Source organism: Saccopteryx bilineata, chromosome 6, assembly GCF_036850765.1.
Source record: "Saccopteryx bilineata isolate mSacBil1 chromosome 6, mSacBil1_pri_phased_curated, whole genome shotgun sequence".
In the NCBI taxonomy this organism is placed as follows: Eukaryota; Metazoa; Chordata; class Mammalia; order Chiroptera; family Emballonuridae; genus Saccopteryx; species Saccopteryx bilineata.
In genome coordinates, this window is record NC_089495.1 from 18185370 (window position 1) to 18329548 (window position 144179).

At 36.6% G+C, this 144179-nt stretch overlaps 1 pseudogene; it reads right to left on the reverse strand.

Annotated features, from left to right (window-relative positions):
- Positions 1-30633: 30633 nt before the first annotated feature.
- Positions 30634-102440, reverse strand: LOC136309265 (cobalamin trafficking protein CblD-like; annotated as a pseudogene).
- Positions 102441-144179: the final 41739 nt, after the last annotated feature.

Consider the following 144179-nt stretch of genomic DNA (forward strand, 5'->3'; position numbering starts at 1 on the left):
GTTGTATACAGAGTGGGAGAGAAAGAGAGGAGTCAAATACAGCTACAGAGCTGTGGTCTGAACAACTGAAGGGATCAAACAAGTTGCCAACAATTGATATAGGGAAGGTTACAGGCGGGGCATGTTTGGAGAGGAAAAGCATGACTCTGGTTTTAGAAAAACTGAGTTTGAAATTCTTGTTAGACACCTAAGTGGAGATTTGAGCAGTCAGTTGAATATTTGAGTCTTGAATTCAGAGGAGTGTTCTAGTGTGGGAAGAACAGATTGAGGATTTGCCAGAATATCAATAAAACTATAATAAAACTATAAGACTGGATGTGACTCTAAGGAAGGGAGAACAGATATGGAAGAGATCAAATCTGAGAACTCCAAAATTGAATTCAGGAACAAGAGGGGACCCTGGGAATGTGCAACTGGTATGGTAGGAAGAAATCCAAGCAAGCGTGGTGCCTGAAAGCAAGAATTGTATGCAGATGTGGTATCCACGCACAGTGGAATACTACTCGGCCATGAGAAAGGATGGAGTAACTGCCCTTTGCTGTAACATGGATGGACCTTAAGAACATTATGCTAAGTGAAATAAGTCATTCAGAAAAGGCTAAGAACCATATGATTTCACTCATATGTAAGGTATAGAACTGAAACTCAAAGAAACAGTATGGTGGTTGTCAGAGGGAGGGGGTGAGGAGGATTGAAGGGAAAAGAGGGTCAAAGATATGGTGACAGAAGATGATTTGAATTTGGGTGGTGGACGCACAATGTAATATACATATCATAAAAATGTGCACTTAAAACCTATATGATCTTATAACTAATGTCACCACAATAAATTTAAAAATAAAGTCTGCTATGTTACTTTAAAAACAGAAGAATATATATATTTAACTGTTGATCAAAGTCTGAGACAAAAAAAAAACGTTAAGTAAAACTGCTCCTCACGGTCTATAAAATTCTTTATTGACAAGATATTTTCTTTTGCATTGCTAAATAAATTTTGTTTATAAAACCATAAGATGGCCATTCCACTGAGAGTAGGAACTAGGAAAACTCATATATTTTTTAAAGAATTATAAATGTTTCCTTTAAAAAATATGAAAAACTACAATGTATTATGTACTTTTGATATTTATATACTTTGATTCATAAACAACAACAACAAAAAAGAGAATTTGAGTTGATTTTCAGACATACGTGAGGTATGATGGAAGAAGTAATAAAATAAAAATCTAAAGTCAAATGGAAGGTTAGGGGACAAAAAGCATAACAGAAAGCCATTTTCATTTTTAAAAGGCATCGATACTTTGGCTTGGATCTTCCAGTAGCTAGAACAAACAAAGAAGCAAACAGTTGAAAGAATTATTGTGTCTGTAAAATAAAAATAAGAATTATTTCTGATACACAAATCATAGAAAAAGTTTTCTCATAAATGCCTCTGTAGGTTTTAATTGATGGTTTAATCAATAGCACCCTATGATGTCTAGCTGTACATTTAATTGCCTTATTTCTCATCTTTTGAGATAATATCAGACAGAAATTTCTTTAAATAATTCTGTGACAACTCACATAAGTTTTATTATTCTCTGGATTGATATAAGGATTGTATTGAAAATTTAAATAATAGTCTCAATTTTTCTTATTTGTTCCCTTTTGAGTCGATTTATATATGTGTCTAATATTGTATATATATCCAGCTGTGTATTTATGCCAATTATGAATGATCTGAATCTTAATAAAGGGAGCTTTTAGAATTTTTATTTTCACTTTTGGGGTAAAAGGAAGGATGACTGTGGAAATACAGGAAGCAAAGTGGGGGCTCTAAGGCTGTGTAATATGTTGGTCACACGCTGCCTTCCAGACTTGACAAAGCCTATTATCCTTCTGAAGCTAGAGTTTCCCACCATCTGCTGGATCTTTACGCTGAAAGGGTAAGCAATTCTTATGTCATATTGAAGGAAGAAGATAAAATTCTTTTAGCAACCCAGCCATAAAATTATACAGATAGGCTCTGACTTATGACAATTTGACAACATTTTTAAAATTTAGATTGGTGTGAAAGTAATAGGATTAGTGAAGTACATGATATTCTCAATAGTTTATTACAAAATAGACTTTGTGTTCGATGATTTTGCCCAACTCTCAGCTAATGTAAGTGTCGTAGGCATGTTTAAGGTAGCTAGGCTAATCTACGATGATTGGTAAATTAGATGTATTAAATGCATTCTTGACTGAAGATAGTTTTTTCAACTTACAATGGGTTTATCAGGTTGTAACGCCATAGTATGTTGAAGAGTATTTGTTTTTTAATGTTCAGTAATTTAAGGCTTATTATAATAATATTAGTGAACTTAAATTTGATATTGTACCATATCTTTGAACTAGTCTTATTATTAGAGAAACTTAAGAATCCTAGACAGAACTTTCTATAGCTTGCTTTTCTTTGAGGAAAACAATATTACTGAGTAATGAAAAACAACTTTCCCAAATGCCTGCAATTTCTCCCCTGTTCTTTTTTTCTTTTTGCCAAGCGTATTTTTATCATATTTTTATTAATTTTAATGCAGTGACATTGATAAATCAGGGTACATATGTTCTGAGAAAACATCTCCAAATTATTTTGACCTTTGATTATGCTGCATACCCCTCACCCAAAGTCAAATTGTCTTCTGTCATCTTCTATCTGGTTTTTTTTGTGCCCCTACCCTCCCCCTACCCCCTCCCTCTCCTTCCTTGCTCCCTCCCCACCCCTCCACCCCACTCCCTGTTACCATCACATTCTTGTCTATGTCTCTGAGTCTCATTTTTATGTCCCATCTATGCATGGATTCATATAGTTCTTAGTTTTTTCTGATTTACTTATTTCACTCCGTATAATATTATCAAGGTCCATCCATGTTATTGTAAATGACCCGATGTCATCATTTCTTATGGCTGAGTAGTATTCCATAGTATATACGTACCCAAATTTTTTAATCTACTCGTCCTCTGACGGACACTTGGACTGTTTCCAGATCTTCGCTACTGTGAACAATGCTGCTATAAACATGGGGGTGCATTTCTCCTTCTGGAACCATTCTATGGTGTTCTTGGGGTATATTCCTAAAAGTGGGATGGCTGGGTCAAAAAGCAGTTCGATTTTCAATTTTTTGAGGAATCACCATACTGTTTTCCACAGAGGCTGCACCAATCAGCATTCCCACCAGCAGTGTAGAAGGGTTCCCTTTTCTCCACATCCTCGCCAGCACTTAGTCTGTGTTGTTTTATTGATGAGCGCCATTCTGGCTGGTGTGAGGTGATATCTCATCGTGGTTTTAATTTGCATTTCTCTAATGATTAGTGATGTTGAGCATTTTTTCATATGCCTATTGGCCATCTGTATGTCCTCTTTGGAGAAGTGTCTATTCATTTCTTTTGCGCATTTTTTGAATGGATTGTTTGTCTTTCTGGTGCTGAGATTTACAAGTTCTTTATAAATTTTGGTTATTAACCCCTTATCAGATGTACTGTCAAATATGTTCTCCCATTGTGTAGTTTGTCTTTTTATTCTGTTCTTATTGTCTTTGGCTGGCAAAAGCTTTTTAGTTTGATATAGTCCCATTTGTTTATCCTGTCTTTTATTTCCCTTGTCTGTGGAGATAAATCAGCAAATATATTGCTGCGAGAGATGTTGGAGAGCTTACTGCCAGTGTTTTCTTCTAAGATGCTTATGGTTTCACGCCTTACATATAAGTTTTTTATCCATTTTGAGTTTATTTTTGTGAATGGTGTAAGTTGGTGGTCTAGTTTCATTTTCTTGCAGGTTGCTGTCCAATTTTCCCAACATTATTTGTTGAAGAGGCTGTCTTTACTCCATTGTATGCCCTTACCTCCTTTGTCAAATATCAGTTGTCCATAGAGCTGTGGGTTTATTTCTGGGTTCTCCATTCCATTCCATTGATCTATGTGCCTGCTCTTATGCCAGTACCAGGCTGTTTTGAGTACAATGGCCTTGTAGTATAGCTTGATATCAGGAAGTATGGTACCTCATCCTTTATTCTTCTTTTTTAAGATTGCTGAGGCTATTCGTGTTCTCTTTTGGTTCCATATAAATTTTTGTAATATGTGATCTATATCTTTAAAGTATGTCATTGGTATTTTAATTGGTATTGCATTGAATTTATAAATTGCTTTGGGTAATATAGACATTTTAATGATATTTATTCTTCCAAACCATGAGCACGGTATATGCTTCCACTTGTTTGTATCTTCCTTGATTTCTTTTATCAATGTTTTATAATTTTCTGAGTACAAGTCTTTAGTCTCCTTGGTTAAATGTACTCCTAGGTACTTTATTTTTTTGGTTGTAATAGTGAAGGGGATTGTTTCCTTAATTTCTCTTTCTGACTGTTCATTGTTGGTGTATAAAAATGCCTCTGATTTCTGAGTATTAATTTTATATCCTACCACCTTGCTGAATTCATTTATCAGGTCCAGTAGTATTTTGACTGAGACTTTAGGATTTTCTATATACAACATCATATCATCTGCATATAATGATAGCTTTACTTCTTCTTTTCCAACTTGAATGCCTTTTATTTCTTCTTCTTGTCAGATTGCTGTGGCTAGGACTTCCAGGACTACATTGAATAAGAGTGGTGAAAGGGGGCACCCCTGCCTTGTTCCTGATCTTAAGGGGATTGCTTTCAATTTTTGCCCATTGAGTATGATGTTGGCTGTAGGTTTGTCATAGGTGGCTTTTTATCATATTGAGGTATGTTCCTTTTATTCCCACTTTGTTGAGAGTTTTGATCATGAATGGGTGCTGGATTTTATCAAATGCTTTTTCTGCATCTATTGAAATTATCATGTGGTTTTTCTCCTTCCTTTTGTTTATGTGATAAATAACATTGATAGATTTGTGAATATTGTACCAGCCTTGCCTCTCCAGAATAAATCCCACTTGATCATGGTGTATCATTTTTTCCATATATTGTTGATCCAGTTTGCTAATATTTTGTTGAGGATTTTAGCATCTATATTCATCAGGGATATTGGCCTATAATTTTCTTTCTTTGTGTTGTCTTTGCCTGGTTTTGGAATCAGAATTATGCTCGCCTCATAAAAGGAGCTTGGAAATCTTCCTTCCTCTTGAATTTTTTGAAATAGCTTGAGAAGGATAGGAGTTAGTTCTTCTTTGAACATTTGGTAGAATTCACTTGCAAAGCCATCAGGCCCAGGACTTTTCTTTGTTGTGAGTTTTTTGATAACTGTTTTGATCTCATTTGTTGTAATCAGTCTGTTTAGGTTTTCTGATTCTTCCAGATTGATTTTTGAAAGATTGTATGTTTCAAGGAATTTGTCCATTTCATCTAGGTTGTCTAGTTTTTTGGTATACAGTTCTTCATAGTATTTTCTTATGATCTTTTGTATTTCTATTGTGCCAGTTGTTATTTCTCCCCTCTCATTTCTAATTTTATTTATTTGAGTCCTCTCTCTCTTTTTCTTGGTGAGTCTAGTTAAAGGTTCATCAATCTTGTTTATCTTTTCAAAAAACCAGCTCCTAGTTTCATTGATACTCTGTATTGTTTCTTTAGTGTCTATGTCATTTATTTCTGCTCTGATCTTTATTATTTCCTTCATTCTATTACATTTAGGCTTTACTTGCTGTTCTTTTTATAGTTCTTTTAGATGCAGGGTTAAGTTGTTTATTTGAGCTTTTTCTAGCTTCTTAAAGTGTGCCTGTAGTGCTATGAACTTCCCTCTCAGGGCTGCTTTTGCTGTGTCCCATAAATTTTGAGTTGTTGTATGCTCATTATCATTTATTTCTAGGAATTTTAAAATTTCTTCTTTGATCTCATTCTTAATCCATTCATTATTTAACAACCTGCTATTTAGTTTCCATGTGTTTGAGAATTTTTCAGTTTTTCTGTTGTAGTTGATTTCTAGTTTCATGCCATTATGATCAGAGAAAATGCTTGATATGATTTCAATCTTCTTAAATTTGTTGAGACTCTTTTGTGTCCTAACATGTGGTCTATCCTAGAGAATGTACCATGAGCACTTGAAAAGAATGTATATTCTGCTGGGTGAAAGGTTCTAAAAATATCTATTAAATCAAGTTGATCTAGTGTGTTCTTTAAGTCTGCTGTTTCTTTGTTAATTTTCTTTCTTGAGGATCTATCTAGTGATGTTAGTAGGATATTGAAATCCCCTACTATTATATTATTGCTGTTAATCTCACTCTTTATATCCATCAAAGTCTGCTTTATATATTTAGGTGCTCCTATATGAGGTGTGTAGATACTTATGATGGTTATATCTTCCTGTGTGATTGCTCCCTTTTTCATTATGTAGTGAGCTTCTTTATTTCTTACTATAGTCTTTGTTTTAAAGTCCATTTTGTCTGATATAAGTATTGCTACCCCAGCTTTTTGTTTCATTTCCATTTGCATGAAATGTTTTTTTTCATCCTTTTACCTTCAACGTATGTGCAGCTTTTGTTTTAAGGTGTGTCTCTTGTAGACAGCATATGTACAGGTCCTGTTTTCTTATCCATGCAGCTACCCTATGTCTTTTGATTGGATCATTTAATGCATTTACATTTAAGGTTATTATTGATATGTAGTTGTTTATTGCCATTTTATTCTTTAAAGCTGTATTCCTCTTTTGCTATATTCTTTTCCCACTTTGATCTGTTTACACCATACCCCTTAACATTTTCTGCAGCATTGGTTTGGTTGTAATGAATTCCTTGAGTTTTTTTTGTTTGGGAAGCTTTTTATTTCTCCTTCAATTTTTAAAGATAGCCTTGCTGGATAAAGTAGTCTTGGTTGCAGGTTCTTCTTCTGCATTACTTTGAATATTTCTTGCCATTCCCTTGGCTTCAAGTGTTTCTGTTGAGAAGTCTGATGTCATTGTTATTGGGGGCTCCTTTGTAGGTGATAGCCTTTTTTTCTCTCACAGCTTTTAATATTTTGTCTTTATCACTTAGCTATGGTATTTTAATTATGATGTGTCTTGGTGTAGGTTTCTTTTTAGTGGAGTTCTCTGTTCTTTTTGAATTTGTGAGAGTTTCTCCTGCATTAATTTAGGGAAGTTTTCAGCAATGATATGATTGAAGAAAGCCTCTATCCCTTGTTCTTTCTCTTCTTCTTTAGGAACCCCTATGATGCGGATGTTATTTCTCTTTATGTTGTCACAGAGCTCTCTAAGAATTTCCTCAGACTTCTTGAGTCTCTTTTCTTTTTTCTTCTCTGTTTTTATGCCTTCATTCCAGTTGTCCTCCAACTCGCTGATTCAATCCTCAGCTCTATCCATCCTGTTTTTAATTCCTCCCATTGTGGTCTTTATTTCTGATATTGTATTTGTCATCTCTGACTGATTCTTTTTTAATATTTCAATATCCTTTTTTATACTTGCTATTTCTTTATTTAGGTGTTCATGATGACCATCCATTGTTGTTCTAAGATTCCTAAGCATCCTTACAATCATTATTTTGAACTCCGCATCTGGAAGTTTGATTATTTCCATATCACTCAGTTCATGTCCTGAAGGTTTCTCTTGTGGTTTCATTTGGATTACACTTCTTTGTCTTCTCATTGTGTCTGTGTGTTTGGGTGTTTTCTTTGTATAGCTGGTTGAGTCTAGGCTTGGTGTTGTCTGCCTCCAGTTTTCACTTGTGTTGTTTCTAGGTCTTCTTGGGTTGGCACCAGCTATTATTTGTAATCCACTTTCGGATTTGGGCCACTTTGATGTCTTGATTTGTTTGTTTTCTTAACAGGTGATTGTCTTGTTTGCTGATCTCAGCAAGGTGCTTATTTGAAACTGTATCCAGGAATGTGGTGGGTGTGACCTGAGGGTCTGAAGTCCTCTTCTGCCAGTTAATCTCTCTGGGAGCAGGTTGCTTTCTCAGCTTCAGTAGGGGGAGGTATATCTCAGATCTCCATGGAGAACTGAGTTACTGCCCCTCCTCCCCACTTCTTGTTTTCAACTGTGTCTTGTTGCTCTGATTGGAGCTGGAGAGATGTTGTATCTCTGTGACCTGGAAGTACTTTTGTATTTTGCTTTGTGGAAGGATCAGTCACTCCTCCAGTTATGGCTGCCTCCAGCACTGAATGGGTCAGCTTTTCATGTCATCACCTGTATTCCTCTCCCCCTCACCATCCATCTCTCTCTCTCTTTTCTTTTTGGAAGACAAGCAGGCCCTTTGAACACACCTCATTCCCTGGTCACAAGACAAGTGGCTGTGAGCAGTATTTACTGATCTTTTCTTTGGAGTGAGAGCCCAGCCTCACCCCCCTTCTGTTCCTGTAAGCAGGGGAGATTCAGGCGCTCCCTACCAGGTTTGTTGTGGCTTCTTCTTTGCTCCTTGTTTTTTAAAGCTGTCCTTGTAGTCTAGATTTGGTTTTTCATGCTGATTGTTCATAAATTAGTTTATAATCCAGTGTGGTGGTGTGATCTGGGAGTCTGTCCGTCTGCCTACTCCTCTGCCATCTTCTTTTCTCTCCCCCCTGTTCTTAATTAGAGAATGGCTTGGGCTGAGATGACTTGGAGAAGTAGGAGGAATATATTAAAAGACATCAAGTTTAATTATTACAACTGTGAAATTTATTGCATTTAGAGAAAATTTAAAATGCTAAATAGGTGACCACATAAAACTAAGAATTCATTTTGTAGTTGTTGGGTATATATTAGTGAAATCATAATATAATTATTGCCAAATATACATTAATTAGTAATAATAATAGTATTTGCCAAATATACATTAAGTAGTAATAATAATAGTATTTCAAATTAGAACACAAACAGAATGTAAATATTGTTTATTTTCACTCTTTCATCTTTCAAAAACACACGCTATATAGAATATACCTGATATATTCTTCAGAGAGTGGGAGTGGGAGAACCTTTTTGGAGGGAAGTTATATATAACTCTTAAAACAGAAAAAGATTTATATGGAATTTTTAAAATGTCTTTGAAAATACATTCATACATTCATTAAAACACACATTATAAGAGTCTAACTTTGTAAAAAGAAATAAAATAAATAGCATGCCATTCCACCAATAGTCATAATATAATGTGTCACTAGGGTCTACTTGTATGCTAACCACTTAGGAATTTATGCATCAGGGGCAGTTGTGCAAACAATAACAATTCATATAATTGCAATGATAAATCTAATCCAGGCAGTGGAAGAGAAGATAAATGCAGATATTAATTCAGTTATTTGTGAATTTTGAATACATTCACTTAGTTCATTGACTTGATATTGCCATTTGGTTGTTGGCATATGATTGTATAATGGAGAACATTTCATCAGTATTTGATTGAAAAGCATTTTAGTACCTTTTGTTCAGTTCTCCTTTTTTACCTCACTGATTCCACATTTTCTACTTGCTCTCTTATTCTCATTTTTAGATTCCCTCAGTGGAGCACTTTATCTCTTTCTTAAGTAGCTCCAATTGTTCCAGTTCACAGTTCAGTGAGTAAAGTTGATCAAGCATTCAGATTGTAAGACATTGCTGGTGATTAGAATAAAAGTAGATTTTAGATGAGAAATATTCCTGAACAGATATTGAGAAACAGTAGATTGCAGTCAAACCGTAATTTCACATGACTTCTATGAGCACAACTAAAACTGGATTTAGTTTCTAAGCTGTTCTATCTCATTATTGATTCCACTCAATTCGCAGTTAAATCTCCTATTTATTTTTTTTTCAATTAAACTTGGCTGCCTTTCATATCTTCCCCTTCTGTACTTACAAAATTACTTTTTTTGACTATAAACACAGACATTAATACATCTTTAGAGTTTGAGATCTACTCTCCCATAGTGATATTTAATCTTTGTTTCATTATATTACTTTGCTTTCACACTTGGTGAAATCTACATGTTTGATGAAAAAAATTTACATTTTAATTATTGCTAAAATAATTATGTTACTTGTTACGTATAAGGAGACAAAGTATATATAAAATATATCACTTAATTTTCATAACATGGGTAATAGGCAAAGTCAAAGCAGCTGCTGTAAGAAAAAGACACTTCTGAAACTTAAATATTGGTTTATGTAAAGACAACTGAAATATCTACAAAGTGTAAAAGGCCAGGATAAAACAAGTTGGGCTAAAGAAAAATTTGAGTAATATCTTGCAAAGTGCTCAAAAACAAGCTATAGGAGATCCTTAAATAGTCAAGAAAGACAGCTATGTAGAAAATCAATGGGACCACTTGTTCAGAGTCAATTTTGAGTTCAACGATGAAAAGGAGTAAAGAGGCTAATATGCTTTTTGTCTATGTCTGTATTGAAAGGTGTGAAGAACAGAATGTTACTCCTAAAATGTCCTGGCAAATGATTATATTAGACCCTTTTTTGTTACTTCTTAGGCCTTAGTTACTTTTCACAATATTTCTTTTTACAGTTACAAGGAACATGATCTATTCATCTGAAACATCACTCAATAGTCATTAATGTATGAAGTAAAATTACAAAATGATTTGTAAAATGCCTCTGGTTTAATTTTCTTCATCACTGGGGAAATGTTTGTCTAACATTACATGGAGTGCTTTGTCAGAAGCACTGGGAACAATAAAGAGCACAAAATGTTAGCTTTTACTATATGAGTCTATGTATATATTTATTCTTTCATTCCACAGGCTTTTATTTAATATCTTCTATTATGGGGATACATGATACCTTCCCCAAGCGTTTCACCATCTCGTAGTGTTCACAGTCTCTTCTGCAGCTAAAGCTGGGTGATTCCTTGTTCTGACTTGGTCACAATCTCCCAGTGAAATATTCATTACTCCACTGGCATACTGGAAGCATATTCTTATTGTATATTGTGAAAAGATGCTGAGTTGAACACCGTGATGTTCACAAAACAGTATTAGTATGCAACTAATTGGGCCATGGAATTATTGGGTAAACAAAGCATCTATTATACTTTGAAAGAACAGTTCATTCAACTTATCACTGTTGAGAAATTACATCATAACAATGACATCACTTGGTCAATTTATATTTTATCTACACAGTTTAATGACTAGTAAATTCTTTGGCCTGAAATGCAATGTATGGAGGGAAAGATAGTTTTTAAAAATGTTATATTAAAGTTTAAAGACAAAGTTGAATATACTATTTTTGTAAATTGCTATTTTCTTTTTTTTTTAACTTTTGATGTTCTATAATTAGAATATAAACATCATGAAAATAAGGATTTTGTTTGTTGTGTTCATTACCTTATTCCCTATGGCCTGGTACAGAGCAGGTGCTCTCAAAAGTTTTTCCCCCAGTGATTGAAATGGAAATTAAAATTCTCTTTAGCAAAAATTAAAGGAAATCAAAACAACTTCTTTCACATATATTAAATGACTTAAGAGTCACAGAAAAGTGAGGAAGGGCAAAGTATTACCGCTAACACTTGGGCATTAAAATACATTCTGCTCCTTTTTTTTTTTGGATGGAGGATAGAGATATTTAGAGGGCAGAGAGGACATCTTTTCTTCCACTGCTAATTTCAGAGTATTTGGATACAATAATGAGGTCCAAGTATATGAGATCCAAGTATATAAATTGAATCTTGTCATTACATTATCTCAATAATTAAGGTCATGCTTATCAATAGACTTAAGCATTGTAATATTATATATACCTGAGAAGTCATCATCCCTTTGTTGAACTGATACCATCACTAAGAGGAAGCAGAGCCTGAAACAGGAATTTGAGTGACTGTGATTCATTAAGGAAGTGCTATTCAGGGAAAACTATAAGGAAGGAAGTGAAGCAGGAAGATAAGAAGAGGGAGAATGGGGAGGAAGAAAGAGCCATGCAAGTCTATGGTCTCAGATGAAGTCTGGCCTTCACCTGATAGTTGGAGGTGGTGGTGGTTGACGGTGTGAGGTCGGGTGGGGAGAGGATAGCTCTGGAATATTAGCTGTACAAAAGGTAATGTGGTTGACTTTTTGAACCCCAGAATCAGTTATTAACTAGATGTGTCTGAGGATGTGTCTAGTGGTGGGCAGCTCCTACCACTAGAGTGCAATTTCTGGACAGTGGGACAGCTTTTAATTCTTAACTGCCAACACAATGGGATTCTACCCTTGTTCTCAGGCAGTGTTAAGGTGAGGTGCTTTGAGTTAGTAATGGTGTTTAGCTTTTAGTTCTTAACTGCCAACACAATGGAGTCTATCCTTGTTCTCAGGCAATGTTAAGGTGAGGTGCTTTGAGTTAGTAATGGTGTTTTCAAATATCAGGACCAAAAGGGTCTGCTGAAGCATTGCTAAGAAAATAGAAATTACAGGAATTACAGCAGCTGATTTTAACTTTGCCTTTGTTTTGACACAGTTTGTATTTCCTGTAAGACAATAAAGTTATAAATGATTTCACTGGCTAGAGATGAAATTTCTCTATTGATTTATATCAAAACACATGGCACCTCATACTTTATCACCAGTTGCTTTGTCTCTGATTATAGCTTCTGTCAGGTCACAGCTCATCATGTGCCTGAGGTTGGAATGCCTGGAAGTGACAGTTCTATGATAAGAACTTATTCTAAATCAAAAGCAGGATCAAGTTCAATTTCTCTGACAGTGGGCTCTTGAAATGCTCGGAGGAGCAATAGTTGCAGGAGTTAAGGTTCTCTGGCTTGTAGTTTTCCTCCTAGCAAGGAACACTATATTTTCATAAAAGTGTCTATGTGGGCTTTACCAGATCCAAAAGAACTTGTATTTGATTAGTTGATTAGTAGAAATATTTGGTTAATTTGAATAAAAATTTGCCACATGTAAAATTCTGATGGTGCCAACAGTCAACCAATATTTACTATTATACATTCTAAAAAGGGTGGGTCTAGAAAAAAGCTTTATTTAGAGATAACTGCCAATTTAAGTCTTCAGATTTATCAAATTATTTTTCAATGCATCAGATTAAAAAAAATAGTTGCAATAAGTATTGAGATTCATTGGTCATCCTGTACTCTGTTTTAAGGCTGGAATTTATGATTCTATAGTAGTATGATGCATAAATCCCAAATGCCATGAGTTTATATTTATTGGACAATGATTGAACATGAATTATATATAAAATACTTTTAAATGATTTAAATATATAACTATATTTTAGAATATTTAGATGTTAAGTTTAACAATAATTTACAATCATACTGTTCATATAGTTTTGTTATTTTCTTCCTAACTAATTTGGTTCCTCATAGCTGTAAAAATTTTTTTTGTATAGTTTTATAACCTGCTTTAGCACATAACACAAACATGGCCCATGTTAAATATTACCTAAAATCATCATTTAAAAAAAATATCTTTTTTTTTTTTTTCTGAATAGAACATGACATGAGTTCATTGGAGAAATGAGAAAGAATAGATATTAATCATAGTCCCACTGAGTGCTAGTTTCCCCATTCTCCCACTTCTGAACCCATCACTCAAGTCTGTACTTTCTCCTTGAGTATAGCTGGCAAAAGATATCGGCCTAATGACCTCTCTTGGGTGCTGGTTAAGCTGGAGCGAGGTCTCAGGTAGTTTTTATGCAGAAATCATTAGGTTGGCTCTCCTAACAGTATCTGAAGATATATACTTCACCAGCTCTAACTTCAGCTTCCTTATGTTGTTAACTTTACCTTGGCCACTGTCGTATTAGCCTAATTCTTTTTCAACGGATCTATTTCTACCATACCTCTTATGTCAGACATTGGATTCATTTCTTTAACATTACCAGGTAAAGGAGTGAAGAGTCTAATTGGCTCAACTGTTTTTTAACTAAATCTGATATTATTTTGGCCATATCTTACTGATAAGTATAAAATGTTAATTAATTTATTACATATTTTAAAATACGACATATTCAATATGTTACCTAACCATAGTCATTTTGACTGTTATGTTTATTTCTCTAGGAGAAGAAATTACTAATGTTCTGTCAAGAATTCTTGATATTCAAGGTGATACTTTATTTCCTTTTCTTATATTATAAGTTGAGATGATGAAACAAGAATCTTAGAAATCTCTTAAATAAATGGTCACATGGCTTCTTTTTCCTTTGGGAATTTGCTTATATGTTTTATGTTTTTTATTTTATTGTAATTATAAGGCTTATTATTGAGATGTAAGAAAACAATGTAAGTTTATGGTATACAATAGTATACAATTAATGTGATGATTTGTTACTCATACATATGGTGAAATGGTAACCACAGTAAGCTTAGTTAACACCTCCATTACCTTAGATTATTTCTTGTGTGTGTATGTGCGGGGGGCGGGTAAATAATATTTAAGATCAACTCTCTTAGCAACTCTCAAGTATATAATGCAATGTTAACTGTAGACCTTATTATTCAGTTCTGGTGGACATTAGACCCCTCCCGCTGCAAACTTATTTTCTTATAACTGAAAGTTTGTGCCTTTTGAAAATTTCTCCACCCCAACTTCCTGGTAACCATCATTCTAGTCTCTATTTCTTTTATTTTTATTTTTTTTATTCAGTAAGAGAAAGGGAGGCAGAGAGACAGACTTCCTGACTGGGATCCACCTGGCAAGCCCACCAGATAGGCGATGCTGTGCTCAGCAACTGAGCTTTTTTTTTTTAAGCACCTGAGGCAGAGGCCATGGGGCCATCCTCAGTGCCTGGGGCCAAATAACTCCAATAGAGCCATGGCTGCAGAAAGGCAAAAGGGAGAGAGAGAGAGAGAGAGAGAGAGAGAGAGAGAGAGGGAGAGAAAGAGAAAAAGAAGTGAGAGGGGGTGAGGAGAGAAGCAAATGGTTGCTTCTCCTGTGTGCCCTGACTGGGAATCAAACCCATGACATCCACATGTCTGGCCAGTGCTCTACCACTGAGCCAACTGGCCAGGGCCTGTTCTCTATTTCTGTGAGATTGACTCTTTCAGATTCCACATATAAGTGATAAAATGTAGTATTTTCTTTGACTTATTTACTTGGCATAATGCCCTCAAAGTTCATCCATGTTATTGAAAATGGCAAGATTTCATCTTTTTTTCATGAATGTGTATATATGTACACACATAAATAAAATGTGATATGTATAAATACATATGTATAAAAATATATATATATCTTGCATTTTCTTTATCCATTTTGCCCATTGATGGACACTTAGGTTGTTTCCAGGTCATGGCTATTGTGAATAATGCTTCAATAAACACAGGAATGCATGTATCTCTTCAATATAGTGATTTCATTTTCTTTGGATCTATACCCATAAGTGGGACGGCTGAATCATATGGTAGTTCTATTTTTAATTGTTTTGAGGACACTGCATACTGTTTTCCATAGTGGTTGTACCAATTTACATTCTTGTCAAGAGTACACAAGGGTTCCCTTTGCTCCATAGTCTCAAAAACACTTGTTTCTTGTTGTCTTGATAATAGCCATTTTAACAGGTATCAGGTGATATCTCATTGTGGTTCTGATTTACACTTCCCTGATAACTAGTGACATTGTGCATGCTTTTATGTACTGTTACCCTTCACTGTGGTGTTTACACGTAACGATTTGTGAGAGAAATCATCATCATATAAAATATCACTATCATGCACATCGCAAAATATTACTGTATTTTAAAGCATATATTTTATATATTATTTTAAATATATAATTATTTTAAAATTTATTTAAAAATTTTCATAATTATTTTTAAATTCACATTTTTTTGATAATGATATTTACAACAAAAATTAAGGCTTTTTTGTATGTTGAAGTGATCTCACTATCAGGCTACTTTACTCCATCTCAGTTTCTTTCTTCTTGAGTTCTTTATTTTAGTCCCTCTCATAATTACCTAGAATATGTTTAAGTAGTTTTAAAAAAACTTACATATGTTTACTTTATGAGAGTATCTGAGAATGTCTTTTTTTCTTTCACATGTGGAGCATTCACATTTTTTTTTTTTTTGGTGTTAAAGAATAGCTAGCTTATAATATTTTCAGTCCTCACAAATCTATAGACTTGTTTCATAATAATTCAGAACAGCCTGGGGCTAATTCAATATATTTTTCTTTTGTTTTTCTACCTGGATGTTTTTATGATTCTTTTTTTGGATTTTATGCTCAATATATTTTTTTTCCATAAGAGTGCATTAGGTTTTTGTATCTATTCCTGAACATTGTCCTGGAAAATTTTAACTCCATTTAGATATGCAGATTGTAACCTTTATCTCAGGGGTATATATGTAACTATATTTATCATACATTTGATTGTTGCTTCTAGTCCATTTTTATGATCGTTTTTGGAGATGTGAAATAACCATTTTGTACACTACATTTATCCTATTTTTATAAGAAAACTATAAGAAGTTTTCATGTCTGTTCTATTTCAGTGTATTCTAATAATTCTAATAAATCGATTAGTTTCTTTTCTTTTTTTTTTTTTTTAAATCCACTGATATTTATTGGGGGCGTCCATTCAGTGATGTAGCGGAAAGACCATAGCTCGGGCCTGCACCACACAGAGCGCACCATGTCCGTGTGACCGAGAAGCCCAGCACTTTGTGACTGCGTCTGAAGGCAGGTACACCTCAGCTCCGTGCACAGTGAGAGTGTCCCCTCCTCCCCCCACCTGCTGCAGCCGTCCTTCATGATGGCGCCTGTGCTGGGCGGGCTCCGAACCGCGCCTTCTTCCCTTCATTTTTAACCACTCCTTCTTCAAGCCGACAGCGGTGCTTCGGAGGCCGGGCGTTGTGGACCAGGGTGGTCGCCCGCGGGACGCAGCGGTGCGGGCGCCGCCGTTTCTCCGGAGCTCCTCCTGACACAGCGGAGCTTCGTCTTCGTGTCTGCCTCAGGAAGAATTCACTTGCCGACGACGCAGAACTAGGACCTTTGCTTTCAAATCTTCATTTATCTGAGCAGCAACTCAGGGATTCTGTCTGAGCATCTGGAAAGCGATGGCCCTGGGTGTCATGTGCGCCGTCGTGGTCAGCTTCAGGCTCGGTCCCTCTCATCCGGTCTTTCGTGTTAGTTTCCAGAGCGTTCCACAGCCAGGCAGCGATGGCTGAAGTGAGAGCTGACCCGTAGGTGTCTAGCAGCCCGGAGACCACGTTTGGAGAAAGCGAAGGGCCCTGGGCGCTGACATCGACGTTTCCCAGGCTCTGTGCTCACGTGGGTGTTTAAGCCCCAAGTCAACAGGCCATGATGTCGTCTCCTCCAGGCCCCCGATGCGTCCCCGGCATCTGTGTGTCAGGACCCGGTGGCCCATGGTGTCGTCTCCTCCAGGCCCCCGGATGCGTCCCCGGCATCTGTGTGTCAGGACCCGGTGGCCCATGGTGTCGTCTCCTCCAGTCCCCCCCCCCCCATGCGTCTCCGGCATCTGTGTGTCAGGACCCGGTGGCCCATGGTGTCGTCTCCTCCAGTCCCCCCCCCCCCCCCCATGCGTCCCTGGCATCTGTCTGTCAGGCCCCGGTGGCCCATGCTCAAGAGATTTCTGAAAATCTCATAATGGGGAAGAAAACAATGAACCGCCTGTTATTTTTCTTTTCTAACCATGAGGTCGTGTAGGATGTGGTCCCTTTTGATGTCCAAGTGGCCAACGAGCCCATCTTGTCGTCTCCCTGGTGTCTGCTTGCAGTGCGCCGGGTTCTAGTAGTTACAGTTCTGTCCAAGATGGCAAACATCTTTTCCTTCCACTTCTTGGCCTCCCCGAAGGAATGCAGCAAGTTTGCTTTTCTCAGTCCAGTTATGTGCCTGTCAATTTTTTCTTTCCTTTCCACGATCCTGACAACGGACACAGCGAGGTGGGGTCAGGGCGGCCGGGTCCCTGAGAGCTCTGCGGAAACACCCACCCACCGCTGCTCGGCCTGCTGGTCGGAGAGCCCTGTGTGCTCCTGAAGTGGCCGTGCTTGGTGGTCACATCACGTGTGTTTCCACGGTCCTTGCGGTGCTGGGACATCAGCCACCCCGGGAGCACTCCAGGGCCCCCAGCTTCCGGCAGGCCCCACTGGAGCACTCGTGTGCTATGAGGCCCTGGGTTCCTCTCCCAATCTCGGGCCCTGCGTGAATGTTCTGGAAGCTTTCCATGGCAGCATGAGCCGGGTGTGTCTTACATTGCCATCCTTCATGTCCTTGAGGCACCCAGATGGTGTTGGGCCTCTGTCTCCTGTTCTTGCGGATGGACATCCACCAGGGAACACTGGCTGTCCTTCACATCCCTCGTGCCCTGTGGAGCCGGCTCAGGACATGCATATCCCCTCTAACTGCGACTGGATCCTGCCTTCTATCGGGCCAACTTGATTAGCATAGCTTAGACGCAATCTTCTGAGGCGTTCCTGCTTCTGTAATGCTGTTTTTATCGATGGCTTTCTAAATTTTTATTTTTTTTCTTTGCCTTATTCAGCTGTTATTTGTTTTCCTAGTAATATCAGGAACAGTCTCCATATTTTATGTCCTTAACTTTGCGCAACAAATATCCAGGCCCAATGTTGGATTTTGTTAATATATCAATCCAACCTGGTAGTTATCATAAACGCAGTCAGAAACTGCATTTGCATCCCTTCACTGTGCCCAAGGATGTTAACCAAATTCTTTTCTGGGAGGTTTTATGGAAGAAACTGTTGATGAAAGGTGACATTATCAGCTCTGAGATTCAGCAGCTCAAAAGTGCATTCCAAATATATTATAAATGAACTATATTTCAGTACAGTTTGTTCTCTGTACGCAGTGATGTTTGTTTGGCAGGGGTCAGTGTTCCATTTCTATTGATAATTCTTCACTCAGCCTTTATTCTAGGTGTGTGTATGTGTGTCTGTGTCTGTGAGGGGGCGTCTCATGTCTGCTTCCATGCTGGTACTACTGACCAATATGTCAGAAAACGCTCCACCACTGGTCCTCCTTTTATTGCATGTGGCTGTCTGATCGTCTGAGCACTGTAGTGTCTGTTCTCTTTTTCTTTTTTATTTGAGAGTAGGGGAGATTCAGAGACAGACTCCCATATGTTCCCTGACCAGGATCCACCTGGCAACCCCCATTTTGGGCTGATGCTCTGTCCCTTTGAGGCTGCTAGCAACCAAGCTATTATTAGCACCTCAGGCAGAGGCTCCTCGGAGCCATCCTCAGTGCCCAGGGCCAATGTGCTCAAACTAACTGAGCCATGGCTGTGGGGGAGAGAGAGAGAGAGAGAGAGAGAGAGAGAGAGAGAGAGAGTAAGAGAGATGGAGAGGGGTAGGGGTGGAGAAGCAGATGGTTGCTTCTCCCGTATACTCTGACTGGGACTTGAACCTGGGACTTCCACACACTTGGCAGATGCTCTACTGCTGAGCCAATCTCTGTTTCCTATTCAGCCCATCCTCCCAGGATTCATACTTTAAATTTGAGGGGTTCAAATAATTAATTTACTAGATCTTTCAGACTTCAGATGACACTTTCTCAATGATTATGGCATGGGAATGTCATCTTGCCTTTGTATTCAGTGTTGTTACAGTATCTTCTTGATTTTATTTTTCTTTAACCATTTCAATAGGGATTTGAGAAAAAACAGTGGTTAGATTTCTGTGCTAATATCATATAGTTAGCCTAGAATTTCCCAAACTACTATTTTTAATACCCATATAATGTTAATAATAGCTATCTTTAACATTTGAAATTTTCTGTACATTTGATGAGATGTACTATTCATCATTTTTTCTAATATGTGTAATTTTGATATAATAAATTTATTTTTCTTTGTTGACCTCTTTTTGTTGCAGATACTTGGTAATGGCTTATTTCCTGTCGGGGTGGAGAAGAAGATGGTCACTTCTCCACGGCTGTGGCACCATGTGAGGAATGAAGGCGATTTCATGGTTTCTTTGTACAATCTCATTACACTCCAAAAGACAACATGTATTTATTAAGACAAAGGGTTGGTTGTCTGGAGTTGTTGTTAAGCTGCAAATCAGTCCTCTGGAGCTCTGGAAAGAGCTGTTTTGTCACATGATCTGACTTCTAAGTGCAGGTCATAGGTTTATTGGACCCTCTGTGACCTCCCCAACTGGGAGTCCCTTCTCATTCTCATGTTACTATTTTTGGAGAAGAAAGGCACGTGTTATTATTTCTCAAAGCTTAAGTTTATAAGCTCCTCATTAAAACACTGACCACTGACCTTTTATCTGCAAATGCTTGTATTCAAACATGTAACAAAGAAATTTCTGTTCGCCCTCTGGCATTCAAATCTGTGCAATTACAATAGTTTTACAAAATGAAATGCTCTAAAAAAAAATACCCTGACCTCTATGTTAAGCAACCTTAAAGAAGAAGCATATAAAATGGACATTCCTTAAGTCCCTTAGTGTTGTGAGCTGTAGAAAGCAATAAATTGCCTTTGCAGATACTTGTAGTTCCCCAAAGATTGTTGGAGACTCAAAATGCCCCTATTTTCATACTTTTCAGAGACTGAGCCCTTGTTTGTCTGCCTCTCCAAGGCTGTGGCACCCTGTGATAGACGGTGCTGTTTCACTTGATGTATCACCTCCTGTGGACTGCAGCGTATGTTTTCTGTGCCAGTTATATCAAAATAAAAGGACCAGAAAAGACGAAGATTTTTCTCTAATGGTTTGCTTATGCTCAGATATTTGTTTTTCATACCCAGCACTAACTATGCCCATTTTTTTCCTGGAGTCATTTTATTATTTTCTGTGGGCTTAGTGAATTGTTTCTGTGAAAATATTTTAGGAACCTCAAGAATGGACAATGTGGAACCAAGAAATATTTGGAAGAAAACCAAATAACTGCACTGCTGACCACGTTCACGGGAGTGATGGGGAATGAGCTGCACTGTGTGAACCCGTTGTTTGACTGACACTTAGATCCTCTTTGTGGTGGCAACTGAGGGTGGATGGAAGTACTGGGAAAAAGACACCATTCTGCCTTGTGGAGTCTAAGAACGTCCTTTTATCCTCAAAATACAGGAAGCATTTTATGAGTAAATCATGAAGCCCAGCTCGTAGAACTATGCTTTTATTTGAATTCATAAAGCCCCAATCCCTCTTCGTTTAGCACCACTGGGGGCCACTCTGTCCCGTGGTGCTTTTGCTCTCTAGCACCAATGTAAGAACCATTTACTATAAAACGCATAATACAACACAGGTCATTATCCTGGGGAATTTTAATGTTGATTCCTCATCTTTTATTTCCCCCTAAATTTTCGTTGACTTAAAGAGAGAAAAAGGAAAGAGAAACAGAAAGACAGGGAGAAACAAATTTGTTTTTCCACTTATTTATACATTCATTGGTTGATTCTTGTGTGTTCCCTGACTGGGGATTGGACAGGCAACACTGGCTTTAACCAAATGAGCTATCAGCCTGCACTTGTTTCCCATCTTTTTAAGGGATATCTCTCCTTTTGCATCATCTTTCTCCCTGGATTACTTTTTTTCTTCAAAAATATATACATGCAACTGATATAAAATGAATCTAGAGCTGTTTCTCTTTAGGGACAAGACTCTTTTAAATTTAGAGGATGAACATGTTCAAGAATGAGACACAGAAGAAATAGTAGTATGAGAGGCCGTAGAAAACTTTTTATTGGTTTGTCTTTTTTTCTTTTTCTTTTCCAAGTGAGAGGAGGGGAGATAGAGAGATAAACTCCCGTATGTGCCCTATTGAGGATCCACCTCACGACCCCCATCTGGGGCCGATGCTCTGCCCATCTGGGGCCATGTTTGCAACCAAGCTATTTTTAGTACCTGAGGCAGAGGCTCCATGGAGCCATCCTCAGCGCTTGGGGCCTATGTGCATGAACCAATTGAGCCATGGCTATGGGAGGGGAAGAGATAGAGATAAAGGAGTGGAGAAGAAGATGGTCACTTCTCCTGTGTGCCCTGACTGGAAATCAACCCAGGACATATATACACCGGGGCAACGCTCTACCACTGAGCCCATTGGCTAGGGCCTGGTTTGTCTTTCTATGCCTCTTTTCACCATCAGACATTAAGACAGGATCAGGAGGTAAACCTAAAGAATAATACAAATGATAGCTAACATTTACTGTGTACTTAACATTAGCCAGTACTTTTCTAAGTCCTTCCCATTTAGTAAAATACTCAGCCTTACAAGAACTTGGCCTACTCTTCTTATATACTCGAAGGGGAAAAGAAATTCTTGGTCTTTCTGGTCCCTCCCCCTCTCAATGGTATGATAGAAGTTAAGAATTTGGAGCCCAATAATTATTAGTAATGAGATGAGTTCCTCTGCCAGCTTCTCTTCTATGTGATAACATTTATTGGGGAGATAACATTTAACTAACTGAGAAATTGAGGATTCAAAATTTTGTACAATGCTTTCTCTGTCTCAGAGACATTATAAGTATATGGAGATTAAAAAAAGTCTGTGGACAATAAGTTCTCTACTTTGTATAAAAGGGCTTTTTTTTTAGTGTGTTATTGGAAAAGACAGCTTTTAATTTGATTGCAATCTTAAGCCCCTGAGACATATAGGTAGAATAACTCATACTCAATTTTACTGTTGCTCAGCAGTTGGGTCCTTGATTAGTTTCTTCCCTTTAGTCAATATTAGAGGAAATTACCGAAAGTAACTTTTTTTTTCTTTTTTAATGGCTTTCTGGATCTACTGGCAGTTGAATTCACTTAATGGGCGTTTCAGAATCTATAATTTATCTCTCTCTTAAATTTTCTTTTAAAAATACTACTATTTCTCCCAACACAAGTACTCTTATGGTCTCCATAAATCTTAATGCTTGATTTTAGAAACGTCCTGAAGGTCTTTTCCCCAATCTGAAGATGACAGAATGGGATATAACCTAGCATTTCTGGGTCTGCTGACACTGAGGCCCCTTTATGAGGACCTTTACTTAATTTGTGAGATACAATGGAAACATACTATATGAAACTATAGAAAGATATCCTCTTACATACCACCATGATTAATAATATGCTGCAAATGAATATACATATTTGAAATTTTCTCACAGACTCTCATCTAGAATTCAATGAACAAACTTTACCTGTAAAGTTTCTAATGACATTAAATGACAAATTTGGGGATTCAGAAGGATATTTTTCTGTTCCATTGGACCAACTGCATTTTGTAGTGATCTACAAGATTCTGCTTCCGATGTGAGGATTTGATCAAATATATATACACACATACATAACACTTGAGACCTAAAGATTTTTAGTGGAGGGAAAGAAATGGAAAACCTTCCTTCCCTCTTGAAAATGGTCTTTTTAATAAGAGAAATATTAATAATTATTACTCCAAAGATATTTTGTAGAAATAGCGAGGTAAAATTTCAAAGAACGGGAATTTATTTCTGCTCAGGACTCTTTGGTTTTAATGTTCAGTGCTCACTTGTTACACTAATCAATGCTGTATTGGCATCAGCTGATGCCAAGATTTCCTGCTGCCTGAAGTCTAGTCTACTACTGCTTTTAATACCACCATCCATTTTCTTTGCTTGCTTCCATTAGAGAAACAGTTTCATCGCTTACCGGATAACAGAAAAAAATGTGGTCAGGGCCTTTTTGAATGGTATTATTGCAGTTCTGAAGAAATTAATAAGGACAGGAACAGAATAGTGGGCAGTTATAAGTATCTTCATGGCAACATTAATCCTAGCAGTCCCAACTGGAAACAATCCAAATGCCCAGTAGAATGGATAAACTTATATAATAAATCATGATGAATATGTAAATTCAGACAATAGAATGTCGTTCAATAACAATAGTAAAAAACATGGATAAAGCTGACATAATGTGGGCCTACGGACCCATAAACAGGAGAATATATATACAGAATGATTCTTTTTGTATATAGTTAAAGAAAAACTGGCAAAACTAATTGATTTTGTTTGTTAGAACTCGAGACAGTGGTTACCATCAGGGCTTTCTGTCCTGTCTGGAACTGGGTTCTGGGATGTGTGGGGTTCTGGTAATGCTGTTTCCAAGTGCTTTTATTTCCTGGATGGATTCTTTTTGCAAAAACCCATTGAGCTGAATGATATTATTTGTGCATTTTTTTATATCTCCATAAAAATTTTTACATTGGTGATGAGGAGCCAAGGGCAATGTGACAAGTCTCAATAACATGTTTAGTGACACGTGAAGTACTCTTATTTTAACAAATGTCTTTTTACTTAAATAACAGTCACGTCTATTCTAATTTAAGTGTCATATGATTGACTTGTTTTCTGTTTTGACAGCTCTTAAGAGGAAAGCCCAAATGGCATAAGGGGAGAAGGTGCTCTAATTTTTAGGAGCCCATCTATGATTAGAAAGAGAGCAATAGCAGGGGATTATTAATATTGATTAAAAATGATAAGCCTATACATCTCCTGGATAATTTCTAATTTTTTATTTAGCTTCTTCTAGCTAACTTGTCTTCTGAAAATATAATGTAACACGTTGGCATTGTTAGTTTGTTAGAAAGAAGGAGAAAGAATCTACATGGATAAAGAAGAGCCACACGTTCTCTTTACAAATGACCAAAGGTCACTCTCTATTTCATAACTAATGTCTTACTGAACATGGGTGAGTGGATTTTGTCTGCACTTGCTTTTTTCCCAAGTGGAGCAATCTGGGAAATTTTCACAACGGACTTTATATTTTAGAGCAGTTTTAGATTTGCAGGAAAGTTGAAACACTGGTACAAAAGGTATTCATATATCCACACCCAATTTTTCCTATTATTCACATCTTACAATAGTATAGTGCATTTGTTACAATTAATGAACCAATATTTGTGCATTATTATTAAGTAATTCAGATTTCTTTAGTTTTTGCTAACGAAGTCTTTTTGTTTGTTTCAGAATTCCATTTTGATCCCACATTCCATTTAGCTGTCACGTCTCTTTAGGCTCCTTTTGGCGGTGACAGTCTCTCAGACTTTCCTTGTATTGGATGACCTTGACAGTGTTGGACAGATATTTTGTAGGATGCCCATTAGTAGAATCATCTGTTATTTTTCTCACAATAAAGCTGAGGTTCGTGGTTACTGAAGGGAAAACCATAAAGGTGTCATTTTCATTATATCATATCAAGAGTACATACTATCACTATGACTCACGGCTGCTGATGTTGAACTTGATCAACTGGCAGAGGTAGCTTTTGTCAAGTTTCTTCAATGTAAAGTTACTCTTCCTTTCTTCCTCACCTTGCTTTTAATAGGAAGCAGACCAGAGAATGAATTACTTTTCCCTGTATAATCACGACCTCATACTCTCTGAAACATAAAACTCTCTTGCTTTTAAGAAGATAGAACTGATAGGAGAAATGACATGACCATCAAGATTTCTAGCACAATGTTCATGGTTCATGTGTATTTCTTCATAGTGTTATTTCTTTGTTTTAAAATTTTCTTTTGGAAATGATGAGAGGAGATGATACTACCTAATATTTTGAGAATACTTGTGAAATTAACCTTTTATTCACTTAATCTGTTTGGATATGATTTTAAATTATCCACAAAACATGTTTAATACATAGATCTTTAAAAATAGTTGGTGGTACTAATATTGTTATGTCAGATTATTATATTTTATACAATATTAAAAATGTATTATTTTTATAGAAATCCTTACATTTTTGTATATTAGGTGAATTAGATTTTGGGATAATCTAACTTGAAATGAAAGTCCTGCTAAAACAGAAAGCTTACTTTTTACCAAGTGGGAGGGGACTCTCTCAGTGTTACTTATTCTTGGTAAAATTCAAATACTTGAGAAAAAATTACAAGTGCAACAAACTGCTGACATGTAAATAGAAGTGATTCTAGGTTGACTCAGAAAAACTGATAATAAGTTTTCTAGGGTTGAACAGAGGTTTTTGGGTAAAGTGTTATGAAACATAGCATTAGATAGCAAAGTAAGTTCACAATGATTTCCAATTTTACGTTCTAGTTTATAATACAGCAGAACTCTAGGTATGAAATCCTTTAAATCCTTTAGAATAAATAATTCCTTTTGCATTTGAGATGTATGGAATATACATACAAAATAGAGCAATACTTTTAAAAAGTTATGTTTATTCCAAAGAGTTTATAAATGAAATTTGTTTAGGCAAGATTAATTAATATATTAATGTAATTTTGCAGAATAAAACTAAGTAATGAAAGATTAAACTATCTGTGAGATGCTGAATTGATCAGTAAATAACATGATTAAAAAAGAATCTCCATTTTATTTGATATTAATAATATATTATTAAATCATATTGTTTCTGATAACCTTGATTCTACCTGAGTTGACACTGTCAGAGGTAAAGGTTGGTACATTTGCATCTGACTTAGTCAAGTTGCCTGGTTTAGTTTTACTCTAATGCACACCAACAGAGTTAAGGTCACTTTATTCAAAGGTCGTAGGATTACTTCCATAATTAACCTGGCAGAGTCATGCATGTCCTACCTGCAGTTACCAAATTTAACAGCTTCCAGCTGATGGAGTGTTGGCTAAATGAGCCGCTGTCAAATTTTCAGTTTTGGCTGTCTCTGTCGAAGTTGACTAAGCTTGTGGCCAGCGATGCCCCTGGCTTTCATGTAGCTTAAGAAAATTTAGTATTGGAAGAAAACCTGTAGAAATAAAGATACTACAGCATAAGTAGAAGAGAATAAAGTTGGAAGGAAAGACAGAAACTGAACATGTATTTATGCACATATATGCACATTGCATACATTATATGTAAACAGTAGAATGGAGGACTAAGGTTTGAAACAAGGACATATATAGAATGTCAATTTGCTCTTGCTTTTTTTAGACGAATCTTATTTAGTTATTTATTTTATTATTTTTTTTTCTGAAGTGAGAAGTGGGGAGACAGAGACAAGACTACTACTGTATGTGCCCGATCGGGATCCACCTGGCATGTCCACTAGGGGGCAATGCTCTGCCCATCTAGGGTGTTGCTTTGCTGAAATCGGATCCATTCTAGTGCCTGAGGCGGAGGCCATGGAGCTGTCCTCAGCATCTGGGCCAACTTTGCTCCAATGGAGCCTTGGTTGCGGGAGGGGAAGAGAGAGATAGAGAGAAAAAAGAGGGGGAGGGGTGGAGAAGCAGATGGGAGCTTCTCTTGTGTGCCCTGGCCAGAAATTGAACCTAGGACTTCTACACTCCAGGCTGATGCTTTACCATTGAGCCAACCAGCCAGGGCTCAAGACAAATTTTAAAGTAAGTCATTCCCTGGACTGAGGTTAATTAACATAACATTCGAAGCTAAAAGAAAAAAAAATGCAGCATTTTTATAGCTCTGAAAGCACAAAATAATGAAATGAAAGAATTCTAGATTTAGGAAATCTGGTGCTTTCCCAAGATTTTTTTACTCCTTGCTCTGGTGCCGTTAGTAAATCATTCAAATCTTTAGTGTATCAATTTGTTCATTTTTTAAAAATTAGGTTTGGGCCAGGTAATGAGTTTCAATAAGTGATTGGTGATATGTGCCAGCCATACATAAAATAAGTATATACATTGTCATAGTCAGTCCTCATAAGAATTCTCTGAAATGGTCTTCTACCAATGAGTAAACTAGGCCGAACAAGCCTAAAGAGTTTACTTAAGGTTACCTGGCTTGGATGTGGCCAAATGCAGATTAGAAGGCAGGTCTGTCATCCTCTAAGACTTTGCTCTTGAAAATAATGATAACTTTTATGCCAGATACTGTTTGGGGTCTGAGGATACAGCAGTGGGCACGAGAGACAGAGATCCTGTCTTCATGGGCGGTATCTGCTGGTGCAGGGGTTCCCACACTGCCGGGGCTCAAGGTACAACAACACACTCACGGGGTCCCACAAAAGTGTTTAATTGTTTGAGGAAACATGGTGATACCCATCAAATCGATATGAACTCTGGATGTGACTGTTCAATAAGCTAAGAGCAGGCATTTATTTGTTTTGAAGTAAGGGTGTTGTGGCTGAAAGTTTGAAAATCTCTGTTCTAGTGGGTTTTGGTAAGGGGAAATGGTTGAAAGGCCTAGAACATTTCAAAATGTACACCAAACAAAAGAGACATTCAAGGCGAGGTACTCTATAATAAATTAACGTGGTCAGGTGACTGAGAGGAACTGTACATAGATGGGGTGGTGGGTAAGGTCTGACTGAGAGGAAGTGTACATTAGATGGGGCGGTGGGTAAGGTCTGACTGACAGGAACTGTACTTTAGATGGGGCGGTGGGTAAGGTCTGACTGAGAGAAAGTGTACATAGATGGGGCGGTGGGTAAGGTCTGACTGAGAGGAAGTGTGCTTTAGATGGGGCGGTGGGTAAGGTCTGACTGAGAGGAAGTGTACTTTAGGTGGGGCGGTGGGTAAGGTCTGACTGAGAGGAAGTGTGCTTTAGATGGGGCGGTGGGTAAGGTCTGACTGAGAGGAAGTGTGCTTTAGATGGGGCGGTGGGTAAGGTCTGACTGAGAGGAAGTGTACATTAGAGGGGCGGTGGGTAAGGTCTGACTGAGAGGAAGTGTGCTTTAGATGGGGTGGTGGGTAAGGTCTGACTGAGAGGAAGTGTGCTTTAGATGGGGCGGTGGGTAAGGTCTGACTGAGAGGAAGTGTACTTTAGGTGGGGCGGTGGGTAAGGTCTGACTGAGAGGAAGTGTGCTTTAGATGGGGCGGTGGGTAAGGTCTGACTGAGAGGACGTGTACATTAGATGGGGCGGTGGGTAAGGTCTGACTGAGAGGACGTGTACATTAGATGGGGCGGTGGGTAAGGTCTGACTGAGAGGAAGTGTGCTTTAGATGGGGCGGTGGGTAAGGTCTGACTGAGAGGAAGTGTACATTAGATGGGGCGGTGGGTAAGGTCTGACTGAGAGGAAGTGTACATTAGATGGGGCGGTGGGTAAGGTCTGACTGAGAGGAAGTGTACATTAGAGGGGCGGTGGGTAAGGTCTGACTGAGAGGAAGTGTGCTTTAGATGGGGCGGTGGGTAAGGTCTGACTGAGAGGAAGTATACATTAGATGGGGCGGTAGGTAAGGTCTGACTGAGAGGAAGTGTACATTAGATGGGGCGGTGGGTAAGGTCTGACTGAGAGGAAGTGTACATTAGAGGGGCGGTGGGTAAGGTCTGACTGAGAGGAAGTGTGCTTTAGATGGGGCGGTGGGTAAGGTCTGACTGAGAGAAAGTGTGCTTTAGATGGGGCGGTGGGTAAGGTCTGACTGAGAGGAACTGTACATTAGATGGGGCGGTGGGTAAGGTCTGACTGAGAGGAAGTGTGCTTTAGATGGGGCGGTGGGTAAGGTCTGACTGAGAGGAAGTGTACATTAGATGGGGCGGTGGGTAAGGTCTGACTGAGAGGAAGTGTACATTAGATGGGGCGGTGGGTAAGGTCTGACTGAGAGGAAGTGTACATTAGATGGGGCGGTGGGTAAGGTCTGACTGAGAGGAAGTGTGCTTTAGATGGGGCGGTGGGTAAGGTCTGACTGAGAGGAAGTGTACATTAGATGGGGCGGTGGGTAAGGTCTGACTGAGAGGAAGTGTACATTAGATGGGGCGGTGGGTAAGGTCTGACTGAGAGGAAGTGTACATAGATGGGGCGGTGGGTAAGGTCTGACTGAGAGGACGTGTGCTTTAGATGGGGCGGTGGGTAAGGTCTGACTGAGAGGAAGTGTACATTAGATGGGGTGGTGGGTAAGGTCTGACTGAGAGGACGTGTGCTTTAGATGGGGCGGTGGGTAAGGTCTGACTGAGAGGAACTGTACATTAGATGGGGTGGTGGGTAAGGTCTGACTGAGAGGAAGTGTACTTTAGACGGGGTGGTGGGTAAGGTCTGACTGAGAGGAAGTGTACTTTAGACAGGGTGGTGGGTAAGGTCTGACTGAGAGGAAGTGTGTTTTAGATGGGGCAGTGGGTAAGGTATTTTCTGAGAGGTGGCACTGGACGTGAGGGCTGAGAAGGAGGCTGTGTGCGAAAGCCAGAGAGGGCAGCAAGGGGCCATGCCTTCAGGAGATCGGAAGAAGGAGGAGAGAGAGAGAGCGAGAGCGAGAGCGAGAGCGAGAGCGAGCGAGAGAGAGAGAGGAGTGCTGGGTCATGCTGGGCCCAAAAGACATACTGCGGAGAGTTTATTCTAAGTGCAATGGGAAACTGAAGTACGTTCCAGCTACACTGTCCAAGGAGTCTTCATTTATTTGCCATGTATTATTTTTCTGCATAATACAGAAAGTATAAATCCAAAAATGTTTAGATTTTTTGTGCTTTTATGAATATATTTACACTTACCTTGCATTTTTGTCAGTTAATCTATGTTTCCAGTCACACACAATAAAAAAAATAATAAGTCAATGCTAAGGAAATGTCTGCAGATGCTCAAGGTCACCTGGCTAGGATGAAGTTGAACCTAGGAAAGTAAGCGGAATGTTACCTTATTTCATCCAAATGCAAAGTTAGCCAGTTTTTTTTTTCCAAACAAACTGTTGTGGATTGAACTGTGTCCCCAAAAAGATATGTTCAAGTCCTAACCTCTAAACCTTTGCATGTGACCTTGTTGGAAAACACTGTCTTCTCAGATATAATATGTGGTTATATTGGATTAGGGTTGGCCCTAAATCCAGAGACTGGTGTTTTTATAAGAATGCAATATGAAGGCTCAGAGACACACAGGGAGAAGGCCATGTGGAGACTGAGGCAGAGTTTAGAGTGATGCATCTATGAATTGAGGACTCCAGGGACTGGCAGCAACCATCAGGTGCTAGGAGAAGGGCATGGGCAGATTCTCCCTTAGAGCCTTCAGAAGAAATCAACGCTGTTGACACCTTGATTTGAGACTTCTCGCTTCCAAAAATGTGTGCGATTAAATTTCTCTTGTTGCAGTTCTTTGTCATAGCAGCCCTTGCACTCACTATAGAAGGCATTAAAAAAAGAACACAAACTTTCAAAATTATTATTTTGATGGTGCCAGGCTGTTAGTGGGACCATGATGCTATCAGGTTGGCATTTTCTTTTTCTTTAACTACATAGTTATTTTGATGCTAGAATTTGGGAAACGTTTATCTTTGTGTGTTGGCAAACATTCTTACAGAGGATGGCAATTAAGAAAAAACTTTTTTTCTAAGGTTGTAGAATATGAGAATAGACTTTCTTCTCATTCTTTTCAAAGTGCTATGTGTAACTGTTAATAGGTAGTATTTTTATTCTATTATATCAAATGTTTCTTATTTAAATATATCCTTGTTTTAGAAATTAGATGAATTAATTTCTTTTGCTTTTACTTCTCTTTTTTTGGGGTGAGAGGAAGGGAGATAGTAAAGCAGACTTCTGCATGCGCCCCAACCTGGTTCTACCTGGCAACCTCATTTGGGGACCGATGCTCCAGTACCAAGCTATTTTTAGCACCTGAGGCTGATGCCTTCCAATGGAGCTATCCTTAGCACCCGGGGCCACGCATGAACCAATCAAGCCACAGGCTGTGGGAAGAGAAGAGGGAGAGAGGGGGATGAGAGAAAGGAGAGAGAAGCAAATGATTGCTTCTCCTGTGTGCTCTGACTGGGAATTGAACTCAGGATGTCCATATGTTGAACCAATGCTTAGAGTATACACTGAGCCACCAGCCAGGGCCATTTTGTTTGGTTCTGATATATACAGTAGGAAGAAAATGCTTTCATTTCTCCTATCCTGAACTATCAGGAAAGACAAATTGTCTCTCTATAGAGGCCCTGTCAGCAGTGAAGAGGTAAAGAAGCAGCTTGTTACGCTGTTGGGTAGCAGCATAGACTTCATGGGAAATTGATCTAGCTCACGTACACACAGAAAATATTGTTTTCAGTCGAGGGGATAAGAAAAACAGTCCAGTTAAAACAAGACAGCCACATAGCCAGAAGTGGCACTTGGAAACATGACCAAATTTGACACATTGCACGGTTAACAACACTGTCAGTCACATTCATGAATTTCATATTGATGATAAGTTATCAATGAAATGTGATGACTTTAACTTTTTATACTATTTGTTTTCCACAGATGTAGCACATCAGAATCACCTGTGAATTCTTTTCATAATATAAATAAATGCCTGATTTTAACTCTGAGATTCTGATTCAAAGGTGTTAGTTGAGGCTTGGCTATGTACAATTTCAAATCCAGTGTATGACTCTGACATGCAGGCAAGGTTAAGAACCATAAATCAAGCATAACTGAGCATTGAAAAAAAGGTATTTTTCTGGGGGGGATGTTATAAAAATATAGTGTAGGGTCATCATACAATAAAATGTTTTATTTGGATAGTAGAATTTTCATAAAACAAGTTTTTTTCCTAATTGTCCTTGTTCAACTGGTGATAGGGCCAGGTTTAGAAGTTAATTTTCAACCTAAACTAGTATTTCTTTCACAGGCCAAGATGATTTATATTATTTCTGTTAAATGATTAGCTCATAAACTTTAACATCGGCAGAATCACAAGAAAGGATTGTGACAAGCTTACTATTAGTAAAAGCAGGGTATAGGTAAGCAGGCCATTTCAAATTCTGAGGACAGTTGCATGCTATATCTCATTCAAAACATATCTATGTCAAATTAAATGTGGCGCATGTACAATTAATAACTGAGTTGTTGCTCACAGGATGACATATGCTAAGTATGCAGAAATGATATAATTTGGAATGTTTAGTTTTAGTTGTCTTCACATTTCAGAGTCATTTTTTTTCTAGATCTCAAAAGGGTTTTTGTTTTGTTTGTTTGTTTTTTGTCACTGTGGAACTAGGAGTTGCTAGATGCCAGGCCAGTAGAGCCTAATGGTAAAATGATCCTGGGAATATTAAAATTATTTCTGGAATGCAGTCTAAGATATCTTCTGATACCTTTCAAAACCAGTGTGGAGCTCACCACTCAGTCTGATGTGCAATATAATAAGATTTCAGTCAAAATAGAATATAAAGGACATATAAAGACTTCTGAGAGCCAGGTGCTGCGGCACTTTAAGAAATAGCCTTGAGACAGTAAAAGCTTAAGAAATGGCTTATTTTAAGCTCCTGTAATTAAAGAGAAATCATCAGGCATATGCATAGGGTGAGTAGTCAGAGCTGCCAGAAATGGTTGTTTTTGTAGAGAAGGCTGGAGCATCACACACCACAATAGCAGGGTTCTTAGTATTAGATCAACTAGTAGCAGGTGTGTGAAACACACGCACACATAGCGCATGCACACACACACATGTGCGCACACACATGCGTACCCACACATGTGCACACATGTGCACAGCTTTACATGGGCCCGTTACTTTGGATAGGTTGCTCTGTGAGTCTGAAGGAACATTTATCTCACCTCAACAGATGCCAGTTATATAAGTGTAACCGTTTAGTGCTGCAGCGAATCGGATGCTGTTTTTCTGAGTACCATAAAAACTCCTTGTGGTGCAGCTGGGGGATTTTATAGACACTTCACTGAATATTGTATCTTTTTTTGTACTGTGCTCTCTCTTAATTCTAAAATAGTGGACTATGAACAGAAATATGCTGTTACAGAGTAACAAACAGATCAATAGAAATGACACCCTTTGCTGAATGTGAAGTTGGATGATGAATTGAAGATACTTCAAAGGACAGATACACAGCATCTCAAGACACACAGACACAGACACACACACACTGTTATGAACACATATCTTGATATTATATAGTACTTACTACTTTCAGTGACGTTTTATTATTGTTCTTGCCACTGACTGTCAATTCTGAATCAGATATTCCTTCTCTCATACCCTGTATTGCCTGTATTGAATGAATTCTGGCAAAATTATTTAACACACCAAAGCAGATTCACTAAAAGTAAAAGCTAAAGACTCTCTTTGATGGTATCAACATACAGCAGTTTATTTTCTTTAGCTGTAATAAAGGAGGATGCAACTTTCTTTTGTTCCCAAAGGCTGAGTTGTTGTAAACTTATGGGTGAGTTGATTGTGGGTTTTGGTGTGATGAGACAGCACGGTGATGTGGCCAGATGCACAGACGTGGGGGCAATGTCGCCTAGGATTGAGTTCTCACACTTCCCCTTACTGCTGGGCAGACACGGGCAAGCATGTAAACCCTCTGTGCTCCCGATTCCTCACCTGGGCATTGAAGCTCAGAGGTGAGCGAGAGGACTCAATAGTCCAATGATTGCTAAGCAGGAGAGCAGTAGTTAGCATGAACAGGAATGTTAACCCTTGCTATCCTGCAATCATTAAAATAGACTTTTCATATCCATTAGAACAGACTTTCACCTTTAATTTTCTTCCTTACAATTTCAATTGGTAAAAACAAAATTTGAAGGCACTGACATTTCATTTAGTATAAAAATCAATATACATGCAGAAAGTTAATTTCTGGTTACTTGACCTCTAAGAAAAGATAATGTATGCCATTATGCACGTGGGCAGGGTTTTGGACTGGAAAAAAAAAGTATCAACCAAAGAAAGCTTAGGGTTAAAAAAGGGTATTTTATTTAAAAGGAAACTCATTTTTCAATAGCTTTTCAAGATATTGATTTACAAATTTGTTAAGTAAAAGGAGAACTGAGGCCAAATATTAACAAATAAGTAAGTATTAAAAATCAAATATGAACTGAGAAAATGAAGGTTAATTATTTCTGACAATCTGCTGTTTTAAAATTTTGAGTTTTGAAGTAATCTTAACCTTAATCATTTTGATTATAGCATTGATTTTTTGATTTATTAAAGGGAAACATATACCTTATAAAAACATGAAAATACAAAATATATTACAGAAAATGCAAGTTTCTCTGTATAGTCTTACCACTCTGGGGTAAAACTGTTAATGTTTTGAAGTATTTTATGTGAAATTTAATATCCACTCACAATTTGAATCTCACTGTTTAAAAAGAATGTCATAGCCTAGTTTTATTTTTATTTAAGACATGTCATTAGTTTGTCCACTATTCTCTGTAAAGATTACTTTTAACAACTGATTACTATTCCAGTATTTGTCTCCATTATAATTATTTTCACCATTTCTGTTTTGTTGGACATTTAGATTTTTATGGTTTTGCTATTATAAAAAAAATTACAGTGAGCTTTCTCTTATAAAAATCTTTTATCTCATTTATTTTTGTTGTCTTCAAATAGATTTCTAGAAAGGGATTTGCTGCAACAAGAACACGATAGTTAGTACTCAAAAGACTGGTGGCCAGCTTGCTTTCCTTTTTCTTTTTTTATTATTAACTGAGAGTTGGAGGCAAAGAGACAGACTCCTCGAGGTGCACGACCAGGATCCACCCTGCAAGCCCACTAGGGGCCCCTGCTCTGCCCATCTGGGGCCATTGCTCAGCAACTGAGCTATTTTAGCATCTAGGATGAGGCCACAGAGCCATCTCAGTGCCCTGGTTCAACTGTGCCTGAACCAATCAAGCCAGGGCTGCAGGAGGAAAAGAGTGAGAGACAGAGAGAAAGAGAGAAGGGGGTGGCAGCATTGGAGAAGCTGAAGGGCATTTCTCCTTTTTTTCCTGACGGGGAATAGAACCCAGGACTTCCACAAACCAGGCCAACACTCCACCACTAAGCCAACAGATCAGCGTCCAACTTGCTTTTCTAAATATTCCAGTTTACACTCATGCCAGCAGCTTATGGAAACATACACTTCACTGAAAGCATGAGGACAGCAAGAATGATGATTTTCTAGAATATTTTTAATTTGATAAAAATATATGTATTGCTATATACTAAATGTTTTATTTGCTCCAAATTTATATGTTGAAATCTAATCCTGAGTGTGATGGTATTTGGAGGGAGGGCCTTTATGAGATAAATTAGGTGGGATGATGTGAGATTTCATCACCATACTTAGAATAGCCCTCAATTTAAAACATGAATTACTTACTTCTGGATTTTTCCATTTAATATTTTTGGTTGACTATAGTTGACTGTGAGTAACTTAAACAGTGGAAAATTAAACTGCAGCTAAGGTGGGACTCCAATATCATTATTAGCTTCCAAAATTAATAGAACTTAAAACAATGGTCATGGTGGTTGCCTTAGCAGGCATAATGGCAACTCTAGACCTCATCAGTTATTTTTGTAAGAAAGGAATCATAATGTTAAAGAATTCATAACCAATAATTGAATTTCAAGTAAAATGATGTCAAACACACAAAAAAATTATTTCTCTGTATTTGTCTTGTTCTACTGAATTATCTAGAAAACCCAGGAAATGTTAAATTTAGATTTTGATAATGGATAACTTTTTTTTTGTCCCTGGAAATATGTTTTGCTTATGGTTTATTAAAAAATATATTTTGTATCATATTGTAAATGTATTTTTATATTATACTTCAATTTTGTTGTATATCACTTAAATAATTAGATATATTTTTTGAGTTATATGTCTCTTCAGCATTTATTAAGACAATTCTATGCTTTTTCTTTTAGTTTGTATAATCAGCACATTAATTATATTTTTATGGAACTGTTTTTACAATACTAGAATTTATCTGATAATTATTATTATAATGTACTGTGATAATTGAGTTAGTAATATTTTACTTAGTTTTTTGTATCTATGTTCTTAAGTGAAATCAACAGTTTTTCTACTTTGTGCCCATTTTTCTGGTTGTTTTGTTTGTTTTAAGAATATGCTTGATTCAAAAATTAATTGAGATATTTTATTATATTTCCAAGCTCTGGGGAAAATACTTGTGCCTCAAACTGTCTAGATCTCATACATTTCTTGAAATTAATATTTTTTGTCAACCCCCATTTTTTTTCATGCTCTTTGGTTTAGTGTTGAACCATTTGTGTTTTAAAATTCAATTGTCTTATATATATTTTCTTTCTTTCTTTTTTTTTTTTTTTTTGTATTTTTCTAAAGTTGGAAATGGGAGGCAGTCAGACAGACTCCCGCATGTGCCCGACTGGGATCCACCTGGCATGCCCACCAGGGGGCGATGCTCTGCCCATCCGGGGTGTTGCTCTGCTGCAACCAGAGCCATTCTGTGCCTGAGGCAGAGGCCATGGAGCCATCCTCAGAGCCCAGGCCAACTTTGCTCCAGTGGAGCCTTGGCTGTGGGAGGGGAAGAGAGAGACAGAGAGGAAAGAGAGGGGGAGGGGTGGAGAAGCAGATGGGCGCTTCTCCTATGTGCCCTGGTCGGGAATTGAACCCGGGACTCCCGCACGCCAGGCTGACGCTCTACCACTGAGCCAACCGGCCAGGGCTGTCTTATATATATATATTTTAATGTTTTAGCTTAAAGTTTCATAAAATATTTTTTAAGCCTTCTAACAACACCTCTGTATCTATTTTATCACTTTTCTTATTTGTTTTCCCTATCATTGTTCTTGACAGTGGATGCTTTGATACCCTTAGTGGCAGCCCCCCAGGAAAGGAGGGAGCCCTAAATGATACCATGATTGTTTTCACTTTGCTTATTACAACTGCCTTTTCATTGGATGCTTTCAACTTTTTGAAATGGAGGGTTTTGAAATCTTGTTAGGGTTTCTTGGTATGTAGGCTTGAGGAGGAGACTGTTGTTAGCTGTTTTGGACTCATTGCCTCTTTCATTCCAACCATATATGTGTTCTCAGTAGCAACCATTATTCAAATTTCATGTGTGCAAAGAGCAACTCTGCTCGTTTCCAGTGGTGATACAGGGTTTTATTTATTTTTGTATTTACTTGCTGCTTTTGTCCAGCCTCTGTGGTGGGGAGGACTCGGGTTTTACCCAGGGGTTTGGTATGAAGGTTAGATGCTTCACTTACTTGACCATTTTATCAGGATTTTCACATATCACTTTTTAAAACAATTCAAATCAATTTTGGGGTTATAGAGTTGATAACGGATAAAAGAAAATGGAATGCGCATTGTTAACGGAGTCACGTAAAATAGAGTCAGGAAGCTATTAAGGAAGTGGGGATATGTACCTCTAGTTCTCAGAGCTGCTATTAAGTTTGTGAAACCTGATGCCAAACTAAACGCAAGGTTGAGTCATAGACATCCTGGAGAAACAGCTGTAACATGGACACATGTTGACATTTCTTCCTTCCTTGTAGTTTTTTACTATCTCTTGTTTGGATGTTGGAACTAACCAATCCCTGTTAACCTAGCCAACAATCTCATCTGCATAAAAGCCTTACACTTTCTAATTTTCACCTTTCTAAACCCTGCCTCTCTTTGCTCTCCTGAAATGCTGGTTGGGTTACTACCTGGATCTCTGTCTCCAGGTTACAATTGTTTGTGCTCAAATAAATGCATATTGCTCTTTATTACAACCTGGACCTCTACTTTGCTTAACAGTCAAACTTGATTTTTTTCCCAAGTACCCAATTCTTCTAGCACAATTTCCTCAATAATCTTGTCCATTTTGGATTGGCTGGTTATAACTCTTATATCATGTACTAATTTAGTGTATCAGATTTCATTCAGAATTTTTTTCCTCTATGCATTATTTTTATATAAGCTACACATATGATAGCTTCATACTATGTGAGGAGCCACTGAGCCACTTCACCCACAGATGTTGTAAGGTACCAAAAACTTCAGAATTAATATTAATATTTTAAGAGGCTTGGAGAACATTTCATTAGTTTGGGTTAAAGTGTGCAGAGAAATTGTGAGAATAGTCCCTGTACTGTGTGATTGGCATAGTCAGGGTGGCCCTTGGCATTGTGTTGCAAATGCAAAGGGGAGGAAAACATGGATTCCCAGACATTCCACCACACCTGTGAGGAAAGGGGTGAATGGCTAGCCAGGAGCAGGGAGAGAAAAGCCAAAATAAACCTTTTCTTATAACTATGAGCCATTTGCAGGCATTTGTCCCCACGGAAACTACCTCTCCTATGTAAATGCGTGTAGTTAACACGTGTGACTCTGGACAGAGAGATAGCAGATGAACACTAGATAATATGGGAATGCCTTATAATATGTAAAAAGATATCTTTCTGCCATTGTGTTGACTTGTAAATTTTGTTTTCTCCAAAAGGATGTATGGCTTGCAAATTGAACGTGGTCCTATCATGTTAAAGGACATATGACTATAACCAATAGTGGTCAGGGGCTCCTAATTACAATTTTTGCTTCTGTACTTCCCACTTACAAAACTATAAAAACTAAGTAGAACAAAGGGCCGGCGCGCTCTCCCTCAGATTTCTGTTTGGAGTTGCTACCGCTTGGCCAAGCTAGACAATAAAGCTTTGGTGTGTAATCGACGGACCTTGTTCGCGTCTTCAATGTTTCGGGTCCCTCTGGATTAGGATTAACACTATGCATGACATTTCAGTCTAATTTTAAATTTCAGAGACCTATACTTAAAAAAAATTCCTATTGATTTACAAGAGAGAGAGAATTAACTCATTGATCCACTTAGTTGTGCACTTATTGGTTGCTTCTGGTACGTGCCCTGAGTAGAGACGGGGATTGAGCTCATGACTTCAGTGCCCCCGCCCTGACGATACTCTATCCACTGAGCCACCTGGCTATGGTGACAACTATGCATTTTTGTAACACATTTTATTCTGTTTTATTCTAAACATGATTCTGTGTATCAGATTCGAAGTCCCTAGAGGGCTTACCCAACTGGGCTTCCCTATGTTAGCACAGTGCCTTTTTAATGTTGGCTGCTATCAGTGCTTGCATCCGCTTGGCTAGGCTAGAGTACCCAGCAATTCAATTAAACACTGTTGCTGTGAGAGTATTTTGTAGATGTGGTTAACATCTATGATCAACTGACATATAGTAAAGGCACTGTCCTTGACAATCTGGGTGAATCTCATCCAGAAAGTTGAAAGGCCCTCAGACTAACGTTTCTCTGAGGAGGAAGACACCCCTCGTGGTGCAGCCTCAGCTGCTGCTAGAGAGAGACCAGCTTGTCTACAGACTCACCTGCCCGCCCCATACTCTAGGGAGCCAGTTCCTGAGCGCGCTCTCCGAGCATGGGCTGATCAGGGCTCTGCATTGATCAAGAATCTTTCTTTCTCTAGACAGTTTCCATTTCACTGATGCAATCTGCTGCGTAAGAGCCAAAGACTCTTATATCATTTTAAGTATTGTGAAAATTTATAGTATTAATCTTAGCATTTAAACAGGAAAAAAAAAGGCACTTTTCTCCCACTTACTATGACACTAACTTAACACATACTGACACTTGGCACTTTTTCTCTGTACGAGCCAACAGCAAGATGCAACGTATACTGTATCTTCCCAAGGTGAGATGACAATCATCCCCCCAAAATGAGTTGATTTATGTTATCTGTGCAAACGTCCTGTTACAAGAGTGGAATGCCGAGTAAAAAAATGGGGATAATTCACTTTAGCGTGAATTTCCCACCACCGGTGTCTTCTCTTGATAGCCTGGAAGCTCACAGAAGTGTTGTTTACATTTTCTGTGATGACAAGAAAAACCACGTGCTTTACCGATTCATGGGGAATACATTTCCAAAAAACGAGTCTCACTATTTTCTAGGGAACACGATTTGATGTGAGAATGGGGATACCACTTGCTTCTTTCTCCTTTTAGATACCACACCAGCCTCCTGTGGCGGTGTTGTGTTTCCCCTTCCTGTGTGCGTTCACACGAGGCATATCCATTCTGAAACACATTGGGATCGTCATCTTCTACTAAAAATACCAGGTCCAGCAATGCTGAAAACGCAAACGACTTCCCTGTAAACGGAGGCACATTATCAGAAATTCTTACTACTAGTGCTCCACGGATGGGTATACAGAGCATTAAACTTATTCTCGCTCTCCTTTCCTGGGGTTATAACAACATTCTGAAGCACTGTATAAAGGATGATTATTAGAGGATAAAATCAATATCTCTGCACTTTTATCAGTCTTCAAGAGAAATCAGCTAAAGAGGAGTAAAAGAGTTATTGTCTTTACTCTGAATTTTTCTCCAAGCTTGACAATAAACTATTTTTGCTTCAGAGAAAAAAAATGCATTAGCGTCAACCCGGTTAAGAACTACAGAATTAAACATACCTTTACTTTAATGCAGTTTATTGTTTGGCTTGGTAATAAATCTGTTTTACCCCATGCTTCTGTTGTCTCTGTGTGTGTGTGAAACTTGCTGTATGATAAATGTCTCATTAATTAAACATAGCATAAATATAATGCAGTAGTCCGTAATTTGAAGAGTTAGGCATTTTTTAATTCCTCTGCAAGCTATTTTCCATACTATACATCCATACTCCATATGCTTCCTATTTAGAACAGTTAGAGTTGATAAAGGTAGAAAACTTAAAGGCATGACATGTCTGTATTATGTGTGTGTGTTTGTTTGTGTTGGAAATAATTTGTAAGACTCACAAAGAATTTACTAAAATTGAAAACTGACATTTTAATGATCAGATTCCCCAGAATTTTTATGTCATTTTGGAAATACTGCAGGGTAAGAAGATCCTTTCAATTATGCATAATTTTAGATAGAAATCAAAGATGAGACAATCCTTTGAATGACAGACAGCCCAAAGTACCACATTTACATTTGCTTAGAAATGCCTACACCGCAGAAATATGCTTAGGCCTCTATACCCACACACACAATGCTAGAAAATTTACTTTTAGCCATTTATTAACTTTGGTGACCGTTTACACATCTGTCTTCCATGAATGTCACTTCTATGCTTCAACCACCACCACCATTTTCTTGAATGATACTGTAATTCCAGAGTGTCTTCTTTGGTAAATTCAGTCATCAACATTCTGGTCTCAGTGTACTGCATATGTCAGTAGCATTTAACACAGTGACTTATTCTTCCCTCTTTAATCATTTGGCTTCCAGAACTTGTCTTGCTCATCATTTTCTCTTGCTCACTGATTACTCCCTGTATTATTTTCCCATTGCTACATAACAAATTACTACACATTTCGTGGCTTAAAATAACAGCCATTTATTATCTTGCAGCTTTTTTAGGTCAGAAATTCTGCTCAGGATATCAAGAAGCTGAGCCTAAAATGTTGGTTAGATGACCTCCCCACCTGGAGGGCGGACTGAGGCAAACCCACCTGCAAGCTCATTCCCGTTGTCAGAACTCATCCCCTGTGGCTGTTCGACTGAGATCCCGGGTCTCTTGCTACCTGTCAGACTAGGGTTGCTCTCACTCCCACAGTCACTTCCAGGTCCTTACAACTGCCTGAAAACATGTCTGTGGATTCTTCAAGGCTAGTAGGAAATTCACACTTTGAGACTCCCCCTGAATATTTATTCCCTCCAGAGATGGCCTGGATCTACTATTTAAGTGCTTGCTTGATTAGGTTGGACCCACACGGGATCCTCTCCTTTTGGATTAACTCTCAGTCTACCGATTAGGGACCTTAATCATATCTGCAAAACTCCTTTGTCTTTGCCTGGTGATATAACCTAACCATGGAAGTCAAACCCTATGATATTCAAGTCTCCCTGCGGTCAAGGAGAGGGGATATGTACACCAGGGGGCAGGGATCTTGGGGCCCTTCTTAGAGTCCATCTACCACACTATCTCTTTCTCTGAACCTCTCCCATCTCTCCAAACTCTTCCTGGCGCTCCGGGGCCCAAGGGTTCAGCTTTTGGTTCTCTTCTGTCTGTATCTTTGCCTGTCCCCTGGATGATCACATCGTTCTGACCTGTTTTAATACTAAAGCTGATAAAACTCAATTTTATGCACCAAGCCCTATTTCTTTTTTTTTTTTAAAGTCAGACTTATGTATCCAACCATGTATTTGATTTGGATGTAAAACAGTTATCTCAATATTAACCAATCCAAGATAGGACTTTATCTTTCCTCTCAAATCTGCATGTTTATGTTTTCCCTTCAATTCTTCATTTTTTTTTAAAAAAACATCCTATCAAATTACACTACTAGCCCTTTTTAAAATCTTTATAAAAGCAGTCTCCTTTACTTTTCCTTCCTGAAATCACTCTTCCACCTCTGCCTTACAGACTTTCCATCAAGATTAATCCTTTCATCCTTTGCACCACCTTTTACTGTAGGGGCTCGAGCCGTGGGAGAACATTCATACGCATTTTTGTGCCATTTTGTGCTATTACAAGTAAATGGTTTCCAACTTCAAGAAGCCTCAGGGCTTTTGAGGGATAACTTAACTCATTCTAAGTCCTTCTCTCCTCCTGACATAAATTCCTTTAAACCTTTATTGTTCTTTTAACATTCTGTGCACCAACTAAAGTCCCCCACAAACAGGAGATGTCTCTCCTTCTAATATCTAATGCCCCCTACATGTCTATGTATACTCATAATACTCAGTTAATTCTTTTCTCAAGGTCTCAGATATTAATCCTTCAGTTATCTCCTATTTCCTTTATATTTTCAATGTTTTCCTTGCCAGTGGCTCTTTCCCATATCTCAGTGATTTTCAACCTTTTTCATCACATGGCACACATGAGCTAATTACTAAAATTCTGTGGCACAACAAAATATACATGCCGATCTGGCAAAAGAAAAATAGGTATATAATTTTGATTCATTTACACCAGATGACTATTGATTGGTTGGTTGTTGTCATTTTTTTACTTGACATTCTAAGGGAAAAGAAAGAGGTCAATGACCCTAACTAAATAGTCGGGTATGATATGTTCTAAAAATTCTTGTAGCATACTGTTTGAAAATCGCTGCCTTAACTGATACACATTACAAGTCTATTGGATCTGAAAACAAAGGCAAGAACAGACCATCTTATCCTTGAATACCTTTCTGCGTGCTGCCTTTATATTCTTATTCACTACACAATCAATCATCTTGAGAGAGTGGTTTTATTTACCCTTTTTATTTTCTGCTCTTGTCTTTATTACATGACTCTAAAACCAGGCTTCTACTCCCACAATGCCATTAAAGGACTCATCTCTAAAGTTACTAGCACTGCTAAATTGTCAAATCCAAAGGACACATTCACTCCTCTCTTACTCCCATCGACAACGTTACTTTCTGGAAACAACATAATTCCTTGGCTGCAGTCTTACTTCTACCTGATTACATTTCATTTCCTCAGAAATGTCTTTCTTCATTGTTGTGTCCCTTATTTTTTTTTATTTCTTTATTATTATATCCTACTATTTCCTGTAGTTTTCACTACATCAAAGAGTCTGGCAATATCAACATCTGAATTTTACTTTTCAGATTTGTCTCATAAGTTTGAGATCCTTCTTCCAAATCTAGATGTTAGATGGACCCAAAACTCTTAATTACACCCCTGCATAATTCCTTATCTTTTTTTCCCTAACCACTTTTGTCCTTCTGATCAAGGCACATTTATTTACCTAGGCACAAACCAAAAACTTGTGGGCAATCCTTTCATTTCATATTTATTTATTAAACACATGAGTTTGAGTGTCTACTATATGTTATGTATGGACTACGCTGAGTGCTGACAGTACATTAATGAGCCAAAGAGGTGTAGTTTTTCTGCCATTTTGGAGCTTAGATATTCTCACGGGAAGGACAAAAACAGGTAAACATGTAAATGAGTAATTATAATTTGGTAATAGTTCTGAAGAAATATTTTTCTCTGTCACAGACTAATGGTGAAAAGTCTACTCTAGATAAGGAATGGTTTTTCGGGAGTGATGAAAGCAAAGATCTTCCTTCGTAGCTAGGACAACATGTGTGAAGGCCCAGAGGTATAAAACGACTTGTCTTATTACAGGGCCTGACAAGTCCTGAGAAGCAGACTGTATTTAGTCTAACCAAGAAGTTACCCAGACTAACTCCAGCTAGTGTTTCATGCTTATGTAAATTAAATCTTCAAAAGAAGCTCAAGACTTTTCTCTACCCCCCTCATCTTACATCACTCAGAAGTTCATGCTTATTGGCTCTGATAAAATCTCCCACAGTTCCCTAATCTCTTTTCATCTTCCCCGTGCGTGCCCTCTGGAATTCATGATTAACAATTAGCCAAATGCAATGTACAGTATCTTAAACCTCATCTCCAAATGTTCCTTATACCTTCATTCTTGAATTAAAACCGGGTTGTATTTTTATTCTACCATTTCTACTGATGGTCTAAAAGTGATGGCTCTTTTTCTTTAATATCTTGAATACAATGGAGGGAGAGTAGATGTTAAAGTTTCTCCTCATGGGTAGTTCTGTCCAGTGTTTCTTCTTCCTAATCACACCCCCAGAAGCCCCTTTGAAACTCGTGTTATGAGCTTACATAGGTCTTGTTCTTCTTTGCTTCAATTATTTTCAAACTGTTGAGACAAGTGATCAGTTTCTTGGCCATTGCAACTTCAATCAGCATCTACTCCTCCAAGTGATATCATAGTCATGATGGGTTTATCTTTCACTCATTCTTTTAGTAAAAGTGAAGTGCTTCGGGATGCCAGATGCATTAGGCTTGTCATATTAGACTCCCCATAACATATTAGAATCTTCTGTTGTTTTCTGTCTCATGCAGTCCAAAGGAGAGGGGAAAGTTCAGTGTATCTCACAATTTGGCAGAAGTTTGCAGAATAAAAGTTAAATTTGATATATTCATTTTGCTTCCTACTTTCTATTTTCATTTTATTTTAGTTTTTTGCAGTTTCTTCACTATCTCTATAGCTTGGTGATGCATTTAAATATATATAATTTTTTCTTTATATCTATCTATAATAATATAATATCCTATGGATCTGTTCATAAGGGGTATTCTATAAAAGTTATTTTGTCCTTTGTTTTCACTGACAACATGTCTTTAGATATTTATTTTTCCTACTTATCTTTATTTATAGATGATTAAATTACATTTTAATTTAATTTTTATGTCTATGTATTCAATTGCCTAAATCAGAATGTTATAAGGACTTAATAAAAATATTCTGCCAAAAAGTTTAAATTAATAATTTAATTTATTTTTTACTAATCAATTTCATTATTGATTATGACTTGTTTTTTCTTTTAACTAAAATATTTACATTCATTTTAGAACAGAATTACAGATGGCAGCCCTGGCCGGTTGGCTCAGCGGTAGAGCGTCGGCCTAGCGTGCGGAGGACCCGGGTTCGATTCCCGGCCAGGGCACACAGGAGAAGCGCCCATTTGCTTCTCCACCCCTCCGCCGCGCTTTCCTCTCTGTCTCTCTCTTCCCCTCCTGCAGCCAAGGCTCCATTGGAGCAGAGATGGCCCGGGCGCTGGGGATGGCTCTGTGGCCTCTGCCTCAGGCGCTAGAGTGGCTCTGGTCGCAATATGGCGACGCCCAGGATGGGCAGAGCATCGCCCCCTGGTGGGCAGAGCGTCGCCCCTGGTGGGCGTGCCGGGTGGATCCCGGTCGGGCGCATGCGGGAGTCTGTCTGTCTCTCCCCGTTTCCAGCTTCAGAAAAATGAAAAAATGAAAAAAAAAAAAAAAAAAAAAAGAATTACAGATGGCCTTTGACTTATGATGATTTAATTTGTTTTTTTGATTTTACAATGGTGTCAAAGTGATATGCATTGAGTAGAAACTGTATTTCACATTTTTATTTTAATCTGTTCTGTGCTAGCAATATATGATATGATATCATTCTGTGATTTTGAGCAGTGACAGTAAGATGATTTCACCCAACTATAGAGTAATGGTAAGTATTCTTAACACATTTAACGTAGACTAAGGTAAGCTTTATTTTCAGTAGTTTAGGTACATTAAATACATTTTCAACATTATATTTTCAACTTACAGTGGGTTTATAGGGATATCATAAGTTGAGGAGCATCTCCATATTATTGCCCCAAAAGCAACTTTCCTGAGATAGCAGATTTTCATGACAACAAGATGATTTTATGCTCATAGAAGAAACTTTGGCTGTAAGTTCCCATCAGGACTCTGCGAAGTCATTTTTATACATTGCTGTAAAAATGTCATCTAATGTGCTGTGTTGTGATCATGTTTATTTAGTTTGCCCTGTTATTCTCTTCCTTCCTAACACTAAATACGGTTTATTGCTGGAGTTATTTCTTTATGGTAAATTATGGTACACCTTGCAGTGTCGCTCTGACAGGACACTGGAGTGCAATTCTGTAAGTAATATAACCATGAGTACTCTCAAGGCCTCATCACAGCAACGCTGTATCTGGAAGGACCTGATTTATAACCTAAGAGGCAGCCAGGCAGAATTTTGCAGGGTGAAAAATTCAAAACTCTAAATAGTGTATAAAAAGAAAAATAAAATAGACTATATCTCATTGCATCCAATTATTAGTGAGTCTTATTTTTAGTTAAATCTGCAAGAGTAATGACACGAATTCTTTAGAGAAAAGGCACAGAAACAAATCTAAGTGGTTGTAAAAACAATGAAAGATACAATATTTATCTCAGAATAAAAGTTCAATAAATGTACTTGAAAAGATATATTTAAAAGACATTTCACAGGGATCTGAAGTAGATTTTTACAGAACTATTTTTAAGATCTTTTATTTTGATAGTGTTTTCTACTGCTGGATATATAGTCAAATTTGAAAGAATTCTACAATTAAGCGATGACCTTAAAAGAAGAAAATAATGCTTAGTAAGATGGTAACTAGACTTATCCTGGGGATAATTTTATAGTGCATATAAATATTGAGTCACTGTGATATATACTTGAAATCAATAGGATATTAAATGTCATTATACACCAACCTAAAAAGAAAAAACTAATGCCAATATTGTCAATAATGTGAACTAAAGTAATTCTCTTACTTTCTTATTGGGAGCACAAAATATTGCAAAGTTTAAATACCTTTTATGATTTAAAAATATATTAAACAAACAAATTCATATTACCCCACAATTCCTCTTTTATGTATTTATCTAAGGGAAGTCAAATCACATTGTCACAAAAAGTTTTATACAAAAATTTACATAGAAGCTCTACTCATAGTATCCAAAAAACTTGGAAAATGCCCAAATATCAACAGGAAAATGAATAAATAAACTGGAGTCAATAAAAAAGATGATGCAATAGACTGTGACCTTATAGTGAAATATAAATTATTTAAAAAATGGAATTGGACCCTTACACTATACATAACAATCAAACCAAAATAAATTAAACATTTAAAAATAAGATCTAGAAATATAAAATGCCTAGAAGAAAACAAGGGGGAGAAGATTCATGATAGTGTTCTTGGCAATTGTTTCATGGGTAAGGCATGAAAACCCAGGCAATAAAAACAAAGAAGTAAACATGTGGACTACATGAAAATATGAAGCCTCTGCAAAGCAAGAAAATAATCAACAGAATAAAAGGCAACCTAAGGAATAGGGGAAAATATTTGCAAACCTTATACCTGACAACAGGTTAATCTTCAAAATATATAAAAACTCATATCATTGAATAACAATAAAAACCCCTAATAACCCAATTAAAAAATGGTCAAAAGACCTGAATAGACTATTCTTCAAAGAGTACATAATATAGCCAACAAGAATATGAAAACATGCTCAGTCATTATCATCAGGGAAATGTAAATCAAAACCACAATGAGATATCACGTAAAACCCATCAAGATGGCTATTTTGGAGATATTGTTGGTGGGAATGCAAAATGGTGCAGATGCTATTGAAATCAGTATAGATGTTCATAAAACAGTAAAAAAATATTTAAAAAATACAATCCAGTGATCTGAAATCCTCCCAAAATTTTAATCACGATCTTAAGGAGATATTAACGCTTTCTTGTTTGTTGCACCTTTATGATAGGCAAGATGTAGAAACAACTTAAATGTCTATTGATAGACGAAGGGTTAAAAATGTGATAATATATGTATATTATCTATATATGTGTGTATCTATCTATCTATAGATAGATAGATACACACACACACACACACTATTCATCCTTAAAAAAGAATGATGTAGTATGTGACAACATGAATGAAACTTCAAATCTGACATCGTACTTAGTGAAATAAGATAGTCACAGAAAGAAAAATACTGCCTGATTCTACTTCAATGAGGTATCTGGAATTGTCAGATTTGTAGAATCAAAGAATTAAATGGTGCTGATGGGGGGTGGGAGGTGGAGGAAATGAGTATTACTAATCAATGGGCATAAAGTTTTAGTTAAGAGGAATTGGCTCCAGAGAGATAAAATCAGCACTGTGCCTATAGTCAATGATAGTGTACTGTACACTTTAAATTTTTGTGAGGGTAAGCCTTATGTTAAGTGTTCTTACCATACCAAAATTTTAAAAAGAGGAACTACTGGTACACTTACAACAGAGATGAATGGCACAGACATTATACTTACTGACAGAAATCAGAAGCAAAAACATTTATAATGCATTATTCAATTTAGATGAAATTCTAAAACGAATGATGAAGATCAGAACAGTAATTGAATTGGGGGTATGTGTGGTATTGACTTAAAATGAGCATGGTTTAATGTTACAGCGTGACAGAAATATTTTATATTTTGATAGATCTATGGACTACATTTCCACAAAACAGCCATACACATTTTAGAAGAACATATCCAAACAAAATCATTTATTGAGCACTTTGGATGTTATACAGGCATAGTACAGTATTAGACTATGGGAATAAAAGGTAATTAGTAATAATGTAAGGTGAGATAACGGACTCATTCAGATTGATAATCATAATGTGAACTGTTTATCTTTCCACCAGTAGTAAACAAGGGTTCCTTTTTCTCCACAACCTTTTCCAGCACTTGTCATTGCCTGTCTTGTTGGTAACAGCCATTCTAACAATTGTGAGGTGGTATCGCATTGTAGTTTGGACTTGTATATACTTTCCAAATAGCCAGTGACGTTGAACATCTTTCCATATATCTATTGGAAATTTGTATGTATGCTTGGGATAGATATCCGTTCAGATCCTCTGCTTATTTTTAAAAATTGGATTATTTGGTGTTGAATTGTATGAGTTTCTTAGATATTATTCCCTAGTTGGAGCTGTTTGAAAATATCATCTCCCATTCGGTTGATGGCCTTTTTGTTTTGTTGTCAGTTTCTTTTGCCGCGCAGAGGCTTTTTAGTTTGGTAAAGCCCCACTAATTTATTTCTGAAGCCTATGAGTGAAACTGACAAAAGACAGATCACAAGTAGAGAAAAATTTATTTATATGCATAAGGAAGCAAACCAAAGAAATAATTTGCTCTTTAAATGGTTGAAGTTAAAGGCTTATATACCTAACTAATAGGGGAAAGGGAGGAGAAAGAAATGACTTTTATTGAAAGAATAAACAGCTTTCCTTAGGAAACAAATGGGTTTTTAAAAGAACATATGAGAAATAAGAGAGTTTGTGATAATCTTTGTCTTTGCAACTGGAGAGTGTATTTATGGTAGTTTACTTTGGTCTCTCTCCTGGAGTAGAAGCTGCCCCAAAGAGGGAATTTTTGGCAGTTCTATTTCTCAGAAATATTTGCTTTTATTTTAGTCAGTTAAAGGGAATTCTAAGAACTCTTCTTTTTTGTGTCTATTAAATCTCATGTATCTTCACCTTAAAATAATCTTTATACCAACTCTTGGTCTTCAAGAAGGTCCCCAAAATATTTTTGTTTCAAGTTGCAGTGTTTCATTTTCCAATAAGGGTGAACATACTCTCTTTTGTTTGATAGGCTTTTGGATTTCCTGTAGGAACTATTCATATCTCCTCAAAGGGGCTTCTCTATCTTTATCATACAGATTACTTTATTACCTTGTGACTCAGATCCCTGATGGGTTCAAAATCATAATTTTGAAGTTTTCCTAGCAGAAGAAAGGGTAGTTTACAAAGGGCGCACATGGTGGTGGTGGTGAAAAATGCTAAGACAGCAAGGAATGATCACTAAAGTTTCATTAATAAAATGTGAGAGATCAATGTTAGGAAAATGAAACAAAGGCTAGAATGTAAGAGAAGATTAGAACCTTAGAGATGAAATGCCTATAGTTTAAAGGACAGAACAACAGTCACAGCTAAAATACATACACCTGGTGTCTCTTTATTTTTCTTTGTAAGACACGTCACTAATCTATTGGCTGTATTATACACAGTGATTAAGAAGCTGGGTTCAGAACCAAACAGTCTGCTTTTGAATCATGACCCTCCTTCTTAGGAGCCGTATTTCTTGGGCAAGTTTCCGCTCTATGCATCAGTTCTCATCATACAATAGGGAAGTTAATACTATCTACTTCACAAGGTGGTTTTAAAATAAAATGAGTGCACCCGTGAGACATGTCACTACATTTAAATACAGAATGTCTGCCACTTCCTAATCACTTAATCACATCTACATTTTTAAAAATTAATGTGAGAACTTAGAGGAGTGCTTTCCCCAGGGTAACCCAACATTAAATAATGGAACCTGGGCTGAAAACTCCATGCTCTTAATCTCCAGAAAACGGATTCTTCTCTATGTAATTTCTCTTTAGTCACATTTTTTGGGTCATTTTTTGTATCTTTGAAATGAAGGAATTAGTTAATTATAATCTATATTCATTTCTAGAAAAAAATATGTAATCCACATAACGTAAATTTACAAATAACATGGGCTCAGATTTTATTTTCTAAGATAATTTACTTTTACACTTTGTATGTTTAACCATATGCTTATGTAAGGTAAATCATTTTCTTGGGTTCAAAATCAAAGAAAATATAGGTAGTAATTCAAAGAGGTCTTATTTAAACCTAAAATCATCTTTCTAGACCTTGCTCATATTCTACCTTCCCTAGAGAAAATTCAGTTAATGTAACCTGTCACACAAAGAAAATAAAATCTATAGATTTTTTTTTTACCAGCATCCAGCAGCTAATATCCCTAAAATAAATAGTACATAAACCTTTTTCTTCATGTTTATGCTTAAGGCAGCTTTATTGGCTGCTCTTCCGCAAGACATATTATCTTTTTACTTATACTACAAAGTTTTATAATAACAGTCTACTTTGAAATTATCTGTCAATAAACATAGTTTATATTCTGCATCATACAGCTATAAAACGAGTATATTTTGATTAAAGAAAAAAGATAAAAACTCAGCATAAAGCTTAGTTAATTACTACTATGACAGGGAATATACATGATTTATAATAGATATTCAAACGAAGAGTTTTAAATTGATCAGAATTCAAAGTTTTTACTCCGTCTGTATAACATTCAGCTCTAGAACTCTCCCAAGGCAATACAGTAGGGTATGAGTAAATAGACCTTGATGTAGAAGTCAACACTAGCCATGTAAATACTAGTGCTCACAAAAATTGGGGGATATTTTATCGCTTCACATTCATTTTGAAATAGCCCCTAACTTTTGTGAGCAGTATATACCATCAACAATCATTACATCCTTTCTTGATGTAACAGCTTCAGTTACTGCTCTAAGTACTCAAGTATAGCATTTGACCTTTTCTTTTTTTTTCTTTTTCTTTTTCTTTTTTTATCTACAGAGTGTAAACCTACGGTTAAATAATTAAATGCAGTAAGATAAGATCAACCCCATTAAATCAGTTTGAAAGAAGAGGCAGTAAATGCAAGGCTGATGAGAGCTGTAAACCCACTGTGTGCTGCTACTTGAATAGTCATTCATCAAAGTAAGAAAAAATAATAAGGAAAACAAAATAGAAAGAAGCACAGTGTTTAGGACATTATTTTAAACTTCACTAATTAGTTTACATTTTATTTTGCAATAAATTGGCAGCTGAATTAGAGTTCAGGATGATGCAGAGAACATTTATTATTATGGGTTATTAAGAGATGATGCTTATCATAGTGAGATATAGCAGAATATATCACCCCAAAATAAACCACTTCAGAATAAGGATTATTTTGAGCTGAAAGCAATTGAGAAGCAGCAGATGTAAGAGGAGCTCTCTGACTCCCTCTATGGGCCTAAAAGAGGGATATAACTTTGTAAAGGTGTCTCCTGCCCTCATTTCCAGAGACAACCCTAGACATTTACTAGCCCAGAGACAGCACCAGAAAAGTCTATATAACAAGGCTTGTTAAAATTAGCCCTTATCTACCATTAGTTTCCCACATATTTGCCTCCCTACAATTTGTTGCCCTAGAAGATCAAACACCTTTCTTTGTCTTTTTCTCTAAAAATGTATTGCTTTTTTGTTAAGGTGCTTACATAGCCCGAGTTCTAACCACCCTTTTAAGTTACGCATCATGAATTGTTCCCATGTGTGTGCATGCACAGGGTAATAACTTCTGCTTCTCTTTCTCTTATTAATCTTTTGTCAGTATAATAGAACCCCAGCAAGAGTACCTATGCTGATAGAAGGCAAAGATTCATCTCCACTCCTCCTCTGCAATAGAGTGCTAATGAAAACAAAAAGCCTGAGAATAGTAAATCTATGGGTTTTTTTACTTTGATTATTGTACAAGAAGGGAGGAATAGAACTCTTCTCCTACCAAATAAGCAAAGATGAAGGGAAGAAATCAACTATTAGATGAGAAAAATAAAAAAAATAAAATGAGTGAAAAAAATCTTAACTGCTATTTCCTTGAAAGATTCAAAAAAAGGACACCTCATCGATTACCTAGTACTGAAAAAAAAAAGAGAAGATGCAAATAAATAAAATGGAGGATGCATTAACCCATTCACTCATTCAGAAACTATTTCTGAGAATAATTAAAATCAGTTGAACTGTGTTTGCCTATGGAAAACTGAATTTTGTGTACACTGTAGAGTTTCCTTTTACATTATGTGTTACTTTCTACAGTCATGAAAGTAATGTGCTACATCGTTAAAATTTCTGAAAATGTAAAAATAAAATAGAGCTAATGCGAAAAATGACATGCAATTCTTAATTTTACAATCTTAGGATGCTGTTTAGTTTATAACTCTTTTTTCTTTTTAAAATAAATAAAATTGGAATATATATCTATGTTTATATATATTCACACTTTTGAACTATTTATTTTCCAATTAACATTATATCATGAATGTTTATTATTTTAAAACTTCTTTGAAGAACATAACTTTTTATGTGTGTGTGTGTGTGTGTGAGAGAGAGAGAGAGAGAGACAGGGACAGACAGGCAGGAAGGGAGATGTGAAGCATCAGTTCTTCATTGCCTTAGTTGTTCATTGATTGCTTTCTCATATGTGCCTTGACCAGGGGCCTCCAGCTGAGCCAGAAACCCCATGCTCAAGCCAGAGACCATAGGATCACGTCTATGAGCTCACGTTCAAGTCAGAGACCCTGCACTTCAGCTGGTTAGTCCGCGCTCAAACTAGTGACCTCGGGGTTTCAAACCTGGGTCCTCAGAGTCCCAGGCTAATGCTCTATCTATTGCTCTAACACCTGGTCAGGGAAAGAACATAATATTTAATTATTGTAACATATTTACTTCTTTGGAAATAACTATTTATTGTTTGCTTATTTTGTTTTTAATGAATAACTTTTGCAAATAGTATTATAGTAAATAATTATGTTAAAATATTTGCTTGGCCCTGGTCAGTTTGCTCAGTGGTAGAGCATCGGCCCAGTGTGTTGATGTCCTGGGTTTGATCCTGGTCAGAGCACACAAGAGAAGTGCCCATCTACTTCTCCACCCCTCCTCCTCTTGCTTCTCTCTCTCTTGCTCTCTCTCTTTCCTCCTGCTGCAGCCATGGCTCAATTGGAGCAAGTTGCCCTGGGCACTGAGGATGGCTCCATGGCCTCTGACTCAGGTACCAAGAAGAGCTCGGTTGCTGAGCAATGGAGTAACACCCAGATGGGCAGAGCATCGCCCCCTAGTGGGCTGCTGGATTTCTAGCAGGATGCATGCAGGAGTCCATCTTTGCCTCTCCTCTTCTCACTGAATAACAATAATAAAAAAATGTTTGCTTTAAAACTTTTTCCTTGAGATAAATTGACAGATTTCTTAAGAAACAGTATTACGATCAGCTATCTCATTCTGATAAAGAGAAAAATTAGAATTTAAACATTTAAAATATTTATGCTTATATCACTGCTTTGAGACTTTGAGACGTGGCGTTCATTAATTATTTTAAAATTTATAAGATGCTTTTTGTCCTTGTGTTTTTGAGTTTCTATCTTTTACTAGTGAAGAAAAACTAATTCAATACCAAAAAATATGTAAAACTTAGAAGTAAAATAACCAAAGCCAGTTAGGAGAGAAGCTGTTTATGGTGTTGTGATCTTGACCTGGATGGGGGAAAGAGCAGGCTCCTATTTTCAGGGGCTGAGGCAGAAGCCGTTTAAGGAATGGAAGTGCAGTGGGGTGGGGGAGGAGACGGAGCCACGAGCTTGGTTCCTGGATGAAACTGCTATAGAGCATATCTACTAGTTTAAGTAGCACTTTGAAATCGTAACATTTCCCCTTAAAATGAGTTAGTGAAGTTTAATTTCCAGCAAAAACTTACAGCACAGAAGGAATCACTAACATAATACTTCCTGCTAGACATCAGCCATCCCGGTTCAGACATTGAATACCTGTAGTACCAAACACTGGCATTGAGGCTTCGGGTTTGTGGCATGCTTCCTTACTGGGCCACTTTATTGCCAACAGATAGGTCTAGACTTCCACAGTTTGAGAGTTAAAAGTAAATTTATCTTTTCTACATAGAAGGATTAAGATGCATTATTTCTCAAAGTAGATCTATGATTGTCTATAATGGGCTGAAATGAGAACATCGGGGCATGAATATATTAAAGATATTTAATCTCATAGTATTTCTAAAGTATTAATTTCATTCCAATGTTTAAATAGATTTTGGAGGGAGAGGGCTGTTAAGTGCAGAAAAACAGCAAGTGAAAAGATTCCCCATGATTCTCCCTTTCCACTTTCTCAACATATCAGACATAGTTACTGCTAACATTTTGATGTGTATTTTTTTCCAGCTTCCCCCCCCTCAGTCTTTTAAGTACATATTTCATTATTTAACTAAGGCTTAATTATATTGCAGTGGCATAAAACTAAAAATAGGACAACACATTTTTGTTGGTCATATTACACGCTTATTATAGATCAGCTGGCACTTAGATCTTCAATGTCTTGAGTCCGGATTTCAGGCTGATGGGCAGTTTCATACAGGCTTGTGCTGCTCTTGTGGTGGAGGGACAAGAGAGGAAGGAAAAACGTGGGTAGACTCTTCCAACCTTCTGTTTGGAAGTGACTCATGTCACCTCTCGTTACGCTTCATTGATTAAGTCAAATCCTTGTGGCTGAAGAGGCAACCCAGAGTGTAGTCAAGCTATTGAAGATATAGTGACTCCTAGATTAATGGCTTCTCCAGTGGTTTTTGAGTAGCTCTATTGTGACTGATTAATCAGGGCCAGTAACAGCAGAGATGTAATGAAACACCAGAGCCAGGCAATCCTTTATAGAATTCCTTTATTTTACACTCGCTTTGAACATTTGCATTTTCTCCGCAAACAGCACCATCACAGGATTTGAGGATCAGCTAAATGACTGCAGTAAATTTGAATGTACAATATATGAATTTCTAAAAATGTACCAAGTAAAATAATGCCGACTTTAAACAATTCTCTTTTGATTATTGCATTTTTTTTTTAGACAAAACAGAAAAAGAGAAAGGAGACTGGCGTTGGGGCATGGAGTCTAATCCACCAGCGGCAAGGCTCGGTAGGAAAAGACAAAGGTGTGCACTGTCCCAGATTTCTGCACACATTGTTGTGTACCAGGCTGGAAGATGTAAGCCCTGCTAAGAGGATAGACACTAGCTCTAAGGGGATGGGAGAAGGTGAAGCAGGGCCAGCTGTGGACCAGCTGCAGCAGGATCCACCAGGAAGGAGCGCTGCTCCTGCGGGTCAGCTGTGGGCAGCAGACTGGACAGCTCACATGTAAATAAGATGTGGAGGCTCCAGTGGTTCTATGGCAGCGGCTTCGTCTCTCTTTTGGATCATCACAGAAACAGCCACCTGGAAATTAATGCTAACTTCCAACAGATTAACAGGCATGTGAGCAGTCTTTTGTCAGAGCTGGTCCGCGGCCATTAACAAGCCCACGGTTGTTGTCTCTTTCTCTCAGCCTTTGGCCACTGTAATTTAATTTAGACCATCTCAGAATATTATTTTTCCTTGTCATGTTATATGATGGTTTTCAGAATGGTGCATTTAAGCCACTCAACTGCAACACAAATTACATGTGAAGAGCTAGAGACAAGTTTCTTCAAACACATGTTGCAGCTCGAAGTATCAACGTAGATACCTATGTCAGAACTTCACAATCTACCTCTAGTTTTTAGTCTACCTGTACTTAAATAAGTTTGCTTCCTATTAGTCATTTGATATAATTTATAATTTAAAAACATCTTGCCACTGAAAAGGTAAATTAATTAAAGTTACACAACTTGCATTCCAATTTTTCTACACTTTAAACCAGCTAGACCATTCACTTGAGAGCATATTGTTAAATGGATTAGCAGCCGAAAGGTGTTCCAGCAGGGCAGTCAGATAGAGAATTAGAAGGTGTTTGAGATTCCTTCCAGAATTCTGATCTTATATGCCTCAGAAGACTATTCTAGATTCTCCTTTGATGCTATTGCGGCAATGTTTTCTGTTCATAAATGCCTGTAGGAGTTTCCAATTTATGCCAAGACTGCAAATTAGCACAAGCTGTTGCCTCCCTCCAGCAAACAACCCTAGGGAAACTATTGAGGAAAACACAATATGGCCTCGTAAAACTATGAGAGATTTCTAGGAAAAAAGAAGGCTACTTTGAAGTGACAAAGGCAAGTAGGTGACTGCAGCTTGCAGCAAAGGCGTTGTGGCTCAGCTGTTAGAGCATAAATTGGAAATGAGCAATTTAACTAGTGTCGTAGCTTCCCCTTGTCTTTACTCTTATGGCAGAAATTGGCAGTGGTCATCCAAACGTCTGAAAACCAGAACATCAAGTGGCCCATACTCCTGCTGGACATGTCCTTGGGGTAAAAACAAGGCGAGGCAATACTTTGATAGGGTGGAGAACTGAGGAAAAATAACTGTGAGTACTGCCCAGCTCTGACTTTCTCTTTCAGCCATTTCCCTCTCAACTTCCAGGGCTGATGGATGTCAATCTAGGGAGATGCCTTTTCCTCTGCGTCTGAAGGTAGATCATTGGCTGGAAAGCTGATTGATGTAGCGAAACCAAATGGGAGTGATTATGTCTGGCTGTAGTAAGTGGAGCTCTTCACTTCAATGCCCATCCCTTCATCCACAATTATTCTCAGAGTACTGGTCCGGGCTCTTTCTTCTGCCCTTTCCTGATTCACATTAACAGTTACCCTGTCCCTTTAGGGATGAGCCAAAGTAGTAATGATAATAATACTAATAGCTAAAATAATAAGGTAATATATTTAAATGAAAACTACAGGAATACAACATCTTTAAATTAAAACCTACCAATTGGTCAATATATTAGCTGTCGGAATTTGAAATAAATATGTAACAGGAACAGGGGAAGATATTTTCAATATGGAATAAGATGTGATCAAAATAATCAAGTAAAAACATTAAGTGTGAAAAAGTTAGTTGAAATAAGGAATAATAGATGGATTGCCTAAAAGCACAGATACCGCTGAAGAGTAAATTTATCACTTATAAGATAATTTCCTAGAAGAAAATAAATGTGATAAAACAGCTGATAAACATAAAGACTAGAAGATGGACAAACATTAGATAATGGTTTTGAGAGAGGAAGAAAAAAATTGTCAAGATAAATTTCTAAGAATTAAAAGATTAAAAAAGAAAGGTTTTAAAACCAATATATCTAATGCAGTGTCAAACGAAAAACTCTTAAGGCATTTTGTAACAGTTTGGAGGAAGTGGCCTATTGAAGTGATCTTCTTAGAAGAGGTTACTAGATTCTGAAATTAAAATTTGCTAACAGTGAGTATGATATAGTGATGATATTATGATAATCACCTCTTTGGAGAAAGAAGATCAGGATGACTAAGGGATCAGAGTCACCCAGATGAAAACAGAGGTTGGCTGATAAATCCAGCTAAAATTTAAGGTCCAGCCCAACCAGTGACATTCCTAAAAGTCACATGAACTGGAGCAACCAGCGGTAGTCCTACTGCGAGAAACAAATGCATAGCCCTCCCGCATACTGATAGGCAAGAGGCTTAGAGACTAGTAAGACTATATGGGTTTTGGCAGAATTATATTTATTAATCAATCCTATTGGCTTACTTCACAAAGACACTAGAAATCTGAGTTGGAGGGGGTGTTAGCAGAAACAAGTATTAAGCATAGTGGAACAGATGTTTTCACTAGATGTTTGTGATCTCTCTGCTCAGATAATATTTGAAGTGTCTGTAACTGGTACACATACAGATGGCAGGGATTTTCAGAAATTGAATAGGGAGGGCTATACCAGGAAGTTCTTTTGGAGTATCAGACAATTCTGAGAGCCAGTATACAGATAATGCCTTGAGTGATATCAATGAGACATTCCACTAAGAAGAATGTAGCACAGCAACGCAAATTCACCAAGAGGAAACGATATAGTAGAAGAATTCTAAGGGGAGGAAGTTCAGAAGGCACCTAACACTTACATTAGCAGTTGCTTCACTAAAGTTTTGGCCATAAAACAAACCTCAACAAGTTTAAAAGAATGTACAGACATACCTCAAATATATCGTGAGTCTGTTTCAGACCCCCACAGTAAAGTAAAGACCACAGTAAAACGAAGCAATCTTTTAGCGGATAAAAGGTCTTCAATTTGTGAAAAAACCCAGTATCTGTGGAGCAATACACAGCAAAGTGCCATAAAACAAGGTCTGCCTGTACAGAGTATATTCCTAGATCATAATGGAATTAAAGTAGAATTCTATGGTGTAAAATTTTACTACTTTCTTTTCACTTGAGGCATAACACACATATAGTAAAGGGCATAAAATGTGCTGGTCATATATTTACCCCACAACGGATTTTTACATATGCCTGTATAACTTCACTGCTCTAACATGTTTGCCTGTGTTACTCCCCAGTCAGTTACTACTTTCCTCCCACCACGAGGTCACCTATATACTGACTTTTACCGCAACAGGCTAGTTTTGTCTCCTTGTGAACTTTGTATAAATAAAATCATAGAATACATAATATTTTGTAACTGTTTTTTTTTATTCAAAAAAATGCTTATAAGGCTCATCCTTAATGCTTTTCTTTTTTTCTTTTATAGATGTATAGTATTCCACTGCCAGAATATACCATGATTGTTATTTAAATTGAAAATGGAGGATAACAGGAGCTCCTATTTGCTCAATCTATCTCACAGGAAAAGATTATATGGTTCTCACAATATAGTACATCAAATCTATCTTCTATTGTGTGAGGTTACACTGTCACCCTTCAAAGATGGTGAGTTACTTGAGAAGAGCATTATGTCCTGTTGCATTTTCTGTCCTTGAAAAGTATCTGACTTAGTACAGATTATGTAGTGGAAATTCAAAAATAGAATGTTCAAAAGCAGAAACTTTAAATTTCTGTTGCAAAAAAATAAATAAAATAAAAATAATAGCAAGTTATTTTCTTCAAAGGCTAAATATAATTACTCTAATACCAAATGGTGTAGCAAATTAAAGATGTTATATATGTGTTCTGATTTATATCCATGCCCAAATAAGACTTCATTTTGAGAATCCACTTAAAGTCTAGCTGCATTGAAAAAAAATTGAACTTCACCTTTTATTTTTTCAACCTGTGTTATGAAAACTTACAAAGAATGTATAATTTACATAAGCGGTGATGTAGTGAGTAGGTTTGGCAAAGAAAAAGGTCTAACACTATTTGCAGTACAAGTTATTACTGACCTTTCATAATTATTGTTACTGTAATTTTAGATTAAGAGATGATTTAACTTAACTTTTCCCTGAGTGATCTATTTTTATAAATGGATTACAATTAATTATTATAGCATTTGGATAAAGCATTAGCATCAAAGAAGGCAAGCTCAGCAATATATTTAATTTTAAACACACTGTGTATGATGATAGAATCTGCTCTGCAGAGGCAAACTAAGGGGAAAAAGAAATGTTTAGAAGCATCCAAGACATGTTGGAGCAATAGCATTTTGCAGTAGATGATGCTGTGATTGTGTTATTTGTTCATTATTTTAGTTTTTCTTCTTATATATCAATATATCAAGTAACTAGTATTTTAGTGGTAGATTTTTTAGACAGCAGAAGAGATGTTAGGTAAGACAACTATGCTTGTTTCTAGTATATTAAATTCAGGCACGTTAAAATGTGGAGAGGTGCTGAGGAAAACGAAATGCTATTAAAGTTTCTGTGTCTCTGTGATATCCCCAGGGAGATTCCTCTCAGTTGAAAAGTTAGCTTTCACAAAGCTACTTATAAAGCCATTCAATGGCTGGCCTCTTGCTAATGGAACTTGAGAGGAAATAAAACCTAGTGGAAGAGGCAGAACAGCAACAAAATCTCTACTCAGGAATTTCAAAGGGCTAACCATAAGTTAAAAGGTTTAAAGGAATGTGAAGAATGTATAACATGTATTAATAATTGGAAGCTGACATGATGTTTGAGAGTTGTGGGCATGCTGTCATTTCTATGACCTTTGAGGAGAAGTTCACGTTACATGTGACCACAATACTCTTTAAGTGGAAAACGATAGGATGTGGGTTGGAAGAAATTTCTCATGTGAATAATTAATTATTCATAGAGAAGCTGTAGGATTACTTCAGGATATTATAACATTATATTGTATGCAAAATATCATCCCTTTTTGAGAAAAGGAAATAAAATTCTTAAAAAAAAGATTAAATTAATTAAGGACAAAACTACGTATGATTTTGATGATCAACCATCTTCTCTGGTTTTCCAGAGACCAATATATTTGAGAGTCATTCTAATGTTCTGTATGCCAGGAATAGATCTAAAAAGGAACCAACCTGCACATTTTGAGTGAGGTAGTAAAGATGTAGCTGATACTTGAATAAGTAAAAAGAACAATTGTGCTTCATCATCTATCTGTATTAATTTTAAGCAAATTAATTTGGTTCAGTGTCATTTGAAAGAATAGATATACTAATTTTTAGGAAAGTTTTGCTTAATAAAAGGGATAAATATTAGGAAAATCTTTGGCCTAATGCCTGAAGCATAAAAAAAATTCTCATTGTTTTCATTTAGTTCTGTTTTCTGCAAATTTTTGTTTTGTTTTGAAATAGATACTTGTTATTCTTTTATTCTATTTTATTGAATTTGAGGTGACACTGATAAATAAGATTATATAGGCTGCAGGTGCACAATTCTATAACACATCATCTATATACTGTATTGTATGAGCAAAAAATGAAATACTTTTTATATTTATGGACATGTAACAAATGTTAATTTTTAACAATACTTTGATAAAAAATATAAATGATATTTTGAAATAATAAACAATGTAAAATTAAACACAAATTATTTAGGAAAATATGTTTAAGAATGATTGGGCCTCTTTGTTTTGAAAAATGGTTTTGCTTGGAAAACTCTAGAATGTGTTTAGAATCCATCTGTCTAGGCTGATTATCTCATGGTAAATGCTCGTCATTTTTCGTATCAGAACAATCTTTACCTAACGGAATCTACTTTTCAACAAATTGGATTTTTTCTTGGAATTTTCCAATATTCACAGTCTCAAAATAAAAAAGAAAAACAAATAGATAGAATGCCCCCTTAAATACCTCCCCCACAGGAATAACTATTAAAAAGAAACCTGTAGACGTGATAATGAATTGGATGCTTGGATGGAAAATACATTTAGCAGTATATCAGGGTGCTCATTTAAACATTGGCCTATTGCTAAATGAACCCAGGACATTTGGCCATCAATTTATTCATTTAATAAACTGTTATTATGCTAAAAAAGGGGGTAAAAATTCTGACAAAAGTCATAAGACAGGCCTGACCTGTGGTGGCGCAGTAGATAAAGCATCGACCTGGAAATGCTGAGGTCGCCCGTTCGAAACCCTGGGCTTGCCTGGTCAAGGCACATATGGGAGTTGATGCTTCCAGCTCCTCCCCCCCTTCTTTCTCTCTGCCTCTCCTCTCTCTCTCTCTCTCCTCTCTAAAATGAATAAATAAAAAATAAGTGCTTTAAAAGTCATAAGACAATAAGTAATAGTTCTAGGACCAAAAACCACATAGAATAGTTTAATTTTAAAAAATGTTCAATTTATAAATATATTCTTCTGTAAATAGGTGTCTTCCCTGAGGTTGTGATTTATAGTAGTAGGCCAAAATGATATGAGTATACTAAAAAAGTTAAGAACATATTTGAAATACCAATAATGCTTAGAAAAATTAAGTAAACCCAATTCACAATTAATCACAAAATAAGAGAAATTCTTACCCATCAAATTGCAGAAAGTCAGTAATATTGATATTTCAGTTAAGTTGCATACATGCTTAGTACATACTTAGACCTGGGACATATAAACCTGTTCTGATTCAGAATTTGCCATTTACTAGCTGTGTGGCCTATGGCACTTACTTTTTCTTTAGGTTGCTTTGACCCTAAACTCTAAAATGAGAATAATAGTAATATCTACCTTGTTATGCTATTGTGAGTATTTCATAAATTAATTAATGAAAGCATATAGGACAGTGCTTGGCATTTAGTCAACACTGAAGATAAGTGAAAGAGTATTAGTACTTCCCTAAGTTTCTAGAGTTTTGAATGGAACTCTAATGTGGATTGTACTTTTGGTTTTGACATCGTAGTTTCTTGGAAATCCTCTTTTATGAGCCTCAACTCTGAAATCAATTCAATCTGTATTTGCATTTCCCTAATGGCGAATCTGCACTAGTGTTAAATGTGTGGTCCCTAGAGCCTGAATCTCAGGGTTTCATTTCCAGTTCTGCCAATTCACTTTGTGCAATCTGGGACTAGCCACCTAAATCTCATCCTCAATTTCCATATCTGCAAACCTGGGACACGAGTAGTATCTATTTCATACAGCTGTCAAGAGAATCACGTTTATAGATTACTTTAAATTAACTTTAGCTACTGTTTGCACTATTTTAAATAAATGTTTTATTCCTATGCATACTTTTCTGTTCCTGTCTCATGGACAGCATGGCTTTTGCATCTTACTTAAGGAGAGCAAGCTGACATATCTTTCAGTTTCTTCTTATTTTATATGAAAGCATTCTCATAAATCCGCTCTTTACTATGACTCCCTTTCACGGTCTGGTTTTTTATATAAATACCCACTTCTCTTTGAGAAGGGAAAGATTTTTTATCAAGCTTCAAGATTTTTCTTGAGGTTTCATCAGAAGATTTGTGGCTCCTACTTGACCTGTGTGCTCTGCTCCTGAGTTAGCTGAATCCTTTTATAGATTTATGAGGACAGGGAGTTTTGCTGTTTGTGCTTCTTAATCCAACATCCTCCAGCACTGTGAGGCTTTAGTGGAATCTCTCTTGGCTCTAATGATTACTTCTTTGAGTCAGTGGAGAAGCTGAAAACCCTAATGCTTGAAATAAAACAGTGTCAAGACTCTTCCTTGTGGTTATTGGTAAATATCCTTTTGTTTTCTATGAGTTTTTATCCGTGACCCTAAAATAGGAACTTCCGGTAATTTGTAGGCTCTGGAAAGTAGGTTCAACACTTCACCTAACAATTCAAAAGGATTTGGTCTCCATACATATGTCATAGACTTTTTCTTTTCTTTCTTTATATTTTTAAAAAGCTTTTAAAAATTTTTATTGATTGATTTTAGAGAGACAGAGGAGGAAGGGAGAGATAGGAAGGAGAGAGAGAGAGAGAGAGAGAGAGAGAGATAGGGAGGCAGACAAGCACTCATTTGTTGTTCCACTTAGCTGTGCATTTATTGGTCACTTTCTGTATGTGCCTTGAGCAGGGATGGAACCTGCAATCTTGCCGTTTACAGACAATGCTCTAATGCAGGGGTCCCCAAACTTTTTACACAGGGGGCCAGTTTACTGTCCCTCAGACCATTGGAGGGCTGGACTATAAAAAAAAACTATGAACAAATCCCTATGCACATTGCACATATCTTATTTTAAAGTAAAAAAACAAAACAGGAACAAATACAATATTTAAAATAAAGAACAAGTAAATTTAAATCAACAAACTGACCAGTATTTCAATGGGAACTATGCTCCTCTCACTGACCACCAATGAAAGAGGTGCCCCTTCTGGAAGTGTGGCAGTGGCCGGAAGTGCCCGTGGACCAGCTGTATTTTGGGGACCCCTGCTCTAACAGGACTAACGTTTCCCATTATGAAAGAGCAGTATCCAGTGGCCATCACTACTTCCTACTGTCAGCGTGCTGAGGCAGCTCTCTCTCCTCAAGGACACGACACATCATTGTCCGTGTATTCTGTTGGTGAACACAGGGTGGATTTAATTGCGGGGACAAATAATTCAGAAGCTTGATTTTGACCACAGGTCAAGCTATATTCTACAATCTAGTTTGGTGATAAAGTGGATAAAAATCTATTTTGGCTGATATTAATGTAGCCACATGAGTGTTTAGTTAATATTCTCATGATACTTCTTTTTCCATACTTTTTCTTTTAACCTATCTATGTACTTATATTTAAAGTGTATCTCTTGCAAAGTAGCATAAATTGAGTCTTTTAAAAGCCATCCTGCACATCTTTGTCTTTTAATTGGGGTGTATGATGTAGGGGAAGAAAGACTTTCCTTTTTCCTCCCTAGGTTTATAACTGAGTCTATGATACAAACTGTCAACAGGGAGATTAGTAAAAGATATACAAATTTATTAATTTTTAATATTATGTGCACGGGAACACACCAGGGAAAAAGTGAATAACAAAATGAATGATGAGATTTTAGAGCGTTAATAGAGGTAGAGGGCAGATGATGTGGGCAACATAAGACAGAGGAAATGATTTTTAGGAAAGATGAATGGCCTATAGAAGAATAGTTGGGAGCTGGGGTAGTTTGTTACAGTTTGTCCGGGTGCGGTATCAACTTCTAGTATCCTTTTCTGTGATGAATTAATCTTCTCTGGTTAGGAAAGTCCTGGGGAGGGGATTTATGACAATTGTGTTCCTTTTGGAGGATCTGTCTGTAGACAGGGGAGGGGAGTTATTCCTTGTAAAACTTATTCCGAGGTTCTTTAAGGGTGGATTTTCTAATTTCTGCATTCCTTCTATATGTGTTAATTGGAATTATTCCATAAGAAAAGAGTTGTCCTTTTATTTATTTATTTACTCATTTCATTTTATTGTTAGAGGCTCAAGAATACTTACTATATTCTTTGTGTTATAATCCAATATTAATGTCATTTTCTTTATTGCTCAAATTGCCTCAGCTTTAGCCATTGGGAGAGTGGCAGCTGTGTCACTTTGATATGTGCCTGTTCTTCTTCCTTTCTCTTAGTACTTCCTTTCTTTTTGGTATCACAAGATATGACAGGCTCACCTCATATTTTTGTTTATTCTCTCTTCTAGTAGTGTCCAATTCACCCACTTCACCAACGAGCTCTGGTTCCCTTTATTAGGGAATTGTATTTAGAATCTGTGTGTCAGTACGTCAAGAAGCCTGAACCTTATATATAGGTTTGTTACATTTATACTCTGCCTCCATCCTGACTGTTTATTTACTAACAAATTATTCCTGTAGAGTATTTTAATATGAAATACAGTGCTTTACATCACTGCTACTTTACAATATGTAGTGATCCCAAATACACACTTTATTTTTTATTTATTTATTTTTAAGTGTGTGTGTGTGTGTGTGTGTGTGTGAAAGAGAGAGAGAGAAGAGAGAGAGGGAGAGAGAAACACAAAGAAACATCAACTTGTTGTTCCACCGATTGCTTCTTATATATGCCCTCATACAGGAGATCAAACTGATGACCTCGACACTCCGGGGTGGCACTCTATCCACTGTGCCACTGGCCAGGCCAACCGAATACAGATTTTAGCCAGATAATGAGATGCCAGACAATAGGCCAATGACTTACCTGACCTGGATTGGTCTTCAAAGTGTTTTTTTTTTTTTATAGGACAGATACATTTTCTTTTGAGACTCATTATTAGATATTTGGCCACATGACTGTCAAATGAATGAATTAGTGAACCATGAAGATGCCTCTGTGCTTGAAGTCATGTAATATAATTAAATATTAATGAACAAGCCCGGATAATGTTGTGACAGAGATCAATATTTGTTAGCAAGAATAGGATGAAAAGAATTGATTTGTGGTCAAGATCAGATGCCGTTTTATTCAGGTACTGTTTCTGGTGAGACAGGAATTCTAAAGAGTATCCAGCCTTAGAGGCTCTAACTGTTTAAATAAAAGCAGAAGTATAGAAGAATGTGAAAAGAATTACAAGAACAGAAAGAACAGAAATATAGAATCTTTTTTATTTTTTTTTTCTGACAGAAACAGAGAGGGACAGATAGGGATAGATAGGAAAGGAGAGAGATGAGAAGCATTAATTCCTCATTGCAGTACCTTAGTTGTTCATTGATTGCTTTCTCATATGTGCCTTGACTAGGGGACTACAGCAGACTGAATAACCCCTTGCTCAAATCAAGCCAGCGACCTTGGGTCCAAGTTGGTGAGCTTTTGCTCAAACCAAATGAGCCTGTGCTCAAGCTGGTGACCTTGAGGTCTTGAACCTGGGTTTTCTGCATGCCAGTCCGATGCTCTATCCACTGCACCACCACCTGGTCAGGCAGAAATATAGGATCTTAAGAACTGTCTACCAACATGGGCTTTTATAAAACAAAACAAAAAAAAAGCCCCAAAAGAACTGATCATTCAGAATATTTAAATTTAACAATTATTTTTGAGCACTAGCTGTGTCAACTAGTGAGCCAGGCAGTGGAGATGCAGTGAGCATTAGGATTTGCCTGCCATCACACCCACCTCCCAGTCTCAGCTGTAGGTAAGAATGTGGTTCCTCGGGGCTTCTCAGACTTCCTCCTGGGAACATGCATTATAAACAGATAATAAGAAGGGGATTAATCTTTGGGCGCTAAGCCATTTTGATAACAAAGTTCCTGAGTTCTATTAGTTAATTGCCTTATTAGTGTCTCCTTTGATATTATAAGCTTCTGAGTACCTTTTTAAAATAAATTTCCTTTAAGAAATCATTGAGCCCTGGCCCAATAGCTGGATTGGTTAGAGCATCATTCCGAAGCAGAGGGGTTGCTGGTTCGGACCCTGATCAGAGCACGTACAGGAAGAGCTCCATGTTCCTGTCTCTCCATCCCTTCCTCTCCCACTAAAATCAGTAAATACAAATTAAAAAAAAATCATTGAGCTAGCCAGAATCTGTTTGTAAAGAACCCTAAGTGACAGAGACATTAAATAAATTTTCTTGTGACAAAATCCAAATGTATGTTTCTAAGCCTTCTGGAGCTCCATCCCCACCAATTTCTAGTGGATGGAAGCTCATGCAGAAGAGAAGTGAGCTTGCGCTGGGAGACAAGGAGGCAGAGGTGGCATGCCCTCAGGGTGAGGGTGAAATGGCAGTCATGCATGTCCCACTTGCAAGGTGGTCTTAGGAGAAAGTGATGACAGGGTGCCTGTGCCAGGGCGTTTATCACCCGAACCCTGAGGACAGTGCTGGGGCTTTGTGTGCTCGGGTCTGTAGTTGCTAAAGAAGATTGAATAATGAAGCCTCCTTTACATATACCATGGCCCAACAGAATTCAAGGCTTGGCTTCAGCTTGCAAGGTTGCACTCGAATGCAAGGATTTGAAAATGTATTACATAGTCATTCAGTTAAGGTGGTTATACGTTGAAAGGTGAGGGTTCTTACTGACTTTCTGACTGCTGACATCTCTATTCCTTAAAATGCCTCTACTTGTAAATATAGGCCAGTCTGTCAGTCTGGAATACTTTTGAACTCAGATAAACCTCTCTGTGGGAGACTAAGTTCTGGTGCCTTAGTCTCTTGGTTCTGATCGATCTGCACTTTGGTTACCCTGTTCCCTAGGCTAAAACCCTTGATTTCTGTTGCCAATAACCTTCCTCTCTGAAGTTCTGTAACTGCCAGTTGTTACATATAACCTCTGGCTAATCTGTTATTTCCTGAGCAGCTAGCTCTCTGGATTTATGTTCACAGAAGCCATCCTTACATTGGCATTGTCGTAGCCATATCCCTACAAGACCTTGCATCTTTTGAGACATTGGAACTGGATATAGAACACCATTTCAGTCAACTCTACTGGCTTGGAGTCTGGAAATGGCGGAATGGTAAGCTAAAGAATAATTAACTGAAGTTTCTTATCTACTAGCTGACACGGATGGCTTCACTTCTGCCATTATTCTGTCTATTGAGGTAAGGTGTTACTCAAACTGTACTGTGGACAAAAAAGAAAAATTAGAGACCGAGCCACAAACTAAACCTGACAAGCTCAGGTGAGCCCTCCACCATGGCCTTGCAAGCTCATAGACCTAAAGAAACTGCACAGGATGGTCTGAAATTAAAACTTTCTAACTAAAAGTGGTTCATGGTGGGTAGTTATGACCTAGGGTGGTATTTTTCTCTGTCAAAGGTCACTGCTTAGCTGAATCAAGCCTATCTGTCATCTTCTGCATCTACAATAATGACCTGAGAACACGCCTTTGAAATGTGAGGGTGATCTTTTCCTGCCCCCTCAGGGCAGGCATCCCACCAGAGCAGGAACCGGCAAACCCTCTCATTATTGTTATCATGTTAATTAACCATCTTATTCCTGTCCATCTAAAAGAAGTTTCAGGATATACATTAGTATATTTTATGCAATCCCAGAGATTTCGCTTTGATTTCTCTGGGCTTTGCTAATCTTTGACTAATCAATTTCATGAAACCACCTCCTCCCTTTTCCTCTTTCCCTTTGATGCTGACTGTTGGGCAGATAAAATATATTATGCTCACTTTGATAAAGATGGCACTGCCCACGTGGAGGCCCTTCGCCCAGGTGATGGTATTGGTTGCCCTTCTTGATTGGGAAGGGCGTGATTATATTAATGGGTGTTGGGGGCAGGCTGTGGACAGGCAGGATCCTTGTGGCCTGGGGGTTGGTTTTAGGACTAAGCCTTTCCCACCCTTTTTGATGAGGGGTGGTGCCCTCTCATGAGGAATCCCATTATGCCTCAAATAAGTGACTTTGTAACAGAGACTTCTTTGTTTGTATATTGGATTAAAGGTTTTGATTTCTACACTATAAAGTGGGGCAGACTGGGAGCTTAATCTCTCTCAGTTCCTGAGATTAGCATTGGAGAGCAGAGAGCAGAAAAAGGCCACATGGAGGAGAGATGGGGAACAGAGATGAATAAGTCTGGTGAGCTAGAAACCTTTAATTCTAGGAAACTCGGATAAGTCAGTAACTTTGTGAGCACTGAATGAGTGGGTTTTGGAGCCCAGTGTGTGTTTTTACTTGCCCGCCAGGTGCAAGCTAGGATTAAAGGAAATGGCCCACCAGTTCTTGCTCCGTTGTTTCTTTACCATCTATTTGAATCTAATGTGAACCTGCATGGGCCAGGCGGCTGTGATGGTGGCCGTGGATACTGGCTTTACACTGATGTATAAAATATGTGATGAAACCACCATTTTCAGAGCATTTTTTCAATCCATTGAGACTTTGCTTCCCTGTAATAGTTGACAGTTTGGCTTAATGTTGGTCAAATAAGTTTGTAAATATGCTATATACAGTGTGTCCATAAAGTCATGGTGCACTTTTGACTGGTCACAGGAAAGCAACAAAAGACGACAGAAATGTGAAATCTGCACCAAATAAAAGAAAAACTCTCCCAGTTTCTGTAGGATGATGTGACAGCATGTGCGCATGCTCAGATGATGACGTAACACCGTGTATACAGCAGAGCAGCCCACAGCCATGCCAGTCAAGATGTGGATGGTACAGAGGAAAGTTCAGTGTGTTCTGTGGCTCGCTAAATTTGAATCTGTGACCAAAGTGCAACGTGAATATTGACGCATTTATAACGAAGCACCACCACATAGGAATAACATTACTTGGTGGGATAAGCAGTTGAAGGAAACCGGCAGTTTGGTGGAGAAACCCCGTTCTGGTAGGCCATCAGTCAGTGACGAGTCTGTAGAGGCTATATGGGATAGCTACCTAAGGAGCCCTAAAAAATCTGTGCATGAGCCCACATCGAACTGCACTGAATAGGTATGAAACTGGGAGAGTTTTCCTTTTATTTGATGCAGATTTCACATTTCTATCATCTTTTGTTGCTTTCCTGTGACTGGTCAAAAGTGCACCATGCCTTTATGGACACACTGTAGGTTTGCTCGCTTATAGTTTGCATTGGGTGTGGGGCACAGGCTGTAAGCAGGCAGGGTTGTTATACCCTAAGGCTTAGTTTTAAGACAGCCTTTCCCCCCCAAGTGACTTTGTATCAGAGACTTCCTTGTTTGTATATTGGATTAAAGGTTTTGATTTCTACACTATAAAATGGGGCAGACTGGGAGCTTGCTCTCTCAGTTCCTGAGATTAGCATTAGAGGAGAGAGCAGAGAAAGGCCACATGGAGGAGAGGAGAAGCAGCCAAGATGGCGGAATGCTGGAGGAGAAGCCAGTTTGTGCAGAGTTTATGCAGAGAGAAGGAAATGGGAACAGAGGTGAATAAGGCTGGTGAGGTAGGAACCTTTGATTCTAGGAAACTCGAATAAGTCAGTGGCTTTGGGGAGCCCTGAATGAAAAGGGAAGTGTTTTCCCACTGTGTGTATTTCTTGCCCGCCAAGTGCAAGCTAGGCTTAAAGGTAATGGCCCACCAGTTCTTGTCTTTGTTGTTTCATTACTGTCTGTCCAAATCAAACTTGAACCTGTATAGGCCTGGCGGCTGTGATAGTGGCTGCGGCTACTGGCTTTACACTCAAATAAACTCATAAACAAATTCTTACAGGTTTGGAAGTTTCTTACGATGATAGTAAAAAGGTCCTTGATAGGGACAAATGATTTCTTTCACATTGGGAATTTACAAATTTCAAGGACACCGCTGCTAAATGAAACAGATTTGTGGGCTTGTTGTAGTGCTTGATTTCTAAAAGGCGGCATGAATTTGTCTAGTAATAAAATATGCAGACATGAGGTCAAGAAATCACCGCCAAAATTATTGTTTGATGAGTTTGAATATAGGCTTCCAGGCTCAAATCGTATGTAGGAAAATTTCCATTGCCTTCAATGCTGATGGAATGAAACTGGTGAACACTAGAAACTCATATATTATTAACCAATGTCACCCCAGTAAATGTAATTTAAAAAATTGGTTAGTAATGCTATGCCAATGTGAAATAGGTAGAAATTTACTTTGTCTCTCTTTTGTTGTTCATACCTTATCTAAAAATTCATAATCCATAGCAGACAAAATAAAAGTGTAGCTATTCTTCTACGACAAGATGAAATTACTTATTGGATCTTAAACTTCACACATCACATTCTAGATTAATTAGGTGAATATAGCTCTCAAAAAATAATATGTACAGAAGTGACAAATTATAACTATGCTGGCACACTTTACACAATTAACTCCATAAAACTGAGTGGATGCAGAAAGAATTCTGATAGCAGACAGAAGAGAGGGGTTTAATTTCACACAAAGTTCAGAGAATTTACTAAGTGCTGGAAAGAAATCTTATTTGCAGCAGGCAGGTGGCTGGAAGAAATTGAAAATTGTAACAAAAACCATACTTTTCAACTGTCAGTCCAAGAAAGAGATTTAAAAATCACCCAAGTGGTCATAGAATGAGACAATGTTTATCATATGCTCTAGATTTTGACAAAACTCATATCTGGATCAATTTTTACTTGTTTGAAATGGATTAGGATAAAATAAAATATTATATTGTAACAAAAAAGAACATTATGCAGGGTGAGGTTAAGAGGATATATTAATTTTCTATTGCTACAGTAATAAAAGGCCACAAACTTATAGGCTTAAAGAAACACAAATTTAGTATCTTATAGTTTTGGAGGTCCTGAGCCTGAAATGAGTCTCTCCGTTCAAAAATCAAGGTGGAGGCTCTGCAGGCAAATCTGTTTCTTGCCTTTTTGATCGTTGAGGCTGCTTGTGTTTCTTGGCTCACGGACCCCTCTCTCCATCATCAAAACCAGCACAGAGCCGAGTCCTTTCTGTGCTGTCATTTCTCCAAGTCTCCCTTTTCTGCCTCCTCCCCCCACCCTTAAATGACTCTTTTCATTATATGTGGGCTGCCCTGTTAATTCATTATAGTTTCCCTATTTCAAGGTCAGTCAGCAAAGTTAATTATATCTACTGATGTAATTCCCCTTTGTCATTTAATCTTAACATATTCATGGCTTTGGAATATTTTGTCAAATACATAATTAGGTACCTACAGAAAGCAATATAATTCATACTGATACTAAATTCATAGGTCTATAAATTCAAATTTAGAAGAAAATTTGAGAAATGGAAATTTCAGAAAAATGTTTGTTTTATAGGTAAACAATATACAATTTATACAAATTATTAATTTTACTTCTTTGTGACTTTTATAGTTTTTAATGTCAGCTAAATTTTCGGAAACAATAGGAAATAATAGGGATGATAAAAATGGCAAAAAATCCCCAAACCCACAACAGAACAAAAAAACCTAACACAATACCAACAATGTAAAAAATTTAAAGAGACAGTCAGTTTTTAGTTCTACATATAAGGAGCTTTGAAATTGTCACTTGGTGCTAAGTAAAAGGCTGAACAGTTGAAAAAATTGAGAACTCTTCTAGGATCCACAAACGAGGTAAGGACACAGGCAAAATGCTGCCCCAGATTGGAGAGACAGAAGGGTGAATAGAGGGAGTCATGGCTGGCTTACCAGAGCAGGCACTCAAAGCAAAAACCGCCCTGGGCACTGGTGTCGGGGTGGGGACACCTGAACCGTAGCTGGTGACATGCTGAAGGCGCAGTGTGGGCAACCTGAAGACTCAACATTTCTAGGGGAATTCAGTCATAGGGTGGTCCCACACCTTGGTGAGATTTCCCTCCAGGATCTCACAGTTAATATCAGAAAAAACAAACAAAAATCCTGGGTCTTTGACAGAAAGAAGAGACTATTTGAAATATGACAGAGCATTTTGTGATTTTTAACAAGGTCTGCCCTCAGGAGACACTAGTTAACCAGAGGCTGACCTGCAGAAGTATCATGAGAGCCTCATTGAACTGGGAGAAAAACAGTACCAACTCCAGCCCTTTGTAACCATCCTGTCCCATGTAACAGGGCAATGCAGGAGTGGGAGATAACAGAGAAACACTGTAAAGTTTATCAATTTAGACACATAGGCTTCTTGAAAGACTAAAACATGATCATGGACTATAGAATACCCCCCTCACCCCCTAAATCTTACCACTGCAATTGAAGTTCTATTTACAGCTGTTTTTGTATATAGTACATCATGTTTGTCTACCAAGAATAATTACAAGGCATACAAAAAAAAATACCTCCAACATTTTGAAGACACAAAGCAGGCATCAGACATCGCAGAGATGTTGAAATTATGAGACAGAGAATTTAAAGGGACTGTGGTTATTATTATGCTTAGGGGTACAGTAGATAAAGTAAACAGCATACAAGAACAGATGAGAAATGTAAGCAGAGAGATAAAAATTCTAAGAATGAACTAATAAGAACTGAGAGATTAACAAGATATTGCAACACAAATGAAAATGTCTGTTGGGTTTAATACACTGGACACAGTTGAGGAAAGAATCTCTGAGCTTGAGGATGTCTCAATAAGAAGTACCAAAACTGAAAAGCAAAAAGAACAAAGACTAAAAAAATAAAATAAAATAGAGCAGAATAGTGAAGGACTGTAAGGAAACTACAAAAGAAATAACATGTGCATAATAGAAATACCAGAAGAAAAAGATAAAGAGGAAAGAATAGAAGAAATATTTGCTATCATGACTGAGAATTTCCCCAAATTGATTCAAATGAGATGCCACTACACTTCTATTAAAACGGTCAAAATCTAGAACTCTGACACCACCAATTGTTGAGAAAGAGGTGGAGCAAGAAGAAATCTCATTTATTGCTAGTGGAAGGTAAAAATGGTACAGCCACTTTGGAAGACATTTTGGGAGTTTGCTATAAAGCTAAACATACTCATACTATGTAATCCAGTAACAAGTGTCAGAGAGGATGCGAAGAAAAGGGAATCCTTGTAAATGGTGGAGATGTAAATTCATGCAGCCACGATACAAAACACTATGAAAACTTCTCAAAAATTAAGAATAGAATTGTCATGAGCCAGATATTCTATTGGGTACTTATCTGAAGAATAAAAAAGCACTAATTTGAGAACTGTACACTTGAAAGCTATATAATTTTACTAACCAACGTCACCACATTAAATTTAATTAAAAATACTAATTTGAAAAGATATATGCACCCCTATGGTCATAGCAGCATTATTTATAATAGCCTAGATGGAGAAACAACCTAAGTGTCCATTTATGGGTAAATGAGTAAAGAGAAAGTACTACATGTATACAATGGAGTATTAGTCAAAAAATGAGGAATTTTTGCCAATTGAGACAACATGGCTGGCTTGAGGTTATTGTGCTAAGTGAAATAAGTCAGAGGAAGAAAGACAAATGCTGTATGATTTTACTCATATATGGAATACAAAAACAACAACAAAGAATAAAAACAAAAAAACAACTCCAAGCAAGTGATTGGTGGTTACCAGAGAAGTAAGGGAGAGGGGGTGGGTAAAATGGATGAAGGGGGCCAATTGCACGGTGAGGGATAGAAACCAGACCTTTTGAGTAGTCTGTAATGTATACAGGTGTCGAATTATAATGTTGTACACCTGAAGCTTAAATAATATTAAAAACCAATGTTACCTAAATAAAGAAGAAGAATACACACATGAAAGGGAACTTGAAAAATTATAATTATCATGTTACCAGATTATTTAGCATCACAAGATAAGTCATTTTTACTCTTGGCAGTTATAAGAGAGCAATGTCTAGAGCTCTCTATTACATTTAATATATTCAGAGCCTCTTCTTTACAATATCTCACATACAGTGTACCTAGTTTTCCACACTATGCATAGCTTACATCCAGAAGCAACAATGGAGTTGTGATTTATGGTGTTGTTTGTGCTGTGTAGAGGTAAAGAAATCAATGTAATGTAAAATTTATCATTATTAATATCAGCTAGAAATAACATATGCATCCATATATATAATGCTGTTATTCATGCTCAAACTACTTTTGTGTTACCCTACAGACCTTTATAATTGATGAATTTTAAATTGGATGTAAAAATGAAAATATAGATCTTTGGGTACTAAAAAGGCATGTCAAAGTAAAAATGAATAAGAACAGGTTTTAGAAATAAATTCTCATACTTAATAATTTTAGTTTTTAAAATTTGTTAGAGAACATTGGTCTTGAAGAAGGCATCTTCCCCATGGGAACTATATCACTATCTTTTCATCCGAATTTAATGGGATGTGTGCTTCTGCCTAGGTGCACAGCATATTCTACCAGTTTTAGATAAACACATGCATTTTCTGATGTCTGGGACAATGACCTGAGGATGTATCTTGGTCACTATCATCAGTCTAGAATGTGGTAAGTCCCAATGTATACTTTGGGCTGGTCTCCTCCTCCCCATGACCTGCATTAGCTACACCACTCACTTCTAATTGTTTCATATAAAACTAGTGGTTTTTCAGTCTTCTATAAAGAACCATGGAGATGTAGGTTAAAAAAAAGTCTCTGCACTATGCCTAATACACCAGACAGTCACCATAAGCCTATCCTATTTAGTAATCTAAAACAGCCATGCCCTGGCCGGTTGGCTCAGCGGTAGAGCGTCGGCCTGGCATGCAGGGGACCCGGGTTCGATTCCCGGACAGGGCACATAGGAGAAGTGCCCATTTGCTTCTCCACCCCCACCCCCTCCTTCCTCTCTGTCTCTCTCTTCCCCTCCCACAGCCAAGGCTCCATTGGAGCAAAGATGGCCTGGGCGCTGGGGATGGCTCCTTGGCCTCTGCCCCAGGCGCTAGAGTGGCTCTGGTCGCAGCAAAGCGACGCCCCTGAGGGGCAGAGCATCGCCCCCTGGTGGGCAGAGCTTCACCCCTGGTGGGCGTGCCGGGTGGATCCCGGTCGGGCGCATGCGGGAGTCTGTCTGACTGTCTCTCCCCATTTTCAGCTTCAGAAAAAAATACAAAAAAAAAAAAATACAAAAAAAAATAAATAAATAAAACAGCCACTTACTACAGTAAATGATTGTCTTACATTATTTCTAAGAATGATATTCAGAATTTGCCCTTCAGAAATATTCTGCAATAGGATAATTGCTGTAGTTAAATAGACGCTCTGACCTTGCAGCTTTTAATAGGGTGTTTTGTCCTTCCTGTTAGCACCAGAGGAATTGTGGATGCATCTGTCTAAGTAACCGCGCGCTAACCGATTGCGCCACTGGAGCTCCTGGATGCATCTGGAGATAGTGGTTGTTTAGTAAGTATAGAAGATATATTTTTGCTAAAGTACATGTTTGGTGGCTGCAATCAGTGGAGTAATGGATTCTAAATCTTAATGTGTGGTTTCACTAGAATTTAATGGAATGGACAAGATCATTTCTTTGTGCTGATTTCACAAGAAAATGCATGGCCAGAATATTCAAAGTTCTTTTTGTAAATGTCCTCTTCCTTTCTTTCTCTTTCTGAGAAGATTGCTATGCTCCATAAAATGTGAAGAGGGCATAAGTAAAGCAATAGGAAAAATGGTCCTAAGAGAGGTGAGTAATTAGCACAATTTACAAGAGTTCTTGTTGTAATAGGAGCCCAAAGAAGAGGCAAGTTCACTGACAGAATTAACCAATGAACACACATGCTTTTAAAAGGTGAATATTTTTTTCTGGTTTCTTTTTTTAATGCTTAACTCTGATATCTCTAATATCAGACTAAGTTTCTCTTTGAGATTCTATCTCTGCATTTAAATAGTCAAAGGCTTAAATGGATTTTTAAAATACCAGAAATTCAGGATTGAGATTGAGACCTCCCTTTGTTTCAATAGGCACATGTAAAAGTCAATAAATAAAATGCCCCATTTTAATTTCAAAGATACACATTTTTTTCATATTTGTTAGTTCTGAAATCAAGATGCATTTTGGAATTGCTGGTATGTCATATACAAATCACCAGTTTTTAAAATTGTTTTTTTATTTTTTTTATTTTTTTATTTTTCAACTTGTAGTAGCTGCTTCTTTTTTTTTTAATTTTATTTATTCATTTTTAGAGAGGAGAGAGAGAGGGAGAGAGAGAAACAGAGAGAGAGAAGGGGGGAGGAGCTGGAAGCATCAACTCCCATATGTGCCTTGACCAGGCAAGCCGAGGGTAAAATTGTTGATTGAATATTAGCTAAGATTGCCTCTTACAACTGATGAGGTCTTAGAAGATATGAAATAGTGTATTTTGGTAGTGTGTAATATTTCTTCAGTTTGCTATTTATTAACTTTTTATTCTTTTTCCGTGGCTGCTGATGTAGTTTCTTGGAAATTTAGTTCAATCTGACTATTCAGAATCTGAAAGGGAACTCATTAGCCATGTAAGTGCATATCCATTTCACTCAGTGTGTGTTACTCACAGCTCCAGTGACTAAAACTTCTCTCTAGGCTCTCCAACGGAGCTGAACTAGTCGTTTTCTGGAAAATTATGTTGAAGATGTTTAAGTGAGAGGAGGGGAGACAGAGAGACAGACTCCCATATGTGCCCCACCCAGAATCCAGCCGGCAACCCTGTCTGGGGCAAGGTGTTCAGACTGTGTTGCCAAATTTAAAAATCATCAGCTACTTCATCAACTTTAATATGCTGGAATTAAGTTTATTGAAAGGTCACCTGTATATCTTCATGTGCCCTTTAGGTACAATTCTCTTATTTTAAGATTCCATGTGTGCCTTGGTTCTAAAAGGGTAGGGAGGGATGCCTGATTTGAAGGGTCACCTGGGAAAGGGGAACTGAAAATCTGAAAACAAAAAAAAGGATCCAGGAGGAAGCTAGTCATGCGGACACTTTAGAAAGCTGTGCATTTGATGAAAATTTTCTAAGAGAAGACATTACTTCAGACACAGCTTTTAATACATTCTCTTTTGAGTGCACCTATCACATTTTAGAGAAAAAATATGCATTTATAATACAAATTAATTACAAAGCCTTCAATTGGTACTTAGCAGATTATCTCTATTACTGTTTCTAAAAGGGGAGTTGCCCTTTCTGCTACTTTGAAAATCATGTTTGTTTTTTTTTATCTAAGGTGATAATGATCAGACCTCAAAGGGCAATTTGATTCCTTTCTGACAGTTAGAATTCACCTACATACTCAAATTGATTTTTTTTATTTTTATTTTTATTTATTTATTTATTTTTCATTTTTCTGAAGCTGGAAACAGGGAGAGACAGTCAGACAGACTCCCGCATGCGCCCGACCGGGATCCACCCGGCACGCCCACCATGGGCGACGCTCTGCCCACCAGGGGGCGATGCTCTGCCCATCCTGGGCGTCGCCATGTTGCAACCAGAGCCACTCTAGTGCCTGGGGCAGAGGCCACAGAGCCATACCCAGCGCCCGGGCCATCTTTGCTCCAATGGAGCCTTGGCTGCGGGAGGGGAAGAGAGAGACAGAGAGGAAGGCGCGGCGGAGGGGTGGAGAAGCAAATGGGCGCTTCTCCTGTGTGCCCTGGCCGGGAATCGAACCCGGGTCCTCCGCACGCTAGGCCGACGCTCTACCGCTGAGCCAACCAGCCAGGGCCTCAAATTGATTCTTAATTGTCCACAATTCATAGCCTACTTTCCGCTTTCCGCCTTGTGTTCAGAAGCATTGAGCTTCCTCCATGATAGATGCCTCAGAAATTTTGTTCCTGATCTGAACTTCAATTCTTGCTCGGTGTTACTGCAGTCACTGCTGTGTCGGAGTGAACCGCTTATATTTTATGATTTACTCCCATTTAACAGAATATGGCATCCTTATAGAGATAAATCACGTGCATTCTCCTTATTATCATTTTTTTCCATTGCTTCATTTCCCATCTGTAACCTAAAGAATTGGTTGGGAGTGGGGAGCTATGAATAGTTCACTTGAGCTTTGAAAGAATGTGTTTGACTCTCCAACTATACTTTGAAAGATAAAAATCAAACAAACAACCCCACTTATTTCTATTTTTTCCTCTGGCTTATGTCCAAATTCAAAGATGAAAAGGAATGGAGAGAAGAGAAATGATGGAATGTTTATGTGGACAGAAATAATTCAGCCCGGAGGGAAATCCTCGTGTCTATTGAACTCTGGCTGTGCTATACAACTCATCGGTACTCTCTGTACTAAGTGCTTAATTCCCGATTTAATCTTTGAAACAACTTTATATGTTCGTTGGTAATATCATGGTCACTGTAGGGGTTAGACAATTGGAGATGCAGATTTAAGTAGTTTTTCGAAACTCCTGTAACTATTACTAGTGTAAGGATTTGAAATGTGTTTTGTTTTACTCCAGAGCTCATCCTCACACAATGTTCTCTGTAAACACTGAAGTTGCTAAGGAAAGTAAAACATGGAAGTGGTAGCCTTGGCTTTTCATATGGGAACGTCCATCAGGCAGCAGGATGGAGACAGGTTGGACGCAGGCGATACAGAGGAAAGAAATCCCGAAAGCCCGTAAAGAAGTCGGTTCAGTGAGATGATCAATACATGAAGTAGAGCAAGAGTAATAGTAACCTTTGCAAGTAATAAATAATGCTACTTGTAAGTAATAGTATCTGTAAATAACAAATGACTAAATAATTGAAAAGCTGTGTTAAAGACAGAAAAATCAACTTAAAAAGGTATCTGGACACTAATGAAGAAATACTAAATAAAATAAAACAAAAAACAAAAAAAAGAAATACTAGTCTGGGATTCAAGGAAAGAAGGAACCCCCGACTGGTAAGCCCTGGTATTTAGAGCCACGTGCCCCTTGGGTACTAATGGAGAGGCCGAGTTTTGCTTTTGACAGTCTCACAAAGCTTAGTGTAATGGGGTTAGGAATCCACATCTCACCAGAAGCAAAGGCGCTGGTGAATAGCCTTTATGTTTCATTGGGACCTGAGAAGCTACACCTTTGAAGTAAAGCTGAACCAGAAGCAGAGAGACCTACACAGAGACCACAGTTCAGCTTTGAATCACTTTACTCTCTGGAATTGTACTGCAGTGATTGCTATTGTCAGTCATCCCGGTACTGAACAAAAACACCCGAATTCCTCTCTGAAAGAAGGTGAAGTCCTGGGCTCTGAGTAATTTCTACAATTTTACAAATATCCTGTCTGACAACAAAAGAAAGCAGGCACAGGAAGAGACAAGACATCACGAATGATACAGCAGAAAAACTGACAAATGAAACACATTTACCAAGGGTCCTAGAATATAAAAAAACACACTTTAAAATAACAGCTTTCTTCACAGCATGGAAAAGAAATCATTCAGAATTTCTCGAAAGTACTGTAAACTACTTTTAAAAATGAAAACTTTGAAACTGAAAACTACAATGTCATTACTTAAGATATCAATGGATGGTTTTAACAAGAGGTATAAGCTTTGGCCAGTTAGCTCCGTTAGCATCATCCTGACATGCCAAGGGTTAGAGCACAAGAATCAACCAATAAATGCGTTCAGAAGGGGAACAACAATTTGATGTCTCTCTCTTTCTCTCTCCCTTCCTCTCTCTAAAACAAGTCAATCAATAAAAAACATTTAAGAAAAAATGCAATGCAAATGAAGAAGGAATTCATGAAATGGATTATAAATCAGAAGAAAAAGAAAGAAAATACAAAAGATCATATATAAATGACAAAGTGAGAAAATCTAAACTTTGTTGTTAGAATTGCAGGAGAGGAGAGAAAAGTCAGACAAATGCAATGTTTGAAGGAATAATTGCTGATATGTATCAAAATTGATAGAAGGCACCATGCAACAGATTTAAGAAGTCTTATGAACACCATGTAAAATAAGTGAGAAACACTAAATCATAGTATACATCTCACAGCGATGCATTTGGCTGTATAATATATGAACAGCTTAGAGGGAACACCAGAAAATGGTATTTTTCAAAGGTCACATTTTGCAGCTGTCTTACTGACATTTCACTTTGGCCACCTAGTATGCATCCCGTTTCCAACCTACAGGCACTTTGGCCACGTTATACAGAAGAAACTTGGCGATATTGAATATTCAGTCATTTGTGTTTTATGACCCCAAGATTGCATTCTAAGAAGAAACCCTTTACTGTCTTCAGATATCCTTCTGGCTTGACTCAGACGGGCTTTTATCCAGGTTTGGGGCTAGTTTATAATCTCCCCCTCTTAGAGATTCACTAAGCAAACCAGCTGGAGCAACTTGCAAAAATTCTAAAGTAAAGAAACATTTATTTACCTAAACACTAGACTTTGCAAACTTGATGTCAGAAACCTTTTTGTTTAACAGTAGTGATCTTGGACACCCCTTGGGAAATATTGTTAAATTCAATCTCACTGTTACTAAAATAAGAACATGTGATTCAAGAGTGTCCCACAATAAGTAAGCAGACCAAGGAATACAAGTGTGCTTGCTTGTTATTTGGTTTTTTTTTTTAAATTGATTTTTAAAGTTTCTTTCTAAACAATTATGTTTTCTAATGTTAGCTCAAATGTTTATAATATGCATCTATTAAAATATATTTAAAATTCTAAAGTGTTCTTCTATCTTACTAGCCAAGTAAAGTCACTTGTAAAACTTTGCAGCTATTTTGTCTGGCAGAAATTTCTATATTTCTAAATTATACATATAGGCTATATCTTTTCTTTCAGTTTATTTAAGTGTATTTTATTAGGAAAAAACTTTTAAGACAGCCGCTTTTCACCTTAACTAAAAAAAGGAAAATGTGCATTGTTAGATTAAGACAGGGGTCGGGAACCTTTTTGGCTGAGAGAGCCATGAACGCCACATATTTTAAAATGTAATTCTGTGAGAGCCATACAATGACCCGTGTACATTATGCATTATTTAACAAAAATTTGGTGTTGTCCCGGAGGACAGCTGTGATTGGCTCCAGCCACCCGCAACCATGAACATGAGCGGTAGGAAATGAATGGATTGTAATACATGAAATGTTTTATATTTTTAATGTTATTATTATTATTATTATTATTTTTTTATATTTCTGAAGCTGGAAACAGGGAGAGACAGTCAGACAGACTCCCGCATGCGCCCGACCGGGATCCACCCGGCACGCCCACCATGGGGCGATGCTCTGCCCACCAGGGGGCGATGCTCTGCCCATCCTGGGTGTCGCCATGTTGCGACCAGAGCCACTCTAGCGCCTGGGGCGGAGGCCACAGAGCCATCCCCAGCGCCCGGGCCATCTTTGCTCCAATGGAGCCTTGGCTGCGGGAGGGGAAGAGAGAGACAGAGAGGAAGGCGCGGCGGAGGGGTGGAGAAGCAAATGGGCGCTTCTCCTGTGTGCCCTGGCCGGGAATCGAACCCGGGTTCTCCGCACGCTAGGCCGACGCTCTACCGCTGAGCCAACCGGCCAGGGCCTATTATTTTTTTTTATTAAAGATTTGTCTGAGAGCCAGATGCAGCCATCAAAAGAGCCACATCTGGCTCGCGAGCCATAGGTTCCCGACCCCTGGATTAAGATATAGTTCATGTACAGCCCCTCACCTCCTCTTCTATTTTCTCAAATGATTTACAACACAAATATGATTGTATCATGAGCTTTTTAGAAGCATGTTATTCACTTCCCAAATATACAGGAATTATTCAGATACCTTTCTATAGTAAAGAATTAAACTCATTTTTGACGTTTGATCACTGACAGCTTCGAAGCCTCGCCCCTTCCCTTAGCCCCTATCTGGACAAACTGATAAAAACACCAGGAACTCCCTCCCTCTCTTGATGCTGATAGGGCTGTTCAAACCAGGCAAATCCTGCTCACTCCATCCCAAACACAATAAAACCCAGCCACCCACACTTCTCACTTTTTCCTTCTAGAAGGAACCTGAGCCTTTTTCTAGGGGACCCCTGCTGCTATTTACTATGTGAATAATGAACTTTATTCATATTCAGTGGTATCTGTGTGTTCTTCCTCCCGACATCCACCAATTCCTGGGCGGAGAGGGCTGCCCGCTTTCAGCAGGGAATGCTGGGTTCCCAAATAAAACACTTTGTGCTGTTCATTTCATTCCACTGTGATTAGCGATGATATAATCGGAAATCTTTTGCAATTGGATGAGATTTGTTTCATGGGCGAGCATATTTTCCATTTGGATTGAATGTTTTTTGAATGCTTGAAAAGAATGTAACTTTGTGGGCGGAGGATTCTATAACTTTCAGCGAGGTCAAGTTGGTTTATAGTGTTGTACAAAACTTTCATATCTTTACTGATTTTATTTCCATGTATTATGTCAATTTTTGATGGAGGAGTGCTTACGTTTCCAATTAAAACTGTCGTTTCTCTATTTTTCTTTTCAGTTTCATACACAGGATTTCTGTTCCTATGAATACACACTTTTACAATTATTAATTTCCTTGATGGATTAATTTTTTTATCAGATAATATACTTCTTTATCCTTGGTAATATTCTTGTTCAAAAGATTACTTACTGTGATATTATAGAACACTCCTGTTTTCATTTGATTATTGTTTACATGGTATGTATTTTCCCCTCATATTTTACTTCATGTTTTTATAGATAAAGTTTTTTCTTCCCCACAACAGAGAATTGAATCTACTTCTTCAACCATTCTGACAACTGCTTTACATTTGGGCTGTTTAGATTATTTATACTTTAATATAATTATTGACAAGGTTGTTCTTTTGCTCCCATGTTTCTTCCTTTTTCCTTTTTATGCCTTCTTTTTGATAACTGAGTTTTTATGATCTCATTTATTTTCACTATTGGCTTATTAACTTATGTTTTTATTTCTCTTTTAGTGGTTGCTGAGATGTTTATAATATGCATTTTTAATTTATCACAATACATCCTTCAAGTAACATTAGGCCACTTCACATACAGAATATGAACATCATAAATCTATATATTATACCTCCAACTCTTCACTCTTCGCCTTTGGGCTATTGTTGCCATATAGTTTACTAATACATATATTATAAACCCACAATAAGTAGTTATTATTTTGCTTCAGAAACTTCCATCACTGGGCGCTCCTCAATATTGCTCAGTGTTGCTGTGGGATTCTTGATGTCACCATGACTGACCTGAACAGTTCAACTGCCCTTGCAAATGTATCCTTTCTAAAAGATTCAGTCTTGGGCAGGTACATCTAATTGATTGAGCCTAGGTCATCTCTGATTCTATGATAAGAGAAGAGGGGTTGTTGGTGCCTGGGTTACATAGCTTTTCAATAAACACCTTCCCTATGTATATGAGCAAAGATTTGTAAGCTTTGCCTACCACCAAGACCTGTGATTGATACAGTGGTGTTTGTTTCATGGTTGTTAAAATATTTTTACTTATTTATTCACCTGGAAAAGTGGCTACAGTTTCAATATAATTTTAGCACCAAAATGTACTATAAGAAGTGATATAGTTCTTCCATGGAATTTATCATAATTTATGTGAGAACACTGTAAAAAGTTGTTAGAAAACAAAATAAAACAGGACAAGTTATACAATTATTTTCTAACTTTCCATTTTCCAGCCTCTTGATATTCTTTATATTGTCCAATAGTTCTTTTAAGTATTTTTTTGGAAAGAGGTAGCAATTTGCAGGATTTTCTGGGTTTATTAGAGTGTTGAAGAAAGAGCCAAAGGTATTCATAGGAACCTGATGAACCAATAACCAAATACAATTAAAATTGAACTTATTTTAGGCTTGCTCAACTAAAGAGTTTGCTCTAGTAAATGAAAAACCAACCAACAAACAAACAATTTTCTAAAGAATTATGACCTAGGATGTAAAAAGATCTATAAAGCAGGTGTTTGGGGTGAGGTAAGAACGACATGAGAAGCAATGAAGCCTATATTCCAAGAGTGAAGATTCTATAATAAACTCATGATGCTTACAATAAGGAGACACCCGAAAGTGATTCAAATGAGTTATACAATATATAAATTTATTATATTTCTCCTTCATTTAAGTATAAAAAGTCAACACATCTGTATTTTCTAAAAGTAGTATTTGATTTCTCCTCACATTTGCTGTGGCAGGAAGAGCATTTTTCAAAAATGAAAAGTTCAGGCATGTTTAATGACGAGAACAATAGCTTAATTAAGTGCAACACAGAGAAGTCATTGCTTAATATAAATAAATGAGAGTAGATTCTGTTGGCACTTCAGATATTGCTATGAAGCATTATTTTTGAATTGATTTTATTGAAAATTGCCAAGAGAAAGTTTTTACTTCAGTGTTTAATTCTTTTTTTTTTTTTTTTGGGTTTCACCCTTATTCTTTTTTTTTATTATTATAATTTTATTTTTTTAATGGGGCGACATCAATAAATCAGGTTACATATATTCAAATATCAACAAGTCCAGGTTATCTTGTCTTTCAATTATGTTGCATACCCATCACCCAAAGTCAGATTGTCCTCTGTCACCTTCTATCTAGTTTTCTTTGTGCCCCTCCCCTCCCCCTTTCCCTCTCCCTTTCCCCCCTCCCCCCGTAACCACCACACTCTTGTCAATGTCTCTTAGTTTCACTTTTATGTCCCACCTACGTATGGAATAATGCAGTTCCTGTTTTTTTCTGATTTACTTATTTCACTTCGTATAATGTTATCAAGATCCCACCATTTTGCTGTAAATGATCCGATGTCATCATTTCTTATGGCTGAGTAGTATTCCATAGTGTATATGTGCCACATCTTCTTTATCCAGTCGTCTATTGACGGGCTTTTTGGTTGTTTCCATGTCCTGGCCACTGTGAACAATGCTGCAATAAACATGGGGCTGCATGTGTCTTTACGTATCAATGTTTCTGAGTTTTTGGGGTATATACCCAGTAGAGGGATTGCTGGGTCATAAGGTAGTTCTATTTTCAGTTTTTTGAGGAACCACCATACTTTCTTCCATAGTGGTTGGACTACTTTACATTCCCACCAACAGTGTATGAGGGTTCCTTTTTCTCCACAGCCTCTCCAACATTTGCTATTACCTGTCTTGTTAATAATAGCTAATCTAACAGGTGTGAGGTGGTATCTCATTGCAGTTTTGATTTGCATTTCTCTAATAACTAAAGAAGATGAGCATCTTTTCATATATCTGTTGGCCATTTGTACTTCCTCCTGGGAGATGTGTCTGTTCATGTCCTCTTCCCATTTTTTTATTGGATTGTTTGTTTGTTTGTTGTTGAGTTTTATGAGTTCTTTGTATATTTTGAATATTCAGTGTTTAATTCTGATAACTTGTATTTCTCACTGCATTTTGCCCAGACCTCAATAAAATCAGGCACATATTCCTCGACCAAAGAATATATTTCTTAGGTACGGTACTTGAATATTAACATCTCTTTAAGTTAACTGTGCTTAACATATGTAGTTACCGAAAAGTAAAATGAGGTTAAATATAGTTAAACTTTATAAACAATCTATGATAGGTTGGTTAGGTACAAATAAGCACGTTTGCTTTCATAGGTTTTAGGAAAATTGAGTGAAATTTCAAGAGTCAATAAACAGTGTACTCAACCAGTAAGTCTTATTCTTGAAAACGAATTATATTTTTTGTTCAATTTGAAATTTTATATTTATTTATTTATTTAATTGTGTTTACATAGATTCTAGGGTCACCCCGAATGCATCTCCCCTCCTCCCTATTCCCCTCAAAAATGAATTATTAGAGTATTCTTTGAATATTTAAAAGGCCCTTTCCAAAGCTAATCTTCTAAAATAATGTGCCCTCTTTTCTTTTATTACTCGAGGTGGGCCACGTTAGAGTTTCTCCAGGTAGACACTTTTTTAGCAGTTTCTACAAAAGACACCAGAACATCTTGGGGAATAAAGTAAAAAGTCCAATTAGGTTGTGAGACAAAGGCTCATTAAAGAACTCATTTGAGGAAATGGCTTCTCTACTGTATCACACACAAATTGCTTCTAGGTACTAAATAAGCTCCCTCAGTGGGAAAAAAGCAAATCAGTCATTCTTGTGAACATTCATCTTTATTTTTTTAGTGCAATTAAGAGAAACGAGGAAGGCTGCCCTACTTAAGATGAAAGACTTGACAAATCTCTCCTCTTTTCCCTTTCCTTAATTAGCATGTATTGAAGTGAACTAGGACAAACAGCATCTCTTTCCATGTCCAATATTGGTTATCTTCACCTGTCCTTCCCAAAGGAACTGTTTGAATGAGATAGAATTTTAATGTCATGTGTGAATTTTGAGAATGACAAACCTGTCAGTCCTTATGTCGTCTACCTTCAAAGTTATCATCTTTAAGATCTTGACTTTAATTAATTTATTAAATTAATCCTATCTAAGAGATATGAAAAAAAATGGTTAAAAACCATGTAAGGCCTTGATAAAAAAAAAAAAGGAAAGTAATTATTGAAGAATTTACTCTTTCTGAGGGGCTGGGCATGTAAATGAAAGAACCCTTGCATTAAATGACTATATTTGCTCTGGCAAGGTTACTTATGAAGCAAAGTATTTAAAGCCTTCACTGCATTGTGCAAAACCTCAAGGTCAGACACAAATGAGAACATAGGGCCTTCTCAGGGCTTATTGGGGTGTTTGCACAGCCCTGCACATGTGTGTGGTCTTCTAGATTCTCAGAAGTATATCAGAACTTCAAAGCCTCTTTTAGATATTTTGTCTTCTAGATCTTCCGTTTAAGGTTTGGTTGTTGTATTTTGTTATCACTGTGTAAGACAATTACAATGTTATGCAATTGTCAGTGATTATTTTCAACAAATATTCCTGGGGAAAAGACTTCTTGCAATGGGTGAATTGTGTGAAGTTAAAGACAGACAATGCTTGTGGTAGTTTTTTTACTGAGACTTTCTGGACAGATGAAATAATGAAAATTGTTTGAGAACAAAGATTTAAGAGTTCCAACCTTCTTCTGGCCCATAGAGTCTATTAGATTACTGGATTTCACTGTAAGTGGTGGCTTGTGGCCATTCATTTTCCAGGCTATCATGTTTTAGGAGGGGACTTGAAATTGGGTAATTTAAAATATCACAAAATTGTCTGTTCTTACAAAGAATTAGACATTTTCTTGAGGAAGTGTTCTGTGGATTGGTGCAAGATTTTGATTAATCTCTAGAGTTTTTGAAAAAGTCTATTCTGATCAATTTTCTCCTGCTTCTACTTTCTTTTATAGAGGAGAAAATTTTGGAGGTACTAACTATGCCATTTATGATCACATCTGAGTAAATTTACCCTAAGTAAACTTATTTCCTGGGTCTGATATACCATTACTATTTTATGCTGCCATGCTTTTATTGGTTATTCATCCTTGAAAGGGGACACTTTTATTCTTGCCTGCTAAAACGTAGTACAGGAATATTAAAAATTAGGTTGCCTTACTTTTTTTCTAGGTACCATTATCATTATTAGGTAAGAATGTAAGCTGGCTGACTGGATGAATTCATTTCAAATGATCATTTAGCTCACTTCCCAGACTCAGTGTTTGTGAGTCATGGTCTTGCAGGTTGGGTGGCTGAGCAATAGAAAGTGTGACATTGTACAACCTAAGGAAGGCAGTATTCTTAGGTTGTGTTGCTTCACTAGCATGACTGTAAAGAAAACTGTATTTTTTTTAACAAAGGAATAGAAGATTAGCTCTGTTTTACATTTGTGAATATCTTCTTAATATGTGGCTTAACGTATTTACCTGCATTCTAAGAGCTGATTCTGTATTCAAAGTATTGAAATATGTTGCTTTGGTTGAAATATATGACGAGAATTTGCCTTCACAAAGTTAACTATTAAGACAGCAGCTTTTCACCTTAACTAAAAAAAGAAATATAATTTGCATATATTATAATATATAATTAAATATATTTTATACTCTGATTTATTGATTCTAGATTATATCTATTATATTCATGATTTATATCTAAGTTATAGATATAAATTAAGATATAGGACTTATATACTGGCAACCATCATTGTACTCTATGAGTCTATTAATTTGATTATATTCAGCCCCTCACCTCCTCTTCTATTTTTTCAAATGATTTACAACACAAATTTTTTAATTGTTTCTGTTGCTCTGCAGAAGCTTTTCAGTCTGATGTAGTCCCATTGGACTACTTTCTCTTTTGTTGTGTGTGCTTTTGGTATTATAATCAAGAAATCATTGCTAAGGCCAATGTCAAGAAGTTTTTTGTCCTATGTTTTCTCTGGAGTTTTAAGATTTCAGATTTTATATTTAGGTCTTTAATCTATTTTGAGTTAATTTTTTGTTTATGATATAAGATAAGGGTTCAATTGGGCAAAGAAACTGAGTAGACATTTCTCCAAAGAATACACACAAATAGTCAATGGGTTTATGAAAACGTGGTTGATCAATATCGCTAAAAATCAGGGAAATGCAAATCAAAGCCTCAATGAGATATCACCTCACACTTATTTTTTAAAAAAAACCTTCACAGATAACAGGCAAAGACATACAGAAAAGGGCACACTTTTATACTGTTGGGGGGAATGTAGATTGTCACAGCTTCTGTGGAAAATAGTATTGAGGTTCCTTAAATAATTAAAAATATGATTCATTAACCCCATTTCTGGGTCTGTATTCAAAAGAGTGGAAATTAGAAATCTCAAAGAGATATCTGCTCTTCCATGTTCATTGCAGGATTAGTCACAAGTAGTTAAGATATGGAAATGATCTAAATGTCCACACACAGATAAATGGATAAAGGAAATGTGATATATATTCAGCCTTAAAATAGAAACTACTTTTTTTTTGTGACAACTTGGGATGAACCTGGTTAAGTAAAATAAGCTAAATATGGAGGGACAACTATTATATAATACTACTTACATGAGAATTAGAAAATAATCAAATTAATAGACTCATAGAGTACAATGATGGTTGCCAGGACTAAGGAAAGAGGGAAATGAGAAGGTATTAATTAAAGAATACAAAGTTTCATTATATAAGTCCTAGAAATCTACCGTACAGCATAGTGCCTAGAGTTAATTATACTGTGTTATATACATAAAAATTTGTTAAGAAGGTAGATCTTAGGTTGACTGTTCTTGTCACAAAATAAATAATAAACAAAGGGAGTAGGAGTAAACTTTTGGAGGTGAGGGATATGTTTGTGGCATCAAGTTGTATACATTAAATATATATATAACTTTTTGTTTGTCCATCATATCTCAATAAAGTAGTTTTAAAAACACCTCAGGAAATTAAAGATGGTTCAAGATTACCTAAAGAGTAAACAGTAGATGAATTCACTCTCTCTGATGTTTTAGCTAGAAAACACATGAATATAAAACTATGTCCAGATTGTATAGCTAGTCATATTTGGGTCAAATCAGTTTATTCCAAATTTTATAATTAAGATACAATAAAATTAAAGAAATATGATTAAAACACAGACATTGGAATGACTACAAATGGAAATACACTATTTCTTTGAGAAGAAAGTGAAAATATTCACCCAAACAAGCATTAATATGTCAAGTCCCTGAGCATCAGAGAGAAGATTTCAAAATTGGGTTGGTTTGTGACTATGCAGTCAGGAATCTGTGTGTACATAAAGTGGTAAGGTAGAAGTCCTGGTCTCACCTCTCAGAGCCATTTCACAGGGGATTGAAGAAGGTAAAATTAAATTTCAAAGGTAAAGGGACAGAGTCTGCAGAGCAAGAAGCTCCCAGAAAAACTCACAAGGCAGAAAGTAGTAATGAAATAACTGTAAACAGAGGGTGTTACACCAACAAGGTTGCTTTACCAGGTAAATTCCTACAGTGGTTCTGTGGGTGAGTTCAAGGCCTTCGCTGTGCTGAAAAGGCCACAAGTCTGTCCTTAGTCTACCAATAATTCCCTGCGGTGTCCATGTCCTGACCAGGGCCAAATATGCAAAAAGTTGTCATTCCACAAAGCTTTCATAAATTCAGGTTGATGACAAGGGTATAGAAGGTCACCTTGTTCAGCCTAAGGAATTTATAGATGAAGAAAATGAAGTTCTTGGAGGTTAAGTGGCTTAAAATATTCTAAATCAGGAGTAAAAAATCAGGTATCATTATTATTTCATACAACAGCTTTAGTTGAATATGACCTAAGATTCTTCAAACAGAGAGTATTTCTTGTCTATTTAAACATATTTTTTAAAAAGGCAAAATTTCTACAAAATGACATTTTTACTGCATATAACTCAACCATATCAAAAGCTGATGAACTAGGCCCTGGCTGGTTTGCTCAGTGGCAGAGCATTGGCCTGGAGCATGGAAGTCCTGGGTCTGATTCCTAGCCAGAGCACATAGGAGAAATGCCCATCTGCTTCTCCACCCTTGCAACTCTCCCTTCTTTTTATTTCTCTCTTCCTCTCCCTCAGCCAAGGCTCCATTGGAGCAAAGTTGGCCTGCGTGCTGAGGTTCCATGGCCTCCACCTCAGGTGCTAGAATGGCTCTGGTTCCAATGGAGTAATGCCTCAGATGGGCAGAGCATGGTCCCTTGGTGGGCATGCTGGGGGGATCCCAGTTGGGCGCATGTGTGAGTCTGTCTCTCTGCCTCCCTACTTCTCACTTCAGAAAAATACAAAACAAACAAACGAAGAAAACCTGATGAACTGTGAGAATATTGTTAATCAACAGAGAAGAATTTGGATGGTCTTTTATGAATGATACTGTCATAGTGTAAATAAACTTTGGTTCTATATCATTATAATTTTAAAGCTAAAATAGTATTTATTTATTTATTTTTGTTTAGTCTTTACTTAATCTATCAAAAATAACTAAACCTCTATTTTCAGAGTTTGAATTCTGCAGACATTTTACCACAGTTTGAAAACTGATTCTACCATAAAGCAGATATGTAGCCTTGGGTAAGACACTTAGTCAATTTTTACTTCAGGTATGACATCTGTAAAATGGGAGTAATAATGAAATGAAAGTTAAATGACTTAATATATGTAAAAAATTCAATACTGTGTCTGGTGCAGAGTTACTAATATGTATGTGCTTGCCAGTGTTATAACTACAAGCATTATTCTTATCATTACATTTTATGCATTAAGTTTGAGAGAAAATGATAACTTTGAGATATTGCTTAGGTCCAATATTATTTAGTGCATGCTAGGGTGATCCAAATACTTACAAGTTAGTGTTCCATGTTGTTTATGCTAGAGCGTGCTGAGATGATTTTGTTGTGAATTTATTTCAGAAAGCAAAACATTTGATTAAACCCCTTGAAAAATTTTGATAGGATACATGCCACATGTGATTTAGAGTGGATATTTATTTAAATCTCATTGCCATAGAATGTTGATATCCATTAAGTTTATTACCCTTAATATTTAGGTTAGGGGTTGATCTTTGCAAAGCTAAGTAGGTCTGAGACCTGTAGACTAATATGCCTATTCAAAAACACAAATTTATAGTTAATGTTCAAATGTTGACAAGACTAATAATTTTTTCAGTTATTTAAATTTAGGCTATAAATATTTTTACAATATTTACATGTAATACAAACCTTTCAGCTCTAGCAAAAACTCCAGATTACTTATTAGCTTGTTACTTTTCTAATATATACACATGTGCTCTATGAAATTTTATTTTTCTAGTATTATAATTATTTCAGCCAGATTGCTAAAATTTTCCTGCCAAGAAAATCTCAGGGAATTATACAGAGAATTACATCATTAGGAGAAATATACAGAGTTAAATAAACAGAGAAATGAAAATAGAAGACATGTCAGCATTTATATTGCCCTCATACAATTTAGACTATATGATCCTGAAGAAAGGCATCAAAACTCTAATAGGGAACAACTAACATCCCACAAATATACAAGAATCTGGATGCAATAATACAAATTATATTTTAGGAAAATACTGAATGACACAAGTAGCTCTAGAATGCAGATAAGAAAGGAAATACTTCTAGATATTGTCACAAACAATGAAGATTTATAAATGTGTCAGATTTTATGCATGTGTCTCATGGTACCTTAGTTTTAATGATAACTCAATCAACCTATCTGAATAGTTTTTCTTTGAAGATGATTGAATATTAATAACTTTGGAAAATTTATGTTTGTCAAGAACAGACCCAGAATCAATGAATTTAGACTAATTTCCCTAATGTTTAGCTTTGACAGAAGGGAGCATAATGCAGAACACATTTCAAGTCAAGCACAAAGAGAGTAGCTAATGAAACTACTACAATGGTGACTTTGCCCAACAAAGGTAATGTGAGTCATACAGACTCATAAAGCATGATGCCAATTTACTGAATTCTCTGGACAATAACTATGTGTTCATCTTAGAAACCCCAGTACTTTCCAACTCTAATTTCCTGACGTGACTGTAGGAGATTACTATCCTAGTATTCCCATTAGGATGACATCAAAATAAAAATCTTTTCCAGTTATAGGGTTTTATTTTACTGTGTGTTTGCCTATCAGAGCAAAGAAGCTGTGGTGAAAAAATTTAATTTTTTAGTACTTTATTTGTTCTTAATAAATATGTATAATATATAACAAAGGGAAATCAGCAAAAGGGTTCTATTTTAAATCCATGCCAATTTAGGACATCCAAAAAGAGCAAATTAATAAAAAAAATTTTACTGCTTAGTCATTGCTCCATTGATAATTTCTCAAAGTTTAGCAGAAAATTAAGCTGTTGACTACAGAAAAAGAAGGCTAATTTTCTAGACTGCTAGTCACTTTATTCTTTAAAACTGTCAGTTAATAAAAAGATTTCTCCTGCATTTTCCTGTTACTCAAAAATTTTCCTACTGCCTCAAGTATAAGTTGCTGCTTTAAAAAGATTTTTTTTCCTAATGTTTTTGTCAAGACTTCAATGGCCACACTTTAGTGACTGAAAGACACAAATAATAGTCAAAAAAGTATCAAAAGAACTAGATTATGTTCCACTTATTTCTCTAAAATTTTGGGTGACTTTGGACAATCATTTTAACTCTCTGGGTTTAATATTTGTCCTTTATAAAATAAGAGCTAAGTAGGTAAATCAGCTCTAAAATTCAAAGTTTGTGTTTTTAACAATATATATGATTAATGTTTTTAATATAAAACTAAATTCTTTTTTCTTTTTTCTTTTTTTGTAGGTGAGAGGAGGGGAGATAGTGAGTCAAACACCTGCATGTGCCCAACCAGGATCTACCTGGCAATCCCATCTGGGACCAATGTTTGAGTACAGAGCTATTTTTACTGCCCTAGGCTAATGGCTCCAGTGGAGCTATTCTCAGTGCCTGGGGCCACACCAGTCAGGGCACACAGGAGAGGCGCCCATCTCCATCTGCTTCTCCACCCCTCCCCCTCTCCTTCCTCTCCGTCTCTCTCTTCCCCTCCTGCAGCCGAGGCTCCATTGGAGCAAAGGTGGCCTGGGCGCTGAGGATGGCTCTGTGGCCTCTGCCTCAGGCACTAGAGTGGCTCTGGATGCAACAGAGCGACGCCCCAGAGGGGCGGAGCATCGCCCCTGGTGGGTATGCTGGGTGGATCCCGGTCGGACGTATGCGGGAGTCTGTCAGACTGCCTCCTCATTTCCAGCTTTGGAAAAATGAAAAAAAAAAAACAAACCCAAAAAACCCCACAACAACTAGTCAAGCCACTGACTGTGGAAGGGGAAGAGAGAGAGAGTGGGGGAGAAGCAGATGGTCGCTTCTTCTCCTGTGTGCCTTGACTGGGAATTGAATCTGGGATATCTGTAATTCCCAGCCACACTCAATCCACTGAGCCACTTGCCAGGGCCTAAAACTCAATTCTTTATATTTTTACTAAAGAATAATGTTGTCTTTATCTGAGTATGTAGAACTCTTACTGAAGAATATGACCTCAAAAATCACTAAATTTTGTTTCAAATTTTTTATTATTTTATCAGCTTACCATTATCCAACAGGTAAAGTTGGATAAAATTTTACTCTCAATCTAAGTTATGATTTCAGCAGAATGATTTTTGTAATTTGAGTTCATGAATATTACGGGTGTCAGTGACCAGTTAAGCAGAGGTTGCTAATAACAAATATGTCTTATTCCCAACTTCAAAGACTATTGGAAAATGGCTAAGTCAAGTCAGGCAAATAGTGTTTGTTTCTGTGCCAGTGGAAGGGACTTTTCTTTAGCAGGATCCTGCAAACATGCCACCTGATTTCATATTTTGAGCCCTGATAGGTTGGTCCAGTTAGAAACACTTGAATTTCCAAAAAAGACTGTAAAGCTCATATTCTATATTCTTTTCTCTAAGATCACTCTCTGAAATAGAAAGTCTGAAAGCCTATATATTGTACTGTTATGAAAATAAAAAAGAATATTTTAAATTCTTTATCTATATATAGGGGTGGGAAAAAATAGGTTTACCATTTTTTTTGTATGAGAAAAACATGCAAGTTATGATTAATACATGCAGGTTATGATTAATACAATAGCTTTATTAACTCAAAGAATGTCACAATAGCATAGTAAACCTACTTTTTCCCATCCTTTTATAGTCCCCAGTACTTAAGAGCCAAATATCTATGAAAACGAAAGATTGGGTTGTTTCCAATACATTTTTAGTATATATAATTGAAGTAGTATGTTTTTCTCAGGAAGTGTTCTCTTAGGAAGGTCCTTTCAGTCTGAATGTAAGTTTATTTCAATATAAAATCTGAATAGGAAATCAATAGAAATACAACTTTTTTTTTTTTTTTTTTGTATTTTTCTGAAGCTAGAAACCAGGAGAGACAGTCAGACTCCCTCATGCGCCTGACCGGGATCCACCCGGCACACCCACCAGGGGGCAACGCTCTGCCCACCAGGGGGCGACGCTCTGCCCACCAGGGGGCAATGCTCTGCCCCTCCAGGGCCTCGCTCTGTCGTGACCAGAGCCACTCTAGCACCTGGGGCAGAGGCCAAGGAGCCATCCCCAGCGCCCGGGCCACCTTTGCTCCAATGGAGCCTCGGCTTCGGGAGGGGAAGAGAGAGACAGAGAGGAAGGAGAGGGGGAGGGGTGGAGAAGCAGATGGGTGCTTCTCCTGTGTGCTCTGGCCAGGAATCGAACCCGGGACTTCTACACACCAGGCTGATGCTCTACCACTGAGCCAACCGGCCAGGGCCAGAAATACAACTTTTTGAAACTAATTTGAATCATGCCTTCCTCCCTTAAGGTATTAATTTATTAACTGAAGTTTTATAATGCAAGAATTTGGTAAAAAAACAAACAACAAACAACTAAGTTATTTTTTCTGAGTTATTTGAAAAATGTGGGTATATACAATTATCCCTAATTTTTTTTTATGTTTCTTTCTGTATTTTTCTACCACTCCAAAAAGATGTCTAACCTCATATATGCAGCTAGTGGATACCTTATCTAATTAGCTACAAGTTAAATAAAAATGAGAAAAAATGTCAGATGATTTTTATGCTAAACAGAATTCTCTTAAAAACAAATAAGAAAAAAAATGTGTGTTAGGGTTGTGTAATGAAATCTTTAATATAAAGACCCTTTGCCTTCTTTTGATGTGCACTAAATAAGAGTCAGTAAACTGGTGGTTGAAATGCTTCTGTCAATAAAGTTGATGATATTTTACACTAGTTGTGTAACGCTCACCTCTGTTTTTTTTTCAATGTAAAAAAATATTTTTTATTACATTTTTTATTATTAATTTTAATGCAGTGACATTGATAAGTCAGGGTACATATGTTCAGAGAAAACATCTCCAGATTATTTTGACATTTGATTACGTTGCATACCCCTCACCCAAAGTCAAATTGTCTTCAGTCACCTTCTCCAAATAAGAAGCAGTTAATTTGAACTTGCCAGTGCAACAGGGTATGTCATAGTTCATTGATTTCTCTAATGACAGTAAAAGGTGCTTATATTTTTCCTGGCAGACATTTTTAATTTTGAGAAACTTTCATGTAAATTCCATTAGTTTTTTTTAGAAGGAGTAAAATATGTATAGTATGTTATCATCCAATTTTATTATAGTAATTACTTTTAAACTTCAGAATTTCAATGTGAAGCCATTATTTAAAAGTTGTTTGCAAAGGGATAATTGGTTGAAGACATTTATTCAACTCTTACAAAGTTTCTATAACCTTGGAATCATCACAAAATATAATATGACTTTAGAATCTAATGATTTTCTACTGGGTGTATTGCTGTGAGGGTAAGAAAATGCATTCATTCTGATTATCTTGGCTGTCTCACTGAGAAGTTGCAATTGTTTGTTTGTCAAACAGCTTGAAAAGCTAGACGATGCTATTAGAAGCAATATGGAAATCATAGGTAGAGAGATTATTCTTATCTACTGCTTTGTTATTTTGTAATGTCACGGCAGTAATATATATATATGTATATATTATAATATATATGTATGTATCCTTTCATTTCTAATGAATTGCCACAATAAGATCTCCAGATTGTTCTTTAAAAGTCACAGTATAATCACAGCAGTGGTAGAAAATTCATTTCAGAAACACCACATCCACGTATCCCTGTGGAAGGCATTTGTAGAATGATTTGAGAAATGATGAACTTGCATAGTATTAGACAAATGAATTTTATATACCTCTTATCTAACCATGCTTTCAGTGCTTCTTGTTTTCCTGTATAAATGCAGTTTTCTATCAATTATTTTGATGTACTGTTTAGTTGAACACTTTATTTCTATTTCTATAGCCTTGTACCTTTTTGTATTTCCTTACATAAGATAAAAATATTATGATTTGAATTTTAATGGTTTCATAGGACAATTAATATAGTACCTCTTAGTTATGTGGTTACGGCTTAATAGGGCAAATGTGTAAAATCTCATGAATGTGATTAGGATGGGAGGTCATTCTACTTTACTTTCCAATTATTCATTGATTCCATCACAATATCTCCTATCGGCACTGTTTTGCCAATTAAAAAGTCAGTGCTGTATGTGGAATTTAGAACAGAAATGTGTAGGGCTTCTTTTGGCAATTAAAGGAGAGGCAGGGAGAAAGGAAGTGTAATTTTTCATTTTCAGTATCACAGTTCTATTATAGCACATGAATTCCACTGTATCAGAGCATAGAGGTTTGGGGTATAAGACGTGTAACTAAAACTAGCTGGAGTGTCATCCAGAGTAGTAACACAGATGATATAATGCTCAATAATGCAAGACCAAGAGAATGTGGTGACACTCACTTATGTTAATTCAAAATTTTCTATGTTACATTAATATTTGCATAGGCCTGAGAAATATCCCTTTCCACAGTAAAATCATCTCCAAATAATGCAAACACAACTATTCATTTCTGCTGACATGGTTGACTCCCCAGTCTTGTAACAAGAGCAGAAGTGGGGAGGAACCAGAACATGAAAATACCTTCTCCCACTTCACACATCACAGCATGACACATTTACCTTCATATTCCAAAGAGAAAACCAACAGTAAGTCTTAGCAACACAAAACAATACCACACATGGGAGTATAGAAGAGCACAGACATAGTCCAGTGAAATTCTGGGGCATTTCATTTTGTTTGATGGCAGTGTGAACAATGTCATTTCTACCCCTAGTGACTGGGCTTGTTCTCCTAAACCAGAGTAATAGTATAAAACTTTCTTATTCATCTTCTGGTACGAGTTACCTGTATTACTTCAGATTATAACTCTCAAAGCACAACACTTCTTTTAGTGGCTCTGGATGTGTTTGTAGAAGGAGAAAGGACATTTAGGGATTAAAAATGGAAGTCCAGGTACTCTTCGAGTAACATTCTGAAGAACACCCAGGAAAGGCAGCCAAACAGAAAGCCTGCTTCACTTACAATTTTTTCCCTTCAACTTCATCCAGTTAATGAATAGTAAGTAGAATAGTTTTCATTTATATAAAACATAGTACATATTAGTATCACATACACTATATATAATAATAGTTAGTAAAATGTTGAACTGTATCCTAAGGTCAATGAGATTTACCAAAGCGAAGGGCAGCAACAGGGAGCCCTCTCCATCTTTCCAACTTAACATCTTCCTGAAGGAGCAAGAGTAGGTATTTGACTCATGAAATATATGGCTCCTTCCCTGCTCTCTTTCCTTCAAGGATGGGTTATGCTCAGCTCAGTTGGGCTGAGCTTACCTTTCAGTTCAAGTCCCCTGTGGTATGCAAATTAGGCCAAGCCAACCCATTTCTTTGCTCTTTGTAGCATCGATGCTTCTGGCGTATGTTAATTCAAAGTCCCATAGTCACCATGGTTTCAGTTTTGGTGCAGAAAAAATAGGATCCTCCTCTGTTATTAGGGTGCATTGTGGATTTTCTAGCCCCTTTGCCATGGATCCCCATGTTGCCGTGACAGGTTGACCTTTAGTTCTCTCTGTAATTTGTTTTACTACTCTATTGCACAGAAACCATGAGGTAGGTATGGGGACACTCTGAAAATAACCATAACTATGTATATTAATATAGGAAGGGTATTATAATGGGGGGTAACTTCTTCACCTGAGAATTGTCTTGCATTGATGTGTTTCATATACTTGGCCATGGATAGCTTTTCTGCTGATATAAGTGAACTTATGCTGGAAAATAATAATGGGATATAGGTTTTGAAAAATTGGTCTTTTAATCACACAGAAACGCTCTATTAGTTTTGTAGCTGGTCGTCAGCAAATAATGAAATTAAGTAGGCAATAGTGTAATTAATTCTAATACAGTTGTTTGTTTACTTGCAAATGCCAATATACAACTGACTGTAATAAATTGTGGTACTCTAAAAGCTCAATAAATATTAAACCAGAAAATTCCAAGAATATAAGTTATGTGTTTATATATGAATATGTGCTTGAAACTTATATTAAATTGGTATAAAGATAGGCATTATACTACAACAATGTAGTTATTAATTTTTAAATGGTCTTACTATTGTAGATCCATAGTCAAAGAAATTAGGAATCCCAAGCTTTAAATATGCTCTAATCCATTCATTTTGTGGAAGTATATAATAATTTTAAGAACAATTTGACAAATATATCATCATTATTAACAATGTTCTAAGCATTGACTAAATTAATGACTAAACATTCTCTAAGTAATATATCAGTATTCTAAAAAACTTGAGGCATTCTATAAATATCAATACAATTTCTAAAGTGTGTTTTCCTATAGTTATCAAGTGCCAGTTTTAAAATAAATTATTTACTGAGACTGAATAAATATTACATATTTATCAATAGCCTCACAATCATTGACAATATGAGTGAACATTTGAGATTTAAAACTCACAAATCAAACATAGAAGTCGCAAACCGCTTGCCAAAGTTATAAAATCATTAATGTTGAAGTAAATATCGAGAAAGAGTGAACTGTAAAACTGGAGCCTTTGACAGTTTGTAGATCAACCCAAATGTTAAGTACAAAGAGTATAAAAAAATAAATTGACATTCCTGCTGGCTTCCATTGAATTTCCTTGTAATATGATTGTCTAGGGTTGCATTTATAAAGATACTTCTTATAACCACATAGGTATCCCAGAGACTATGATGAATCACTTTAGAGCAGCTAAGGTCATCAGCGAAGAATTCTAAATGTCAATAGCATTCATCTGTCTAATAAAGAGTGTTGTTTGTATAGAGGGTGGGGTAAAAGTAGGCTTACAGCTGTTTATATGGAAATAATGCAATAATTAATAAGTAATAATACAAGAATAAACTCTGTGTTTGTGTACTCACAACCTACTTTTGTCCCACACTGCATGGTCCAAAAAATTGCCAACCAATCATGGGTCAATAAAATCAGCCAAATAATCTTCAGCTCAAAGAGCATAGCCTATTTCCTTAGCACCACTGATGAAGTTTTCTAAGAGCATTTTTCTCATTTCCTACCTCCTTGCTCCTAATAGCCATATTATTCTCAGTTTTTTATACTTCAGTCAGAACCATTAGTTTGTTACTGGTGACTTCTGGAAACAGTGATTGAAAATCTCTCAGCAGTAATTCTGACATGTTTAATCTCACACTCTACTCTAGCACTTTCTAAGTGTGAGTCTGTACTGTTAGTTTTTAGTTCAACAGGTGCATCATTACCCTGAAATTCATTCACATATTGTCCCATCACAAACTCATGTCATTCACTTGATTAAAGTTCTGCTAGAACAATATCAGGTAACCTGGTTTTTCTTCTGTGCCAGGGTCCCATTGAGGGGACAATCAAAACCTATGTTCTCAGGAAGCTTAAAATTCTAAATTTCTGATCTTGAAGTCAAAATGGTCCCATTTTTATCATGCCATAGTGTTTGAGAGCATATGTGGGAAGATGCGGTAGTTACATAGACTCATCAGAACCTGAAGATCCTGCAGTTGAGAAGGCTTTGGCATTGACAACCCTTTTAACTAAAGAGCAAAACCCTGGGAGATAGAAAACCAGTCTATTAGAGAGCACACGGGCCACTTCCAGCAGATGCAGCAGATGCAAAGTATCTTCCCTTTCATAAAATTTTTCCAAGAGCTGTGGCTTTCCCCACTGAATATACTCTGAATCAGGTAAAAAATAAAAATAAAATGAAAAAGAAAGAAAGAAAGAAAGAAAGAAAGAAAGAAAGAAAGAAAGAAAGAAAGAAAGAAAAAGAAACAGAAAAGAGAATCTCTGTTAGTAGATATATTTTAGGGGGCTACCAGACATAAAAATGTGGGAGTAAGCTTTCTAAAGAGCCTTAAACCCAACTGGTTACCTCTATGGGCTGTTAGGCTGCTCATTTTCACGCTGCCATGGCTACAGGCTGCTGTTTGTCCACGGTACTGTGTGGCCCCTCAGAGAAGGGAGGGGATAAAGCAAGTCCAAATTGATAAGGCCCTTGCTGTTTTTACTGAGATTTAGCTTTTTAAATAATTTTAAATAAATTCATGGCTTTATTTAATAACATTTGATAAATGTTGCAATTTTGGTTAATTTTGGAATTTTGAAAAAGTTAATTTTGACATTTTTAATTTGTGTTCTCATTGTTTTTATGGAAAAACAAATTTTGGGGGCCTTTACTCTGCAATTCTGAAAACTATTTCTCTCTAATAGTGTTTCATAATTTTTTCCCACTTTTCCACTGGGCCATGCATGGCACAGATGTTGAACCCATAAACTCTTTAAAGGAAGTATTTGCTCACTTACTGAAGTTTATCTTCTCTACTTCTAAATAATCCTTCTTTGAACTCTGTTTTCAAATAGCTGAACTACTATCAGTGTTTAGAAGTGTTTAGGGACTGTGTAGAGGTTTGAACTTGAGCTTTGTTTTTCCCCTAAGATGCCAAAACACATCCTTAGTGTCGTATTAGGATTTGGATAGCCTGGTCTAATTTCATCTGGAGTCATCTGGTAATGATAGAATAAAGCTTTTGAAAATCTGTCTCAATGACCTTGTGCTCTTCTAACAAATTCATTTAAAAAAATTCTTGTATACTTACAAGGATATAAAGGCTATTACATATTTCAAAGTAATAAACACATTCTTGGTGTAAATCTTTCCAACACATTAAAGAAGGTTGATGGGTTCCCTAGGATTTCCATTCCACTGTTTTCTATTGCAACCTGGCACTGTAGGCTCCAATAACTATAATGTTATCTCCATAGCTCAGTGATGAATGAACATCAGATCTTTTTAGTGGCACTGACTTCTTCAGAGGCACAGTTATCATTGAAATACCAGCGTGCTAAAGTAATTGTACTTAAAATTACAATTAATTGGAAAAGTACAATTTAGTAGTTCAGTGATTGTTTAAAGCAGAGTAAGCTTCACCATGGAACAGATGAATAATACCAAGCATCAACTTTCAGTTGATTTCATAATCTGAGTTAATTTTTTTCTTGTAGAGCAAATGCATGGGGAGAAACACACATTTCTTTTACCATGCCACCTTTTTGAATGTGCAATTAAAACACAAGAAGAAGGTAGACCAATCCATATGTCAGTAGCCAATCCTCATAGTTTCCTTAACTGATAGCAAGTCTTCTGATAAAAGTTTCTGCATCAAGGCTGAGTCACTCTCTCAGCTCTATTTCTCAATTACTTTCCTGGCAAGACAAATATATTTTTGTATGCAGAAACTAGTGTTGTATTTAATTATCTCTGCAGATACACTGCATCAATACAATTTTAATTAAGAAGTTCTTCTTGTATCTTGAAAGTAATCTGTTCAGTGACTCTTAGAACATTTAGCTAGCAAAGACACCTCAAGTCAATGTTTGAAAATTTTTTCCCCATCTTTCTTCTTCTCTTCAGCCAAACAGACCCCTAAAATTTATTTGATGATACATTCTGATTCTATTTAGCTAAAAAATTGTGTATGTTAACCATAGAGCTCCACATGTTTATAATAATGCTGTCTATATGTAAGATCTTCTCCTTTGTTTTTATAATAAAATAATAAATTCCAATTAAAAATAATATTATAATCGTTCCAATTCTCCCAAACTCTTGATCATATTTGTTTTTTTAATGTGTGTGCAAAGTTACTGGTATTTTAGACATGATTTGAAATCATATAACATAATACAACTACTGGAAAATAACTCAGAACCATGCTTTTGCTATTCTAGGATAACATTATAACAGACTAAATAACTTTTACATTCTCATAAAATCAAGAAAAATAATGTTAAAATATATTGAAAACTATTAAAAACAATTCAAATAAAAGGTGAAATGACAAATACTAAAATCAGTATGCTTACTGAAACCTATAGGCTTTATGCAGAATAATGATATGATTTTGAACAAAAGCTACATTAGGACTAGTAGGCATTTTAGAAAATAAAATGAGATATAAGTTTTTTTTTTAATTTTTTTTTTACAGGGACAGAGAGAGAGTCAGAGAAAGGGATAGATAGGGACAGACAGGAACTGAGAGAGATGAGAAGTATCAATCATCAGTCTTTTTTTTTCAAGAATAACTTTTATATTTTATTTATTTATTTATTTCATTTATTCATTTTTAGAGAGGAGAGAGAGAGAGACAGAGACAGAGAAAGAGAGAGAAGGGGGAAGGAGCTGGAAGCATCAACTCCCATATGTGCCTTGACCAGACAAGCTCAGGATTTCGAACCGGCGACCTCAGCATTTCCAGGTTGACGCTTTATCCACTGCGCCACCACAGGTCAGGCCAATGAGATATAAGTTTTGATTTTATTTCTAGATAAGTTGAAAGAGATAAGAATTGCATTGTGCTAAGAAGAGGTACAGTTCCCAAATATATGACTTTTTCAAAAATGAATTACTCAACACAATAATTAAGGTAATATGATTTTTAATAAAAATACATTTGTTAATATCCTAGTTAAAATATATATATTCATTGCAAATATTTTTGGCTGTTTATTTTCAAGCACAAGAATTGCTGCTAATCTGCTTTTCCAGAGAAATGTTTTGGTTCATTAAAGTAGTCTAAAACAATAAAACCTTTTGCAAGTATCAGTGGAGCATGAATGTTAAACCAGTGTCAAAGAAGTGATCACTCCAATAATAAACTAAATGCTTGTTTAAGCTCACTTATTTCACAGGACGATCAATACCTTTCAAAAAAGCTATCATAAACTTACTATTAACAGTATATCATTCTTACGAGGTGTCAGATGAACATATATTTCTTTTATTTTTCAGATTTTGTTTGCTTTACAAAAAGTTACAACTGACACTCTCTCTGCCTATTCTGACCTCACCTTTTAACACAGTAATGAAAACTGCTTATTTCATTGAGAAACATCTCCTGCTTTGACTTCCCATTATATATAGAGAATAGGAAGCTTTAACTTGGAAAAACTGATTAGAAAATTTAAGTATATTTTAGCTGATTACCACTTCGTTCTTGAACTACTAGAGTGATTTTTGATTAAATTTAAACATGCTTGGAAGGTGAGAAAGAATTAAAAAAAGAGATTGTCTTATGTGCCAGACTTCTATATGCTGGTCCTAGTCTGGTTGGTTCACTAAACCCAAACCAAATATATCACCACTAGATCTTTGCCTTAGCTAGGTACCAAACATGCACATAGGCTCTGTATTATGGTGTGAATATAGGTATTTGTGTGGGAGTTAGGGTAGCAATGGGGCATGTACCAACACTTATGAACATGTGAAAACACTGCTAGGAGTCTTCATATATCCCTGTTATAGAGTTCAAGATCACTTGAGATTCTGTTTGTTATTAGTTCAATCTACTTGTTATTAGTTTAATCTACTTGTTAAATTAATAATATAGGTACAATATTAAAAACATTAGTATTGTTATTATTACAAAAATTATACTAAAATAATGTGAACATTATTATTAGTGTGCTAATAATAGTATAATTAGTGTTATTCTCACTCAGGCACTTCTTGTAAAAGAATACTTTTAAAGTATGCTAGCACAGTGCAAGTGTTTTAACCGTCCTTTTTTATTTTTAAATACGATTTTCTCACATGTCCAAATCCTATGATCATCAGTGCTCTAAAAGATCTGCTGTCTGTTCATCACTGACCTATGGTGATAGCGTTGTGGTTACTGGAGCCTACAGTGGCGAGGCTGAAATAGAAAACAGTGCAGAGAGAGTCCTGGGGCAACCACCAGCCTGGTTAAATGTGTGTAATAGACTTAGGACAAGAATGTGATTATTGTTAAAATATTATTCTTTTAAATGCTTAATAAGAATGTATTTATTTATTTAAAATATGTTTTTCAGCCCTCACTGGTTGGTTCAGTGGATAGAGCATCAGCCTGGTGTGTGGACATCCCAGGTTTGATACCCAGTCAAGGCACACAGGAGAAGCAACCATCTGCTTCTCTTTCCCTCCTTCTTTCCCTAATATAATATCATTTTATATTACTTTCAGGTGTACAGCATGGTGGTTAGATAGTCAGAATGGCTGTCATCAAGAAATCAGCAAGCAATTGCTAGCTAGCAAGGATGTGGAAAAAGGGAGCTCTTGCGTCCTCTTGGGGGGACTGCAAATTGGTAGAGCCACAGTGGGAAACAGTATGGAGGGTCCTCGCAAAGCTCAAATCTTCTTTTACAAGTCTTAAATAGCCTGGCTGTATGAGCGCAGAGAGGTAGTTTTCAAATCTTTATCCTTAATACATATGGGCCTCAATCTCATGTCTTAGAAAAATCACATGACAATATGTTTAAATGGTAAACTCACCTATGTACTTCAGGCTGAATTTTCTTATAATAAAAGTAAAATGATTGCATGGAAACCATTAAAGCATACTAAAAAAATTTCAGGCGTTGGAGCTGAGGAAGCATGAATTCAAATTCCATTACTATTGTATTTAGCCTTGTCACCTTTGGCAAAATGAAAAGAATAATGTCAACTTATAGCTTTTCTGAAAGGGTTAAAAAGGCAATAGATGGGCCCTGGCTGGTTGGCTCAGTGGTAGAGCGTCGGTTTGGCGTGCAGGAGTCCCAGGTTTGATTCCCAGCCAGGGCACACAGGAGAAGCTCCCATCTGCTTCTCTACCCCTCCTCCTCTCCTTCCTCTCTGTCTCTCTCTTCCCCGCAGCCAAGGCTCCATTGGAGCAAAGTTGGCCCAAGCGCTGAGTATGGCTCTATGGCCTCTGCCTCAGGCGCTAGAATGACTCTGGGTGCAACAGAGCAACGCCCCAGATGGGTGGAGCATCGCCCCCTGGTGGGCATGCCGGGTGGATACCAGTCGGGCACATGCGGGGAGTCTGTCTGACTGCCTCCCTGTTTCCAACTTCAGAAAAATACCAAAAAAAAAAAAAAAGAAAGAAAAAAAGAAAGAAAAAAGGCAATGTATGGAAAGCACCTAGATCACTGCCACAGAATAGAAGAAAATAAGTTATATTGTTTTCTTCATATTAGCAGATATAACTATTAAGCATTATTTTTCTAATACAGAAATCATTTAAATGCATGATTTAAATTCACTCAGCCTTAATTAATTTCTTATTTTTTCAATAAATTGCAAAAAGTAATGATACAAAATGCAACACTATTTTAAAGTAAAGCAAGTAAAATTACATATATAAAAAGGGAAACATTCTTACCCAGGCAGTATTGAGTTTAATTTTAGAAAACAGTATTTTGAAAAACCCAAAGCTAATCTTTTGGGAGAAAAAAAATCATTGATCTATTGTAGACATTGCTACTTCAGTTTCCATTCATATTAGATCGGAAGCCATGTAGAGGAACTGAGTAAACACTTCAGTAGCTCAGATCTTAGAATCATATCATAGTGATGGAAATGGCATCTATGAGAGTTAATGAAACACTGGGACACCTTTATTGTGCAAATACTCTAGAAAAGAAATAGAAATGAATATCACACTTGGCCAGCAGAATGTAATTTTCAAAGGAGTCAGCAAATTACATACCTGAATTTTGTTCTAAAGTTTTGGGTGGCAGAGTACTAATCAGAACACAAGATTCTGAGAAACAATTCCACATAGTCTTTATTAGCATAAAGCCCATTGTTCAGAAAATAGGAGGTCCTAAATAAGCTCAATTGAATATATAGGCATATTTTTTAGCCTCAACAATTAATATTGATTGAAAAATGTTGGTACAGTGGAACTTGAAAGTTTCTTAAGACATATCCTCAAACCTGACCAGGCGGTGGTACAGTGGATAGAGCATTGGACTGGGATGCAGAGGACCCAGATTCAAAACCCCAAGGTTGCCTGCTTGAGTGCGGGGTCTCTAGCTTGAGCATGGGATCAGAGACATGACCTCATGGTTGCTGGCTTGAGCCCAAGGTCGCTGGCTTGAGCCCAAGGTTACTGGCATGAGCAAGGGGGTCACTCACTCTGCTGTAGCCCCCAGTCAAGGCACATATGAGAAAACAATTAATGAACAATTAAGGAACCACAATGAAAAATTGATGCTTCTCATCTCTCTCCCTTCCTGTCTGTCTACTCCTATATGTCTCTCTTTGTTTCAAAGAAAAAAAAAAGACATATCCTCAATACCATGTAACATGTATCTTTTCTGGAAAAGTATTGATGGAAGCATTTATTGATATTTTAAAAACTATCTTATTTGTCTCTGTACAGATCAGAAAGAATAATGAGTTCACTTAGAATATTAATTTAAACCACTGCAGAATTAAAAATCTTATTGTATTATTTTAACTAAACATGTTTTCTGCCTAAAGATCATCCATCACTTTTTTTAGACTTCTTAACTTTTCTCTTATTTTAGTCACCAGGAATTGAACTTTCCCTCCCTCCCTCCCTCCCTCCCTCCCTCCCTCCCTCCCTCCCTCCCTCCCATCCTTCCTTTGGTTTTTTAACACAAGGACATATGTCTTACACAAAGAACAAATATTTTAAAATAAATAACATTTGCCCCCACAAATGTTAGTGCATATGGAACAAAGAGTAAATGTATGGCTACATTATGGTTTAGTTTGAACCCTGGCCAGATGGACCAGTTGGTTGCCAGGTTGATCCTCAGTCAGGGCACATACAGGAACAGATCAATGTTTCTGTTTCTCTCTCTCTCTCTCTCTCTCTCTCTCTACATTTCTCTCTTGCTAAAATCAATCAATAAAATTTTTTTAAAAAATTAAGGTTTGGTTCAACTTTGTAGCCAGAGGTCTATATAATGCATGACATGTATGTATGAACTCTAGTCCAGTTCCACATGACTGTATATCAACAAGCCTTTAGGTTCTCTTCCAAAAGAGTAGAATCATAAGTAATATATTAAGATTTGCTTTTGGTTTAATGACAACATGTTAGTAAAATTCAATGAAATAATGATCACCACATGTGCAAACTCAAAGTATTTAAACTCAAAGTATTTATCTGTATTTGTCTAAATTCCCTAAGAAACCAACAACCACATCATTACAGAGTATAAGGGATGTGATTTAGCTCACAGTATCTCCCCCAATGTGCTAGTTCTTCCACTTCAGGAGTCCAAACATATGGTTTTGAGATGGCCACACCCTCAGTCTAAGGTAAGTCTTTCTGCCAAGGCAACTGTCGTCTCATTTCAGTGTATTCTTGATTATTGGATACATTCCTGCTGTCACACTACTTGCTTCAACTTTACCCATTGCTTTAGTGATTCTGAGTTCACCGTAACTTGCTCTAATAACTGGTTTATTTTAATCGGATCTTACAATTTCCAAGATAACCTCTGGGCTACTCCTTTACAAGGAACTAGTGGGTCTAAAATATCAGCATTTGAGAAAACCAGATGTGGATTCTCATTTTCAAAGGTTTCCTTTTCCTTCTCAACTCTAACACTGGCATTCTTGTTGACCTTTCGAAACAGAGATATGAAGATCTCACAGGCTTTTTCTCTTTCTCTTCCTTCAGCCTAAAATACTTGCCTTTCAGAAATGTGCGTGGTTTTCCCTTTTGCTTCCTCTCATCTCTGTTCAGATGGAGTGTCTCACTGAGCCTCCCTCTGCTCCCCAGATACTTACCGGGATGCCCAGACACTGCTTCTTCCTTAGCGGTCTGTACAGAACTTATCGCTCTCTGAGGTTCTCTGTACTGTATTATTTGTTTACTCTCCGTTTCTTCTCACTAGAATGTAAGCTCCAATTGATTGGGTGTCTTTGTTTTGTTTACTTTTTTCACCTCTATAGCAATGATGGCCATACAGAAGTTAATAAGTTTCTGTGGAACTAACAATATACTATCTCAACATAGTGGTGGAAATCAACAGGGTTGTCTAATAGTCTATGAGTCAATTGCTAAACCTAGATATTGACTAAAGCAATCTGGACACAGAGAGTAAGTCTGAATTGTTTGGTTAAGGCGGTGGTGCTTGCCTCTATGTGTGTTAGGCAGAGGGTCCAGCACCTTCGAAGGCCTTGCAGTGGGAGGAAGTGTGTTCCCTGAGAGAGATGACGGGAAGAAAGCCTCAGAAGGCACAGAGTGAACCAAAGGAATTCAGGTGGCAGAGTTTGTCAGAGGGAGAAAGATGTAGCCTGCCCATTCTTTGATTCAAGGGAGAAAAAGAGAATGAACCATGTAAAAAATTTAAGTCAAAGAGTATCTCATCACATCTAATGTTTAGAATGGTCAGTATTGCTGTGAAGTGGAGGCTGAGCTGCAGGAGAGGAGATCTTGAAAGGAAGATTGATTAGGAGTTCGCTCCAGTACTAGGGGAAGAGGCGATCATGTTGCTATTTATTTCTTATATGTATTCTTAAATATTCTCATTAGTCTCATTTAATGAAACCTCTAGCATTTCTCATGGGATGAGATTCCTCACATCCCTTTATATTTGCTTGTGTTTGATGATTGATGTGTGTGCGCCTATGTTTCAAGGAGAGGGGGAGGCAGGGAGAGAGGGCGGGGGAGAGGGAGAAGCAGAGAGAGAGAGGGAGATTTAAAAAAAAATCAAAGTAATTTTCTTTCTATTCTTATTTTATTGGCTCTTATGCTGCAGCTAACACTTTGGTGCTTAAAAAGAACAACTTGAACTAGGTGGTGGCGGCTATAACATAGTACTAATGACTGCACAGTCACAACATGGTATCAAAGCCACCTGCCACTGATCCAAGTCAAAGGAAGTAAAAGTGAAAATAAATAAATGAGACTATGGCAGACTAAAAAGTGTCCGCACGGCAAAAGAAACCATCAACAAAATAAATGAGAGAAGGTATTTGCAAACAAAACCTCTGGTAAGAAGTTAATATCCAAAATATATAAAGAACTCATACAATTTAACAATAAAAAAGCAATCTACTAAAGACTGAGCAGAGAATTTGAACAGACACTTCTCTCAAGAAGATACACAAATGGTTAAGAGATATGTGAAAATATACTCAACTTCACTATTAGGGAAATGCAAATCAAGACTACAATGAGATACCAACTCACACCTGTTAGAATGGCTATTATTAAGACAAGAAATAACAAGGCCCTGGCTGGTTATTTACTTGGTTAAGAGTGTCGTCTGGAAACAAGTTTGTGGGTTCAATCCCTGGTCAGGGCACACACGGGAAGCAACAAAAAATGCACGACTCAGTCCACTAAGCAATAAATGATTCTCTTCCCTCTCCCCTCTCTCTCATTTCTTCTCTCTGTCTCTCTAAAATAAATAAAAATTAAGCCCTGGCCAGATAGCTCAGTTGGTTGGAGTGTTGTCCCAGATTGCGGAGGTTGCCAGATTGATTCTCTGGTCAGGGTATATATAGGAGCAGCTTGATGTTCCTGTCTCTGTCTCTCCCTGCCTCTCTCTCTCTCTAAAAAAAAAAAAAGAAGAAAGAAATAACAGGTGTCGGAGAGGTTGTGGAGAAAAGGGAACCCCCATTCACTGCTGGTAAAATGTAAATTGGTACACCCAGTATGGAAAACAGAATAAAGGCTCCTCAAAACATTAGGAATAGAGTTACCGTATGGCCCAGCAAACCCTTTTCTGGGTACCTACTGGAAAAATTTGAAAGCATTTATTCATAAAGATATATGTGCCCCTATGTTTATTGTGGCATTATTCATGGTGGCCAAGACATGGGAACAACAAAAGTGTCATTCGATAGATGACTGGTTAAAGAAGATGTGATATATATATATATATATATATATATATATATATATATATATATATATATACACACACACACACACACACACACACACAATAAAATACTACTCATCCATAAGAAGAGATAAAATACTGCCATTTGTGACAACATGGATGGATCTTGAGAATATCATGCTAAGTGAAATATATCAGATGAAAAAAGTCAAGAACCATATGACTTCTCTCATATGTCTGATATAAAACTGAAACCAACAAAGAAACAAACAAACAAAAGCTCACGGTGGTTACCAGAGTGCAAAGGGCAGTAGAAAGGGTAAAGAGGTCAATGGTATGGTGATAAAAGGAGATCTGATTTTGGGTGGTGGGCCCATAATACAAAATACAGGTGACATGTTATAGAGTTGTACACTTGAAACCTATATAATTTTATTAATTTCACCTGAATAAATTTAATAAAATTTAAAAAAGAGAATGTAAAATATCTCAATTTTTTATTAGCCACATGTTAATATAGTAACATTTTGAATATATTGATAGTTTATAATAATATAAATAAAATATATTACTAAAAAATTGAAAAACTTACTTTTTCACACTAGCCAGAAAGGGTTTCCTAAGACATTGTCCTGCGTTCCCATGGTCACTTAAAGAAAATTTCTCCCAGTATTTGGAAACTCTGATGTGCTACAAATAAAGGAGGAGGACGCCCTCAAGTTCCTTCAGCAGGACCCCACTTGGGTGGCATCGACCTTTACATTCTAATGGAACAGTACATTTACAAAAAGAAACGGGATAGTACCCACGTCTGGGGAGAACCTGGGATAGCGTCTGATGGCAGCTTCTGTCACGTTGCCAATGACATCCCGCTGAAGTCTACTGCTGCCACTGAGGACGCTCCGATTGTGGCTGCCTCACTCCTGCAACCTTCACCAAGCAGATTCACACGGCCTCCTGTGAGCAGACTTCCAGTGCTCACAGGTCCCGGGGCTGACCACCAGCCTGTCACAAAGGCATCTTAGGTTGACCTGCCTGGCATTGCTCTGTGTTACAGACCCACTCTCTTCTACGCTATGTGGACACTGCCATCCTGCACAGCAGCAGGTCTGTGGTCAATGCAGCTGGACATTTACGGGTGTGACATCATCTCGCAAACACCTGGGGACCTCACAACTGATTGCTTATTCTCCCGAGACCCTGAAGAGATGGAAAAGGAAGAGCAGGCGGTGCCGAAAAGGCTGTGACGCAGGAGGAAGTTCAGGGTAAACGATCTGCTCCGGCTTCCAGGTTTACAGCTACTCAGTTTGCGTTGCAGGTGGTCCGAAGGCACGCAGGCCCCCTCTTGGCCAGTGCAAGGGGTCCCTCCTGAAGACCGGAGCACGCAGCCTGTCCCCCGAGACTGGTGGACCGCTCCCACCACTCCGGGACTGAAAGGGTAGGAAAAACTGCTGAGTGATCTTAAGCTGTTTATATAGATTCTAAAAATGAAAGCACGGTTGTTAAAAATAAAGTTTCTAAAAAAAAAAAAAGAACTCAAACAATATGAAATCTCTAGCAATTTTTAGTAGTTTATATGAATTGCTACAGAAATTATCTTCCCTCAACTTCCTGCTGGTCTCTTATTAACAAACTGATTTTTAGTTGTATTATTCAGATTTGAAAGACGTCTTACTGAGTGTTTGGGTTTATAATTTTAGTCATAGCGTTTAACATGTGGAATAAACGTATGTATTTTGCTTGGTTATTAGTTGGTTAGGTTTTTGGCTCATCTGTCTTCCTTTCTAGAATAAAAACTACTTTCAGTTTTTGTCTTGTCCTGGGACCTAGAAGAGCACCCAAATACAAAGTGCCTTGTTCAGTGAGTACATTTTGGCTAATTGAGTTACTATTTTGATATTAGAAAATTGCTTTTAAAAAAATATACCCGTTTTGAAACAAAACTGTGTTTATTGTTTGGGCCTTAAAGTATAGAAAAGTAATAGCTGCTGCTAGAAAAAAAAACAATTCCTCAAGTAATAAAGAGTAAGGCAATGCTTTCTGTTTCCACGTGATGCATAAAAACAGTTTCAGGGTTTCAGCAGCTCTATTTAATAAATTGAGTAATCTTCCATTACGAAAACCTGGTCGCCATTGTAGCCCAATTAGCTTATCCATAAAATAAAGAGATTGAGGTAGATAATCTCCCTGCTCTGCTCTAAAATACTATGCTTGTAGGACCAACAGTACAATCATCTGAGCCTGCTATCATATATATCTGTTACGGTTCCAATTTTTCTTTTTAGGTCTATGACTTTGGGACCAGTGTTACCACTTTGGGGGGGTCTTTAATTTCTTCATGTAAAAAGTGAAGAGGTTTAAATAGGTGTTTTGTTTTAATATATGTGAGCTCTATAATATATATATATATATATATATACTTCTTGAGTTATAGTAATGTTACAGCTATGAAAGTGACTTTGTACCGTCACATGAGGTTACACTGTGGAATGGTAAGGGGATTAGACATTTCTGCAGTGCCCAGGGTTCTCAGATCATTGTATGTGGGGCTCATATGGCTTAAGACACATGGCAGGGTATGAGGTGAGAGGGTGGTGTGAGATCAATTACCATTCAGAAGCCCCGAGATGTTGAAAATCAGAGATCAGTACACTTGAAACTGGGGTTCTTATGCCTGCTATTCTGGGAGTTACCCTAGAGATTTTAATGTGGGTGCCTGTCTCGGGACAGTCTGCTTAAATCCATACATTATCACTTTCTGAAATATTCAAACATCTTACAACAAAGTACGGATGAAAAAGGAGCCATGTGCGGAACCTGACAAGCTCAGGGAAAGCCTGCTTGGTGGCCCTGCACACTCAGAGACCTAAAGTGACCACACAGGGTGGTCTGAGATTAAAATGGTCTGACTAAAAGCAGTTCATGGTGGGCTGTCATGTCCTAGGGAGGTATTTTTCTCTAAAAAAGATATCTTAATCAGTGCTTACCTTAATCCAGCCTGACTGTTGCCTTTTGCATCTACAGTAATGTTCCTGATAACATGAGGGTAATCTTTTCTTGCCCCCTCCGGGCAGGCATCCCACCAGAGCCGGAACCAACAACCCCCCTCTTTGTTGTTATTATAATATTAATTAACCATTAACTATCTTATTCCTGACTACCTCCAAGAAATTTCGGTATATGCACTTTTACTTTGAATCTAACCTCAGAGATTTCCCCTCTTTGCTTTCTCCCCCTCCCCTAGTCTATCACCAATAAATTTCACATAACGGGCTTCCCTTTTGAGTCTGACGTATAAAATAAGTGGCGAGACCGCCATTTCCCGGCGCCCTTTCTCAGTCCCTTGAAACTTCGCTTCCTGGCAATTGTCGACAGTTTGACTTAGATAAACTCAATTTTTTTTTACAGGTTTGGAAATTTCTTTCGTGGACAAAGTCAATTTATCCCCTTTGGACCATTATTTTTCACCCTTTGAATTGTTATTGTCCTAGTTATTTTTCATTTGCATACGTTATAAAACCCATGAGGTACTACTGTATTATCATTCTTTTACTCTGTTAATTATATTTATAGTTATTCACTTAAAAATAAACTTCACTAGTGGTCTTTATTCCTTGCTGTAGTTTCATTTTCATCTGGGATCCTTTATCTTCCGTCTGAAGCACTTGATTTAGGTTTTCTTGTATCAGGTCGGCTAGTAATACATGAACACAGATTTTTTTGTTTTTGAAAACATTCTGTGAGTAGATGATTCAAAGATAGAAGTGTTAGGTTGTCAAAGGAGGGTCGCACAAGGCCTGATGAGTTTTACAAGAACTTTATGCATGTGAACAGACAGGCTGAGACCCCACTGGCCTCGGTAGAGAGCTGCAGGAAGGGGCCTCTGATCCAGGGCAGGCATCTGCGGACGTGGGGCTTGGTGCCCCTGGATATCTATGCTCCAATTAGCCGATCCCGATCCCGGTTGTGGCCTTGGTCACAGCTGTCTCCCTTTTCCCAACCCTCAGGCCCCTCCTGAAGGCCTTGTCCCAGAGTATCCTGGGGTGAGGGGCGTTTCTTAAGGGGAGGCAGAGGTTGGGTGAGGGAGATGCTTAATGGCGAAGTTTTCCCAGTGGGAGACTGGATGAAGGGAGTTTGAGTTTAAAGGTTTAAAATGGGCCCCAGACCCAAACCTAACAAGATTATTTTTTACCACTTAGAAATATTATTCCTTATTTATTTATTTATTTATTTATTTATTTATTTATTTTTGTACTTTTTCTGATGAAAAGTCAGTCATCAGTTTTATTGTTCCTCCTTTAATGAAAACATGTCTGTTATCTCTGGCTGCTTTTAAGACTGTTTTCTGCATCTTTCTTTTAGCTGTTGGACAATGATGCACATAGGTGCAGTTTATTTTCCTTTAAAAAAAATTTTTTTTCTAGAAGTATGCTAAACTTCTAGAAGCTGTAAATTGATGTCATTTTATCAGATTTGGAAAAATTTAAGCCATTATTTCTATAAATATTGCTTCCCTCCTATTTACTTCTTTCCTTAGACTAAGTTACACTTTAAATAAAACATTTGACAGCATATTACATTTTTACCTTTTTGTTTTGTTTCCCTTATAGGTACTTCCATTAATTTTTTTTAGATCTCTGTACCTCAATTGGATTATTTTCTACTGATCTAATTCAGTACTCTTATTTTCTGCATTTTTTCTTTTTTTAGGAGAGAGGAGGGAAGATAGAGAGATAGACTCCTGCATGTATCTCAACTGGGATCCACCTGGCAACTGCATGATGGGCCACTGTTCTAGTATCAAGCTATTTTTAGGGTCTGAGGCTTATGTGCTCCAACAGTGCTGTCCTCAGCACTTGAGACCACCCTCAAATTAATTGAGCCACTGACTGTGGGAGGGGCAGAGGGAGAGAAGGGGGAAGGGGGGAAAGCATAGCCACTTCTCCTGTGTACCCTGACCAGAAATCAAACTCAGGACATCCATACACTGGACCGATTCTCTATCTACTGAGCACTGGCCAGGGCCTTCTGCATTTTCAGCATATCCAATGACTATTTACTTTACATATATTGGTTTTTGCTTATAGAATGCTGATTTTACTTCTTTTTGTAGATTCCTATTCTCTGTTGATATTCTTTATTTCTGCATCTATGTTGTACCTTTTTTCTCTATTATTTTGAACATATAGACATATTTATTTAAAATTTACCACCAATATCTCCAATATATAAAAACCTGTGTGTTCTTCAAAACATCTGCTTTTCTTCCTCTTGGTTTTTAGTCATTTTGAGTCTTAGTGTGACTCATATATTTTAAAAATTTGTTTACACATTTTATATTGTTTAGACATTTTTATTTCATTCACAGTCATTGCCAATTAGGAATTTTAGAGTCTCTGAATAGAACTATATTCCTACTTGAGTATTTGAAATTTTTCTTCTTTTTTTATTATTAATTTTAATGCAGTGACAATGATAAATCAGGGTATATATGTTCAGAGAAAACATCTTCAGATTAATTTGACATTTGATTATGTTGCATACCCCTCACCCAAAGTCATATTGTCTTCTGTCACCTTCTATCTGGTTTTCTTTGTGCCCTCCCCCCCCCATTACCATCATATTCTTGTCCATGTCTCTGAGTCTCATTTTTATGTCCCATCTATGTATGGGTTCATACAGTTCTTAGTTTTTTCTGATTTACTTATTTCACTCTGTATAATGTTATCAAGGTCCATCCATGTTATTGTAAATGATCCGATGTCATCATTTCTTAGGGCTGAGTAGTATTCCACAGTATATATGTACCAAAGCTTTTTAATCCACTCATCCACTGATGGACACTTGGGCTGTTTCCAGATCTTCGCTACTGTGAATATTGCTGCCATAAACATGGGGGTGCATTTCTCCTTTTGGAACAGTTCTATGGTGTTCTTAGGGCATATTCCTAAAAGTGGGATAGCTGGGTCAAAAGGCAGTTCGATTTTTAATTTTTCGTGGAATCTCCATACTGTTTTCCACAGTGACTGCACCAGTCTGCATTCCCACCAGCAGTGTAGGAGGGTTCCCTTTTCTCCACATCCTCGCCAGCACTTATTCTGTGTTGTTTTGTTGATGAGCGCCATTCTGGCTGGTGTGAGGTGATCTCATTGTGGTTTTAATTTGCATTTCTCTAATGATTAGTGATGTTGAGCATTTTTTCATATGCCTATTGGCCATCTGTATGTCCTCTTTGGAGAAGTGTCTATTCCTTTCTTTTGCCCATTTTTTGATTGGATCATTTGTCTTCCTGATGTTGAGATTTATAAGTTCTTTATAACTTTTGGTTATTAACCACTTATCAGATGTATTGTCAAATATGTTCTCCCATTGTGTAGTTTGTCTTTTTATTCTGTTCTTATTGTCTTTAGCTGTGCAAAAGCTTTTTAGTTTGATATAGTCCCATTTGTTTATCCTGTCTTTTATTTCACTTGCCCGTGGAGATAAATCAGCAAATATATTACTGCAAGAGATGTTGGAGAGCTTACTGCCTATGTTTTCTTCCAAGATGCTTATGGTTTCATGGCTTACATTTAAGTCTTTTATTCATTTTTAGTTTACTTTTGTGAATGGTGTAAGTTTGTAGTCTAGTTTCATTTTTTGGCAAGTAGCTGTCTAATTTTCCCAACACCATTTATTAAAGAGGCTGTCTTTACTCCACTGTATGCTCTTACCTCCTTTGTCAAATATCAGTTGTCCATAGAGCTGTGGGTTTATTTCTGGGTTCTCCGTTCTGTTCCATTGATCTATATGCCTGTTCTTATGCCAGTACCAGGCTGTTTTGAGTACAATGGCCTTGTAGTATAACTTGATATCAGGAAGTGTGATACCTCCCACTTTATTCTTCTTTTTTAAGATTGCTGAGGCTATTCGTGTTCTCTTTTGGTTCCATATAAATTTTTGTAATATGTGATCTATATCTTTAAAGTATGTCATTGGTATTTTAATTGGTATTACATTAAATTTATAAATTGCTTTGGGTAATAGAGACATTTTAATGATGTTTATTCTTCCTAACCATGAGCACGGTATATGCTTCCACTTGTTTGTATCTTCCTTGATTTCTTTTATCAATGTTTTATAATTTTCCAAGTACAAGTCTTTAGTTTCCTTGGTTAAATTTACTCATAGGTACTTTATTTTTTTGGTTGTAATAGTGAAGGGGATTGTTTCATTTATTTCTCTTTCTGACTGTTCATTGTTGTTGTATAAAAATGCCTCTGATTTCTGAGTATTAATTTTATATCCTGCCACTTTGCTGAATTCATTTATCAGGTCCAATAGTATTTTGACTGAGACTTTAGGATTTTCTACATACAATATCATATCTTCTGCAAATAATGATAGTTTTACTTCTTCTTTTCCAACTTGAATGTCTTTTATTTCTTCTTCTAGTCTGATTGCTGTGGCTAGGACTTCCAGAATTATGCTGAATAAGAGTGGTGAAAGGGGGCACCCCTGCCTTGTTCTTGATCTTAAGGGAATTTCTTTTAATTTTTGCCCATTGAGTATGATGTTGGCTGTGGGTTTGTCATAGATGGCTTTTATCATTTTGAGGTATGTTCCCTGTATTCCCACATTGCTGAGAGTTTTGATCATGAATGGGTGCTGGATTTTATCAAATGCTTTTTCTGCATCTATTGAAATTATCATGTGGTTTTTCTCCTTCCTTTTGTTTATGTGATAAATAACATTGATAGATTTGAGAATATTGTACCAGCCTTGCCTCCCCAGAATAAATCCCACTTGATCATGGTGTATGATTTTTCCCATATATTTTTGGATCCAATTTGCTAATATATTTTGTTGAAGATTTTAGCATCTGTATTATTCAGGGATATTGGCCTATAATTTTCTTTCTTTGTGTTGTCTTTGCCTGGTTGGAATCAGAATTATGCTTGCCTCATAAAAGGAGCTTGGAAGTCTTCCTTCCTCTTGAATTTTTTGAAATAGCTTGAGAAGGATAGGAGTCAGTTCTTCTTTAAATATTTGTTAGAATTCTCTTGTGAAGGCATCAGGCCCAGGACTTTTCTTTGTTGGAAGTTTTTTGATAACTGTTTCGATCTCATTTGGTATAATCGGTCTGTTTAGATTTTCTGATTCTTCCAGATTGATTTTTGGAAGATTATGTTTCAAGGAATTTTTCCATTTCATCTAGGTTGCCTAGTTTTTTGGCATATAGTTCTTCATAGTATTTTCTTATAATATTTTGTATTTCTGTTGTGTCAGTTGTTATTTCTCCACTCTCATTTCTAATTTTATTTATTTGAGTCCTCTCTCTTTTTTTCTTGGTGAGACTAGTTAAAGGTTCATCGATCTTGTTTACCTTTTCAAAGAACCAGCTCCTAGTTTCATTGATCCTCTGTATTGTTTTTTTAGCCTCTATGTCATTTATTTCTGCTCTGATCTTTATTATTTCCTTCCTTCTACTACATCTGGGCTTAACTTGCTGTTCTTTTTCTAGTTCTTTTAGATGCAGGGTTAAGTTTTTTTTTTTTTTTTTTTTTTTTTTCCTGAAGCTAGAAACAGTGAGAGTCAGACAGACTCCCGCATGCGCCCGACCGGGATCCACCCGGCACGCCCACCAGGGGTGACGCTCTGCCCACCAGGGGGTGATGCTCTGCCCATCCTGGGCATCGCCATGTTGCAACCAGAGCCACTCTAGTGCCTGAGGCAGAGGCCACAGGGCCATCCCCAGCGCCCGGGCCATCTTTGCTCCAATGGAGCCTTGGCTGCGGGAGGGAAAGAGAGAGACAGAGAGGAAAGCGCAGCAGAGGGGTGGAGAAGCAAATGGGCGCTTCTCCTGTGTGCCCTGGCCAGAATCGAACCCGGGTCCTCCTCACACTAGGCTGACGCTCTACCACTGAGCCAACCAGCCAGGGCCTTTTTCTAGCTTCTTAAAGTGTTCCTGTAGTGCTATGAACTTCCCTCTCAGTACTGCTTTTGCTGTGTTCCATAAATTTTGAGTTGTTGTATGCTCATTATCATTTGTTTCTAGGAATTTTTTTATTTCTTCTTTAATCTCATTCTTAATCCATTCATTATTTAACAACCTGCTATTTAGTTTCCATGTGTTTGAGAATTTTTGAGTTTTTCTGTTGTGGTTGATTTCTTGTTTCATGCCATTGTGATCAGAGAAAGTGCTTGATATGATTTCAATCTTCTTAAATTTGTTGAGACCACTTTTGTGCCCTAACATGTGGTCTATTCTAGAGAATGTTCCATGAGCACTTAAAAAGAATGTGTTTTCTGCTGCTTTAGGGTGAAAGGTTCTGAAGATATCTATTAAATCGAGTTGATCTAGTGTGGCCTTTAAGTCTGCTATTTCTTTGTTAATATTCTTTTTTGAGGATCTATCTATTGATATTAGTGGGGTATTGAAATCCCCTACTATTATAGTATTACTGTTGATCTTGCCCTTTAAATCCATCAAAGTCTGCTTTATATATTTAGGTGCTTCTATATTAGGTGCATAGATATTTATAATAGTTATATCTTCCTGTTGAATTGCTCCCTTTATCATTATGTAATGGCCTTCTTTATCTCTTACTATATCCTTTGTTTTAAAGTCCATTTTGTCTGATATAAGTATTGCTACCCCAGCTTTTTTTCATTTCCATTTGCATGAAATATTTTTTTCTATCCTTTTACCTTTAGTCTGTGTGCATCTTTTATTTTAAGGTGTGTCTCTTGTAGACAGCATATATAGGGATCCCGTTTTCTTCTCCATGGAGCTATCCTATGTCTTTTGATCAGATCATTTAATTCATTTACATTTAAAGTTATTATTGATACGTAGTTGTTTATTGCCATTTTGTTCTTTAAAGCTGTATTCTTCTTCTGCTATATTATTTTCCTACTTTGATCTGTTTACAACAGGCCCCTTAACAGTTCCTGCAGCATTGGTTTGGTTGTAATAAATTCCTTGAGTTTTCTTTTTTTTGTCTGGGAAGCTCTTTATTTCTCCTTCAATTTTAAATGATAGCCTTGCTGGATAAAGTAGTCTTGGTTGTAGGTTCTAGTTCTGCATTACTTTGAATATTTCTTGCCATTTCCTTCTGGCCTCAAGTGTTTCTGTTGAGAAGTCTGATGTCATCCTATGAGGGCTCCTTTGTAGGTGATAGCCTTTCTTTCTCTAGCAGCTTTTAATATTTCCTCTTTATCACTTAGCTTTGGTATTTTAATTATGATGTGTCTTGGTGTAGGTTTCTTTGGGTTTCTCTTTAATAGAGTTCTTTGTTCTTGAACAGAGAAAAAAAATGCTTCTTGAACTTGTGAGAGTTTCTCCTCATTAATTTAGAGAAGTTTTCAGCTATGATATGATTGAACAAAGTCTCTATCCCTTGTTTTTTCTCTTCTTCTTGAACCCCTATGATGTAGATCTTATTTCTCTTCATGTTGTCACAGAGCTCTCTAAGAGTTTCCTCAGACTTTTTGATTCTCTTTTCTTTTTTCTTCTCTGCTTTCATGCCTTCATTCAACTTGTCCTCTAACTTGCTGATTCGATCCTCAGCTCCATCCATCTTGTTCTTCCATTGTGTTCTTCATTTCTGATATTGTATTTGTCATCTCCAACTGATTCTTTTTAAATATTTCAATATCCTTTTTTATACTTGCTATTTCTTTGTTTAGGTGTTCGTAATGACCATCCATTGTTGTTCTAAGATCTCTAAGCATCCTTACAATCATTATTTTGAATTCTGCATCTGGAAGTTTTGTTATTTTCATATCACTCAGTTCATTTCCTGGATGTTTCCCTTGGATTTCATTTGGATTGCACTTCTCTGTCTTCTCATTATGTCTGTGTGTTTGAGTATATTGTTTGCAGAGCTGGTTGAGTCTAGGCTTGGTGTTGTGTGCCTCCAAATTTCAATTGTGTTATTTCTAGGTCTTTTTGGGTTGGCATCAGCTATTATTTGTAAGCCACTTTTGGATTTGGGTCATTTTGAAGTCTTAATTTTATTGTTTTCTTAACAGGTGATAGTCTTGTTTACTGATCTCAGCAGGGGGCTTATTTGTAACTGTATCCAGGAATGTGGTTGGTGTAACCTGAGACTCTGAAGGTCTCTTCTACCAGTTTCTCTCTCTGGGGGCAGGGTGTTTTCTCAGCTTCACTAGTGGGAGGTGTACCTGAGATCTCCATGGAGACCTGAGTTACTGCCCTCCTCCCCACTTCTTGTTTTCAGCTGTGTCTTGTTTCGCTGATTGGAGCTGGAGAGATATCTGGAGATCTGTGACCCCGGAAGCACTTTAGACTTTTGTTTTGTGGGAGGATCAGTCCCTCCCCCAGCTATGGCCACCTCCAGCACTGGATGGATCAGCTTCTCAGGTCGTCTGCTGCATTCCTCTGCCCCTCACCATCTCTCTCCCCCTTTATTTTTGAAAGACAAGCCGGCCCTTTCAACACACCTTGTTCCCTGATTGCCAGGCAAGTGGCTGTGAGTATATTTTCTGCTCTTTTCCTTCCTTCTGGGCTCTCAGCCTTACCCGCCCCCTCCCCGTTCCTGTAAGCACGGGAGATTCAGGTGCTACCTACCAGGTTTGTTGTGGCTTCTTCTTTGCTCCTTGGTTTTTGAGAGCTGTTCTTATAGTTCAGAGTTGATTTTTCACACGGATTGTTCCTAAATTAGTTTTTAATCTAGTTTGGTGGTGTGAGCTGGGAGTCTGTGCATCTGCCTACTCTGCTGCCATCTTCAGGTTTCTGAAACATTTTTTATATCATGCAGATGAGTACAGTTGTCACCATGATCCTGTCATAGCTTGGTTTTATATATTGCTAGAGTTGTTCCATTATAATTTTTTCCTGACTCTTAAGTCATGGAGTATTATATTAGGACATGGCTCTGTCATTGGGCTTTGTGATACTTCTGGTGACTCACACAGAAGCTCAGAATATTTGCTGAGATATTCCCATCTTCATAAACTTGAACTCCAACTTCTATGTTTTCAGCTTTTTGACATTCCAGGTGCTACTTTCTGCTTGGTTTCTTAGAGTTTCACCCTGTCTATGATCAGCTTACACGTCAAACAACAATTTGAAGGGGTTTCTGTCCATCAAGCCTCACCCATCTTGACAGCTCTGATTGATGTTGGGGCCTTCCCTCCAATGCCCTTGAAGACTGACACGTGGTGGGTGCTGGCCTTACACTGCAAGTTGGAAAATGCTCTCAGGAAAAAGGCCGAGGCAAATGTGTTAATCACTTTTTCTTCTCTCAAGTATTATGCCCCTCAAATTCTACCTGGGTTTACTGACCTCCAACAACTTCAATATTATTATTTTGTTTTAAGATATTTGCCCAAGCTTTTGTACTTACTGTATTGGTTATTTCAATATAAACTGTTTCTCCCAGCCCAGTTGGAATTTTCTTGATTAAAACTGTTTTCAATTACACTAAAATTGCTTTAGGGTTTTTCCCATCCAGGTTTCTACTTTGCAATTCATTATTATATATCTTAAGTCTTTTTTTACTCCAGAATAGTTACTGTACCTTTTTCCTCTCAAAAACTGATTTTCAGATAATCTAAGAGGTTAATCTTGTGAAATGTCTCAGTCTTGAATTATCTCATTGTTTTCTCTTGATGTTTTTTAACACTCTATTATCCGTAATATTGCCTGTAAATTGTAAATTTTGTCTTTAAAGGCTTGGGAATGTACATTTGTAATTGTTTCAGCAAGAACAGTGAATAGCAGGCATTGTGTATTTCCTATTGTTCTATACCTTCTGATGCTGTCTGAATGCTTGGTTATAGTATTGACTGCTAAATCTCTCTATTATAAAAGTACGTTCATTCTTTCATTGCTGTTATTAGGCCAAATTTCAGTTGATATCTTGATCCTTCTGCTTTGGAATTTTTCTAAATAAATAAATAGAACCCTTAAGTTTATCACATGGACAGGTAAGTGCAGAAGCTATAATTGTACAGTTTAAGGAAAGTTTTACAACATGAACACATCCATAAAATGACCATCAAAATTAAAACATAAAACATTAACAGCACTTCTTCATGTCCCCCAGTTATGAATCCTAAATATAACTATATTCAAATTTCTGTAACTATAGATTACCTGTCTTTTTTTGAGCTTTTTATATATAGAATGAAACTATTTGTCTTGCTTCTTTCACTCAATGTATTTTTTGTGAAATTTATCCATGCTTTTGCTTTAAGCAATAGTCTTTTTTTTCACATTTATAGAGTATTTCATAGAGTGAATATAATACAATTTATTTATTCATTCTATTCTTTAAGGATTCTTGGGTTGTTTCCAATGTTTGCTAGTGATAAATAGCATTGCTATAAAATTCATGTACATATCCTTTGGTGATGTGTGTTTGCATTTCAGTCAGGCGTATGCCTAGGAGGGAAAGTGGTGATTCATTGGCTATGTGTATTCAGTTGATGCTGGAAAATAATTTTCCAAAGTGGTTTATATATATATACAAATATATACTCCCATTAACAAGGATAAAACTTCTAGCTGTTCCTCATATTTAAAAATTTTGCTTCTTTCAAGTGCAATTTTATTCCTAAATTTTCCCACCAAATGACAAATCAGACAGATCCTAATCATAATAATATCCAAAAATTGTCCCATACATTTCCAGATTCACTGTGGGGAAAGTAATATTTCTCTTGATGACCAATAGACTATGCTCAACTTGGAAGGTCAAGTAAAGCCCAGGGAATTTCTTAAGGTAGAAGGCAGCAGTGTAGGGGCTCCTGCTATGTGGTACCCTTACTGCTATTTGACTACATGCATCACATTTAAAAATTACTTGCTTAAGCCTATCTCTACCTTTCATTCCAAGCTTCATGAATTGGCTTTGTTTGACACTGTGTTTGGTACAAAGTGACAATCAGTAAATGTTTGTGGACTGAAAGAATTTCTGAATGCTTAATGCATTAACTGATAGAACCTTGGCTTGGCAGAGAAAGAGAAAGATTAACAGTAGGTTCCTTGAGGGGGAAATGCGAAGGTTGAAACTTTGGTTATCAGAAAAGCATATAAAGGCTTAAAAGGAAACAGAAGCCAGGCTTAGAATTAGAATTTAAGTTCAAAGGCCTCAAGTAGCCAAAATGTTATGTCTTGAATAGAATGTTCTGTTTTAAATGGAAAGGTCTCTGTTTGACTTTGCTTAAAGCCAACCTTGTGACTCTGTTACCAAGATTAATGTGTTTTCAAAGAATTCATATTGGTTTCCACATTACCTATTTTGAACAACAACAAAAATACCATGAAGTAATCTTATAGATTCTGATGGCTCATTATTCTTCTCAACACAGCTAAATGATAAACTTTATAATTCCCACTTTATAGGTGAGGAAAATCACTTCTTTAGCTAGCACTTTTTCTTGAATGTGGATGCATGTTTTGAAGCTTACTTTGTACTTTTAAGAAAAAGACTGTCACCCACTTAGCCACGTGACAACTTTATTGATACTATATCCCCATGAAATTTATATTTCATCGTTCCCATTTTACTTGTGAATTAACTAGTCATTGAGGTTACTTGATTCATACAGAGCCCTAAATCAATTTCACTAAATTATTTAACCTTTACTCAAATAGCAATTAGCAGTGTATTTACCACTGCTGCCAAATACATCTTAGTATATCAGTATTCGGTGATAGCAATTTTGGAAAAACAAAATACCAAACCTTTTGGAGCATATGCTAAAATTTATTACCTACAGGCAGCCAATGTTTTTGATTATGATGATTGTTTTGATCCAAAATGCTACACTTCCTTCCTAAATAAAGAGACCTATTATATAGATTAAGATTCAGAGCTTCTGCCTTTAGTTAAGTTTGATATCTGCAAATAGTGTTCATCTTATTTGTTGTACTTGATGGGCCTTTTGCACAATTCTTACTCAGAATATTTTAGTTGTATTTAGTATCCCCGATTTACCTTCCTTATTATTTTCTTTCTTGTTCTTTCAAACGTTTCAAACATTGCCAACTATTTGCTCAGAGGAGATATATATTATTTTTGAGATTTATATTTTGTATATTTTGTATACCTTGGTATACAAGTTGATAAATTAGATTAAACTATTTTACTGTAAGAGATAAGATTATAATTTTGAAATTATTGTATTTGAAGTATAATCATGTAATAACAAGATGTTTCTAGAAAGACTTAGTCACATTCCAGATACTTTATATGAAAACCAAAATAATTTGTATTTAGAACATCTACCCAAACTGGAAGATTTAAATTTGGGATCTCATTGGTAGGGATATAGCACAATTGTTTTCTATTCATTATATGCTAGCTGTGTTTTACAAGGATTTGGCTACATTAGAGACAATTTTGAAAGCAGAAAAATGTGAGGTCCGAAGAATGCTAGAGAAAAACAATTGCTGTCTCTATATAACTTATAACAATGAATCTTAGATTATCAAATTATTAAGTTCTATGGATGCTTAGGTTCCTCCAGACACTTATTTAATGAACTGTGTGAATCGATTATGTAATTGTGATATAAACACATTTGAACAGTCAAAAAAAAAGTCAACAACTAATACAGTGAATTATTTGTTTACAATTCTGTATTACAAAAGCTTTATTGTACATAAAAGGATTTTATGTTTTAATCATAGCATAGAGTTTAGTATGCTGGCCCTTTCAATTAACATGTATTTAACATTATAATTCAAAAAAAAATCAAAGCCTTGTATGATATTGTCAATTCTTACCCCAATCTGTCTCCAAAGGAAACCATAAACCTCTCAAGTAGGAGCTTTGTTTTAATTTTCTTCTGTATTAATCAAAGTCATTTGCATAATTTATATTATCCTTATCACTACAGATGGGAAAAGAAAGAAAGCAATAAGAATCCAGCAAATATTTATGAACTATATATGACACAGAGTGATAAGTATAAGAAGACACCGAAAGAGTTGGCCCTGATGTTTAGAAATTTGTGACCAAATGGTAAAAGATTTATACACTATATATCAAAGAAGAAAGCAAAATGGTAAATATAGTCCAATTAAAATGATATAAGCAGGTAGAGGAAGGAATTAATAAAATGAGGGAAAATGGAAGAAGCACAGAGAAGGCTTCAGAAAAGAGGTGGTATGTGAACTGAGTCTTGAAAGAAATATAGAATAATTCTACTTCCAAAAGAGGTGAGAAGAGGCTCGGGGAAGATAACATTTAATTTCATTTTTGAGATTACTTTTTATTATTTCTGAAACACAATCAAAATCACTAAGATTCTGTGGGGTTACAGCATTATCTTAGGTACACAATCATATCTCTAGGTGGGAGTATAGTTGAACACTAAGCAAAAAAGAATTTGGTTTTTGAAGCTTACTATGCACAAAGAATGTAAGAATACATTATTATTTTATAATTAATACTATTTATTTCCCATAATTTAAACTCATATACTGAATTAGAATGCCAGAAAAGTAGTTAAGTATGAAAAATTTGCTCTTTATTGACACACTAAAAACTAAATGGGATATTTTTCTTAATATACTGTCTAGCTATAGTTTTTATTACTTTCAAAATGCATTAAGTATGCATTGAATCTGAATTTTACTTTGTTCCTTGGAGAGTTTCATAAATTTTGTTTTCCTTCTAATATGATTTCCCTATTTGTTTGTTTAGAAATAATTTACATATTTACTGCATAATGCATAATTTTGGTATATATATATATTTATAAATGTAGTTAGACCCATATATGTAAAATTAAAAGTTTCATATTTGCTTTATTATATTATAGGGAAACTCATTCATAATAACTACTCTAGGAACAAATAATTGGAATAAGAAATTATGTCTTGAGCAAAGAATTGCAATAGGAAAAGTAGAAAATACTATTTAGTTGTTCACACAGATAAGGAAATGCCATATTATGAAAATAGAACAAATTATAAAAGCATATATTTGAATAATTAACACACAATGTTATCTTAAACAGTGAAAAATAATTAAGTTGAAAATTTCTAGATAATTTATAATATTGTTCCTGATACTTTAAAAATATTTACATCTATTAATTTGAGACTGGTGGTAAACTGTAACTGTATTTAGTTTTCTCTAATTAAGTTAAAACATAGAATGTGTTGTCATTTGCAATTGAGCAAATTTACAAAAAATTTATTATGACTCTCATACTTATAAAACCACAAAATACAAATATATAAGTTGTAGGATGATTATACTCCAATTATATATATTTGCATTGACTCTTTTGGATCTAAACTATCAGCTATTTAAAAACAACTTTTTGTAAATAAATACTACCAAGTATAAGCATATTTTCAATTCCAGAAATATCAGTATGTGTAAAGTATATAAATAAATATTTGTCTATAAAAGTATTTTTGCCTGCATTATATAGCCATTTATTTATTCATTCACTTAACAGAGATATTGGGTCTTTACTGTATGTATGAAAGACACTAGATGTCAGCAATAAGTCAGTAAAGAGATGTGGTCTATGCCTGAGGATTTACATCCTCTTACCTGGTATAGATATATACAAAAATAATTGTTGTAAAAATACGACAAGTGCTATTATAGAGGTGTGACTAAATACTAAACATACAAAGGAGAAGGGACACTCAAATGTGCATTGTTAAAACAATACAACTGCAAGTGTGTTTTGTGGAAGAAATACACATCCATCAGGCATGGCATCAGCAGTCCAAAAGTTGAAGGGAATCCTGGAGTCTCTGAGTCTGGCAGAGGGAAACAAATAGGTTGTTTCCATTGTTTCATAGCCATCCCCAGAGAGTTGTATAGAATCTTACTATTGACAATCCCCAGGCCAGTACTGTCTCTCATATAGAAACTAACCCCTTTTATTTTAGAAGTAAAATTGACTCTAGTTTTCCCCAAAAAGCCAATTTGACTCACCTGCAAATCACAAATTTCTTTTGGAGATGGAGATCCAAGCAGACAGTGTTTGTCCTTGCTCTCTCTGCACTCTATCTGTTGCTCATCCTCATGCTGTGCGGGCGAGCTCCGACTGCCCTGGAAGGGTTAGTGTGGTGGATGGAGAAGTTTCCCCGCAGGAACACATTTCAAGAGAAAAAAATCTCAAGAGTTCATCAGTCATATTTCTTTTACTTCATGTTTATGAAACTTAATGCATTCATTTTCAAACCACATTGGAGGACGGACGAGATACACATCTTTTTCACTTTCTTACCTATCGGTTTACCCATCTATTCATCCATCTATCCATTCATCTATCCATCTATACACCTACCCATTTATCCATCCATTTACTTACCATTTATCTAGCCAAACACATACATGTATAGCCATATATATATATATATATATATATAGATGTATGTGTGTGTGATTCCATGGACCTTTTTCTCAGCTAACTTATTCTAGAATATAAGGTCCCTCACTTCATGTGTCTTTGTAATAATGTTTCAGTTAACATTAGAAGAGTGTGTGATGCAAGATGCTTGTTAATAAATGTTTCATTGTGCTGCCCCCATGCACTCTTTCCTGTGTGCCTTAATGTCAATTTCAATATTCCCCATTGAGAACAAAATTGAGGTAAAATATAAGACTCATGATTTAATTTTTATAACCTAATTGCTGAATTGGAAGGCTCTTGGCATTTATAATGTGCCAAAATTAAAAATAACTGGAACCTGTTTTTATGTCACATCAATTATTCTTAATAAAAATATATATACTTACAAATACTTAACCCTTCATTTGTGCAGAACATATTGCCACTCTGAAAGATTCCACAGGAAGGGTGGGAGGAGGCCCTTGCTGGTGCACAAGGGAATTTTTGGAAAATGTGCAGGTTTGATGCCTCGGTGAAGCCAAGAATCACAATTAGTACACAGCAAAAAGGGTAATTAGCTGGAGAGTCGCTAAGTAGATAAAGGCAGCATTTCTGAGGACAGCCCTGGGCCAGTAATAAGAGGATTGAGCTCATAACTGTAATTAGGTAATTTGTGCAGTGGATAGGAAAAGATAGAGTTATCTATGGTTAGTACGTAGGCCCAGGCATTTAGGACAGGGAAAGATTATGGGTGGCACAGGATGCGGGTATGAAATTGCTCCCAATTATGTAACACTGAAAATACAACTTGATGTCTCCTGCTAAAGAGAAGGCTCATCAAGAGAATAAGTGTCCGTATACAGATTTAAAGTGGTTTTTTTTCTTTTCTTTTCTTTCTTTTTTTTATTAAAGAAATAGCAAAAAAAGGAGGAAATACATTGTCACAATAGAAGTATAACTGAAAAGAGTAATCAGAAGGAGCTCTCCATAGTCAATCTACACACATTAAAATGATTCAGAAATTGTTCCTGTCCTCAAGTGTTTATTAGTTAATAAATACTATACATACACACACATAGAAATAGAAATGTCTTAGTCAGTGGAGGATGCTATAACAAAAACATCATAGACTGGGTAGTGTATACAACAAGTTGATTTCTCTCAGTTCTGGAGGCTGGGAAGTCAAAGATTGGGGTGCTGGTAAATTTGGTGTCTAGGGTGGGGCAGGATGGCGGTACACAGAGACACTACAAAGAGGCAGGAGGAAGCCGTGAGGTGTGAAGAAACTATTTTGTAACTTGACTGAGGCATTGGTTTCATAGGTAGGTCAATTTTTAAAACTTATTGAACTGTTGAAAGAATTCACTTTATTGTATATAAGTTAAACCTCAATAGAATTGATAAATATGTCTTAGCACAAGTGAATTTATTAAATGCACTTAAAACAAACTAAATATTCCAATTTGGTGGCAAGATACCTCCCATTGTTTTGATGCTGTGTGTCAACAAAGAAAAATAACTTCAGAGACAATAATATCAAAAAATTTCAAGTATCAAAAACTGCAATATAGCCTGAACTAGTGGTGGCGCAGTGAATGGAGCATTGACCTCCAATGTTGAGGACCCAGGTTTGAAACCCTGAGGTCTCTGGCTTGAACATGGGCTCATCTAGCTTGAACACGAGCTGAACAGCTCTCCAGCTGTATGGTCAGCTGAACAGCTCTCCAGAGTGTATGGTCACTGGCTTGAGCGTGGGATTGTAGACATGACCCCATGGTCACTGGCTTGAGCCCAATGGTTGCTGGCTTGAGCAAGGGGTCACTCACTGGCTTGGCTGGAGCCCCTGGGTCAATGTAAATATTAGAAGCAATCAGTGAATAATTAAAGTGACACAACTATGAGTTGATGCTTCTCATCTCTCTCCTTTCCTGTCTGTCTCTGTCTATATCTCTTTCACTAAAAAAAAAAAAGGCAAAAAATAACATTGCAATACAGGGAAAAAACTCCTAAGATGTCTCGCTCTCGCTCTTTCCCCCTATCATAGACTATGATCAGTGCTTTTAAATTACAGAGGTTTTGCAATATGTTGTATTAGTTTACAATTGCAATTTCAAACTTTATTTTGTAGTCCTAATTTCTTCTATCATGTGATTCCATATAAATGCATTTTGTTGCATATGTACTTGAATTTATTATAAGTAAACACACTTGAAAAATTACATCATTAATAAATTATTGAAAGTACTGAGAACAGTTATTGTATATTTTTAAAAATTTTGAAAAACCATCATTACAACTTATCTAAAAAATGTTCCTATAGATATTCTAATTATGATGCTCATAACTAATGATAACATCATGTAAAATAAAATACTATTAAAATTTTAAATGATATATTAAAGCAATATATCATCTATTACATTTGTATAACTCAATGCTATAGGATTAAAATGCAGTTATATTTATTTTTAATCTAATACAGATTAATTTGCTGTATTAGATTAAATATTTGCTTTATTTTATCTCTGTATGGGTAGTTTACAATAATTTCTATAATAAGAATATAGTTACATAATAGCATTTTTGTAATTTATTTATAGTTGATATCTTCACAGTAAGGTATTATTATTTACAGTAGTTTTTTATTTCCTTTTTAAAATTTTTTATTTAGTGAGAGGAGGGAAGGCAGAGACAGACTCCCGCATGCGCCCCGACCAGTATCTACACAGCAAGCCCACTAGAGGGTGATGCTCTGCCCATCTGGGGACCTTGTTCTATTGCACCCAGAACCACTTTTTAGCATCTGAGGCAGAGGCTATGGTGCCATCCTCAGCGCCCAGGGCCAACTCATTCCAATTGAGCCATGGCTGCAGGAGGGGAGGAGGAGAGAGAGATATATAGAGAAGCGAGAGGGGAAGGTTAGAGAAGCTAAAGGATATTTCTCTTGTGTTCCCTGGCCATGAATTGAATTGGGGGCATCCACATGCTGGGCTGATGCTCTACCTCTGAGCCAACAGCCAGGGCCACAGAAGTTTTTTTTTAAATGGGAATGAGCATGTTAGTTAAAGAAAATATGTTCAGGGACTGGAAATTCAGTGCTCTGTCTTTTTCCTTCTGTACAAAATCAGTTTCTCTTCCTATCATTTAAAAAATATATACACATGTGTATTTTCTGTATTTGTGGAGCATGCTGTTTTATGTTAAGAAATATTATTTCTTGACATAAGGGAAAGAGAAAATTGGGTGAATATCCTGAAGGTTGTTGAAAGAGATTCATTTTATATTTTACAATATAAAATGTGAAAAATAACATAATATTCTATCATCAGGGTATGAACCCATGCTGAGTGTTTAATATTTAGGGCCCATGCTATTATGCTTGAAATCTTTCATGCCTTAATAGTTTGACTTCCAGAAGTGGAATGTGGAAAAAAATGAGTTGTGAGTAAGGACAATGCTTTAGATATGTTTGAATTTGATGGGAAAGTAGGATGATAAAATATTTAAAAACTTTTTCATGATGAAGAATATGCATGATCAATAATAAGAAATAGCTGCTAAAAACAAGTAAACTGATGATAGAGGGCAGGAAGAAATCATTTAAAGTGAGTGATTTCTTTGAGAAGTCAGGGACAGATGGGACCCAGAGGACAATGGGACAGAGGTTGTGTGGAATGCAGATAGAAGATGAATGGGAAGTTAAGAGAATTACCATCTGGTAAAAGTTCTCATTTTCATAAAAAGTAAAAATGAAGACATCAATTGAATTAGAAGATTGTTGAGAGAGTCAGACTTTTGGAGTTTGGAAAAGACCTTTCTTCTTATTGAGAGGAGGAAAACGAGTTTATTAAAGACATTTAGAAGAGATGCCAGCTGAACTCAGTGTTCTATCAGGCTTCAATATAACCATGGTATGTATTGCTCAGTAAATTAAAATGCCACTTCATGTACCATGTCTCTGTAATTCTTAAAATAAATAGTACAGTGTTAAATTGCAGAGGGCTGCAGTTTTATTTGTTATTTTCCTTTATAATATATAGTAAAGGAAGAAAAATAGAATAGAATTACATTATATAACATGCGCACGAAACATGCTTTTCCATCTGCACTATAAATCTTTTCCATCTGTACTACAGGGTTGCTGCATGCCATCTGGGTTGAAAGGCTACTGAACCTCCACATCTAGAGATAATGAGGAGGGATCCAGAAGTGCATTGTAAAAGGCAGGCTACTGCTCTTCTTGAAGTTGCCATTGGATTGCATTGTATTAAATGCACACTTGGCTATCAGGGGAAAAGAAGTTGGAAAAAAGGAAGCATTGATGCACAAATGTATACACACAGACTCAGAGGTCTTTGTTTAGCTCTTTGAAACAAATGATTTTGAAAGACATTTCTGAGACCGAAAGGCAACAGAAGGTCTTGAGGAATTCAGAACTTGAATTCTCACAGAATTGCTTCACTGGGTTTAATGAACTGCTCCAGAAGATCACAGAGGATTAAGGATCGGCATTTATTCAGTTAAATCATCAAGTATGGTTGGATTGGAGGTAGGTAGGGAGAGGGAGGATGTGTAGAGAGTAAATCATCAAGAGTAGGGAAGATTCTCCAAGGAAGAGACTGGAAGGTTTGGTGGATCTATCATTCGATTAGCATTAAGACAAAAAAGAGAGGTGGTCAAGGATTACTGAAAATAAGAAAATAACAGCAGTTGCAAAATGCATTTAATTTACTTTCCAAGCTTTGAAAACTAGCCTGTTCTTGTATTTATATACAGATATTTAGAGGCAACTTCATTCTTTTTATATTTTTAATAATGCTATTAACAGTGTTATACATACATCCTTACTCACACTTTTAATAATTTCCTTAGAATACTTGAATTTTAAGTTTCTTGGTATTTAATGCTGAACTAGAAACATTGCATCAAATTACCCTGGTTTGCGACATTTTTGTTTTAGTTTTAACAATAGTATTGCAATGATGTCTTCCACTGATTCTTATACTAGTACCATATTCCTAATTATGAGAACATAATATTTTTTTATTGGTAAGGCATACTTCTTTTATTATTTACTATTAAAAATTGTCTTTATTCTTTTCACCTTCATTATTTAAATAAAAATACTTCAACCTTGGCACTATTGACATTTGTTACCACCAATGAATATCTAACCCTACTTTTTTAGAAGTTCACAGATTTGCTATCTGCTCCAGAAAAGTATGTGTTCTCTACTAATATTATTTTCATCATCTGGACGCTGGCCAAAGGAGGGCTAAGAAGGCTAATATTCTTAATTAGTGAAGTATTTTATGAATGTGTATGACTGTATATGTATGTATTTCTGTGCTCATGTCTCTGTGACATAAAATTATAGATATTGTTATGGGAATTTTGGAAACACTACATTAGTTAGACTCTGAAACACAAAGAGAGGCTTGACATTTTGAAACTCTTTGTGAATAATGGACAGAAGGTTAGTTAGTTATATACAGTAAATTGCCGAGACTGCATATGATAATCTATAAGTAGTACCAGTGGTTTTGTAACTGCCAGATGCCATTAATACTGGTAAGTATTCTTCTGAATAAGTATTTAGTAAAATAATAAATATCTCATTTTTCTGAGTATTCTAAAGTCTCCCTAAAGTAGGAGTTCTCTACAGACCAGGGCAATCAATTTTCCCAGTTTTCTTGTTTATTATTATTTGGTTGTTGAAGAGTTAAACTAACTACCAGAAAAAAGAAAGTAAATTTTAAACAAAATAAAGTAGAATTGAGATAAAAGAAAACATTTATCTGCATCCCCCTTTAAAATATGTTTTGTATATCTTACCTTATAATGAATGTTGAAGATTACATACATTTTTTTTTATATATATTTTTTTTCTGAAGCTGGAAACGGGGAGAGACAGTCAGACAGACTCCCGCATGCACCCGACCGGGATCCACCCGGCACGTCCACCAGGGGCAACGCTCTGCCCACCAGGGGGCGATGCTCTGCCCCTCCGGGGCGTCGCTCTGCCGCAACCAGAGCTACTCTAGCGCCTGGGGCAGAGGCCAAGGAGCCATCCCCAGCACCCGGGCCATCTTTGCTCCAATGGAGCCTTGGCTGCAGGAGGGGAAGAGAGAGACAGAGAGGAAGGATGGGTGGGGTGGAGAAGCAAATGGGCGCTTCTCCTATGTGCCCTGGCCAGGAATCGAACCTGGGTCCCCCGCAAGCCAGGCTGACGCCCTACCGCTGAGCCAACTGGCCAGGGCCTACATACATTTTAATATAGTGTTGTTGGGAGCCTTTTCTTGACTGCTACCACTTCATATATAAGTTTGGTATGACTTAGAATACAATTCGTACTCAGTAGAGGATTGTGTCTGATTTTGCCTCCAAACCAGGCAGGACACGTTTACCTGTATGATGAGCAATGTAATTAAGTATTCTAGTTCAAAATCTTCAGAATCTTCAGTCGTATGTGTTTCTAATATAAACACCAAGATGTCTTAAAAGTTTGTCCTGAGTTAAAATATTTGGTAATATTCATTGAAACGATGAATTTCAGCCACTGAATATAATATTTGCATTATCAAAAATCGCAAAACTTACATATCTCTAGAAGATCCCTTAACTTTGAGTGATTTAACTAAGATCTTGATGAATACTAAGTGACAGAAAGAAAAAAATCTCTTTAATGGGAAAACAGGAGTGTCAGATATATTTAAAAGCATAGACATATCTTGGTAAAAAAAGTAATTTTTTATCAACAATTTTTTATATAAATATAAGAATGCTATTTCTAAAGCAAGACTCAGTACCCTGTATGCAAAATTGATCCTGATGTTTTAAGAGTTATAGGTAGTCAGATTCTGTAAACTAAAGTTATTTTCAAGTGTGGGATTTCTAGTTGCATCTTTACTACATTACTCAGATTGCTGCCATATATAAAGCAATGCACTACCCACAAAATTTACCTCCTCTGCTCTTGAAAGTGAACTATAGCAGAAGCAAATTGGCTTTGAGAGCAAAGCAAAGAAAGAAATCTCTCTGGGCCCCAGTTTCATCTCTTACAAATGGAATTCATTTGATTTTAGTGATAATAAACAATAGACATAATTTAAAGTACAGTTCAGTTCTGCCTCAGAAGAAAGCAACTTAAAAAAATATGACTAATTTTTAAGTGCTATTCTTTAAAAGAATACCATAGAGGCTCAATAATTTATTATTATTATTATTATTATTAATGTGTGACAGAGACAGAGAGACAAACATATAGGGACAGACAGACAGGAAGGAAGGGAGATGAGCAGCAGCAACTTTTTGTTGTAGCACCTTAGTTGTTCACTGATTGATTTCTCATATGTGCCTTGACTTGGGGGGGGATGTACAGCAGACTGAGTGACCCCTTGTTCAAGCCAGCGACCTTGGGCTCAAGCTGGTGAACCTTGCTCAAACTGGATGAGCTTGCACTCAAGCTAGCGACCTTGGAGTTTCAAACCTGGGTCTTCTGCATCCCAGTCTGACACTATCCACTGCGTCACTTCCTGGTCAGGCTATTATTATTTTTTTATTTGTTTTAGAAGATGATCCTATATTCTGGACCTACTTAAATGGGAATGGAAATGTGCTTTAAGTTTTTTATGTAACCTAATCCAAAACAGGGTGACTAGTTTAGCATCCACATAATCCAAGTTGCTGCCAAGATCAAAATAGGACATACGTTTAAACCATCTACTGCAAAGATTCATGGCAAAGTGTGTCATCTTTACCCTAATTATATATCGCTTCTTGGAAAACTCTTTTTATGTACCCTATGTGTGAGCCAGTGAGCATACAGTAGGTAGGGAAGCTCATATATTGAATATTAAACACTGTTTGCTAGGTTTCTTTGATTAAGACACAATTACTATTTGGAATTCATGACCATGAATGTTGCTAAAGTTTTTTTCAAAGTATTTCTTTATTAGTTGTGTTTAACAAAAGTACAAACAGCTTCAGAATGACTAGAGAATAAATGCAAATGGCTTCTAAAAATTCTGTTGTCAGCTCTGGTGTTTTAATATGTATAGAAAGGTAAGTGTTTAAGGTGTATTTCTTTTTCAATCACAAGGGATATTTTTTCCCATGTTAGGTGGCAGGTTATTGTTTTTGATGTATTTCTCTACATTCATTTTCTTAATAATTTTTGTTTTATTTTAGTCTAGGTTTGCCTATCATTATTTATATTACACAACAATTGTTTATCAATGTAAGCCAGTAGACTTTAGGACATTTTAGCAATAGCTAAATGCGTTTATTTATACATGCAAACTTAAAGTGTATTAAAAATTACATTGCTCCCTTCATAATCTAGAACTTTTAGGAAGTCAAAAATTTAAAGAGGTGTATTATCACAATGTGTATAATTATAATTATTAATATTTAAACAATGTTTTAATAAAATATAGATAGATTTTTCTCTCTAAATTTGTATGTTCTCCAAATATTAATTTAATTCATGTGGATGTTTATTATTCTTTGTATTTCTACATGGTGGCCATTCTATCATTTTTATCAATTTTTTTCCTTCCTTGATCTTATGTCTTTATGCCAATCACCTCTGATAATACAACAAAAGTAGGAAACAAGATAAATTATTTGAAAGATACAATTTGCCAAAATTCACATAAGGAAATAGACTATGTGATTAAGCCTGTATTTATTAGAGAAAGTGAATCAATAGTAACAACCTTCTAAAACAGACACGAGCCCCAGAAGGTTTCACTGGTGAATTCTACAAAACATTTAAAAAAGAAATATACCAATTCTTTACAGTCCATCTTCTTACAGATGATGGAAATAGAGGAAATACTTTCTAACTCACCTTATGAGGCCAAACAAATATCAAAACCAGATAAAGACATTACAAGAAAAGAAAAATGCAGACAGTATATCCCACGAACATAGATGCAAAAATCGTCAACTAAATTATTAGTAAACTGAACTCAACAATAAATATAAAAATAATTATACACCATGACCAAGTAGAATTTATCCCAGGTATGTAAGTCTGGTTGGTTGAACATTTGAAAATCATTAATGTGATCCACCACATCAACAGGCTAAAACAAAAAAATTACATGATCATTTCAAAAGATGTAGAAAAAGCATTTAACAAAAATTACCCCATTTGTGATAAAACTCTTAGTAAACTAAGAACAAAGGGGAACCTCTTCAAATCAATCAAGAATATCTATGAAAAACCTTTAACTAATATCATTCTTAATGGTGAGAGACTTGAAATGTTTCCACTAATATCAGGAACAAAGCAAAAATGTCTCCTCTCACTTATCCTCACTATTTTTAACAGTGTACTAGAAATACTCTCTAATGCAATAAAACAAGAAAATAAAAGGTGTGTGTGTGTGTGTATATATATATATATATATATATATATATATGAAGGCAGAAATAAAATTATCTCTGTTCACAGATGATATTATTGTTTTGGTAGGAAACATGAAAGAACTGTCAAAGCAACAATAACAGCAACAACTCCTGGAACTAATAAACAATTAGAGCAAAGTTTCAAGACACAAAGTTAATGTACAAAAGCCAATGTTTATTATGTATCCTGGGAATAAACATGTAGAATTTGAAATTAAAAACACAATATTGCCAAACCAGGCAGTGGTGCACTGTATAGAGCATTGACCTGGGATGCTGAGGACCCAGGTTCAAAAACCTCGAGGTCACTGGCTTGAGCCCAAAAGTCACTGGCTAGAGCACAGGGTCACTGACTTGGCTAGAGCACCCCCGGTCAAAGCACATATGGGAGAGCAATCAATAAACAAGAAAAGTGCCAAAACAAAGTATTGATGCTACTCATCTCTCTCTCTCCCTTCCTGTCTATCTCTCCCTTACTAAAACAAACAAAAAAACAATATCATTCCAAAAAGTACATGAAAAACACTCAACATCAAGAAATGTGTATCAAAATCGCAGTGCAATAGCAACATACATGTGTTAGAATGGCTAGCAACAAAAACAGAAGAACTAACAGGTGCTGGCAAGGATGTGAAGAAAAGGGAATCCTTTTGAATTGTTGATGGGAATGTAAATCAGTGTAGCCACTTTGAAAAACAGTACAGAGACTTCTTAAAAAAATAAAAATAGAACTACCATATGACCCAGCAATCTCACATTTGAGACTATATCCAAAGGAAATAAATATATGTTATTAAAGAGAAATATGCACTCCCCTGTTAATTGCAGCTTTATTCACAATAGCCAAATAGACAACCTAAATGTCCTTCAGCAGATACACACACACACATACACACACACACACAAATGGAATATCATTCAACCATGAGAAAAAAGAAAATCTTGCCATCTTTGAATGACAACATGATGGACCTTGAAGGCATTATGCTAAGTAAAGTAAGATTGAGGAAAACAAATAATTCATGCTATCACTTATATATGAAATCTAAAAAAGCCAAACTTGTAGACACAGAGAGTAAATGGTGCTTTCCAGGGGTTGGGAAGCAGGGAAAATGGGAAGATGTTTGTCAAAGAGTACAAATATCCAGTTAGAAGATGAATAAGTTTTGGAGACTTATAGCAGAGTGTTGCTAATAGCACAATTATGTAATTGAATGTTGCTGCGAGAGTACATGTTAAATGTTTATTATCACAAAATAGAAATAAAAATGTGATGTATTAAAAATATTAACTAGTACTATGATAATCATTTTGTAATATATAAATTTATCAAATCAACATGCTATACACATTGAACTTATACAATGTTACATAATTATATTTCAATAAAGCTAGGGAAAATACCCCTAGTACCATTTACATCAGCACACCTAAAAAATACAACACTTAAGTATAAATAAAATGTGTACAAGATCTATATGTAAAACTATAATATTCATATGAATAATACAAAGTAATTAAATAAATGGAGATATTTTTTATGTTCATGGATATAAAGACAATGTTGTCAACATGCTAGTTTTCCCCAATTTGATTAATAGATTTTATGCAACCCCAGTCAAAATATCCAGTTATTTTATGGATATCAACAAAAGTTCCTATGAAGAGGCAAAAGTCCCAGAAAAACCAACACAATATTGAGGAGGAAGAATAAATTTATTCAATGTCAAGACTTAATTACAGAGCTATAGTACTCAAGATAGTGGAGAACTGGCGAAAGAGGAGACCAATAGATCAGTGGAACAGAATAAAGAGCCCAGAAATGATGCACATAAGTATAGTCACTGATCTTTGAGAAAGGAGCAAGGGCAATACAATAGAATGAATATGCTCTTTTTAATAAATGGTGCTGGAACAATAGGACATCACGTAAAAAAAAAAAAAAAAGAAAGCAAAGAATCTTGACATCGACCATCCAATAAACAAACAAAAATCCTCAAAATGAATCATAGATCTCAATATAAAATGAAAAACCATAGAACTAAGGATGATTGCCTGACCAGGCAGTGGCACAGTGGATAGAGCATCAGCCTGGGATGCTGAGGACCCAGGTTCGAATCCTTGAGTTCATCAGCTTGAGTGCAGGGTCTCAACTTGAACATGGGATAATGGACATGACCCCATGGTCACTGGCTTGAGCCCATGGTTGCTGGCTAAAGCAAGGAGTCATTGGCTTGGCTATAGCCTCCCCCCACCCCCGGGCAAGGCACATATGAGAAAGCAATCAATGAACAGCTAAACAATGAAGAATTACTGCTTCTCATCTCTCTCCCTTCCTGTCTGTCTGTGCCTATCTGTTTCCAATTGACCCCTCTCTTTCTCGCTCACTAAAAATGAATAAAAAAATATAAAAAATAAAACTAAGGATGATTGTTAAACTACATTTAATTACTTTTCTGTTATTCAGATTACAGAAACAAAACATAAAGCATTGAATCAATGACGTATTACAAGATGGTTATTATAATCAGAAGCCCAAGCTTCTCAGCGATCTCACAGGTCAGACTATCAATTGATAGTTTATCAATTGACAAGCTATCAATTGATAAGTGGTTTCTGCTAAGTGATATTGGCAAATTATCATAGCAAGTGTATTTAAAAATCCACAGTAAGTGAATTAGTTATCTAGTTAGGATTCTATCTGAGAACTAATTAAAATGATGTAGAAAATTAGAGTAAATAGTAGATACCTTTTTAAATTTTGATCATTTATTTTCCAACTCTTTGGATAGTTATTTGAATTATATAAAATAAAAATTTACTTATGCTTTAACAGTTTTTCTAGTTTTGTTTATTTCTCTATGAAACATTATTTTTTGCATGAGTTGACTGTAACTGGAAGGTGAATAGAAATAGCCATAATAATCAGCTTTCATTGCTTACCCACTGTGATGGACTCATGATGAATCTGACTATACAGTATTTTCCCTTTAGCATTGGGTGGACAATTTCATACAAGATATCAGATCACAGATTTCACAATAACTGAATTACAGAGAAAATATTAATTGTGTGTATATTTTACATGTGTGTTCTTGATAATTTAATATATCATGACACCCTACAAGGCATAATTCATGAAGAGGCCTAGCCTGCTTCAAATCTCTCACTTTTTAATTTACTTTAGTGACTTATTTTGAGATTCAAAGTCACATGTCAGAGAGCATCTTGTGTCATTCTAATTCTGATAAGGAACTATTTGACATTTTGAAAAATGGCCTCTATGTAATCACAATCAGAATATATAAGGTCTTTTTAATGGAAGAAATATAAATGCCTTTTTTATTCAATATGTTGGTTTTTTTCCAACTAAGCCATTAAACGAGCTGCCAATTTCAGCAGACAAGTTTAACTCAGTTTGCTCAGTGCATTTGTCTTCAGATATTGCTTGGACTTGCATGAACAAGGCAGTCAGGCTCTCAAAACTATTGTATACCATCTGACATGATATGAATAAAACAGATATTAAACATGTGAAAAATTATTTCCAGGGTAAACTCAATTTTATTTTTCTAAGTAGCTAGTGCTTTCAAGATGTATAATATTAGAGATGGAATAGAGTATTGCAACATAAATTGAAGTTTGAAAAATTATGAAAAAAAATCTATAAAAAAAGATGGATGTTTAGAATGAAAAGGCAATCCTTTTTACTCTGCAATATGTGTAGTAATTAGAGGATTAATTGTCTATTACCGTACTAGCCATCTTTGGTTTCTCTAACATACCAATTCAGTCATTGTGCTTTCTTCCTCATGAAACATTTATGCACCCACTATCACTTTCATTAGGACTCTGTTCAAATATATCATAATTGAGGTCTTCTTTGCCAACTATGGAAAGAGAGTAGTCCTAATGACATTACCTTGTTCATGCCCACATTTTTTTTATTTTTCTTCCTAGCGGTTGTTGCTCTATGACCTATTCATGAAGGTCATATGTATGCAAGTATAGCTCTCCCACTAAAATTTTATCTTCATGAGTGTGAGGACTTTATATTTTTATTCAATGCTAATCCTCCATCTTCTATAACAATATTGCACTTAGTAAATGTTTTTTACTAATGGATGATTCAAGCCTGTTGCAGTACTTCAAGGATGATGTGGATATATCAAGATAGGAAACCAAGTTAGTAAACTATCAGCAAGAAGGGAAGGCCATGGGTCTGAGGCTGACAATTTCAACATTTCCTAACTTAAATACCTTTG